The sequence below is a fragment of the Falco cherrug genome, chromosome 10, assembly GCF_023634085.1.
Source record: "Falco cherrug isolate bFalChe1 chromosome 10, bFalChe1.pri, whole genome shotgun sequence".
Taxonomy (NCBI): domain Eukaryota; kingdom Metazoa; phylum Chordata; class Aves; order Falconiformes; family Falconidae; genus Falco; species Falco cherrug.
The window spans coordinates 19,598,782-19,709,980 of NC_073706.1; the positions used below are offsets into that span (position 1 = coordinate 19,598,782).

Genomic DNA, 111,199 nt, shown 5'->3' on the forward strand with positions numbered 1-111,199 from the left:
AAAGAGAAGAGGTCTGATTTTGATTAGGGGTGATACGGGAAGAGGGGCTGAATTCTGTCCTACCAGTTGTTTCTCAAAGAAGGCACTTCTGAAGGGCTTAGTAAAAGAAGAGAAAGTTTCCATTTGATCTAAAGTAATGACAGCATCGCTTTCTCTTCCAGTTCCTCAGTTTCTCCATGCACTGGCGCTTTTTATGCTGGATGTGGTTGTAGAATCAGATTCTCAGGCCCCTTCTTCCTTTTTCAGTCTCTTCAGTTTGCAGCTGTGTTCCCTGCTTGTCAGCTTCGTTACTGTAGGCCTCTGTGCGGTTGTGTTTCTGTGCTGTGACTGTGGGCCAGTTTAGGCTGAAGTAGCTGAAGAGGTACTGCTTTCTCCTGTACTGAGCTGCTCTTCTGGCCTCTAGCACAGAGCAAGAAGGTACTGAACCCTTCCCACCTGAAGAAGTTTGTGATGACGCAGGGCCTTGCAAGCAGGACTAAGCTGATGATGCAAAGGAGATGGTTTTTCAGTAGAAAACACTGGAAGTGGATGTTCTTTACTAGGCTGACAACTGTGGTCCACCCTGTTCCTCTTGAAATGTTCACATTTACAGGGAGGGAGGTAGATCCTAGTGATTCCCTATGAAAAGATGAAGAAAGCAGAGAGTGAACACAGGCTTTTCTTAACAAGCGAGCTTTTGGGCAAATAAAGAAGCAAGAGAACTGGCAGAGATCTTTTGCAGGGATCATGCTGCCCTAATGCTATGCTATAGCTTAACAGCAGGATCAGCAAATATCACTTGTCCACTGTTTGGGCTAGTCATAATTGCTGGCAAAGTGTATGTGGGCAGTTCTGGCTCAGGGAGTACCTCGGATCCAAAACTGGTTTTTAACAGGGCAGTGAGACAGCCTTTTTCTTGTCTGTGGATCTGAACTGACTGATCAAAGAGGAGCGTGATAAGAGTGGGAGTTAAATAAGCACAAGGTTTGATGGAAATTCGTTTGACCCTTCTCAAAACGAGGCACTTGGGATAACGAATGAGCAAGGATTGGGGTGCGTATTCCTTGGGGGCAAGGACCTGGACTTGACACAGCATCTTCCCCAGGGAAGCTCTGCTGTAGTGAGGCTATAGGGGCAGGGAAAGAAGTAGAAATTGCCTACGTCAGGCAGTCTTCCCTGCTGGTTAAGCCTTGCAGTGGCTAGGGGATGCAGTTGCTTAGGAATTCCGGCAAAAGGTTGATAGCTTTTTTGTGTGGTCATGCTGACCCGGTTCATACAGCTGAACATTACCGACAAAGTTTCCTGGATTAACTAACAGTGCTGCAGTTCTGGTTTAGTTATCTTCCCAATCAGAAATTATGTTTTACATGGTGACCTAAGTAACATCTGCTTGGTTTAGCATCTGAGCCACTCCCTCCACCATCCTGTTATTTTAGCTGATGTCAGCCTGTTGCTCAATCTGCAACTCCTGACTGAAGAAATGCTTTGTAAGAGAACTCATTACAGCCGCTTCCCTTTTGGGCCTGATTTAACATCTTCACTGTTTCTTAGTGTCCTGGCATCTTGGCCAAATTCTAGGTGTTCAGCCTTTGCTGTTTCAGCCTGAGTCCTTATCTGAGGAATGACTGTTTGTGAACTGCTTTTTTCAGTGTGTCTCATCTCCATCTGCCCTGCAACACTGAAGGTCCCAACCCTGCTACCGAAGTGTGCTCAGTATCTCACTGCGATGGGAGCACATCACAGACCCGCACCAACTGAACCCTGCAAGCAAGGCTGTGGTTGCCTCCCGTTTTGTTGTTGCTTTTGCCTTTTTTTGGCTTGCACACACATACACTGGAAATTACAAAAACAAAATTAGGCACAGGATTTACAGCCCATGCAGTTTTGGGAACAGATGTCTTGGTCATGGTAGGTGTGAGTAAGTACTGTCTGCTTTCAGGAAGGTCTGTACTAGCTCTCAAGGAGCTGGCTGTGGCATTAGAAGCAATTCACTTCTGTCTCCCCCTGCCCCTTTCTACTTCCTATCGCTGCAGAGCTTAGCCAGCATCCCTCAGCATGAAGGCATAACCTGAATGCTTGAGCTGGCTGAGCAACCTGCTGTCCTCCCCCCCTGCACTTGACCCTGGAACTTGTTAGAGCCATCCACTGGCCAAGCCAACCCTAGAAACTGGCCAGAAATGGTTGCTTTTTCCTCTTCTGTTTTCTGCTAGGTTCATGAGCTAAACTGGCCTGTAGTGACCCTGGTGAACACTGAAACTAGTGTGGGACAATCAGGGTGGCTGGCGACAAGGAAGAGGCAAAGAAGGGGTGTGGGGGGGTGTGTGTGTGTGGGGGGGTGCGCACGCGCGCGTGTGTGTGTGTCTGTGTGTCTCTGTGTGTGTGTGTGTAATGCAGTCTCCCCTTTTTGACAGCCTCAGGCAGTGTGAATGTTTCACCTGCATGGTGTAACTTTACTCTGAGCCAGCTGCTGCCCTGTGTGTTGTGTCCCTTCACAATGGCTTGTAGAAGAAACCAAGAGCATCAAAAAAAAGGCAAGGAGGCCAGCCTGTGCTAAGTGTTGAATGGCAATGTTTTTTTTCTTGTTAGACTGGAAAGTTCCTGATTTGACTGGTTTCAGTCTTGGTCATCACCGCCTATTTAGACAGGTTTTGGGCAGTGTGGCCATGCATGACTGAGCAAGCCTGCTAATAACAGAGCAACTGGGTGGAAGAACTGATTCCTTAGACCAGACAGAGCGTTCCTCCAGCTGTCTTAAACCTGAAACTAAGCTGACTGCTAGCCTTGAAAAGTCTGAGCACTTTGCAGACTACCATCATTTGCTACCACACGAGACTGATAATAACAGGTTTTAGTGGGAGTATCTTTCCAGCATGCTGACCAAAACCCCAGGGAACAGAAGCTGATGGCCAAGGTTTAAGAGGCTGGTGGTCTGCCTGGCTTTAATGGTTCTTCCTACTGTGTTCAGCAGAGCATCTGCCAGCATCTGTTGCAGTCTGAAACAGCCAGACGTGATCACTAAAGACTTTGTATACTCCTTTCTGCCCTTGTTTGTATACTCCTGTCACTGCCCTTGCGTGTTATCTAACTGACTGTGGGGAGTAGGTGGCCTGTTGTTGTAACTTTTACTGGTTGCTGAAATACTGCTGTCTTTGGGCATGGTCCAACATCTTCCAAGTTGAAGATGATGACTTATACATGGTCCTCATACCTGATCCTATGTATTAGTATCAAGGTCAAGTCTTGTCCCAATAGAACCTGCTGACTCTTTTTCCTATTTTGTTTCTCTTTCCAGTTTCATTGCTTTTTTTCCCACAAATGCTGTGGTGGAATAAGTTTGAAAATGGGAGAACCAGGTTCTAAGGTCTTAGCTTTTTTTTGCCCAGTTTGTTCAGTATGAGGGGCAGAAGTGGCTACAGCACAGGAGAGGCTGCAGTGGATTGCTTCTCCACCAACTGCTGCTGCCTTGTGGAAGGAGCTGTGTCCAGCTCATCCAGAGGTGACTTTGTGGGGGCAAATACTCTACACTTTACACTAGCTGGCTGCTCTGCAGGTAGCACACTTAAGAGCAAATCCAGCTTCAGCCCCTTGAACTGCTTTTAAATATTTTTACCCTGGTGCCAAGGGGCTGGATGTGGCTTAGGAGGAAATTACACCCAGCAGGAAGGGTGTGCATGTGAAGCCTGTGGAGTTGTGCTGCATCTCAGCTGCATAAACCACACGGGTGTTTTCAGTGTCCCTTTACAGCACAGCAGAAACCAGCTTTTCCCACAGACTCTCAGAAAACTTCCTCTGCTCTCTACTTGCCCTCACCAACCTTTGCCTCACCTCTATAATGAAAATCCTTCCAGGTCTCCTAAACCACTAAGACGATCTAATCTCTTCACTTCCTCTAAACAAGCCATGAAATAAGTGAGCTCCACAGCAGCAGTTCAGAGGTGCCCCCCCCCCCCATCTGGATGTCCTGCCTGAGAGAGATTGTGACATGGGCTGCTGCTTGTTTTTGTGGTGGAGCTGGTGCTTTATCGGGCTGGTGCATGTTCCTTAAGCCGGTGTTTAACTGCCAGCTCCCTGTAAAAGCTTGTTTCTTCTCATTATGCTTGAAAGCGTTTGCCTGCCCGCCCCTTTTTGGGTGGCTAAATATAAAAGCAAGTATCGCCTACTCTGGAAGGCTTAATGCTGTATAATGTCTGTTCAAACTTGATGCTACACAAACTGTCAAAAGGGCATCTTGCGAATGAGCAATAATTACAAATATGAGCATGCATTGACAGATGGATAGCCTGGTTTATGGGCACAATCAGGGGATAGGGAAGCTTTGAAAGAGCTGCATGGCTCCACCTCAGATCTGCTCTGTTGCTGCCTTACCCCCCCCTCCCCCCTCTTGCTGATGAAGTGCAGTGCCACCACTTACTCCTCTTTGAAAACCCTACAACGTGCTGCAACACTGTGCTGGGAGCATGTGGGCTCCCTATGTCACATGTGGGGCCAGGTATATTGCTGCTCATGTGCCACCTCCAGTGTGTGCCTAACACATGCTGTTGGGCGTCCGCACAAAATTAACTGATGGCCTCAGCTGACAGCCTGAGGGATAGAGGGGCCAGACATCTATAGATTCCGAAATGAAACCTCATCTTTAACAAAATGACATTTTGTCTATGTATCCTACTCAGAATGAAAGCTGCCTGATCATTCATGAGGGCTTGAATACTTACCAGTGTTTTGCAGGGGAATTCATGATAGGAAGGAGGTGATTTTTGGTGTATTGAGAAATTTCCCTATGGTTGTTGACTTTAGCAGGGTAGTTCTATTTGCAAGTGCATTTTTTTTTTGTTCCAGCTTTTCAGTATTTGAAGAAAAAGTTACATACAACAGAAATAGGGAATAAGAACAAGAGTTCCCTAGTTTTTACGACTTTGTAAATCTGAGAGGGGAAAAAAGTGGATCACTCTACAAGAGGATGGTGACAGTATAGCAAATGCTGTGGATTGTGGCCTGTGTTGGAATGTCAACATGAAATTAATTGTGGCTTTTGCAACTTGGCAGATATGTCTTGGGAAAGCTACAGTACGCCAATATAATGCACAGGCTGTCATTGGGATCAGACCTAGCACTTTTCAGTCACAAATAGTGGAGGCAGCCTTGAAATTAGGTTAAATGGGGCCGATACATGCTTGTAAATTCACCAGATTCTGCTTCTGGCCATGCCTGGCAGACAATTACTGTAGTAACATTGCTCTTCCTCACCGTTGCCTCTAAGCACATTTTTAGAGGCATGTCAAAGAAGAAAAATTAAATTACAAGGGTGTTCTGAACAAATTAGAGAATTGTAATCTCCTGTGGCATTTCATTTAGACTGACTGTATGCAAAAATGTTTCAGAGAGAGGAAAAAAAACCCTGTAACACAACTTAGAAAATGGGTTTTACATTTCTCGTCTACAAAAGCCTGTAGTACAGACTGTTACAAATTATTTTGTCTTTGGGACTTTTCTCCTATAGCAGAACAGCTTAGCGTTCAGTTATCTCCTAAGCAAATTTCCTAGCCTAACTTCAAATATCCTTTGTGTTTCTGTCTTAGGACCGTGTTTCCAGGAACTAGCAGTTCTGCGTAATCCAGTCATTTGCATTCTGTGCCGTGAGTACCCAGTGAAAACGTGTTGCCCAAAACCTGGGTTTCCCACATGTAGAAATTTGGGCAACTAAATAAAAAAAAGACTGAAAAATTTGCACAAAGAGCTAGAGGAGGAGTTTGCAGTTAACTGCAATTCCACTTTATGATATCTTACAGAACAAGTGGAGCCCAGATGTTTTTAGTAAACGGCTTTCAAAACACAGTTGAGATCAGTGTCAAATTTCCAGACACATGATCAACCTTGGAGACAAGTTTAGGGTTGCTTTTGTGTTTACATAAAGTCTGTAAGCTGAATTAAACTGAAGTTTGTGGGTAGAAGTGCTGCATAACAAATATTTGACTGGATGCACAGTTTATCTTATTTACAGGACTTTGAGCTTTGAAAAAAGGTTACTGTATTTTTGTTGATGTAATATTCGAGCCATATTCAGCTGTCTGTTGCTCGCTGGATTTGGAACAGTTGTTGCTTTTGAACTCAGATCTGTTATTATTCTAGCCATTAAACTGGCATAGTAAGAAACAAGCATTTTAAAGCTAGAGTGGAATCATTTCTACAATAATAAATGAAACTGTGCATTCCTGAACATTCTGGCCTGTCCAAAACTACAGTGAGCACTCTGCTCGCAGCCAGGGAGCCCTCTTGTTGAAGGTCTAGCCTAAGTCACATGTTAAGTTGTTGTTCACAGACTTTATCAGCAAAATCTGGCTTCTGTTTTTACAAGCTCAGAATTTACTTTGTGCAAATACTGTCCAGTATCTGTATAAAAGTCATGTTTTCAGTCCACAGGAAGTTCACTGCCGTCATTTGGAAAGATCATGCACAAGAAGGGCACAGGTAGACTCGGTATGAATGATATTAAAGTGGATGTAAGAGTCATGGAAACATTTAATAGCACATCTTAGGCCTTACTCGACAAAGTTCTTGCCAACATCAAATGCTCTTGCTGCATGGTGCTCTACATGGCCCTGTCTGTGCAAACTTGCTGTAACCATGTGTCTTGCCCTCTTAAAACCCCACTCCGGGCTTCCAAACTAACAACTGTTTACCCTTGGCCCAGGCTGCAACTGCCTCAGACACACGTGTGTATACACACAGACACAGGACGTGTGCTGCTCTGCTGAGGTACTGAGGGCTGTGCAAATGCAGTCTTGGTGGATTTTTCTGCATCAGGGTATATCCTGACGACTGTACACCAGTTCTCTGACTTAAATCATCTTCTCTATATATGTGGAGACATTAATCAAAGAAGCTCCAATTATTTTTGCACACTTAAATTGTCCTCTCCAGCTGTCATGTGAGGAAGCTAAGCATTACTGTCCCTAAACTGGCTGATGTTCAGGTCTGTGCTCTGTGTATAATAGCTGAGCTGTAAACAAGAAGAGAGCTTGCTCCATTGTTTCTGATGGGATCTTGTCCAAGGGAAAACAGAGATTGTCTTCAACAATTTGAAGCTTGTGTAGGCAGATAATACCTTGACTTTTGCTGTGGGCAGCACAAAGCATGCCTCTACTTCAGACCAACGAAGCAGCTGAGAGCTGACATGAATTCAAAGTAACGCTGCACATGCACCCTGCTGAGAAGATGGATCAGTCCCTGCGTAGCTGTGATGTTGGTGTATAAAAGTGTACTGAAGGAAATAATTTGGATTACCAGGCTGGTTTTCCTGCATACACCAACATGTTTAATCTGTTGGATTTGAATGAGAAAGGCCAGGATCCTCCCTCTAATTCAGATAGTTTAATGAATAATGGTCAGGTGTGAATGACCTGTTAGCTACTGAAAAGAATATGATAGAAAGTAGTGTGTGAAGCATTGTCAGGTGCAAAAAATGAGCTTGCAGTTACTGAATGTCAGTGATGGGAAGTCCAGATCAAGTATGGTAATGCTTTTAGCGGGCTTCTTCCCAAGAATGCTTGTAAATGCATTCTTCAGGAAGAAAGGCACAAGATAAAAGGTGGTGTAAATCAAGCCATAAGAAAACAGTATGCAATAAAGTCAAAATTAAAACACAATGTAACGGTAGTTTGAGTCAGTTGCACAATAAACAGAAAAGGTACGGGTATAGGTGAGCCTCAACTCTTCTAAGACTGTGCTGAACACTCTGCACCTTGGTCACCAAGACACCATGACACATGGCTGTACAACCCGGTGTTCCCTATTCTGGCCGCATGTATCTACAATATATGCACAATAATATGTATTGTGCAATTTGCAGCTGATCCAGAACATAGCATGTAGGAGTTCCCTAATCTTACTGACGTTTAATCATGGGTTGCACAGACTCTCCAAACTACAGAGGAAATACTCCTATTATTAATGGACTTCCGCTTAATTGCTTACAAAATGTGCTGTCGCACAGCCTTTTCATGAAACAATGTAATGAGGATTGGAAAAAATAAACAACCATATCTTTCAAGTTAAAAGCTGCTTGGCAACTTCTCCTAGTTCTGCATGTGCCTTTGTCGGTCACAGGTAAAAAGGTTAGGCGGAAAGAGAGCACAAACAGCAAACATAACAAAAAAGAAATGGTTTAGGGTTTTGTAGGTTCAAGGTTAGTCTTTCCGGATTGCTGAAACATACCCTGCAATGAGCTGGCAATATAGAGTGTCAAGTTATACCAGAATCTGTGCTTCAGGACAACTCCTAATTTCTGGCAAGCCTACTCAGCCAAACAGAAGGTTTGTTTGAGGTACCTGCAAGCTGGTGAAAATACCACAGCATGCAAACAGTGATGGGAGGCCGCCCAGCAGTTAGAACTCTTTTTGGGGGTTGTTTTTTCCTATTTTTTTATATAAGCATTTGTGTGGGAGGAGAACAGGAGATTTCAAATGTACCTGGCAGCCTGCTGAAGCGATAGGTATGACCCACGTTAACTTACAGATCTTAATTACTTCTGATAGTTAACCGACGGAAGCAACAGAAAAGACTAAAACAAAGGAAGCCATAGGCTGCCTGTTCCTTCAGGTGTTCAGAGCACCTCGAAAAGTGCTGTTGTGCTGACGCAAGCCTGGCGCTGCCCTTTTCACACAGACACCCGTGCAGTCACGCATGGGAAATCACACATTACCGGGAAGGTTCAAAGACCAAATAAAACTTTGTAGAAAGGACTGGTTAGAGGAAAATTGATTTAACCTGAGTGTACAGGCTCAGTAATGACATGCTAACTTGTAATATTTCTGATGAATGTCAACGTTAACATTGGCTTAGTAAAAGCCAAGGTCTTGGCAGCCCAATGTTACAGGATGATTGCAGTTTAAGTGGGACATTTCTAGGCCTCAAACTTGCACTTATCTGCTTAAAATTTCAGACACCAGAAAGTAAAAGAATCCAGTGTTCGTTGCAAGTAAATGACCGCCCAAATGGTATGACTGTGGTAACACTAAAAGCAGCTGAAATAATCATTATCAGAAGGCTGGTTTTCCCGTTTGACCTTTGATTTCTCAATTACTTATTATTTGGCATTGTGTTTGAACTGACTAGAGGCTCCTCTCCTAAACTTAACCACCAAGCAAATTGAACGTTTGAGGGCACAAAATGCTAGTTTCTCACCAACCGCCTTGTGCGTGGTGCCTCTAGTCATCACTGGTGCCAAATCCAGCATGCTGCCTTCCTCAGGTTGTTAGCTAACGCCAAAAAACACCACTGCAGGTGCCTGTTAGTAACTTGGAGCAACTGTGAAATGCAATGGGACCGTTCAGCCGTGTTTGTCCATCCCTGTTTGCTTGGCTCATCAGGCTAACCAGGGATTTTCACCTTTATTTTAGTGCATTTCTTAGGAGCATTTTTGAGGCAGTCTCCAAAGGCAGGCCTGGTCACTGAGAAAGGAAGTGTGAGAACTCACCAGAGTCACCGGCTGCTCTGCTGGGGTGGCAAACCAGAGCCATAGCTGCTGTCTGGCACCCAGCTGAGATTTTATACTGGTTTGCAGTCCCAGCTGCTACTTTCAGAGGAAGCAAAAGGAGAAAGAAGCCACATCCACCGTGCCATGATTGGAGAAAGAAGCCACATCCACCGTGCCATGATTATCTTCCTTTCCAACACGGTGTAACTTAAGCTGCTCACACGTTTGCCGGTGCAGTTTTAAAGCTCCAGCACGGCTTTTTGTTGGCGAGCAGCCGCGTTTCTGTCAGGGCCCTGGCTAGGCCTTGCCCCGAGGCCTGCTCCCGCCTGCCGGCCTGGGAGCCCCGCGCCCGGGCCGAGACACCCCCAGCCGCCGGGTCTGGGCAGGGGCGGGGGTCGGCCTCCCCTGGAGGCGGAGGGTTGATAGTTTTGGGGTGAAAGGCCCGGCGGGGGTGGGGGGTGGCGGCCAGGACCCCCGAGCGGCGGCCGCGGCGCCCTGAGGCGGCGCGCGCGCGGAGGAGGTGCTGAGTCACGCTGGGCCAGCAGGAGCGCGCGGCGGGCCCCGCCCCCGGGGGCTCGCGGCGGGGCGGCGCGCCGTGACGCTGCGGCACTATAAAACGGGCGGCGCCAGGCGGCGGGTGTTCAGAGCGCGTCGGCGAGGCGGAGCGGAGCGGGTTCCTGCGTCAACAGTGCTTGGACGGAACCGGCCGCGCTCGGGCCCGCCGCCCCCCCCCCCCCACCACCTCTGCCACTTCACCCTGCTGTTGCGTACCCACCGATTCGCCCCGTAAGGCATCGCCATGGCAGCGCCCCCTTCCCAGGTGCGCCAGAACTACCACCAGGACTGCGAAGCCGCCATCAACCGCCAGATCAACCTGGAGCTCTACGCCTCCTACGTGTACCTCAGTATGGTGAGCGGCCGCGGGGTGTGGGCATGAAGGGAGGGGGCTGCTGGGGGCGAGGGGGCGCTGCCGGCCCACCCGGGCCCGCTTGTGGTGGCTGGTGGCAGCGGGGCTGGGCCGGCCTCGGGGGCAGCCGCCGGGGCGGGGAGGTCTGGGCCCGCCCTGGGCCAGGGCCTTGCCGGGGTGGCGGGTGGAAGCGTCGCACCCTCTGTGTGCGGCCTGCCCGAGGGAGGGGGGCCTGGAGGGGCTTGCTGGGGGTGAAGGCGTAGCCGGGGCTGCCCGTGCGCTCCCCGGGCCGGGGGTGGCTGCAGCAGCCCCGGCTGCCCCACCGGCCCGGGCAGGGCGGCGCGGCGGGGGCTACGGGCGCAGCCGCGCTCCTCCTCCTCCCCCGCCTCTGGGCCCTTCCCGGCCTTCCCCTGGGGGTGGGGCGGCCGCCTGTGTTCGGTAGGTGAGGCCTTTATCTCGGGGGCGAACGTGGGTTACACGTTAACCGCTCGGGCCGTTGCCCTTGGCGGACTCGTTATCGGCGCAGCTCAGCAGCTCGCAGGCGGCTCTGCCCTTGGGGCTGGGCTGGGGAGCGGCAGCTGGCACCTGGCCCACAGGCGTTCTTGTCTCTCGGGCAAGGGTTTTTTTTCGTTCGTGAGTTTTTGAAGTGAGTTGGTGGCAACCCGTGTTTTCCTTGGCGCTGCTTCCATGTCTCTTTTGGCCTGAGACCCCCCATGCTAGCCATAGCTGGGATGAGTAACTGGTCCCAGTGGCAGCGCTGACCTCTGTGCAGCAGTCTTTGTGCTGTAGACGCACAGGTCACTTGAGACTTTACGTAGTGGGATGCTGTGGCACGTAGGTGGAGAACTTTACAGCTTGCTTTCTGTGTTTCTATGAAGAGCTGAATCTAATGATGGTGGTGAATGATAGTGGTACAGAAGCACCAGTGTCTTGCCTTGAAACCTCCAAGCCGCTAGCTTAAGCGCAGAGAATTCTGTAGTAGTTCCTCTGGTAAATAACTGGCAGTTGATACAAAGCTTTCCATTGAATTCTGCCTAATGGCTCTGACCAAAGAACAAACAAGCTGTGTAATGGCTTCTAACTGCTGTTACTATTTTTTTGCTTTCAAAAAACTGATCTTGTACTTGCTGTTGAATATGTATTTTATTTCAATTTATCTTTTGTCTTTTAAATGTGATGCTTTTTTTTTCTTTTCCCAAAAGTAGAAAGTGTACTACTTAATCTAATCCCTGGGAAGCCTAGGGAAGCATGGGAGCTTTATTGCAGAAGTACCTTAAAGTTCTTGGCCACCTTTAACTGGCATTGCAGGTCAGAACCTTGACTTGTGATGACTGCAAACAAAAATTGCAGCAAAGGTTTCTCCTTCTTGGAAAAGACTTTTCAGGTCTGCTGTGTTTTTAAGGCGTTTGAATGGTGCTCAGAAGAATATCTGTCTGTGAAGCATGGAGGGGGGGGTTGTATCTTCAGAACTGAACCACAAATTCTATGCTGTTCATGGTAGGGGGGTACAGGTTAAAATTTAATCCTAGTCAGGAAAACCTAACTTACTTCTAAGGAAAGAGTTTGCCACCCTGCCTTGCTGGTGTCAGGGCTGCTGCTAGCCTTATCTTGAACTCCAGCCACCTTGAAGTAGGGATGAGAGGAGACCTATCTGAAGTCACAGTAAGTTCCTAGCTTTGTATGGCTGCTGGAGTGAGGCCTGGGTTTTGAATATGAGTTCTTATTTTTCAGTCCTACTATTTTGACCGTGACGATGTGGCTCTGAAAAACTTTGCCAAGTACTTCCTGCATCAGTCCCACGAGGAGCGTGAGCATGCTGAGAAATTGATGAAGCTACAGAATCAGAGGGGCGGACGCATCTTTTTGCAGGACATTAAGGTGAGGAGTGGAGCTATGGGCTGTCTAAAGCAGAACTAGACTTGTCTGTCTCCAGACTGGAAGGGGACAAACTTCCCTGTGGGTCCTCTCCCAGGAGCAGCAGCTGACAGCAGATAAGCATACCAGACTGCTGCAATCTATGTGTGGTGCTCAGCCCAAAATCTAGAAATACTTGGTAATTTGATAGTTTGTGCTGATTGACTAAGAAAAAGCACTTCTTGTGTAAAAAGAGGATGCCTAGCCCTAGCTTGCTGTGGGGTAAGCATAACTGGAACGCAACTGGTTCATCTGCCTTAAATGTAATGGCAAGAGTATTCTGTCTACACTGTTTTGTAGAGAACTCTTGATTCACTTGCCATGGGAATAGGAAACCTGAGATTTCTAATTGCTTGTTATGGCCCACTGCAAGATTTCATAGCACTGTTTTCTTGAAGTCACTTGAGTTAGTTTGGAACAGCAGAAAGTAAGCAGTGTTGTAGGGCCAGTTTAATGCAAGACAGCTAGTCACAGGAAAAACAGGGAATGAAGTGATGGGCACTTAAGAAGAATTCCCTTGCTTACTAGTAAGTCTGAGTGAGCTGAAGACTAGACTTGCCAGTGCTGGTGTCTCAGCTGCTTTGTTTCTGAGATCGTGCCTGCTTACACAGGCAGATGTTCAAGCCGTTAGGTTGTAACAGGAGGAGGAAGGCAGTAGGTCTGTTAGCTGTCTTGGCTACAAGAGCTCAGAGATCCTAGGGGATGGGGAGAGGTCTGGGATGTGGAGCATGCATTCAGTTCTGTTCCAAGTGTGCACTGTGTGTCTGCCAGGTAGATACCTAAATGCCTAAATGTTGTCTGAACAGGCTTTGAGACTGACTTAAAAGATTTTGTTCCCTAATGGTGCATGGGTACTTACAGAAAATACGGTCATGTGATTTTTCCCCTTCTAGAAGCCAGATCGTGATGATTGGGAGAATGGGCTGACTGCTATGGAGTGTGCCCTCCACCTGGAGAAGAATGTGAACCAGTCACTGTTAGAACTGCACAAACTGGCAACTGAAAAGAACGACCCACATGTAAGTGGATGCTGAAGCTGAGAATGTGGATGTGCAATGAGGGGGCGTGTATGTGTCTAGTTGAGGGGTTTAGGGGCTGTATGTGTGTCCCTGAAATCATTAAAGATGAAAAAAGGGTGTGAACTAGTGATTCAGCCTTTCCAAAGGGAAGGGCCCAGGTGTCAGGCTATATGATGGCTATTTGGTAGGTTATTGCCATCTTCCAGGAGGACCAGTTGCAGTGTGTTGGGGTGGCTGAGGCCTGCCTGACAGAACAGTGGGTGCGTAGTTTTTGTTCAGATCCTTCTGTTGCTCTTGGGAAGACAGAGCACTTGCATGAACAGCATTTTGAAGAGAAGAAATGCATGAAGCTGAGCTGTGGGAAGGGCTTGTTTCTGTGGGGGATGAGTTCTGACTTTGAATTGCTGGGTGTCTGTAAGGCTTTGTGTCATAAGGCTTTTTTATCATAAAATTTTGCAGTTGCTGCTTCTGAATGTTAAAAGCTGTGATGCTTTAGAATGCAGTGTTTGAAACAGGTTCCTTCACAGATAGAAGTTATTGGCAAGGGTGGATTGAGGCTGCTTAGTATCAGGAAGACATCATCATGTGTCTGAATCAAAGCACTCTTGAGAGTGTCCTGTATAAGTGAGGGACCTCTAAAAGAGAAACCACATAGCTGGAGCATTTTACAGGTGTAAATACTCATTCATGAATTCAACTGCTATGCAGTGGAGGCCTCTAAATCTGTTCAGAAACTTTCATGTTGCTTCCTGACCTACTGTTGTGCTTGCAGAGTTCCGGAGCAAGTGTGCCTATATAAGCCTACCTCACTTTGGTCTTGTCCTGGCATTGCTGAGGCAAAACTAAAGTCTGCTTCCTCTCTGGTATCTTCTGCAGCTTTAAAACTGGCATCCTGTATCTTCTCCTTTCCCTAAAGAGCATTGGTAGGGTTTCAGATGCTGCTTCAGCAGGATAAGCCATGTCCAGGCCTAAACTTACAATTCTTGTCTCCCTTTCAGTTGTGTGACTTCATTGAGACTCACTACCTGGATGAACAGGTTAAGTCCATCAAAGAGCTGGGTGACCATGTGACCAACCTGCGGAAGATGGGGGCACCAAAATATGGCATGGCAGAGTACCTCTTTGACAAGCACACCCTCGGGGACAGTGACAATGAGAGCTGAAGTCTTGCCAAGAGCCACCCTATGGGTTTCAGTGGGACTCCTACTTTACTGTCCAGCCATGCATGCGTTTTCAGTTATCTAGATAAACAGTTCTCACACTCTGTACCAAATATCGCCCCCCTTTTCTCTTGTGTTTGTGTATTGCCCTCCATCCAATAAAGTGACTTGGTTCAAGCTGGCTTTTTCTGTTTCTCTCAGGAGCGAGAGGCTCCTACTTGCAGGATTGTGCTCTGTAGTCTGTTGGTGACAGGTCATTTTAGGTTGGACATGGATGAAGAAATATACTAGAGGGATTAAGTTTTACTTGCTTAGTCTTTCCTTCCCCCTGCAATCCAGTGGGCAGGGAACTGCCATTCATTGCAGGAATTGCTCAGTGACTAAAGTTGTGTTTTAAATGCCTTTGTCACCAAAACTTGCTGTAAGGAATGTGCAAGGAAAAATTGGTCCCTGTTAATTTAGGTGAGGCAACTAAATTGATGAAGGGGAAATTAGTGCCTCACTAGGCATCATGGCTGTCATATAAATGGCACTGCTCTTGTGTATGGAGAAAACATACAGTGAATAACAACTTTGAGCTGTGTTCTATTGTCAGGTTGGACTGCAACAGCAGTGTTGAAGGAGCTGCCTTGTCTTAGGAGCTGCAGCTGGTGGTGGTGCCATCTGCATAGGCTTAGCAACTTTTTGTAAGGCAGAGAGAGTAGACTGCTGTTGTAAAGGCAGTGGAAGGGATGTGGGAGATAACATTTTTCATGTGCCCCCTGTGATATGGGAGATGTGCAGCTGTTTCTGAAAACAGGAAGTAGGAAAACTGGTTTCTGTAAATTCCTATTGCATGGAAACTTTAAAATGAGGAGATGAAGCGGATGGTCCTGGGACTTGAGCCTTGCTTTTATTTTCTTAGGGAAGACAGTAAAAACTCAGAGCTGTGTGGTGGGTGTCTGCTACCATCCAGATGATTTCTTATTTCCTTGAGTAGTGTCAAATTGGTGACAGATTTGTGTAACTTCAAAAGGAAGCAATGTGCTGGGCAAATACAGTTGATTGCAGCCACCTGTCTGAGTAGACATGTGCGCTGCCTTATTCCATTACTCCTCCAGTACTGGAAAACACCAGCTAGACGTGACTTTGGGAAGTGACATGACTTGCTTCAGTCCCTTACTTTCCCTGCAGTGCCTTTTCAGTAGGGCATGTGCTGCCTGAGACTTGTGATGGGTCTTGTGATGAATATTGATGTAAAGCTGAAGTTCCAATTCTTGCTGTGATGAGAAGTTAATATATAATAATATTAACTATATTCCTCTTCTGGTTTGGGCTACACCTGCGCTCCAGGCTCTTTAGGTTGGTGCCTGCTGAGCTGTTGCTGTGCCGTGTCTGCAATACTTACTGCTCAGTCTTATTTGTTCTCTTGCTACAAATGTAGAGGGGCTTTTGTTACTGTTGCAATGCTGCAGGTGCCTGCTGTTGTACCTGAGGCCAGCAGCGGTGTGAACTTGGCGCTGCCTTTAGCCTCGGCCGGGCTCTGGTGGCACCTCCCAGCAGGAGGTGGTTTGGCGGTGCTGCCCTTTGGGTGAGTGCCAGTGTGGCCAAGTGTAAAGATCCTGCGATACTGCTGATGTGGCAGGTATCTCAGCAGACCTGTGTGTGCCTCTTGGGTCTGCTCTAGCTGTACTGATCTATCTGCTCTTCACACACGTTTTCGCTGGTCTCCGTGATCACCTCCATCAGCCCCACGTAGTCACCTTCAGCTAGAGAGATGCCAGAGTCGTTGGGGGATGGACTCTCTGCTCTTCTTTGCTCTTTTGTAGGGGGAATATTAGTGCTTCCGTTTCCAGTATCTCTCATGTTCCTGGAAACCTCTGCTGGATGCTGGTCTGGAGTGCCGGTTGCATCTTCTAAGCTTAGGCTGCGAGCTTCAGGGCCTGTGTTTCCCTTGTGGGATCTCTCCAGTACGGGAGATGTGACAGGAGTGAATGAGAAGCAGAAGGAGGCACTGCCTCCAGGGGTTTTGTTACTGGGGGTGTGAAAGGCACCTGAATGCTCGGAACTGGGAGTGGCAGATGCTGTGTTCTCCAGGGTTAGCCAGGGTGGGTGGGAAGCTTTCAAGCTCTTGAGGTTCTTGAAACTACCCTGCTTCTCGTGGTCTGGGGACTCTGCCAAGAAGGGGAACTTGGGACTCTCTGATGCTGTGGACTGAGCTCCTGGACTTCCTGTGGTGGCAGCTTCTCTGCTTTTACTGTTAGAGTTGCTCTCTTCTTCTACTGTTAAAACCAGTGACTCAGGACCTTTGCTCCGATCTGTTGGCCAAATAAACGTTTCCCTTGCCCCTGAGCCAAGGGAGCTTTGGCTTTTATATGTATCACTGACTCTGGAAGGTGAGGAGTTGACAATGACGTCCCTAAGAGAAGTCGAGCACGCAGCAATACTGGAGAGTGCTGGGGGCTTCTTACGGCCTTGGCGTCTAGAAGGGAAAATCATGGGGATAGAGCTGATCGGTGTCTGTGGGGCACTGTAGAAACCAGGTCTCTCATAAAATGGGGTTGACATGAAGGCGTCAAAGTCCCTTAGTTTCCTGTCTTCGCTGTCCCACTGTTCCTGTGAGCTGGAGTCTCCCCTTGGCTGGTTGATGCTGCAAGGGCTTCCAGACTTGCCCATGTCTTGGTACGTATAATGGGAGAAGGGGGATGTGGGGTCTCCTCGCCTGCGCAGCAGGTTCATCCGGGAAGAGGACCTGGAGAAGCTTGGCGACTGGACGCCGAGGAGCCGGCCCAGGTGTCCCAGTAATGGTGTGGAGTGGTTGGCCTCCTCATTCTCTTTAATTTGCTCCAGAGGCTGGAACTCCATCTCTTCTTTCTGCATGCTGGGGAAAGGCAAAACAGGCTGTTACACAGCCACAAAAGGAGGTGGGTTCTGGTGGAGAGGCTGGCAGCAGAAGGATTGCTGCTGCCAGTGGGAAGCTGCTCTCTTCCTGTATCGCCACTGGATATGTTAGGCCCCCACAATAGGGATGCTCAGAGGGGAGGGGGGAAAGAGGTCAGAGGCATCCTTTCTTTGGGAGGGTTGGCTCTTGGCTTTGGATGAGCCTAAAGGTACCTTAGAGCAAGATTTCACAGACTATGGGGGAAGATATTACTGCTCGCTCTTCCTCCTCAAGTGCAATATCCTGCACAAGGCCTGATCCCAGGTAAATGTGGACTGTTAGACAGCCTGTGGCTGCACTCACTTGATATCAAAAGTTGAGCCAAGGAATGATGGTCGCTTGTACTCAGCAGTGGCTGCGGTGTAGGGTGGCTGGGGATCAGGCTCGTTCCAGTACAGGTCCTTCTCCAGAATGGGTAAATCTTGATGCATCTCATCCACTGCCATAAGGGAGACCTGCAGGGGACAGCAAGAATGTCATACGGGGTGAATGGCATTCTGTGTGTCTATTACCAGTGGGCAAAGGGATGCAGGGCAGGAGGAAGTGATGTAGCACAGGAGCGAGGCAGGTGGCTGGGTTTGCTGCGTGGTTTCATGTCCCTTGGGTTGTTTTTCATGCGGAGAAATTTGATTAATTGGAAGGAAAGTGATGCTGAAAGAGACAGGAAAGCAATATGCTTACTGGGACAGAAGGGCTCAGTGTTAAGAAGGGCTGAAGGTGAAGAGTTATTGCATGGAGGAAAGCAGAGGAGGCAGTTCTAGGTATGGACACAGCGTGGAAAAGCTCGGGAGAGGCAGGAATGATGTTGTTCAAAGGTAGTGAGGGCAGGAAACGAACAGTCTGGATCCTTCGTGTGTGCCAGAGCATGGACTAAAGCTGTAATTGGTCTCTGTACAAAGACGGGCCAAACGCCCTGTCTTCTCTGGTGTGTGGGGGTCTTCCTGGTCCAGGTCTTGCCCCGTGTTCTTCCTGGAGCCTGGGATGTCTCCTTGGGAATACTGAGCTGGATCCCTTCACCCTTGTATTTGTTGAGAAGCCTTACATTTTCCTCCTGCTCTCCTAGCTATCTCCGTCTGGAGATCCTGGACCTCTTTGAATGCAGCCACCGACAGCTCAGGAGAGCGTGAGGGTGATGGGGACTGCTGCTCTGCCCCAGATGGGCACGGGGGGTGCAGAAGAACTTGGTGACTGCGCTGGCAGGGCTCTCTGAACCCTCAGGTGCAGTCCTGCCTCAGTGTTCCTCTGCAGGTCAGGCTCACCTGGAGGATCTTGCCTTCACTTTACCTGCAGGTTCCTGTCGATGAGCCAGTTGGTTTCAAAGTCATCATCGTCTTCCCCAAAAGGGTTGATGAGTTGCTCAGCCACCTGCATGTGGAGAACACATAGCAGAGGTCATCGTGGTTGTACCTGCCCCTTTCCCTGCAGGGATAAGGCCTGTGGGGCAGTCTCGAGCGTGATGTCCCTTGAGTTTAGAGCAATGCTGCTCCTCCCAAAAAGTGGTGGGTTAAAAATGGAGGCTTTCCAGTGGGTGGGAGACTGGTATGCACAGGTAACTGCCCCTTGCTCACATAGCCCTCCTGCTGCTGTGGACCACCACTGCGGGTAACGTGTAGCCTACTGCTGCTCTTCTCCCCCAGACTAGTCAGGACTAAAGCTTAGGGAAAGGTGGAGCTGATCTCCAGGGTGAGACACTCAGAAACTGAGGTCTCTGCAATACCCTTGGCCCCTGATGGCTTCCCATTTGTATGCCAGCACTTGGCACCCTGCCCACAGACCGAAGAACACAGCTGGTCCCTGGTGAACCAACACTGGGAAAAACTCTTGGCTAGGTCAGATTCTAGCTCTAGACATAATTTCTTGGACTTACCTTTAACCAGCCAGCATAGAAGAAGAACTGCAAAAACGTAAAGACGGGCACAAAGAGATCTAGTTCATGGCCGGGATAGGCTTTTTCTGGATCCAGGAACTGCCGCCCGATCAGGCAGGCCAGGAAGAAGCTGTAAACAGCCACGGTCACCACCTGGGAAAGATGCCAGGGGACACACCAGAGGAGCTTGAGTTCTCACTTGCTTTCCCAGCATCTCTTTTCAGTTCCACCCCCCACATCTCCAAACAGCGGCAAGCTGCTGCAGAGCTGCTGGCTCTGTAGCCTCGTGAAAGCCTTGGATTCACGTATGACAGGCTTCTCCTCTGCTTTTTGCAGGAAGATGCATTTCCACTGCAGAAAGCTTTAAAAATGCCCTTTGCCCTTTAGCTGTTACATACTGTTTTTCATTCCATGCTGTTCCTGGAATGACATCTGTGTAGGCGTCACAGAAAGCCAGTGGCAGAAGAAAGCATGTGACAGCCTGGGTGGAAAGAGCTTAAAACAACTGACACATGGCTGCATGGCTGTTCTGCTGCTGAAGCAAGGGGTGCTGTGAGCTCCTTTCATTCTTTTCCTTGTCTTTCCTGAAAGCTGTCTTGAGCCTCTCATGGCTCAGTCCATGCTGGCAGGCCACATCCAATTTAATTTGCAGGGGAGGGACACCCTGGCAGTGCTGCGAACTCTGAACTAGCTTCTTCCTTCCTGGTCCTCACATTGGGTCTTTTTAATATTTGCCTGCTCGCCTGCCCAGATTTCAGGCTACAGTGAGCTTTGTACTTCTCTTCGATCACAGGACCAGGAACTTCCCCTTTTCAAATTAAAAGCAGCTGAGGCTCTCGCATGGTTTCTTGATGTAAGGGGGTTCAAAACAAACACGCAGCACCACGAGACTGGTGAGCTAGCCGTGCTGTTCCTGGCAGGGAACAGCACAGGGCTGTTCCGTGATGGGCAGGACAGAGAGTGCCTGGAGCAACAGACTTTGCATTGTGGATGGAGCCCGATTAAAAAAACGGGTTGTGTACAGCAGAGGGGGCAAAGGCATGCTATGATACTACTTTTCCCAATGTGTTCCCCATTAACCTTCAGCACTGCTGTGTGAACAGAAGCAGTTTCCATTTCATGGTGGGGTGCATTAGTGTTACCTGAGCAGCTGGATTGTGTGAGACAAAGGAGCAAGCTGGTGCCAAAGTGTCTGTCTGGGTTTATATCGAGACCGCCATTAAGCACCGGAGTACACGCACACCGCTGCCTTTCACACACGTGGCATAGCTCCACCAGAGCTGCCCTGCCTGCTGGAGCAGCTTTGCTGCCAGACAGATCTCAGCTCTGATGGGTAGGAAGGGACTTCTTGAGGGACATGCTCCCTGCAGGGAGTGGGTCAGTGTGTATCTGTGTTTTCCGCGGCACGCAGTGTGGCTAGTTACCCCTGGTGTTTCTGTGGAGGTGGCTGTGTCTGAGCTGGGGAAATAAGGCTGGGCTGGGCTGCTGAGCTGCGTGTGTGAGAAAGCCGATGCGTGTAGGTGGGGATGAGGGGTCCAAGTGTACCTCATGTCAGCTTGGCCCCTGTGCGACTCAGGTACGGGTGTAAATGGGGGTGCGCCTTGTAGCAGGGGGCAGTGTGCACAGGCAGGCAGCAGAGCAGTAGTTGTGGGGGGTCCCTTCTCACCTGAGTGTAGACCAGGGGGATGCTGATCCAGTCATACCCATAGAGTCGCCCACACTGGCTGCGCAAGGTGTTGAGCTCCTGCAGTGGGGAAAAGGAATGGCCTGTCAGCGTAACTTCGCATCTCCTTGCTGGGGATGCTGAGCCTCTCCGGCCCCATCGCCCCTCATCGCTCCAGCCCGTTCCCTCCTGCTCACACCTCCTCTGGAGGGGGCTGCCCAGCCAGGACTCCTGCTTGCTGGCTGCCCAGCAGAGGCTCATGCTCACCCTGGAGGAACTCCTTGCTGCCTGGGTGTCTCCGTCTGAGCCCAAGATCCCTTCCTAGCTCACTTCATAGCTGAGTTCATCTCCTCACAAAATGAGCAGCGGGCAGGTTAGGCAAAGAATGTCTCGGGAGCATCCGTTTCTCTCTCCTGACTGTATACTGAATCTGGATAAATAGCCCAGAGGGAGATATCTCTCTCTGGGCAGATGAATCTCACTCCAGGCAACAGAAACAATGTGACTTTCTCTGCACATGAATATCAGAAAGGATGAGCTGCTCTGGACCTTTTTTCTCTGCAGCTGGGCAAGGATCATTTCCAGGGCTTGTCTGTGGAGCATGGCCTGCTTCCCAGGACAATCTAAGAATTTTAAATAGTGAAGTTTTCTACAGGGACCTTGGTTGTTGGGGATGCTTTTGACCTCTTGGTTTCTTCCAGATACATGCTTCCTTGTGGTTTTTTCATCTGTACCCTAGAGACCTCCACTGGCCACTGTCGCTGGCTGGTCTGAAGCGTGGGAAGGCTGATCCAGGACCTGCTGCATGGGTGTCTCCCTTACCACACCTAGATGTGAGTCTTGTGTTCCTCCCGGTCCCACATTTGAGAAGGATGTTGCATTCCCCTTGCCTCTAATATATGTGACATTGCTACCACGTCAGCAGGCCATGAAAATCTCTGTTCTGTCACAAGCTAGAGAGTGGCAGTGGGGGCATTTCCCATCAAAGTTAGTGTAATGTCCCCAGGGACAGGCTTGGCTCACTGTCCTACCTCACCATTCCTATTCCTTGCCTGACTCTGGAAATCCCCATAGTTCTGCCCTGGGGACTGGATGAGAATCTCAAACAGTTGCCTATTGCCTCTGTCGCTCACATTCAGGATGCCTTGGAGCAGCACGCTGTCCCGGATTCTCCCCTCATTCCTTGCCTTCACAGCCAGATTGGAGAACCACACACACGGGATCCAAAACTTGTTGTGGGGGGAATTCAAGCTCTCAAACTTCTTGTGCTCTTCTGGTGTCATGAGGCCTGGGTAAAAAAAGAGTAGATGGGAGAGGGATGGCTATAGAGGGCAAAAGGAATTGATCTGGTCTGAAATGAAAACATCTAAATCTCAGGTGGTCACCTTAGCTCTCCTTAAAAATCACAGGAAAGACTCAGACACTCAGACTTTGGGAGACACAAGGGAGGAGGACAAGTCGTCTTGTTAGAACAGTGAGTTACAGAAGTGTGAGAGGCAGGCTTTATTGCCTTTCACTTTGGATGTCTGCAGCATACCCGACCAGGTCACAGTCAGCAGGGAGATAAAGTACTGCTGAGGGTGCAGTTGCCCGGTGTACGCAGACATGTGTTGAGAATGGGATAACTTGTGTCCTAAAATTGCCTGGTTCTCTCTCTGGATTGCAAAGGGAACCCAGTTGACTAGGACAGGTGCAGACATCTCCCTTTGGGCAGAGTGGGAAATGTCCCTTGAGGAGCATCTTCAGAGAGGATTCAGGGAGCCCAGCAGTTAAGGTTGGTGGTCTGAGGCTCCAGTTCCCACCTTCATGGTGGAAAACTGTTGCCCTGAGGGAGGACAAACATACCACTTGGCAGAGGTCTGCTTGTGCTCTGCTACAGATCTGTGCACAGGGTCACTCACTACAGAGAGCTCTTCTCTTCCCATGCACACTTCCAGTGCAGGGTGAGCAGCTCCTGGTGAAGTCACTGCACCACAGGCATCCGAACCTGGCCAGCCAGAGCCCTGCAGCGCATCTACATTCACAAACTGGATCTCAACACTCTCCTTACACAAAATATTGGGGCAGAGACCCTGCATCTTTCAGACAAGCCTTCCAGCCACTGGTAGGAACAAGCATGCTGTGCAAAGGGGAAACATAAGCAGTTGATTATTTCAGAAGAGCAGAGCTAGGGCACGAGCAGATGCTTAGCACCTGCTGCAGACATCAGCTGAGCACATTGCAGCACTATCCCATCTCCTGTCCGAAGAGCACGTGGCCCTTTTCAAGGCTCTTTGCCCTAAAACCAGCAGCGAGGTGCTGCTGTCTGCTCGGTGTCAGAGCTGTGCAGGAGGCAGTACTGGTACTGACCTGCCCTCACGACGTGCTCCATGCTGGGGAAGCGCTTGTAAACAGCAGTGCTGACTGAGCGCAAGATCAGCACGCTGCAGAGGTTGCTGTAGCGCATGAGGGTACGACGCAGGAGCCGCCCATACTCATCCTCCCCGTCCACGTTGCAGGAGACCAAGTTCATGATCCGGTCAGGCCATGGGATGCTCTCGTACTGAGCCCACCAGCGGGACACCACCAGAGCCACGTAGAAACCTAGAGGTGAGCTGAGCAAATTAGCCATCCTAAAGGAGTGGGAGGTGTAAATGCTGGTGTATAGGAAGTCTGGTAGTGCTTCTGCAGGGATGGGTGCAGGCATGCCTGGAGGGCAATTCAGATCTCCATGCTGATGTTAAGAGTCTGGGTTTCATGGTTTATTTGGTGCTACTTGGTGCCTGCCCTCCTGGCAGAACCCAGAGCACGCTCGTACAGCTGACAGCTGTGTGCTGGGGGCGTAGCTCACAGCTGAGGTGTGAAACCCTGTATTCTGCCTGAGGGGTTTTACAAAGGCAGAGGGAAGGACCTGCTCAGTGAATCTTGCCTGCCTGCAGACCTGTGCCAAACCAGGGTCCAGTGCTGTCCCTTTCCCCTCTCTGTGTTCCCAGGCAGAGCTCCTTACCCAGCACAAAGGACACAGGGATTAGCTCAGCATAGCTGTTGCAGTAGAGCGCCAGCTTCTCAAACATCAGCCTTTGGCTTTCACTCAGGATCAGCCTAAAAGGGAGAAACAGCAGCATCAGCCTCAAAGAAGAGTCTATGCCTTGTTGGGCCTGCTGGGACAGGAATCTGGCCAGGGAAGCCAAGGATGGGTAGTCACAACACTGCTACACTGTGAGGCTGGGGATGGTGTGAGTGAACAGCCTGGGACACCAGCCCACCTCCCCAAAACACCCTGCTGACCAGCCCAAAGGAGCTCGAAGTGGGCATTGATGGAGAGCGTGTGGCGAGTGATGCAGTTTGATGTCAGGAACCACCCCTGTTTTTCTCAGGAGAGTGCTGTGGGGTATCCAGCATTTGACAGAGAGCTTGGATGTGCACCACGGTTCACTTAATATCCTGCAAAATGTCAGTGTAAACTCTGCTCTTAGGTGAGTTCCTGCTTCTTAGAGCTGCTTCCCTGCCTCTGTGCTGCATCTGTGATCGAACCAGCGAGGCGAGCTCCCTGTCTTTCCTCATCAAAACAAGACCAGCTACAGAGTGCCGATGCCTGATCACAGATCTGTGGTCTCAGAGCTGATGTCTGCTCTCAAAAACGTGCCCAAATTATTGCCTGTTGTGTAAGGAGGGAAACTCTCTCCTAAAGCTCCCCGCTGGGGGCCATCTCCAGTATTGGTTCAGTCTTGGTCTCCACTGATCTACACATTACTTTTCTGTAGGAAATGATCAAATCCAACTCTTCATCCCGTGGAAGAGAAACCGTGTTACTTCCCAGGGCTGAAAAAGGAGATTTCTCAGTTGCTAAGCCATATTGGAGCAGTGAGGAAGGACCTTTCCTTTCCTGGCCAGCTGCTCCTCCCCAGGATCACTATCCCAGTCCTGTGTTGCTCAGTTGTCCTGCTCCAGGGCAGGCTGAGAGTGAGGGGTGTGTTAATGTCGGGGTGTAAGGATGCTTACCTGTAGACAAGACTGATGGTGAAGTAGAGAGAGATGAAAATAAGGAACTCGGAGTAAAGAAGTTTGTAGATGCTTCCTTTCCATTGGAGCAGGAGCTGTGAGAAGGTGCCTAGGCGGGCGTCAGCCACACGGTTGGTGTATGTCACCGTCATCACAGATCCTAGTGGAGATGCAAAGCGAGCAGATGTTGAAGCTGCCAGCTAGCTTGCACAGAGGGAAGAGACACGGACACCTCAAGTGTCCCAGCAAGCAAACAGGAAGGAAGGAAGGAACAACGAGCTGAGATCAAAAGACAGGTAAGATGAAGTCAGTGACATAGAGAACTAGGAGGACATTGATGGTAGGCAATTAATTTGATGACCTTGCCATCTTTTTTCTGCCTTCGAGCTGCATGTGAGCTGGTTACAATGATAGAAAATACACTTTCTGGTGGAGCCCTTGGTTTCAAGCGTTGATTGTCAGCAGTCAAGCGGGGCGGGTTGGTTGGAGAGGACAAAGCCCACTTGCCACTCCCTCCCACAAAAGGGAGTTGTTTAAGCTCACTTCTTAGGGTCACAGACTCCAAAGTTGCTTAAGCCATTTATTTTTTTCTTATAGTACTTTCTTCAAATATGTTTCTGTAAATCTACTGTTTGGGAAGTGTCTTCCTGAAATACTGCTGGGGGGAAAAAAAAAAAAAAGCCCAAAGGAAAGCAAAAACCCCAGAAATGAGAGATTTCTTGGTATTGATCCAGATGAAGGTAGCCCTGGAGATTTGATTGGTTTTGTAGCACTTGCCCAACAAGTATAGCTGTCTTTAAATTTGGGCTGAGGGCCATATCCGGACAATGCTGGTCCTAGTCCTGCAGGCAGAACAGTCCCCCCTGTTAGAGAACGGAGGGATGGAATTTGGCTCACAGAGCACGAATACGAGCAGCTCTGCCTCCCCTCTCCTTCAACCATACGTTGCACAATAAATCACACTGGATCAAAAAAGGCATTCAGGCTCCTGAAATGCTTCCCAAACATGCAGGATCCCCATTGCGCTTTTTCTAGCATAACCTTGGATAAATCTTTATCATCAGTTAATAATCAGACTCACATTCAAATAATCCTGAATTTGAAAAAAAAACCCAACAAACCCAAACCACTAGTGTAATCCATGCCAGGCAGATAGGTGAATGATCCCTTGGTTTATAAATAATTATCCAATGTGAAACTGTTGGTATTTCTAATCTTAACGAGTTACCAGGTTGTGACACAGGCACTGCTGTTTAAGAGGCAATGATGTTAATAGTTATGGGGCCTTGGGCTTTCCCTGAATGGTGGAGGTAAAGCAGCACTTTAAGGGACAATTCAGCTGCTTTGTAGCAGCAGCTGAAAGCAGGTAAGCTTGTGTCCATGCTCTTCATTTAAGCATCTTGGTGAAAGACCTACACTTAGGTGGGGACCAACTCAAGTCCTGGTGAGCTGGTGCTGTGAAGAAAACCAGCAAAGTCTGTTTTGTTGGTTACTTCAACCAAATAGCATCTTTATCCTGGCTTTGGCTTTTCAGTGCTGCTCCTCCTTTGGGTTTCCCTGTCGTATCTCTCCCTGAGGCCCCTCTCCCAGGTTCTATCGAAGGAGCAGAGCTGGCCCCTGCCCTGCCAAGGGCTCCCCAGCTGCACAAATGCACCTTTCACTGGAGCCTCGTGCACATTCATGCCGTTTCCATATGATTGCTAGCCAGTGCAGAGGACTTGGGAGAGCAGTTTTTAATTGCCCTGGAGACTGCACACGTATGGGCTATGCAGGTGAGAAATGTATGCAAACACCCATAGATTCGTTGGGGGCTGCTTACAGAAAGCTGGCCGTTTTCTCTATGCTTTGGGTCTTGAAAGTGCTCAGGGAGACTCTTTGTTGTGTAATTCAAATACAGATTCACTTTTTACCAAACATGGAAAACTTCAACTCCTGTCCATGTAAATAATGGATGGCACCCATCTCTACACAGTTCTGCTCCGGCACAGGATATGGGGCTTTTCCCAGTGCTTTTTCCTCCAGCCCTGAATGATGAAGGCACTTCCCTGCCCACCTGCCAAGCCCGTGCGGGACTGCCCCGGGATGGCACTCGGCAGTTGGCACACTCAGTACCATTTGGGGTCGAGGTAGGTGGCGGGAGGCGACTCACCGCAGCACCGGCTCTGGCACACTGAGTCGGTACGGGGAAGAAGAGCCGCGTCCTGCGGCACCCACAGAGCCTGCTCCCCAGGGAGACCCTGCCTGAACCCTCCTGCCTGATCCGACCAGACTCACCATTGCACCTGAAGGTCAACCGACACAAGTCAGACCATGGGAATCCACAGCACCCAAGATTCTGCAGCACCAAGGCTGTGGCAGGTGCGTTACCCACCACATAAGAAGGCAGACAGACATGAGCAGCTAGCGCAAAGATGGAGAAGAAGCAGACAGAGTGGACAGATGGAGTGAGACGAGGTCACAGGTAGGCAGGAACATAGATCTTTGAAGGAATCTATCTGCTCTTGGGAGGACTAGATACTTACAGTCATGGGCTTCTGAGCTGCGTTGGAGGCTGTGGAGGTTTGGTCCTGCATGTGTCCTTGCGGGGTCCTTTGTGGCCCACGCCACGGCCCGCCTCCTTGTGCCCCCTTGGCTCATGGGGGGATTGAACCTGACCGGCACGGTGTGCTAAGGAGCCTGAAACCCACTTGGGAGCTGCAGCCGGTCACTTGATGCTGTAATCCTTCCTCATTACAAAAGAGACTCTGTTGTCTTTTGCCCTGTTCCCTTCTAATCTTCTGAGTAAGCCCTGCGTGTTTATAGAGGCGGCTGGAGGAGGGGGAGGCAGGGCTGGCCGCTCCACGGCTGCTGCTGCTAACTCCTGGCACAGCCGTGGTGGCTGCCAGGAGAGCGGCATTTTTCCTCTAATTCTTTCCTGTTTGGTCCCTTTCTCTGTCACAATCTTAACAGGAGCCCCAGGAGATTAAGTAGGGCTGGAATTTTCCACAAAGGCTATGAAAATGTGTGGCTCTTGGGGGCTGCCCAGCTCTCTCTTCCCTGGGGAAGCTCTTGGCTCCTTAGGTTGGTGGAGCACCTGGTCTGTGCTCTGCCTGGCTCTTGTGTGATGTTTCTCTGTCACTCCTCACTGTCTCTGTTGTCCCTGGATGAATTTGCCATCTCTTCCAGCTGTGGTTTGGATGTTAGGGGCTTCCACGCTGCTGCTCTCTCCCTGAGACTCTTCCCATGTGTTCACTTTCTTTTCTGCATGCTTGCTCCAGCAGTGCTTAGGGGCTGTCACAGCTTTTCCTTGCATGCCACCCTGGGAAACGCTGGTCCTTGCCTTTGTCCTCAAGCCCCCACCAAGCCAGAGAACTCCTTGCCTCTGTCTCTCCAGGGTCCTTGGTCCCTTTTCTGCTCCCAAGCTGCTCCTTGCAATTGTGACCATCCCTCTTTTCCACCATCTCCTGCAATCTCTCCTGCCAGGTCTTTAAGACATTCCCCTTCCATGAGGCTGGGAATCAAGATCCTTTCTTACCAAATCGGTCCTGCTGTGGTGTGCATCCTTCACTGTCAGCAGGCTCCTGGGTAGCCACCCTGGGCCCATAGGCACAGGACTTCATGTAGCCCACGGCTCTTCAGGAGGACCTCCATGTCCTTCCACCTCCTTTCTGCTCATTCTGTTGGGAAGTTGTTTCTGTTGCCCAGGTAATAACATCTGTCCCCTAAACACCTGTATTTCCTCCAGGCAGCTCTCGCTGAGCTGCTACAACATTCCATGACCTGGAGACAGGGAGCTGGTCTTGAGCCAAGCCACAGCCCTGTGTCACCACCTGGGCCCAACTTCAGAAGTGTGCTCTGGATTTTTGGAGGCTCTAGGCCAGCGTTGTCCCTCGGAGATGTACTGACTGTGTTATCTGCTCCGTTACAGGGCTGGACTTGCTGTGCGGTCCCTGAAACTTTGTACCTAAGGTCTCAGCTGCTCCCGAAGGGGCCTTTCATTGCCAAGGAGCATGGGGTTGGGACAGGGTCTCCAAGTGACTTGAGATCATGATAATGTCTTGAAACATCAAAAAGCTATGTGAATGGGGGCAGGAGCTGGGAGAGCACTGGGTAGACCCTCTCTGAAGGCAATGTGGTCCATGCGACAGCACTGTTCCACGGTTTGGTCCTCCCCTTGCGGGAGGTATCCAGAGAGAAGGAATTAGTGGACAGGCAGGCTGAGGCAGTTCCTGAGGGTCTCAGTGCCTGAGTCCTCATCCCCACACGTGGCAGGGGGACAAAAATGGTTCAGGTTAGGAAGCTGTTGGGAGTGGTTTGGGTCTCTTTGGGGGGGACTCTTAACATGAAAACCTCAGATGCCCTGCCCTTTGTGAAAGGGTGCGCTGGCATCTGGGGGACTCTGCTGCCCTCCTCTGAGAGCAGCTCAGCTGGCAGCTCGCGTGGTTCAGAGCTGCTGTTGGGACAGCATGAAATATTTGTGGAATTTAATATGAAAGTAAATAACTGAGGGGCTACCAGCCTGGCAGCGCTGCTTGGATCTTTTTTCACATCCCCTGTGGCTTCAGTGTTCGCAGGACTTGAGGAAGATGCCGGTCTGAAAGCCTGCCTTGCACAGGAGCAGAGGAGGAAGCACGGAGGTGGTGAAATCCATCTTCAGTCTCACAGCGCTGGAATCATTCTCATTTTCTCCATTTTACAGATGTAGAGGTTGACTTACCGTGATGGGAAGTGAATCCCGCCTTGGGAACCCCAAAAGGGCCACCCTCTGTGCTGAGTTAGCTGCAGCTCTCTGGGAAAAGCTCGGTGCCCTCCTTGCTGTCTCCCAGAGAATAAGAAGTGCTTTTCTGAGAAGGACACCATGGGTCCCGAAGCTTGGTGAAATCCCTTTCCCTTCTCTAGTTTTAGTGCTGAGATAGACAAAGAAGCAGCTGGCGTCAGGGGTGGCTCTCAAACTGGTGGTCTTCCCTGGAATCTGATGTAATTAAAAAAAAAACAACAAAAACACAAATGTGGAAAGTATCTGAGGAGGTGCTCTTTTGCACTGACAGGATTCCCTCTGAGGTTTGAGCTATCCGTGAGTGTTTGAAGAGGATACAGCAACCCTCAGTCCTTTTTTGAGGACCCCCATACTTCTTCCCTTTACGTTGCAGAATTCCTCACTAACTGCACCATCCTGGGGGGGCTCTGAGAGCTGGGGACATGCTAAGGGTGCTGCCTGTCCCCCACTCGAGCTCAGTCTGGTAATTTCTTTCTTCAAGGACTATGTGCTGTTCTGACATAGGGAGGGCGTAACTTGCTTAGAAACTTAGAAGTTTCTGGTTTGGATACACAGTGACCAAATCAGCCAGCAGAAAGGAAGATCTTCCTAAAAAGCTGACCGGCAGTCCCCAATTCACTCTGAGTTTCCCAGCTGCTCTTCTTCCTTTTCCATCTGGCATCTCTCCCCCTGGATTCAGGCTGAACCCTACCTTCAAAGGATGCTGCTGAGCATGAAGGTTGCTCTCTATCAGCTGCCTGCGGCTGAGAACCGGCAGGAACAGCCGTGTCTCTGGTGGCTCTCTGCTCAGTGCTGTGATGTGACTGCTCCTAGCAGCAGCCACACAGCCCTGCTGCCCCAGGCTAGCCCCCGTGCCCTTCTGGCTCTCAGGAGCTGAGCATTACGCTTTTGCAGTCTCCTTTTCACCCTGTTGCCCTGGAACAGGGCCTGCACTTTGTTGGGTGATCAAGGCAGATCTCTTCTATGAAACCAGAGATCTTAGACCCAGAGATCACAGAGGACCCTTGCTGAAGCCCTTCCAGCCAGCTGAGTGAACATGCTGCACAGCCGGCCAAGGGAGGGGGGCGAGGGGATGGATGGAGCCTGGAGTTTAGGCCATTTGTTTTCATTCTCATTTTCATAGCAATAACATCTGGACTGGGTTTGCTGCTTCAGGAGTGTAGTCCTCCTTTCCAAGCTCTGAGATAATCCCTGTTCCTCATTCCCTTCCCAGCCCGGGTCTGTGTTTTTCTTTTTTTTTTTTCTTTTTTTTCCCTTTTTTTTTTTTTTTTAATATTGCAGTAGGATCTGAACCCATGAGCAGACAAGGCAGCCCAGAGGAGGCTGGAGCCCTCTCCCATGACCAGGAAGCATCTCTGCTGGGCAGGGTGTCCTAGCTGAGAGCTGCTTTTGCTCTGCAGGGTGGTCTTGCACCTTGTTTGAGCCAAACTCAGGATTTTGAGTCCTGTTCTTCATTTATGACCCATTCAGAGGAAGACACGGGCATTCTGGGAGGGAATATGAGGGACCAGGCTGATGCAGAGAGCTTGCTGTCTACAGGAGGCAGTTAGGACCACCATCGCAGTTCCCACTAAATGGGAGTCTCTGCTTTGCTCTGGTGTCCCCCAGTCGGTCGGTACATGTGCATTCGTGTCTGCTCCACACAGCCTGGACTGAGAGGACGTCACTGGGGAATGGTGTGGAGGGACTCCAGGAGTGACAGGGGTCTGCTCGGGCTGCCGGGGGAGGTGTTCAGGCTGGAGTCCACCCACTTGGGTGCCACAAGTGTATCTCTGCACCTGAGAGACCCAGAGGAAGGACTGGGAGGGTCCTTTGCTTTGTGAAAGATTTGTGGGGAGCAAGGGACCTGACTCAAGAAGACAAAGCATTAGCAAGATGCTTCTTTGCCTGGAGGAGGTGGGACAATGAGAAGCAGAAGGGGAAGAGTCAGGGAGGTCAGTAGCTTGCCAAGGTGGGTCTGCAGGAGGGTTGGCGGGGAGGTGAGTGGGTACAAGTGATGGAGCAAAGGCAGTGGAAGTGGGGAAGATATGGGGGGAAAAAGTGTGACTAAAAAAGCCTGTGGCAATGCGGAGGTACCATGTCAGAGCCTTCACAACAGGTATATGCCATGCTGGGAGACTTGCAGGAGGCAAAGTGGATTTTATGACACTATGTTACCCAGAGGTCAGTGATGTTTTCAGCTTCCATGAAATGTAAGTGGGAAATGATGCGGGAGAGAGCAAGGTGCTTCCATGGTGTGAGACGAAGGCGCTGGGTTAGAGCTTCCAACTGCACTGAGACTTTAAGGCTGGCTGGTGGTTTGTTTTCTCTTTAAAGCAGAGGTGGGAGATGGGTCTGTGTCTCACCAGCTGCTGACGTGGACACTTTGGGACTCTTCACAACACAGCCTAGGAACAGCTAGCCTTGTGCAGAGGGCATGGGGAAGGCAGCAGTTTTTCCTGCCTGGAGGCAGCTTGCATGATAACCCCAGCTTGGGAGTGAGCGTTGTTCTGCTGGGCCAGCCCATTCATCTGGTCAGGGAGAAATCTCAGGGTCTGTCCAGGCTCCCTCAATAGCTCTGCCTGTCTTTCAGGGGGGCATGAGGGGGAGCACGTGCCGCTCTCACCTCGTGACAAGTTGTTTTTGCAACTGGCTGGGATTCAGCATCTCCAGCACATCCCCTCTTAACGCTTCCTATCTGCTCTATCAGTTCTCATTCTTCCTGCCTTTGCTGGATCCTGGAAGTGGTTCTGCCTTTCTAATCTGAGGACCCTCTGTCCCTGCCAGCCAGGCCTTGGGAGTTAATAAGTACAAAGACTAATTACTTCTGGTGCTGCCGTGCGAAGCTGAAGATCTTTCCCCTCCTCCCAAAAGTTCCCTGAAGATAACAAAGGTTGCAGCCATCGACAGAAATCTTTCAAACAATTCGCTCCAAGACTTCAGAGCATGGGGTTGGCCCCTGCTGTCACTGTGGGTCCTGGCCATGAGGCAGGGCAGGGCTGTAGATGACACGGACACCTAGCAGAAGCTGGGACAGAGAATTGCTCCCCATGTGGCATCTGCAGCGGTGCTCTGCAATGGGTGGAAGGATCCCCATGGCTAACTTGCCTGCAGCTGAGACCAGGAGGGGAGCTGCCCCGGGGTGCAAAGGCTCGGAGGGGATACCGCTGCCCGGAGGAGAGCCCAGGGCAATGGCAAGGTAGGATGTGATGGGAAATGTGAGGGAAGGACCAATCTGGAAAACAGGGTGACCTGTGAGGGTGGTTCTTGGTCCCATGTCACCAAAATTGCAGTGCTGTCAATGCAGAGGTGGTTGTGGGATCTGCTGTGAGATTGGGGTAACAGCAGGAGTGCTTTGCCTGTTTTGTTCCCAGCAGGCAGATGTGCTCCCAGGGATGGGGACAACGTGCTGTGCACCCCCTGGACAGAGGGGCTCCTGCAGGCACGGGTGGTGATGCAGGAGGGAGAATGGTGTGTTCCCACTGCTTTGCAGAGGATGCAGATCTGGGCAGCCACATGACTGCTCTTATCTGCTGGGAACGCTGCCCTGCTCCCGCAGCCTCCTGGAGACAGCACCTGGGAGGATGAGCTGGCTGAAAACGGGAGCCACAGCATCCAAAGGTCGAAGCTCAGTAACGAGACCGACTGTCTTATTCACGTGAGGGTATGGAAAGCCCAGTGCTTTCCCTGAACCCTGAGTTTAAAGATCCCTGATCCAGTCCTACCACTGCCCCACCACTAATGACCACAGGCCTGTCATCCCCGGGCACGTGGTGGGATCTCAGGATCCTGAGTCGGGAGCCCCGCATCGGGACATGGACGGGTCTGAGGTTTGCATTTGTGCCCTGGGTCTTCCACTGGGCTTGCAAACTCTTCCGTGGAATCCCAGCTCTGGGAACGGCCCTGGATCTTTACTGGAGGGGAGGCTGGCGGGATCCCCGGTGGGATCTCCTGCTGGGGCAGGCGCAGCTCAAGGGAAAGCACGAGGTGGCGGAGGAAGCCGCTGCACCTGGTGGCTCAGGGGACGGGACACCCGCCCCGGTGGGGCTGCCGGACCCCCGCGCCCCCCCGCTGCCCGCTGCCGGCCCCGCCGCTCCCCCCGGCCCCGCCGCCGCGCGCAGGCGCGCCCCCTGCCGCACGAGCCGCGCCGGGATCACGTGGTGCCCCGCGGCCCCCCCACCCCCCCGGCGGCGGGAGCGCGTCCCTCAGGCGGGGCCGCAGCGCCGGGCTCGGCTCCGGCTCTGGCCATGGGGGCGGCGGGCGCTGCCCCGCCGTGAGTAGCGGCGCCGCCGGTGGGACCCAGCATGCGGCGCGGGTAGGTCCGGGACCCCGCGGGCGGGGGGCGCTGCGGGCTGGCGGGGGGAGGCCGGGCCTACCCCTCCCGGCAGGCAGGGCCGGGACCGGCGGGGCGGGGGGCCGGTACGCGGCGTGTCGAGCTGCCTGCGGCCGAGGCTCGGGGCGGGACCGGGACCGGGACCGGGGGGGCCCTGGGGCGGGAGGGCACGGCGGGGGGCACCGGCCGCTGCGGTAACGCGGCGCCGTGGGTTTGCCCGGAGGCGCGGGGGTGGCGGGGCTGCGGGACCCCCGGGGGAGAGCGGGCGCCGCTGCGCAGGACCGGGGGGACCGGGGGGACCCCCGGCTCTTCCGACGGGAAATACCCGCGTGGGATCAGCGCTGCAGGAGCGTGGGGCCCGCTGGAGAAAGTGCGGAGCCTGCACATTTTTTTGCTTTTTCGACAGAAAGCAACTTCAGAACCTTCTGAGCTTTGGTGCTTTTTTTTATATTTTATTTTATTTTCCCCCTTGTTTAAGTTTGCGTTTCCCCTGTCAGTGTGGGACCTTTGGGGTACAGCAGGTTTTTCCGGGAAGGACGGCCACCAGTCAGACCAGCAAGTGCCTGCGGTGGGGCTTTGGTCCCTGAGGGTGTTTTCCAAGCCCCCGGCTGGATGCTGGAGATGGGGCTGGGCTGGGCAGGAGCCCCCGCAGCCCGGGATCCCGGGGGGATCCCGGGGAGATCCCGTGTGCACGGCGTGGCGGGTGTGCTGCTGCGTCCTGGAAGATGGGAGGATTTTTCAGGAGAGGAATTTAGGTCCCTTGGCATGACGGAGTGTGGGTGGCACTGTTTTGTTCCTCCGTGTCCTCCCGCTTTCTTCCACAGCGCGTGGAAATACACTGGGATACCTGTCTCCCAAGACAAACAACTTTCATCTGAGAACATGAGAGTTATAAAGAAACAATGCTGTGTTTTTCTTCCTGTTATTTATGGGTTACGTTGGCTGTCACACTAGTTTAGTGGACTGGTGAAATGGCCCTTTTCCTTGCTGCTTTTCTTTTTTTATTTTTTTTTTTCCCACTAGCTGCTTGGGTTTGACTCTAGCTGTTGCTCTATGCTCTGATTTTTGTTTCGCTCTGCTCACCGAAGCTGGAGCTGCTGGGACTGGCTGGATCCCTCCTGGCATGCTTGCTGTCTAATGCAGGAGTACCTGGAGGGAGGTGCTCTCTGCAGCTTACCGTCATCTCAAAAGTCCACAGCAGGGAGGGCTTCCGCTGTGCCACCTGTGAAACGGTTTAACTGTTGAACAGACCTCTCTGTTTGGCATGCTTCACATGCCCCATGGCAAATCCATTGCAGAGAACCTCCCCTGAAGTCTGGGATGAATCGGTCTCGTTAAGTCTGCACCTTTCTTTAACGGGTAATTCTCTTGCTTGATCCTTCTCCCCTTCCATAGTGTTTGGAGCCTTTGGAGACCTCCTCATCCTGTTAGCGATGTCACTGTTTAGGTAAGTGATCCGTGTTAGCTAGTCTTGACCTTTCTAAACAGTTTTGTTTCTTCTGTGCAGTTCTGCCTTGCCCCTGATCAACCCAACGGGCCAACAGAGCAGCCTGACTGGATGCAGCAGGCACTGTACGCTCTGGACACCACGTAGTTCACACTTGCTCTCTCGCACCTCACACTGTAGATGCCTGCCAGCCCCGGAGTTCCGTTTGTGGCTCCCTCAGTCAGGTGTATCCCTCCATGTCTGTGCATATTGCTTTTTGTCACGCAGTGCCACGTGCTGAATAGCTCAGGGTACTCTTTGCTTGGAGGCATTGTCTGTCCTTTTTCCTCTGGCCAAAACTAATTTCCTTTTCTTGCCCTTTCCCCAACACACCCTTTTATGTTATTTTCCACACTTCCAAATGTAGTAGTATCACCAGGGTGAGCCTCCTTTTCTAGATCTTCCCAGTGAATGTTCAGTAAAACCAGGGGAAGACAATGGGTGCTAGTTAGTTTCTGTCCTTTCCTGCCTCCTTAGCACTGCTGTGTGACCGTCCTTCTGGTGCTTTCACTTGTTTTTGTTCAACAAAGAGGTCAACAAAATCTGTGATACCCACTTCATGCCTGCCTCCCACAGTTCTGTAGTCCAAATACTGTCCAGTTGGCGTGGAATGGCAGCAGGGGTGATCCTGTGCTCCCTCCTGTCTTCTGAGGGTTCAGAGAGTTTTCCCCGTGTGCTTTTCCACATGCTTTCTTGTGGCACCTGAGCTGCATTAGCTGGTAGCTGCTGCTGCTTTCCTTCTTTGGAAGATGACTATGGACAACTGTTGTCCTGAATAGCTTGAAGTGGGGGCAGGATGGGCAGAAAGGGAACAATTTGAGTAGGAAAGGTGGTAGCACCATGCTGCTGCCAGGGGACATAGCCTAGGAGGAAAAAGGCCTGTCAGTACTCGGGTTCATGGTTTGACTGCCTTTTGTGTTGAGATGGGGGTGAACAAGGCTCAGTTGAGCTGCACGTGGCTGAGGAGATAAGCCCAGTATGGGACTGAAGTCAGAGCGAGGGGGAAGAGTGTGGCCTGGCTGGAATACAGGAGGTAGGGCAAATTCAAGAGAGGAAAATACAGAGACTGGGAGGAGGGAAGAAGAGAATGTGAACCTAAGCAAAAGAAGGTGATCGTTTCTCTGCAGGAGAAAGTAGTGGGCAGGAAGCGGTAGCCAGGAGCTGTTGGTGCTGTGCATGGAGGACAGCACCACAGCTCAGCTGAAGCTTGTGATCTGGAGATAACTGGCAGCAGGTTAATCTGTCTTGCAGCGTGTGTGTGTCCTGCTGAGTGGCTGGACATGATAGAAAGCTTCCATGTGTGAGAGGCTTGGTCGTGCTCCCGCTGACTTCAAATGGCAAGTGACCACGTGAGGACAGTTCAGTGCATGAAGAAGGGGCGATGCACATGCTCTAGGCAACGCTATGATTGTCGTGCCCTGTCACGCAGACACTCAAGCCTACGTGTTCCTCTCAAAAGACCCCAGCAGCTGCAAAGCGTACTAAATTCATCAGCCTCTTCCAGGGTCTCTGTTAGTCTGCTGACAGCTGACAAAGTCCTACTGAGCACTGGGGAACAGCGTCCTGGGTGGCTCTTCTGGTCTCCTCTTTCTAGGACATCTGTACTTGCCAGCCACTGGAACTAAAAAACAGGGCTTCGTCTCAGCTCAATGGAAATACACTGTCAGACAGCTCTGTGGAGGACTTTGGTGGGAAACCAGTAGGTTAAAAATGGATCCTTCCCCTCTGAAGCAGAGTTGGGGGAGAGGAAGGCTGGATTGGTGGTGGAGGGGATTAGGATCTGTAGATTGCTGGGGAATGGGACAGCTGTACTTGCTTTTTCTTGCTACTCTCCTTCAGTTGGGGAAGCAGTGTCTCTGAACTTAGGTCTACTGGGTGTAAACTGGAGTCCTAAACAAGCCAGCTGCAGTCTGTTTCTCTCTGAAAGCAGGTGAGCATGAAGTTCCTGGAGCAGCTGTCCATAGTTCTGCTTTATCCTGAGTTAATAGTGTTTGGGACGTGCTGGTTGAGAAGGGTTAAAAAAAATAAAAACCCAATCAGAAGTTACTAATAGCATTGCTTTGCCTACTAAGTTTTGTGTGTCCAGAATTGTCTGTGAGGGAGTACTCGCTGTTGAGAAACCAGCCCTTAAAAGGAGCGCAGGCTGGGCGTCTCAACCTGGATTTGGTGTTATTCTTAAAGATCCCAGGATAGGAGTGGAGATTTCCCCCAAGGTTTTTATTTTGAACGGTCACCTCCTCTCCTGTTGCTGGAAACAGTTCATGCCAAAAGGGTGAAGCACTTCAGCAGGAAGGCAGTGCCTGTGTGCAGAGTGAAGGGGCTGGTGCAGCTGCTGCTGCCCTCTTCGTACGCTGTCACCCTCCTTGCCTTCCTTCAGTGCCTGTCGGAGGCTGCAGGTGGGTGTATTGTGTTGGAGGAAGGCTGGAATTAGCCACATGTAAAGTTTCACTGTGCTGGTACCCCACAGCCAGGCCAGTTTTGAGGAAGACAGTCAGAAGCAACCAGCTGTGGGACACTGGAAGCCACTAATGCCATCCAAAGGCAGCAAGGAGGAGCCAGAGGCCGGGTGGCAGGATGCTGGAGGTGTGGATGAGACCCAGTCCACTGAGCAGCTCAATGTGTCGCGTCTACGCAGCTCCTCGGTGGAGATCCGCGAAAAGGGGTCTGAATTCCTGAAGGAAGAGCTGCACAAAGCGCAGAAGGTAAGGCCCAGAGTTTGTGAGAACACTCGAGGATGGTAGCACAGATTTGAGCAGCGAGGGTTTTCCTAGAGGTGATGCCAAGGGGAGCAGGGTCTGAATGTGGCTGCGATGCAGTCTGGAGCAGGCAGAAGAAGAGAGGTTTGGTTGAGGGGTCCATAAAGTGCTTTGGACAAGACATCAGTCGGTAGGCTGACCCAAAGCCTCTATGCTGACATCCAAATTAGTCCTGGAAACCTGCTGCAGAAAGCAGCTTGAGGCAGGCAGTGCTTGCTATGGAGTCTCCTTGGAAATGGCACATGAGCAGTTCCAGCCTGAAAAGCCTGCTGCAACTTGTGGAGGGATGCCTTTGGTCGCACAGAGTGTGCTATGGAGCTTAGTTACAGCAGTCTTGGGCCTGTGGTGGGGAGGAAGGATTGTGGTAGACAGGTGGGGGCAGGCGTCAGCACTGCTGGGGCCCACCGTGAGCTCACACGTCCCTCCATTTCCTCAACAGGAGCTGAAGCTGAAGGACAAAGAATGCGAGAGATTGTCAAAAGTCAGAGAGCAACTGGAGCAGGAACTAGAGGAGTTAACAGCTAGCCTATTTGAAGTACCACCCTCTTCCTTTTCCCATCATTTCTTAAGCTAAGCTTATGTCCAACTCCTTTAAGACAATCTTTCCCTGAACTTCCATCCATCTCCTCCCACAGTTTCCTCCTTTCCTCTGTTGTTCTTTCCCACTTGGAGAAGCAGAGCTGGGCAGTGCTGCAGGCAGAGCCTCAAGGCAGAGGGGCATGTAGCTGCTCCTGGGGAGCATTTGCATGCATTTCTTTCCCCTTCTAGCAGCTGTGGGGTGGCATAAAGAGCACAGTAGTTCTGGGTCTGTACATCTGATAGCCAAAACAGATGGGGGGGGGGGGTGCCTGTAGCTGGAGCTAAGCATAGCTCCCTGTCCCTCTCCTGTGCCTGCTCTGGAGTCTGGACAGCAGCCGCTGTGTAATACAGATGATTCCCTGGCTCGTGTCAGCCCTCGCTGGGAGTGGGAACAAGCAGGGTGTCCTCATATACTCTGCTGCAGTGTGTTCAGAAGGCCTGTTGGTTGTTTCTTTTGTAACTTAACTCTTGCCAAGCTCTATCCTGGCAAAATCCCATTTACTAGCAGCTCTAATGTCTGGATCTGACTGGGCAGTGAGGAAAGCCAGAGCCTATCTGTACCCTTGAAACACAGGCTGGTGCTGTGTGTGAGGGCCAAAAGAGCATCCCTCTCCTGGAGATAACGGCTGCCTGGGCTCAGGGTGAACTTAAAAGATAACGTAGCTGAGGGCCATCCCCTTCCTTTGGTGGCCTTGGACAGACCGCTTCTAGGCAGTGGCTGAAGGGATGCCCCAGCTGAGATTCGCACTGCTCCCCCCCTCCTGTGGAAAAAGCTTTTAAGCTAGCCTCTGCCGTGTGTTCCCACGTGAGCTACAGCTCCTGCTGCGTTGCAGCCATGCCCTGAGCAGTGAGGGTGGCTGCTCCGCCAGGGAAGTGGGAGCAAAGTGCGATAACAAGCCCGGCAAGAGCAGTGACCTTGCCAGTGAGGAGCCAAGACATGGAGCGGCCAGTCTGGATCAGGATCAGTGCCACAGATGGCATTCAGGGACAGAAAACAGCCCAGTGACCAGACAGCAAGTCTACAGTGACAGTGCAGGCCTGAGGTCAAGTCAGGAAGCCAAGCGAGTGAGTCTGAGGCAAGGTCAGTCGCAGAGGGGTTGGATGGGGTGCAGATGCAGGTGCTGCACAGCTGTGATGTCACGTGTGTGGGTGCTAGTGCTAAAGCCTCAGCTTTAAAGCAATTCCCAAGGGCGAGGAAGGGCAGGCCCCAGCTTTTAGCTTTCGTCACAGCAGCCCGTATCAGTGAAAGAGATGACCTTGGACTCAGCCAGCTAAACTCTTTAATTTAGCCAGCTACACTCCTAGAAGGAGCAGGCACTCCAGGCTCTGGCACTGAGCCTGCTCTGGGAAATTCTGGGGGCAGGTTCTTCACAGCTGACTGAGTAAAACCCTCAAATGTGGCAGTGGTGTCTGTCCCTCTGCTTGCTTGCCCAGAGCCTGCGATGCGGCAGAGCTTTGGCCTGCCCTGGTGGCTTTATGAATTGGGCTTGCAGCAGAGACTAAAATTCTCTCTGGTCCAGGAAGCGCACAAGATGGTGAGAGAAGCAAACACTAAACAGGCGGCATCAGAGAAGCAGCTGAGGGAGGCACGGGGGAAGGTGAGAACTGCACTCTCTGGGACTTGATCTCTGTGCTAGGTCGGTGCCGTCCCTGCCCAGCCCGGCCGTGGTGCTGCTTGGTGGCTGGAGGGGAGTAAAGTGCTGCATCTCGGTCTCTCTGAGATGCTGCTTTTGCTCTGTTTGCTCTCCAGCTCACACTGAGTGAGGGGGAACCACAGAGAAATGATACGCTGTTTGATTGCTGCAGTGGTGGGGAAGGTAGAGCAGGGGGCTGGGTGGTGGGAATTTCCTGGCAAGGCTGCTGCTCAGCTGGTTCCTTCTTGAGGACAGAAGTTTCTTCTGGGTTATTAGGTCTGAAGAGAGCCTGGGGCAAAATACACTCAAACTGAGGAGCACAGGGATGGGTTCCCAAACAGCTGCTGCTGAGCCCTGTGTAAAATTTTGGGTGATGGTGGGCATTTGGGATAATGGGGTGAAGGCTTCATGTCTTTGTGGGCTCGTAGCTGGTTCCCTGTGGCTTTAGCATTTGGTGGGGTGCAGCAAGCTCAAGCTCAGCAGTGCTGGAAGTGCAGTTGACTCTTGCCTTCTCTCCTCAGATCGACATGCTGCAGGCAGAGGTAACGGCTCTGAAGACGCTGGTGATCACATCTACACCTTCCTCTCCAAACCGGGAGCTGCACCCTCAGCTCCAGAGCCCTTCCAAAGCTGTCTTCAGGAAGGGCCACGGGCGAAATAAAAGCACCAGCAGTGCAATGGTCTCGGCTGCCAGCCAGAACGTGACTCCAGAGCCAGTCAGTCATGAGCGCAGAGAGGTGGGTGAGGGCCACTCGCTGCCACTGTGCTGGGGGAGCCCTGCGGCTTCTGACTCGGGCTTCCTGGAGAGCTTTGTGGTTTCAGTGTTGGGAAAAGCTGTTTGTGCAGAATGTGGCTTGTTCCCTAAATTTGTGCTGAGACAGGCTCTGGAGGGTTTCCGTTTGCAGAGATTTCCTCTTCTGGGAAGGATGTTAAAGGCTGCGTCAGGACAGCTGCTAGAGGAAGCAGCTGAGGGATGGGATCCCTGGAAGGCACAGACAGATCTGGGAGTGGATATGTCAGGAGTTGCTGAGCAGAAGTCAGTCATTTGCTGCATCTTGGCAGCTGAGTCCACTACCTGTTCTGGCATGATTTGTGGTTGTTTCTTCTCTCTGCCTAGTTTGGCTTGGACACCAGGACACCTCCATCAACTTGTAGTCTCTGTCACTTGTTCTCTGTTCTTGGGCATGTCACTGTTCTTCCTCTTCTTTGCAGAGCCTGTATTCAATTAATTATATTTAATTCCGTCCTCACTGGAAGGAACTGGGGAAAGAAGTGCACAAAGCGTTTGTGAATAGCTTTTAAACAAACTCTGTTTAATTCCCTTTGGAGATCCTTTAATAGTCCCCCCCCTGCCGTGACCATGGGTGTAAGTGACGCTCCTTCTGGCTAACAGGACCTTTCCTCCTGGGAACTTTCCACTAGCCACATGTACACAGCTGTCTGGGGAGCAGAAAGGAGGCAGCTTATGGCACTGGGTCAGGAAGAATGAAAATGGGTGAGAATATGGTGGGGTAATAGTGATTATTTTGGGAGCCGCAGCCTCTGTCATGAAGAATTGGTGAGGGAACATGAAGGCACCTGGTCACTTGGCTTGAGTGAGAACGTCTGCAGAAGGGCCACTCGTGAAATTAATCCTCTTGCCAAACAGGACCGTGCTGGCAACACTAGTAACATTTGCTTTTGGCAGTGGATTCAGTGACTGTGCCTTGTCAGCTTCTGCGCAGTGCTCTTGTGCTGGAGTTTAGATGAAATGCTTTGGGCAACAGTGGCTGTAGCCATTGCCCTGAGGCAGCAATAGCAACAAGAGATGAAGATCTTTAACTCTGTTCACAGGCAGAGAGGAAAAGGCTATGTCAGAAGGGAAGCCAAAGGAAAAAATCAGTTCAGTAACTGTGAAGGCCTGTTGCACTGATCTCTCGTGGTCAAGCAGATAACAGGCCAGATACACTGGAAGCCGGAGTCAAATGCAGTCAGCTAGAATCTGCTTGAGGGCTGAGAAGAAAAAGGTTTTAATCTTTTTAAGGGCTTGTGACCTCTCCCAGTGCTAACCATTCCTCCAGTCAAAGCAGAGGAGCTCCAAACCGAATGGCCAGTTCGGTGAACCACTGGCAGAAGTTGCCCTCTGCCTCTGGTAAGCAGAGATAACTTTTACCTACTGGGTAGTTCATTTTGCTGTTCTTGGCTCAGTCTCGACAAAGCTTATGTTGGCGACCTTTAAAGAAATGCTGGCTCTTGTAAGCAACTTGCTTCTTGGATATTGGGACCTGTCATTTCTTCTTGCAGGCAACTTCCATGTAGTGCAGATATCCTGGGGTTTAAAATCCCAGGTCTGCAGCTTCCAAAGTGACTGATAATTTTATGTATCGAGGATGGGGTGGTTTTTAGTGAACTTGTTAGTTTCTGTCTCTCGAATTCCTCAGTGGCCTATGTGAGAGGTGATAAAAGGGAACCTGGCGTTCAGAGAGTTGGTGCTTGGTGCTGTATGGAAAAGATGTGCCCGGTCTTAAAATAGGCCTAAGAATGACAGAATTTCTGTTGCCTTTTTGCACGTCAGCCTGAGGTCAGAAGTGTGGCTTGTGGCCCTGTGATGTCTTGAGCAGCATGCTTCGTTCCCTGGAAGGGAGGACTTGAGCCTTTCTTTGTAACTTCTGTTTTGTCTCATGTTTTTTACCTCCCTTTCTTGCCTTTCTAAAGCTTTTCCTTCACTGTCTGTCTCTTCCTCTGCCCTCCAAGTCGGGGTTACCCGCTCTCCTCTCTCTGCTCCTTTGTATCATCCCCGGGAAGGCTATCCACCTCACCTACGAACCAGGCTGGCAAGTCCTGGGGGCAGATGCTTCCTCCTCCTTGCGGCAGGTAACCTGGGGACAGGTGGGACCCATTACCTCTCACACTTCCAGCCTTTCAGTTCTAGCTTCCTTTTATGCTAATGTCCTTTTTTTTTTCCTTCTTTTTTTTTTTCCTTTGTTTTTGTTTTTCCATCTTATGGCTCTGAAGCTGTCTCCTGGTACCAGGTGAGCAGTCTCCATATCGCAGAGGGAGCGTTCTAGAACCCAGACTTTTTCAGCTCTGTTCATTCACTCATGTTCTTTGTGTTGCTGAGCAGTTTCTTTAGTTTGTTTTTCCTTTCAGCAGCTTTAACAGGATTTGCTGACCTTTTATGTAGGCAGCAATTTGTTTATTCTCTGAAGATGTGTTTGTGCATAACTTAGGGTGAAAGGATTAAGGTGCCCTGTCAGTTGGGTTGGTGGTTCGGCTAATGATCCGTCTGGGGTTTAAATGTCAGGTCCCAGAGAGCCTCCAGGACTGACGTATTTTCAGCCAGACAGGGATGGCCGGGGGCAGCCTTCATGCTGGTTCAGGGGGTGGGAGCAAGCTCTGTCCTGGGTCCCGTGCTGCTGAGCAGTGATAACACTTGCGAGCCCAGCTGTAAAAGGCAATGAACAGACATTAGAATGAGGAAAGCTATTCCTACTCCTTGAGTTCCCTTTGGGAGACCTCCTTTCCTACACTTGGCTTGCCTCTGCGAGCCTGTATGGCTGCCCAGTGTTCCCATTAACTTCTACGACTCCCCTGACCCCAGAGTTCTGGGCTTGGAGTGGTCTTTAAAGGGCTGGCGTACCCTGTGAGCTCATACTTGGGCTCACTGAGTGTAGTCCTGCTGATGGCTGTTAATTAAATAGCTTTTACCAATTCATCCTTTTCTGCAGTAATCCTTTTCTTCCAGAAGGGTTCTGCCTCCTGTGCCCTGGGTGCATTGGCACTGTGCTTTGCCCTTCAGCTGCTCTCGTCATTCATGCTGTGGGCTGAGTGGGCACTTGGTCTGTTTGGTGGTTGTGTGATGGCTTTCCTGCAGCGGAGGTGCTGCCCTGTCCTGGAGGAAGATGGGATAGGGAGGTGCCTGCAGGTTTCTGGCAGAATAAGCCCAGTATGGCTGTGTCAGTCTGGTGCTGAACGACTGATGGGCGAGAGATGAACGGTCCCCAGAGCAAGCCACCTTCCCTCAGACATTTCTGTGATGTCTGAGCCCTTCCCGATACCAAAGCAAATGTTTTGTATTTAGGTTACCTGCATAGTAACAGATACCTTCTGATACGGTACCTCTCCCTCCACCTACCTTCCCTCTTCCCGCCCCTCTTGGACACTTTCTGCAGGTCGACTCCATTTTATTTGCTGAGTTCCAGGCCTGGAAGGAATCTCCAACCTTGGATAAATCCTGCTCCTTCCTGGACAGAATTTACCGTGAAGATGTAGGACCTTGCCTGGACTTCACGAAGCAGGAGGTGAGTGCTGGAAAAGGAGGACCAAGACTCTGTAGTCTGGCAGCACCTTTACGGAGGTGACCTTTGCACATCTGTATCTGCACTTGTTTCTTTTTGCTGCAGCTGTCGGAGCTGGTGCGCGTGGCTGTGGAGCAGAACACCCTCACCATTGAGCCGGTTGCTTCCCAGACATTGCCTGTGGTGAACGTGTCAGCAGAGGAGTGTGGTGGGCCAAAGTAAGGAACTGTGCTTGTGCTCCCTTGTCCTCTCCTTGCTGCTGGTCTTTTTGTACCATCTGGTGGAGTTTGGCCAGGCCTCGCTCAGTCAGCTGAGGTGAGCGATTCAAAGGGCTCAGCGGAGTGTTCTCCTAGCCTCCAACCAGTGGTAGTTTAGCTCGACTCTTTGCATGACAAGGGGAATTATCTCTGCTTAGCTGATGCACTGTAGCTGGCTGTTTTGGGGAATAACCTAGTGATGCGTTAGTGCCCTTGGCTTGGAAGAGGATTTGGGTTTTTTTCTCCCCCGTAAGGCAGCAATTCGTTTAATGTTCTCTGAAGGTGTGTTTGTGCATAACTTAGGGTGAAAGGATTGAGTCAGAGCTGCATTATCTCATGTTCTTGCATCTTGTGGTGAGGTTTGAGCTCACCTTGCACTCCTGACCTTGCTGGTACATCAGGCAGGTTTGAGCCTCGGTCAGAAGAGATCTGCTCTTGCTGCGTTCATCTTCCCCACCTAATGCTGTAACCTTGCCATCAAAATTGGGGCTATGTTTGCTGCAGAGCTTGTGTGACTGTATCGGATGTGACAGACAACTTGAGATTGCCTCAAAGAATAGGAGCACTAGCAAGAGTAACATGATATTCCGGATGAAATTAGGGGATTTTATTCAGCTATTGCATTTACGTTTGGTCAGGGCTCTTGGTCTTTGTTCCGTCCAGCAGAGCACCTCCTAAGCGAAGGTGTTCTTGTAACAGTAAATGCTGCTTGCGTGCAGGTTTCCTACTTTTTATCTCAGGCAAATTATTCCATGAGTATGTGTCAGGTCCATTCCAAGAACAACCCATCCTGTGTTTATCTTTACTGGTTTCCTTTTGATTTTTTTTTTTTTTTTTTTTTGTGTCTTCACAGTGGGTTCCGGTCACAAATTGTAACGTAAGTGTTTATTTTTTAGTTAGTGATCAAAGATCTCTAATCCATTAACAAGTTACTAACTTAGTGCGATTTAGCAGCTTTGAGGCCAGAGCTGAACTAAGCTAACTTTTTAACCCTGTTCAATTTCCACCCAAGCAGGATGGGCAGGAATTTTGCTATTAACAATAAAGGACCCAAGAGTTGCTTGTTCCCCTTTGTTTCCCAGATGCAAAACACTGATTTTTAAGGCAACTTTGGACGTGCTGTGGACCAGAAAGGAGAAAGTTGGGGTCCCTGCCCAAGCTGGGACCTACCAGACCTACTGGTCTGTACCCTACTGTACAGACTTTAGTGCAACAGTTCGAGGAGCCTGGACAGGCAGGGACCGAGTTGGTTGCTGTGTGACATTGCCTGTACATCATCAGAGCAAAATGCTGGCCAGGTGCTTAGGACAGCAGACTTTCATGATGGCATGCACAGCAAAATGCCCCTGGGGTGTGTAGAGTGCTGGAGGGCAGGTGCCTAAATGCTGTGATTTAGGTTACTTCCAGCTACAGCTGTGACAGCTGGGGTTACGGCGAGTGGGACCAGCCGAGCCAAGGGTGACCAACAGGAGGCACTTTGCCAGTCTGCTGCAATGCTCAAACATAGGGCCTCTTAAAATGTCTTGTTTACAGAGTTATTGGTCATCTTGCACCTTCTGAGAATTTAATCTCCTTAAGTTGTGTTAGTATTTGGTCAACGACTGCTGCTCGTGGCCTCTGAATGTTTACAGCCCGCGCTTCCACCCTTAGCTAGGATTTGCCTTGGCAGCAGTGGAAAGCAAGCACAGAGACATGCTCAGCCCTCTGAAACATCTGCCTCCTGCGCGCTGTCATCTTGCATGGCCCACAGAGCAGTGTTTTGTGTCTGGGGAGTGATGTCCCTCTTCCCACTATGCAGGCACTAAGTCTCTGGGGAACGTGGTGATGACTAGGCATCAGAAAATTCTGCTTTACTGCTTTAAGTGGTGATGAAGGAAGGGCAACTGGCTGGTGCTGGGAACAGTTTGTCCCGCAAATAACGGAAGGAAATGTCAAAAAAAAAAAATCAGCACCCTTGCTGATTACATCTTTTGGTGGTCTCCCTGGGGAGCTGAGCTGTCTTGAAAAGACTATTTTCTTCACTTGGTCTGCAGTCTTACAGTTGTGAAGCCGAGCTTCTTCCCTGTCTACACAAGAAGGGATCGGCTTGTTCTTAGGAGCTGCAGGACTTACCCAAATTCCGCTGAAGTCAGTACAAAGTTACTCCATGTGGCTTCAACTAGAGTAGCTTTGATCAGACTCAAATTAATTAATAGGAGCCTAGCATAAAGGCTGCAGTGTGGCTTGTTTTCAGTCCTCAGCATGAGCAAATTCTGCTCAAATGCTGGATTTACCTGTTTTGAGACCAGGTTTAGTCCCCAGCCAGCATGTTTGCATCCCATCAGGAAAGCAGATACACCTGAGCAGAAGTTCTTCAGCAAAATCCTTGCCTGGAACATGGAGGAGATGTGCTGAGACCAGATGACATTCGTTACACTCTGCTTCAGCCTCACCTCTTTAATTTCTGTGGTTTTGTGTTGGGCTGTCTGCCTGGAAAAGGGTACAGCCTTGGTTTGCTTTGGCATGGAATAATTAATGGTTCCAGATATTTAGTCTAAGGTCTCCTAAATTTGCTGTTTATGGAATCTTTCTGGGAGCAAAAGGCTCGTGCCAGCCATGGTTTCTTGAGCTTCATGGTGACTGACTCAGGTCTGGCTTCTGAGCTCCCACTTGGGGATAGTCTTGAGGTTGGTGAGTTGCTGTGCTCTGCTGTGCCACTGGTTTGTTGAAGGCTGAAGTGTTTTTTCCTTTGCCTGCAGGAAATGTGCTCTGAGTGGCCTTCCCAGGACCTGCAAGCACCGCATCATGCTGGGAGATTCTGGGAATTACTACTACATTTCACCATCCTGCAGGGCCAGGGTGAGTCCTTCACCTTCCCAGGGTGCCTCAACCCTCCAAAATTGTTCCAAGCCCTGAGATGGAGGAGCTCTTGAGGGTCAGCCCTCAAACTGATAAAGACCTGTGGGGCTTGAGTTTGTTCCTGAGGTTGCGGTGGCTCTTGGTCAGTGACTAGGGTACAGGTCTGCAGCCCTGCCTCATGCTCCAGTGCTCTGCCTCCTGTCCCTTCAGGCAACTGTCTTCAGGCTGTTCGCTTTCCATGGTTTGATTCAGTACAAGGCTTCGATTGTTTTGCTTTATTATTATTTTTTTTAGTTCTCCTTTGTAGAACACAGTAATTTTCTACTTTTCAAATGCTGGCCCTTGTTACTGTTCCAGTACAGATCAGTGACTCAAATAGTTATGAGAACAAGCTGTCCTTTCTTTGGAGGGAAGGGAGAAGGTGAATGATTTGTTAATGTTGCTGGTGGGGCTCTAATTCAATGGAGTATTTTAGAAGTTTATTCTTTCCTGAGCTGCATATCAGAAGAGCTGATCCTACAGCATGTGACTATTTCTGAGATAAAAAGTTGGTTTTATGCATGGACTTAAGTTGACTAATTTTTGTCACTTGCACCCAAGTACCCTGATGTGTCGTGAACACTCCTACCTCCCTGCACATACGCTTCCTGCACAAACCTTTAACTCCAAAGATTTTCATTTAGTCAGCAAACAGTGCTCTTTGAAGGAAGATCATGGACTTTGCTGCCATATTTAGTGATTACTTATGTCTCAAATGTGTAGTAGACTGGAGTTCTTCCACAGTGTGTCATATGGACAGCGTGGTGTCTTGGGATGGGATTGCAGCTGTCCAGAATTTTGATTATTTTTTTTTTATAAACCAGCTTTCTTCCTATCTCTTTCCATCTGATGGTATGTGGTACTATTTCTCAGGTGCTCAACACCAAGAGGTCTCCTGCTGGGTGCTATGCAAGCCTCTTGACAGGCAAAGCAGTTCTGTAACTGACTTGTTTTGTTTTGTTTTGTTTTCCCCCCTCTCTCCCTCAGATCACAGCTGTGTGCAACTTCTTCACATACATTCGCTATATCCAGCAGGGCTTGGTGAGGCAGGACGGTAAGAGGGGACAGTAACGGGCTGTGGTGGGGCTGCCTTCTGTGGGCCCCTGGGAGGGGTTAAGAGGGCCTATTCAGTGTCACAAGAATGAGGCCAGCTTGGGGTACCCTGAACTCCCTGAGTTATTGAGAAACAACTAAATGACAAAAGAAAGGCATGGGCGGGAGGAATAGATGCATCTATTCTTTGCTGGGAGCTTTGTCCTGGGGTGGTGCTGGTAGGGGGTGACCTGATGGGCCTGTCCTGCTGGACCCTCCAGCACATCTGCTTCCCTCACTTGGGGGTGACCCTGGCTGGGCTGCACTGGGAACACAGCATAGGATGCGGTGGTGTCCAGCTCTGCCTTGCTTACTGATTTTTTGGTGGTTTTTTTCTTCCTGCTCTTCCCCACACCCGTTTTGCTTTACAGTGGAGCTCATGTACTGGGAGGTCATGCGGCTCCGGAGGGAGATGTCTCTGGCCAAACTTGGGTTTTATCCCAGTGAGATGTAAGCAGTGGCCTGAGCACAGAAGGAAGCTGCTCCCGTATGAATGGCTTGTCAAACGTGGTCTGCCAGACAGATGAACGCAGCACCTCTCCTGCCATGGGCCTTACTCCTTCCCCACCCTCCTTCTGCCTGAAGCTGATCAAGGAGCAAGAAGCACAAGTTCCACCTTCAGCTGTCCCGCTTCTTCAACTGTGACTGGAATGCAGCTGCCAAGCTACCTGCTCGGAGCTGGGCTGGCCCCGGCTGCTCCGTGGTGGCTGTCTATAGACTGTCCTCTATGGAGTCTCCTATATGCAGTGTATATCCATTTTTTTTTTTTTTTTTTAACTTTTGTTTTTATATGCAGTCTGCTTTGGCGTAGTCTGAGGCCAGCCCTGTGCAGGGCAGGAGTCCTGGACCTTCTTTGTAAGCAAGCCTTTCAGGACAGATGCTGGCTGTCTGTCCATCTGTTCCACTCGTTCTTTGGGGTGGAAGGTGCTGTGCTCAGCCGTGCGCCTGCTGACCACTTCCCCCCCTAACAGCCCTGCAAATGCCAGCAGCACGCAATAATCTTATGGAGAGCCGTGAACAGTCTGTTTCAAAGGACTTCCTTGCTCCTTTTAAAGGAGCCTGCAAGAAAAGCTTTCTGCCAACCGAGTCACAAAGAGGGATTTGTTTCCGCTTTTAGCTTGCGATTTGGCACGGGGTGATCCAGGCAGGGGGAACAGCCGGAGCAGAGGCCAGAGCCGTGCACCTGGGGCCTTGGGCAGAAGAAAGCGAGCAGGGCAACTGCATTGCTCACAGTTGGCCGCAGCCTGGCTGCAGTCGGTGCAGGATGTGCTCTCCTGGTCTGGAGAATCCACTGCAGTTGTCACAGATGCAGACCTTGACGGGTGGTGCCCTGTGACAGTCCTTGGCGCAGAGGTCGCCCATGGTGCTCTTAGATACGAGCCTTACCCACAGACATGCCTCGGAGCTGTTCCTGCTCTGAGGGAGCTTTGCGCAGTGCTGTTCCCACCGTTTAGATAGAAACCATGGTCCCAGGCTGGGTTCTTCATGTCTCCAGAAGTAGCATGCCCAGCTGGGCAGTGGCCCAGAGATTTCCTCCCCAGTATTGCATCAGACCTAGAGATGCGTGTCCGCTGGAAAACCCAGCTTCTGGGCTACCCTCCCTGGTGAGGAAATCTGAGCCATGTCTGCGTGCGTGAGGGATGTAGCTGCGGTCCCTGTGTGCCCCTCTGTGCTGGGAGGGATGTTGCCAAAGCTGTTGGCACACTGAGGCCCGCTACAGCTTGAGCTTGGACCCAGGCTTGTCTGCACAGAGCTGTGTTAAAGCCATGACAGTGTTTTGTAGCCAGTTTAGCCTTTTTTGCAGTGACTCTGGAATTGGCTTAGCCACCGCCCACCCTGGGGTTTTCATCTCATGTGGTGTTTCTGCACTCTTGACTGGCACGTCACCCAGTCCCTCTGCCTTCATCATAACTCACCTTAGCACGTTAGTGCCCAGAAACCAGATCACCATCCTCAGCTCCATGAATTTTCATCCTCTCCCGAGAGATGCTACAGTAGGAACTCTGTCTTCAGTGGAAGAAAAATAACTGAGCTGCTGCGTCCAGGGGAGGGAGGAATAGACAGGGAAGGCAGAAGTTTTGGCTTGGATTCTGATGCGAGGACAGCTTCACAACAGATACGAGAAAACCTTCCTGCAGAAGACACCCGTGAGCACAAGCTTTCCTGTCACTGAGCACACTCGCAGTATGCTGCTGAGTTGCTCCTCAGGGTACTCCTTTCCTTAGAGCTATGCTGGCAGATGGTGGTGTGTGCCAAGGCTTAGTAGCTATGTGAAACTGGAGCTGACACCCCCAGAGCTGGGAGAGCACGTTCCTGGCAATACATACTAGCTCTGAATCCACCTGCAGCTCAAAGGGCTGACCTCCAGGTCCCTGCTAACACCCCACTTCTGCTTTTGCTTCCTGCAGCTGAGTGACCCAGCTCATGCTGCCCACCCTAGCTAGATGGCTGTGTACGTCTGCTGCTCTTCACCAAAGGGATGTGTTTCAAATGTGGAGTAAAAGCCTGGAAAAAAACATCTCTGGGTAAGAGTCTGGCAGGGTCTTGAGCTAGTGGTGAGCCTGCCTCTCTTATGGTGGTGTCTGCAGACTTGTGGCAATTTGACGTCAGCTTTTCCAGAGAAGAAAACAGAAATGGCTTCCCCCAGCTGCAGATTTCAGCTCGGGTAAATTCTATCCCTGGCAGCTTTTCGTACATGTTCTCCCTGGCCTTTTGATCTCTCCATGTCCTGTGCCATTAGCTGCTACATTGCACAACAGGCGTGGCTGCGTTGCAGCACTGGGAATGAGATGATCTCCCTATGTAGGAGATGCTTTGGTTTGTGGGATTTCCCCCTCCCCCCAGTGTCACTTTGTAAAGCACTTTGAGATGAAAGGAACTAGAGAAATGCATTGTATAAGGTGGTCTTACATTTGAAACAAAGCAGAACAATTTGTAAGTTAATACAAAGTCACTCCGTTAACAGCGGGATGGTTGCACCCTGCTCTTTCATAAAGGAAAATAAACATTTGCTATTAACCTCTTTAAAAAAAGTCTGGTTGCAGTTCTAGGGTTGGGTTGGTTGGGGCACGTGTGCTCGGTAGCCAAGAGAAGAGTCGCGTCTGGCTGGTGTTGTGCTTTGTGCTTCTCTTGCCGCCGTGAGGCCCAAGGGACTGGGGTTTTAATGCTTTTCTTCACTCTGCTCCCGATGCCCCTGTAGCTGGCTGCGCCCGGGCTTCACCAAGGGACTAAGTGATAGTATTTTGGTAGCAACCAGTGGTTTTGTACAGGTATTTCTTCACAGAACGGTTGCATTGGAAGGGACCTTAAGGATCATCTAGTCCACTCCCCCTGCCAGGGGCAGGGACACCCCCCACCAGCCCAGGCTGCTCCCAGCCCCGTCCAGCCTGGCCCTGAGCACTGCCAGGGATGGGGCACCCACAGCTGCTCTGGGCAGCCTGGGCCAGTGTCCCACCACCCTCACGGGGGACACTTGTGACAAGGCCACTGTGGTTCTTGCTAAGGGACACTAAGGTCTCAGCCTGCTCAGCTGTGGTCTGCTTCAGCTGAGTGGCTTGGAGCATTCCGTGGATGTGCTGACTGTCGCAGAGGGTGGTTAACTCGAGGAGGTTCTTCCTTGGGGAACTGAGCCATCTCCTGCTTTTCCTGTAGGCAGGAGGAGGCAGAACTGTGGTGGGAACTTTTTGGAAACTGCCATTCCCAGCAGACCCGTGTGTAGAGTGAATGTCTCTCCTCCCTGGAGACTGGACCATGGGCTCCTTCAGCAGCTCTTCCCTGGCTGCACGGGGGCCTGGGGCTTTGGGCAGGAGCTGGTGAGTGTGCGCTGTAGTGGCACCGGGGCCTGAGCTTGCTCCTGCTGTTCAGGTAATTCCCCTGCTTTTAGCTGCAACTTGACTTGGAAAAAGTTGTCTTTTCTTGTCCAAAGGTAGATCTAGCTGCTGCAGTCTCTTTCTCATGCTTTATAGGATTGTGGCTGGGTTCCCTGGGCTCCAGCCCATATGCAGCTCTCCGTGCCGCAGCAGAGGTGAGCGCAAGGGAGAGATGCCCATGGGCTGCAGGCACACACTGTGCCTGCCCTGCAGCAGCAGCTCCAGACTCTTCAGGCTGGGAAGTTGGGTTGCTCTGGTTTCACTAAAATCATCTGCTCCTCTCCTGCGTTCAGGTGTGGGCATTAACATGGAAGATTTCTTGTCATCATCTTTTAGTGATGGCAGTGGAGGGAAAAAGCCAAACATCAAAGGCTTTTGGGAAACGAAGCAGAAGTACAGCCGGAACAGCAAAAGGCATTAGACCTCATGGTGATGATGGGTCTGGGAACTGGGGCCACCCTTTCCACCGAGGGTAAACTTGCACAAGGATGAGTAAGAGAAAGACCAGCTCCAGGGAACTGTGTCTCCGGGTGAGGCTGGGAGGGTGCCCAGCACTGAGGGTCTCCCCACCACAGGGCAGCAAACCACTGAACCCCCACGGGCTTCCTCTGGATTTGTGCTTGATGCGAGGGTGGTTGTGCCTGAGCCGCTTTTCCTGTTGTGTGCAACGCAGAGACCCAGTCGCCAGTGCCTGCTGTGGCAGAGTGACAGAAACATCACCATGACCTGCTCCACACTGTGTCTAGAGCCAGGAGCTGGATGGATGGATGGATGGGGGCTTCGAGGAGGAGGTAGCAGGCAGCCCCCGAGCCAACAGCAGGTAGGATGCAGGGATCAGAGGGGCTGTCCTCCTGCCAGGCTCAAAGCTGTGCCTTCGTGTCCCTGCCCTGATGGTCTGGAGTGGGCTGCTGGCTGCGCTCAGGTGGCTGAAGCACATCTGGAGTGCTGTGCCCAGTGCTGGGCCCCCAGTTCCAGAGAGACAGGGAGCTACTGGGGATGGGGCAGCAGAAGCTGTGGGGATGATGAGGGGATGGAGCATCTCCCTGATGAGGAAAGGCTGGAGAGCTGGGGCTGCTCAGCCCGGAGGAGAGAAGACCGAGGGGCTCTGATCAATGCCTACAGACACCTTAAGGGCGAGTGCCAGCAGGACGGGGCCAGGCTCTTTTCAGCGGTGCCCAGCGACGGGCCAAGGGGCAACGCGCACCAACGGCAACACGGCAACTTCCATCTGCATGTGAGGAGGAACTTCTCTGCCTCGGGGGTGGCAGAGCCCTGGGCCAGGCTGCCCAGAGAGGCCAAGGGGTCTCCTTCTCTGGAGACGTTGGAACCCACCTGGACGCGGCTCTGTGCAGCCTGCTCTAGGGGAGCTGCTTCAGCAGGGGGGTGGGCTGGGTGACCCCCAGGGGTCCCTTCCAGCCCTGACCATGCTGTGACTCTGTGACTGTAAAATTGCTCTCTGCTTTTCAGCTCCCCAGCTGCCGGCATTAAGCAGCTATGTTTTGAATTGAGAGCTAAATGCAGAAAAGGATATAATTTTGTTTTGGGGTTTGTTTTTTTAGGATCCTACAGAGTCTGTATTAAAAGTTATGACAAGGATCTTCCTCGCAGCGAGTTCGGCCCTCCCCGTGCAGTACGGGCAGGCAGCCGCGAGAGGGCATCGCAGACCGGGCAGGGACGGTCCCCCCTCGCTCTCCGCCCTGCCAGGATGGAGCATCTCCAGGGTCCTGCATGGCTTCTGCCCCTGCCTCTGTGAAGCCATCACACCTGCTGGCCTGTCTTCTGCAGCCTCTTGGCAGGTGTATTTCTGCAGCCTTCCTCTGCTGCTGGCAAGGGGAACTGGTGCGAGGTGGTTGCAACGGGACCGTAGGTCTGTGATGTGGGAAGGAACGGAAGGCTTTGGTTTCAGGGGTTCTTAGTTAAGCCTGAGGGATGTTGCAAAGCAGTGAGGATGGCCAGGTGAAGGACTGTGAATATTTTGCTATGTCTGGGTCTTTAGGTGTGATGTCCTCATTAGCGTCAGTAGGGATTGCTGCTCAGAAGCTCGTCTGACCCATGAGGTTGGCTCCTAAGCTTATAGAATCATAGACTCATTTAAGTTGGAAAAGACCTTTAAGATCATCATGTCCAACCATAAGCTCAGGACTGCCAGGTCCACCACTAAACCATGCCTCTAAGCACCACCTCTACATATTTTTTGAGCACTTCCAGGGATGGTGATTCCACCACCTCCTTGGGCAGAAGACATCTGTCCCTTATCCCCATCTGCCCACGTCTTCCACCAGCGCTTTCCTGCTGTTTTCCCTCTGAGAAATTAACCATGGTCCAGCTGCCAGACCCTCTCCGTGTCCTTTGGACAGAGTCTCTGGGTTCTCTTGTATATGCTGCTCTGTGAACAGCATTTCTCCTTGCACCCGTTTGTCCCATGGTATAGGGCCTGCCTGCCTGTCCTGGGCCAAAAAAGAAACTTCAAAGGGATGGCAGTTCAAACACCTGCCTTCATAGATGTGGCTGACTTGCTTGAAGGACAATGAGCAAAACCATTGGAGAGCATTTTGTTTCCTTCCTCTCTCCCTCCTGAATGTTTTTTCCCTGCCATAAAGCACAAAGGTGGTTTTATGTCACATCTGGAGTTCCGTGTCCATAAATCAGCCTTTGTGTGATCCCCCTTGCTCTGTAAGCAGAAATGATCTTGTGTGTGTGTGTGTGTGTGTGAGACCTTGACCTCTTCTTGGAGCTGATGAGAGAAAGGGCAAGTGGGAGCGGGCTGCCTGTTTGCCCTGGACATGCTCTAGTAACTGTAGGACCGGAGAAAGCTGTGCTGTGGGGGACAGTGGTCCTCAGGTGTCCCTGTGACAACTCACGCAGAGAGGCTTGGCCAGCTTGAGTAATGATGTTTTATAGTAGTACTAGGGATATATAGATGCACCAGGGCAAATGTACACATAGCATGGCAGTATGTCCATTGGGCCACCAGTGCCTTCGGCAGCAGCCTCTGAGGTTTGTTAGTATTGTCAATAAGCAAATTTGTGGGATGCGAGGCATTTTGGTACGGCACCAAAACCTGAGTAGCCTGGCAGTTACAGCAAAAGGACCAGAGATCTTCCTGTGGTGTTTTTTTTTCCTGCACCAGTTCAAGCGTAGATTATCCTCGGGGGTATCAGTTTAGCCACTTGTCTTGGAGCTTCATTTTCCCCATCTGCCAAACGGGGAGATGATTAGTTTCCACCATGAAGTGGATATCTGGGGGCCACCATGTAGGACAGCTGCTATCTAGAGCTCTCACAGGAGTGGTCAGAGATGTGTGTGTATGCTTCGTAAGTTCGCTCTGCTTGTATGTGGGGCTGTGAGCGTTTGTGCCTATATCCACGGCGGGGAGGGATAAGGGTCTGCGGGTCCAGCGTGAGGCACCTTGACCTGGACTGCAAAGGAGCTTGGGTTTGGGAGAGAAAAGGGGTGTTTTGTATCTCTGATGGAGGTTACTGTTGCGCACAATGAGGTCCTTTTTGGTACTTAGATGTCAATATGTATTTAAGAATCTAGGAGACCTTGAATGGCAAGAAGAGAGAAACTAGGATAAGAGACCTAGAAATCTGGTTGCTCATGGCAGTTGCCTGGATCTGCTGGTTTTGTTGTTTACCTGCCTTCGAAGTCACTCAGGGTTTGCCCGGGGCTGTAAATCAGCCTGTCTGCACAGTCGGTCAGTCTGTCCCCACACGTGCAGAGAGATGTATGTTTCCAGGAGCCAACAAATGAAAGATTTCCTGTTTGCTTCAGGTACAGTCAAGGAGAATGGAGAAGATAAGCAGGTGGCCTCAAAGAAGTCAGCTATTTCAAAGCTTTCATGATGACTAGTAACTTTTCTTTAGGACGAATCTATCAAACCAGTGAGGATTACTGCAGAATAGGCAGCGCTGTATCAGCTGTGGGGAAATTCCAGTAGTTTAGAACACTTGGGGAGCATGGCCCTGCTGGGAAGAAGTCAGTGTCCTGGCACAACTCTAAACGTGCACATGGCACTGAGGGCTGGGGCTGGTCAGCTCTGCCAAGGCAACACGTTCCTTATAGGAGCAATCCCTGTGGTGCCACTGGTGCTGGAAGCCAAGAGGTTGGTTTTGCTGTTTATCGTGTCAATATTTCTGTTTGTGCGAGGGCTATTGGGCTGAGCTGGAAGGCTGAATTCAGCCAGCCTGTTCAGATGGACTTTGTGCTGGTTTACATAGCAATTGGCAGGATCATCAGAAGCCAGAATAGGCCCCCATTGCATTAATTTCCATTTGCAAGAGATAAACTGGTTAGCAAGATGCCTTCTAGCCCTGCTTGCTCTGCGGCTGTAATGGTTCCGATTTTGTTCAGCAGTGAAATAGAATTGTTGAATCGCTTACATTGGAAAAGACATTTAAGATCATTGGGTCCAACCATAAACCTAACATTGCCAAGCCCACTGCTGAGCCATGTCCCTAAGTGCCACATCTCCATGTCTGGATGGTGTCTCAGCCCATCCCATCAACTGATCCCAGTCCTGGGATGGTGACTCAACCACTTCGCCGGGCAGCCTGTTCCAGTGCTCGATAGCCAAGGTACAGTTCCTCTTGCTGGGTCAGGCAGAAGGCTGAATTGTGCCACTATCTACTCTGTGGTGAGGTCAAGCGGACAGGACTCAGTGGACACCGAGGTCCCTTCCAGAAGGGCTGGTGTGTGTCACAGGGAACTGCGGTAAAGCAGTTGCAAAGCCTGTGCACCACGGAGCTTGGCTAAGCTTCAGCATCCTTGTCATAGCAGGTCTCCAAAGAGACCAACCCCTCCTGCTTATCAAGTAATAGTATATCCTATTTTATATATATATATATATACACACAAGCGTGGCAGAAGGCATTGAGGTGAACAGGGAAAGCTTTACACAGGGCATTTAGAGGGCAAGAGGGGGAATGTGAAAGGAGGTGAAATCAGAGAGAAGCAGCAAGACCGAGTGGTGTATTCCCGTGGGGAGAACGTGTGCTGGATTGCTGGTGTGGTGGGAGCTGGTAGGAGAGGTCCCAGCCCAGTATGATTGCACCGGTGAGATGGCAGGGACGCAGCGCGCAACCTGAAGAAGGAGAAGTGACAGAGCTCATTTGGGGGTGGATTAGAAGGGAAGGAGGGTGCAGAGAAAATGAGACTAGTTTTCTAGTCTAGTTGTGGGCTGGATGCGAGGGGAGGAAGGGTGAAGCTGAGCTGACAGCGATGCCTTGGCTCAGGAGATGTGCAGGCACTAGCTCGTATGATGGAGCAGAGAGGCGGAAGGGAAGGTTTGGGGAGGAATAGGTAATTCTCAGCTTTCTTTTGGACAGGTTGAACTTGAAATTATTCCCCTTGTAGGAGAAGATATTAGACTGGGTTAAAGCTGTCTGTGCGGCAGTAGCAAGCCCCAGACCAGCTCCCCACGGGACTGTCTTGCGGAGCAGAGCTGTGAAGAGGAAGCTGCAGGAGAGGCTGAAGACGGTCCCTAGAAAGCTTTGCAGTGACAACTCCAGCACTCGTTCTGTGCTACTTAAAGAGCTGTCAGGGGCATTCACGTGGGCAGACAGAACCTGACGAGCTTTATAACTTGAGGTACAATTCCAGAGGCTTTGTTAGTGTTTCCTATTTACGCTTCCACTTGAGTTCTGGGACTGCAGGTTTTCATCTGGCAGATGTAGATGTGGTATTGGCTCAAGGACGGCTCTTTGCCCTTAATTACTCTGGCTCATTGTGCTAATTCTGCCCTGTTAATCACCTTAGAGTCACTTTAAGATGCCTTATGCCAATGGACATGTATGTTAATCACAGTTGAAGGACACCCTTGCTCTTTCTGTATCAGAATTGCAGCTGAGGCTGGAAGAGGTGGCTTGTCCGTTGATTTTGATGACCTTCCCCTTTGGCAGGCCACATGCTGAACGCCAGCTGGCAAACCTGATAAGGAATGAAACACTAATCTAACTTCCAGTCAAACTGAGGACAGTCAGTGAACTTGACAAATAATGTTTCGGGGGGGTTGCAGCAGTGTTTCATGGTCCCATGAGTGGATGACAAGAGTGCTTTTGGGTAGATGAAGTGCTGGGACCACCCAAAAATCCTTGAGAGTTCTGGCTTTCACTAAGCCTAAAGACTCTTCCACTTCTACACTAGGTCCAGGAACGGGGTGGGACATGAGGACCAAATCTTGTTCATCTAGCACTGAAAGGATGTGCACGTGCCTGAGAAAAGACCTCATGTTTAACCCCCTGTTTTGGTCGTCTTCCCACTCCCCTGTTCTCCTGCGTAGATCATTGCATAGCCATGCATTTAGTAATACTTCACTCCTGCTTTGCAAAGGGACTGCTGGTGTGAACGAATTTAGACACATCAGACATTACGAGAACCTGTTTAAAATCTTCAGTGGCTTTGTGAAGACTTGGGAGTTTCCCTGGGATTCATACTCGTCCCATTGTTTTGGCTTGGGCTGGTGCTGCTGGGTCTGTGGCTGAGTGATGGGATAAAACCGAACTCCTTTGCAGCAGACGGTGCTTTCATTTCATGTGCAATGCCCATATCACAGGATGTTTGCACAGAGGGAAGAAAACTCTGGAGGTGATTTAGCCCTACTCCCTGCTTGTAGCTGGGGTACATTTGAGTTAGGTCAGGCTGGTCAGTGCCTTATCCAACTGAGTTTTGAAAACCCAGAAGTAATTTTGCTGTTGTCACAGCAGTGTCACTAGCTTCTCTTCGTTATGCAAAGCCTAACTTTACACATTCAAAATACACAAACACCTTAAACCTCCTTGCTGCAGCACGACCACTACCACAGCCTGACTTGTCTCTGTCTTAACAACGCATCTGTGAGAGCCTTTCTGAAATGTGGGCACATTTACAAAATATTTCCAGAGAGACTTTGAAAATTGTCCCTTTCTGTTCAGAGACTGTTACAGAGACATTGCAGAAAGGAAACTGCTGCTGAATCTCGATCTGTCGTTTTGTGTGTGATTTGTTTGCACATCACAGAGCAGATGGAGGCAACACATCATTGCTTTTTGTTTGTGGATTTTCAGTTATGCAGACAGAAATGTTCCTAGAGCCCTAGAGTGGTTTGGGTTGGAAGGGACCCTAAAGATGATCTAGTTCCTGACTTGCCCAAGGTGAGAGGCAGAATCTCATGCTGCAACGTTCAAGCCCAGACATTTTGTTAATAGGCAAATTGTTGTTTTTTTGCAGAAATGTGAAAGGAGTCATGAAGCTGGAATGCTGCGACGAGCACTGTAGTGTTAAAGTTGTTTTGGTGATGCCTTGCCCTCTAGTGATGTTGGATTGCATTTTGGTTACATACCTTTACTAAATCTGAGGTTTAATTTTAGTGCTTTGTGAGCTTCAGCATGATCAGGAGATGAGCATGAGGAAGGGATGGGAATTGGCATTGGCAGCAGCACTTTCATTTGTGTTCGCACTGTATTTCCACCCCGCCCTGGGTGACGGTGAAGAACAGTGTTTGCTGCTTAGGTCCGTTCAGGGGCATGAGTACAGCCTCAAGGTCTGTTGGCTTGCAAAGGGCGATAGTTTCAACCTCAGATTCAAACATCTTTTATTTTATATAATTTTAACTTTTTATTTATGTAATATTTATCTGGAAGTGCTTCTAGGACCAGGCAGAAGGAGGAACTGGCTCCAGCTGAGAAACCAACAGCAGCTTTGCAGGTTCAGAAACCCGGTTTCTGGCAAGGATTATCATTTTTTTAAATTTTGTTTTTCTGGATGAATTCTAATGGTAATATTGTCAGTCTAATTACTCTGCTAAGCATGTTCTTCTGGTCTCTGCTGAGACTTTACATCTCCATGAGCAATGACTTCCAAAATCACTCCCAGATCTCTTCACCAGAGGTGCTTTCCTGATCTGGGATATTGTTTAGGACAGAAGGGACCCGAAACAATTTCAGAAGCTGCCGTAGCACTTCTGGTGGAAGAGCCATGGATTGGCACAGACAAGGGCTGACACGAAACCCAGGAAGGCTCCCAGTGGAGTGGGTTGATCTGGGCTGGACCCAACGGCTGTCAGGCACTCTGTGATTAGACCCACACGTGTAGGCTTTAGCTTTGTGCTGATCACGATGAAAACAAGGGGCAAATCACAGATGAGAGAGTGCAGTATGGCTCCTATGTTTCATCTAAAACAGGTCACTGCTTAATAAAACTGGGTGCAGATCTGAGGCCATGATAATGGAAAGTTAAATGGATCAGACAAGTAAGCCAGCCACACCCGTTTCAACTGGGATCTGTGCAATCACAAGCAATTACCGTGATTAATCTCCTCATTGTCATATACAAATTCAGCACCTGGCCAATAGTTGGCTAATTGTGCTTCAGGCACAGGTGGTGCTTCCATGTGAGGATCCTCCTCGTTGACCTTTTTCTTAAGACTCAAGAAACATTGACTGTTTCTTGAGTCTTAAATTTCTGCTGAGCTTCCCTTGGCTGCTTTGGCTTGACTTGAGTAGCCTGTGCTACAACCAGTTGTTAGCAGTGGGTGGAAGAGCTCTGTTACAAAACCTCAGGGTATTTAGGCAAACAGTCACCATTCACACCAGTGGAGCAACCAAGCAACCTCCACTGGGGTTAGGAAATGGCCTCAAGTTACACAGGGGAGGTTTAGGTTGGATATTAGGAAAATATTCTTCCCTGAAAGGGTGGTCAGGCATTGGGACAGGCTGTCCAGAGGGGTGGCGGGGTCATCATCCCTGGAGGTGTTTAAAAAGCATGTAGATGCAGTGCTTGGTGACATGCCTTAGTGATGGGCTTGGCACTGCTGGGTGAAGGGTTGGACTTGATGATCTTAAAGGTCTTTTCCAAACGAAATGTTTCTGTGCTTCTATGATCTATTTATCAGACAGCTTGCTGGCTTGGGTGGCGTCCCCAAGTGTAGGTGCAGCCTGAGAGTAGCATCTTTGTCTCAGGATCAGCACCGTGTGCAGCTGTAGGAGAATGCTGTCACTCCTGTTAGCATCTGGAGTACTGGGTACCCTTAGCTTTGTTGATCTCTCAGAATTAACCCCAGGCTAAAATCCCCCACTTTCCTTCAAACCGACTGGCTAATTCTGGTCGAGAAATGCAACAGAAGTGATTGGGAGCTCCTGCAAGTGTTTCTGCAACACAAGTAGGCTTCTCACCAGGCATCTGGGTACCGGTGCTGTCTAATTCTGCAGCAGGCTGATGGGCAGTTTGTCTCCCTGGGGTGCTAGGAAAGGCGTTTTGGTGCACAGAAAAGCTGTAATCCAGGACTTGTTCAGCAGCTGAAGAAGACTTTGAATCTAATGCCTGTTCGCCAGGGAGTCCGTTCTCTCACCGAGGCTAGAAAAAACATTGACAGAAGGTGAAAAATTGGAACATAATCATTTCACTTGAATGAAATATTTGCCTTACCGGAGGCTAGCAACTTCACCTATATCTTTATTACATAGAAACTGCAGGCAGCCGGGAGGGAGGGATCGTATAAGGAGAACACACTGTGGAAATGTTTCTATATTATATCTGAGGAATTCAGACAGATTTTCCAAGCTGCCCGATGAAATATATGATAGTATGATCAGCCCTCAGCACAAATGCCGAACTACAAATTGAGTTTCTCCAGAGGCTGAATTTGTCTTTGACTTTTCTGAACCAAATTAAAAAAACCTGTTGCCAGAAGGGAACTATGTGACAACGTACCTTCTTGCACTGCCTGGGTAAAAACCGTGTGTGTGAGCACCATGAACATCTTTCTTATCACGTTGATGCCACATACCAGGTGTGTGGTGAAAGTTTCCTGAGACATCTGGAATTGGGCCATTGCAGAGTAAGTAAACCAGATTTGTATATGTTTTTTTAAAGCAGTAATGTTCATGGACGAAGGCTTCTTTATAGATCTTGTCAGTCCTAAATCTCTATTTTTTTAGGCCATTCAGAAGCTTAAAATAGAGTTGGAAATTATGAGTGCGATGCCTGGCATATGAATATTTAAGGTAAGAATATTAGGTGCATTTTATGTTGATTTCATGCCTTGGATTTCTTACCATCCATGTGCTAATTCCAAGGGGAGGAGGGAACTGAAAAGGCTTAACTTCATCTAGTCCATGGAAAGTTTAGTCTGTCACAGCTTACTGACACTTACAGTCAGATAAATTAAAAAAAAAAAAAGGCAACCCAGCCACTTTTTGGGTTCGCAGGGCCAGTACGGTTTCCCAATTTCGCACCTGAAGGATGACCTGAACTTTGGACAAGCTGAGCCTAAGCTTGTGGAAGATAAAACTTGGAAAACTGGCTGGCTTGCCACATTTCAACTAATGCCTGTGGATTCCCAGCAGAGGTACAAGCCCTGTGAAAAACCCAAGAACGTTTCAGCACGGCTATGAGTTGTGGCTGGCGTGCAGGCTTCTTAAACCAGAACGTGACCTCAGGACTCCCAGGTCTTTGCTCCCCTTCAAGCCACGTTGCCTTGGGATGCTGAGAGGTTCAAGCTGTGTTGCCTTAGGATGCTCAGAGGTTCTGGAAACTGTTGCACTCCCAGGGAAGAAAGCCAGGAGATATATCAACTTGTAATGGTTTATTTTTGTGTAAGAGGTCCCTGTGTTTGTATTAGAGGAATGTGTTTATTCTAGGATCGAATAGAAGTCCTAATAATGAGGCAGGGCAGGGTCATTTTCTGTTTTGAGTTCCATGGCCTTCTGCACAGGATGAGTTTACCTATGAAGCAATTAATGTGTGCTCTGAAAAACTGTAGTATTGACTTAAGATAACAGATAAGCATAGAGTGGACATCCCCAACCATCATTCCATCTCCTGACCTAGGACAGCCTATGTGCTTCCTACTTGCAGCCTCTCTCCCTTGTTGGGTGCTCCTCTATCTGATCGGGTTCAGGTGGGTTTGTTTGCAAGAACTAATTCTTAGTTATCCCAGTTTTTTTAAACCCCACTGCTGGTATTGACCTGAAGCCCAGTGAAACACTGGATCAAGTTGTCGGTTAGAAAAGCCGCCACAAGCTGCTCACCGTACCTCTGGATGAGCCATGAATGGGCAGAAAATTGCATTTTAGACAAATTGTAAGAAGCTCCTATGGAAGTTTTCATACAGGTTTTGTTCCCAGTTCCCTCCCTGAGTGCCCTGCAGGCTGGGTGTGAATGGCTGGGCAAATCTTTCTACGGGACCATCTCCTTTTCCTGGGTGCCTGTTCCCGAGCTGAGGGTAAGCAGACCAGTGTTCCTGGGCTGTGCGGAGGCTGCTAAATCCATGCTGTAAAAGCCAGTCCTATAAAAGTAGTGTCACTAATTTCACCCTGTGAAGTAAAAAAAGAACTTTCCACAATCACTAGGTAACAGCTCCTCTATAAAAGGACAGGAGCCATAATCAGTGAGTCTGATCCCAAATCCTCTTCTAGAGTTTGCTTCCACAATTCTTGGTCTGGGATCTGGTTTTGAACTGGTACTATAGCTGAAATTCAGACTTGAATCACCCTTTATGCCAAAGCCTATCCTGACCCTCCAAGAGTTCTGGATCTGAACACACGTTCTCAGAGCCGGAGCTGGACGGGGACATGGACACCCCGATGTCCTGGCCAGCCCAGCCGGCTTCATGCTGCCCGCTGGCAGGTTTGCACTGCCGAAGGTGTTTCCAAGAGGAAACATTCTCTGAGCACTGCAGTGACTCTGGAAAAAACACATAAAGCATTTTTATGGTCAACAAATAGTTACAATTTTATTGAGCAGTAGAATACACAAGAAAAATATTCTTTTTTGAGTTACTGATTTATTTATTTATTTTTAAAGAACAAAATAATCAGGGCCTGTTCTGTAAGGAATGTGGTTTTGATGTTTTAACAGCTCCTAGAAAACAGCTGAAATGTTACGGCTTTGTTAGGAAGGCTTTCTTAAGAAAGAATGTACTAGAAGAGGCCATGGATAGGACATGGCAGCTTGTTACAGAAAGAAAAGGATGTCTCTGAAGACCTAAAATCCAGCCAGTGTGATCAGCCCCTGTAGCAAGGAGTGATGGTGCCTGGAGCCATGTCCTGACAGGGCTCTGCTGGTGCTCGGAGCTTCCCAAGCCCTATTGCAGTAAGCAACTGGGATCTTGGACTCCTTAAATTTGTGCTTAAAGTTAAACAATTTTAATGCAAGTCCCCTAATTCCCATTGTGCCTCTGCCCGGAAACATGGGGCTCGGTTTCTAGTTAGTTCACCAAGCTGGCACAGACCCATGGCCTCCGTGGAGTTAATTTTTGTTGCTGAAGGTTCTGGGCTACAGCTCCAACCTAGCTCAGCCCCAGTGCAGGAGAAGCAGGCGCTTTGCAGAGGACTGCAATGATCTGAGGGGCACCGTGCGCATTACCCCGTCCTGCCCCTGCCCAGAGCTGCGGGAGGGTGAGCTCTGTCCAGATCCAGCTCGCTGCGAGGTGCCGAGGGAGCTGCCAGCCTTCGCCGGCTCTAACCCTCCGCTCTGCCTGGTCTTGCCTCGTGTCTCTGGCATAAGCTGTCGTCCAGGCAGGTAGCAGCAACAAATGGGAGCATATGGGACACCTGATTTCAAGTTCATTTTCTTCTCTCTCCACCCTCTTGGTATTTTTTCTCCCACTCTGTCATACATCCCTCCCCAGTCTGTTCCCTTCCCACGTTTCTCCCATCTCTGTACTTCTCCCAAAACACATGCCCATCTCTCTCTGCTGCCCAGAGGCTCCTCTTGCCTTTGCTGCGCTTGCTGCAGTTAACGCCTTTCTCTGCCAAGTGTCTCTGACCATCCTGGTCCTCCAGCTTCTGCTCCAGTCCCTGCTAAACAAGCAGCTGCAGAGAAGCAAAGCCAGCCCTTTTCTGCCTATTGTTTGATTATCTGCCCTGAAACAAACTCTGTGTTTCCAACTCGTGGCCTCTCTTCATTGCCAAGTGCTCACGTAGCCATTGATGTGCTTTAGCTGGGGTAAATAAACCCTGGCAGGCTCACAGCTTGTTTCACAGATTATTTTTTTTGTGTATGTGTTTGTGTCTCATTACAGGGCGAGTAAAATGACCTTTATCAAGAGAGAAAGTGTACAAGATTTCGCTTCATTATTTTCAGAGAAACTAGTTAGCTAACGGTCCTCAGAAAGCTGTGCAAAACTGCACTTAAATTTCTGTGTTTGAACCATTTTGATGGCAAATTGTAACCTGCGAGGGATGCTCATGTGTGGCCGATGGCTGCCTTTTGCTCAGGTTGGAGACAAAGCCAAGCAACATCATGGGAACTTTATATCCACCTGTGTCTGCAGTTTTACTGGAACTTCTGGAATCTCCTGTAAATCTAATTTCACTTCGGTGGTACTTAAAATTATAATGAAGCAGATTGCTCCAGACTTCCAGGACTCTTCGTCAGGGATCTGTTTGACCTGCTCCAGTTAAAGGATGGAGAAATATGTACATCAAGGCATGTCGAAACAGCCTGAATTCCAAGATAGAGGGCTAGGACTTTTTGGAGGGAGAAGAAACTACACGAGCCAGAGAGACTTTGCCTGAAAAAGGAACCAGCACCTTACATTTTCACCAAATTTTTTGCACATGTAGGTTCCATGGCTAAGAAAGTGGCTCGTTACAAAGGGTTGGTGACCTGTTTGCTGCAGAACAGCCCTCTTTCTCTTGCAACAGCAGGGGCGATGCATGACGCTTGGAAATCAGTTCTGACTATAACATTGCACAGGTTTTATTTCGGGATTTGAGCAACTGAACATTTTTCATGACAAGGGAATTTTTCAAGAGTCTGTAAGAAGCAAGTAACCGGGGAAGAATTAACATCAAGATCTCTCCTGACACCTCTTTCTTGCCTTTGGTATCTTCTGCTAAGGTCTTGGGAAAAAAAAAATTGCTCCTTTGCCTAAGAGCTGGTCTTCTGCAGGCTGGTGCAGCATGGTTGTTCTCCTTGAACATTTCAAGTTCATTCAGCCACCATCAGTAGTAGCTGCCATCTTCTGTCAGGCCAGGTTGTGTTGGCAGTACTTTGTGCTTCTAGCAGAAAAACACTCCTTCCAGTAGGCTGGTCAGTGGCAAGGAGGAAAGCCAAGCTGCTAGAGCAGGACTCTTTATGTAGGCTGAGCTACCAGTTTGCTTCCGTTTCTCTAGATGTTAAAAAGCAAACCACTTCTGAAGAATAAAGGTAAGAGAGAGGGGACAGCACTACAGAGGAAGAGGCCGCTGTATCAAGAAAATATTTGCTCTGGAAATAGGAACTGGAGGGGTGAAAAAAATATGAACTATCAGAAAAATAAGCTGAATATTTAAAAGATTGCACTGCAGATGCTACTGTGTGCTTGTGGTCATCCGTGCTGGAGCAGAGACAGTGAGATACATTCAAGGAGTCAGAAAGAGATGCACATATTAAGACAGTCTTAACAGTGTTAGTCACAATTCCAGGCTAGCTCATTACTACCTGTCTGGGAAATCACAGCACCCAGAAGGATGCGATCATTCATGCTATTAGAAATCAACTATAAAATTTGCTCAAAGTGCGTTTGAGCTTCAGATACCCCAGAAACAGCAGCTTTTCATCCTAACCATTCCTAGTGATATTTGGGTATTGCCAGCTTAGGGATGGGCAAGAACACCAGAACAAGCCCTTTACAAACCTCAAGTAGCAGCCCTGCCTACGAATTTCCCATCTGTAAGCGAAGAGGTAATCTCATCTTATTCTCCAAAGATGGGTGGGGGGATACATTTATTTTTTGAAGTGGCTGGCCACAGCCCTGGAGTTGTCTCTGTTTGTGAAGCACCTTGCTGATCCTGTGGGATTCTGTTAGCATTCAAGGACTGGATGGAGAAGATCCAGTTTCAGAGCTCAGCAAGGTAATGAGGCATGCAAAGCCACTGCCTAATAACCGGAGGGTCCCTGTTGTGTGTTTCCAGTGAGCGACGAGACAGCTGTTGGAACTGCAGCCTGCCTTTGGAACCATGCTCCTTGGTCAGAAACAAAAGGGTAGGTCTCTTCTGGTGTTGTACGACTGAATCTAAAGTTCATGATTTATTTGGGATCAGGTTGCCTGTTACAGAAGCACCTGGAAGCTGTTCAAACGTACCTCCTGATAAGCCATTAATGGTTTTTGGTAATTAAGTGTTGGGCAGAAAATAGAGGTTTAGACAACCTGTAAGAGGGCTCTGCAGAAGGTTTTGTATCACCAGCAGAGCCTGGTCAATCCCCTTTTCAGCTGCCTCCCCGCAGGGCTGGGGGTGCAGGTCAAATGGTGGCACAGGCTCTCCTTTTGCAAGGAGAATTCATTTTCTTTGCTGATGGCTCCCAAGGGAAGGGTGAACAATGCCACCGCTGCTGGCCTGTGACACGCAGAAACAGGCTTGGTGGCTGCCAGGCATGTGCAGGCAGGCAGAACCGCGTGTTGCTGCAGCACGGTCTGGTGAAAAGACCGTTTGTGGTTAGGCTGGAGCACTCGCAAGCAATTAGTTAAGTTTTGCTTATGTGACTTATTTCAGTCTTTTGTGTAATTTACTGACAACCATCATGCAACACCAGACCTGTTGCTCATTACAGAGAAAACAGACCCTCTCCTAAAGGAGGTGTTTTGCTGTTTAAGCCCAAAGATCTTCCACGGACCCCTGGAAACAGGGGCTGGTCATAAAAATACAGCTATATTAACCCTGCTGAGAGGTGGTTAGATATTAGTTGTGCAGGGTTGCTATCAGCTTTTACAGAAGTGATGCTATGGTTACAGAAAGAAAGGAGGGAGAGAAAGGAGGGAGGCCAGGAGAGCTGGGCTCTGGGAGGGCTGCAAGCCACAGCATGGTACCCTGGTTGCCGGTCCCTGTGGGGCATCACAGCCCCCCCGAGCTCCCTGTTGTGATGGTGATCATGGCCCATGTTATTTTTCCCTTGATAAAAAAATGGAACTCTCTGCTGAGCTCCTCTTTTCCACCACCACAGGAAAGAGGAAAGAGGCACAAGCTGACTGGGACACCCTTGGGCTGCAAATGCTCGCTGAAGCCTACCAGCTCTCCTGCGTCTGTGAATCAGGGGCTTGTGTGGTTTAAGTCGAATTAGAATGAATCTTGTGAAGAGAAGATCAAGGTCAGATATTAATGCCCTTGTTTTAGACACTCCTCCTCTCCATCCTCTCCCAACCTTCCACTTTGTGCAATACCAGCATCGCTTTTCATCCTCTGAAGCACATTTTAAATCTGCCTGGATTAAGCAAGTTGCCTGAGCCCATACCAGTATCGGCTGACAAGACAGGAACACCCCTCCAATTGTGCACATAGATATAGATTGAAATCTGAGAGTAAAAGACACCTGTGTGATTTCCCCCCTGCGCACCCCCCCATCCCTCCCGGTCACTCACACCTCCCCACTAAGATTCACGTTCACTTGTGGAGGTAAGCGTCCAGCCATAGATCGCCAGATTTCTTTAGGGACCTGTGGGAAGGAAACAAGGAGAAGTCTGTTTGGCATGTGAACCTTGCCTCCATCATTTTTTTTCCTACAGAGAAACCTGTTACTAAATTTGCATATGAATCCTTAGAACACTGGATGTCTTTCCCTAGTATAGCAGATGCCATCATGAGCCAGAGTGAGCAAGAACTTCCCCTGGTGCCCACCATGTTATCTGCAGACCCTCTGGCCCTGAATAAACAGGGAAGAATTGCCTGGGCTCACCACGCTGCACCTCTGAAGGTGTTTCCCCACTTCCCCCTGGGAATTCTCACACGGAATTTCCCATCTACATCAGCTCCACAAATATGACATGACAGATTTGAGCTGGTTTGGGCTCAAAAGTGCTCTGACAAAACCCTTCTGCTGGGAGGGCAAGTAATTGCTGAGATGGCTTCTGGGAATTTGTGTAGGGACACAGGCGGCGTAAGGTGGGATGCGGGGAGCACTGTTGCATGCCTTTTCCTCTGCTAACTGGATGACAGGAGCAAAGGAAGTTTTGAACTGGTTTTCAGCTCTTCTGCATGTTGGGGCCAGTCTGCTTTAATGTGTATTTGCTTCGAACGGTTTGCCAGCAGAGATCCTAAGCTGCGGAATACTTTTTCATGTTCCCTGTCATGAATTATTCCCTGTGGAGTAACTGAGACTGAAACATTAACACAGAGTCTGCCTGACTAGGACTATTAGACTAGTCTTCAACCATGCCCGTAGGGAATACCCTTTGCTGCTGGCAGGGCTGCAATGGGAACAGCACGCTGTGACCTGCCCCATTCCCCGCTGATAAATCTCCCTCCGCCGCCCGAGGCCATGCTGGCAGCTCCCCAAGCTGGCAGCTGTCAGAAGAGCATGTCAAAAGGGTACAATCAAAAAAAAAGTCCCTACTAGATCAGGTTAGTACCCATCAAAAGGCAAAGTATTGGGTACTCCAATAGCAGTGCCCTGGTTGCAGAAGCTGCTCTGGGGGATGGTTGTTCCTTCCCCCACAATGTTGTGAGTTAACCTGTCACCAGCTGTCCCCTGGCCTTGGTCCACTGAGCCAGTGGAGCTGTGTCATTTCTGCTGTGGGTCAACACTGCTGAGAGTGCTCCTTGGGCTGCAATATGAAGGTTATTAACAGACCGACACCAGATTACAACAGAGCGACGTGGTATTTTGGAACGGTCTATAGCATCCTGAATTCTCTGTACTAGACAATACAAGATGTTCATGCAACAGCGAACTGCAAGCTGCAGGTGATACCAGAAGGACCTTACCCAATGATGTCTGCGAAGGCTTTTCCAAGAGGCTTCTCTTCATATTGGACTCCGTGCTTGGCACATAATGACTTCACCAGAGGCTTAACCTTCCAGAAGTTGTGCCGTGGCATTGTTGGAAACAAGCTTGAATAGAGAAAGAGAAAACAAACCTAAGAAAACTCCAGAGACTAACCCCATGGGCTGGGCATCTCTGCCTGCCTCCTCACAGGGGCTAATTACTAATGCCTCCTCCTCAAGCTGTGTAAGCAGCAAAAGAAAACGAGGCATGGTGAGGTATCCATGATTTACAGCCCTCTGTTTTGAGGAGGCTTGTGGAAACTGCCTGTATTGATTCTTCTGCCACTCTGCCGTGCCTCACGGCCAAGCTGTGCTCCGGAGGGTGATGGAAGTCAGCTCAGCCAGGAGTGCGAGGGGCACAGGAGCGAGGGAACAGTCTCAGCCTGCTGACACGGCCGTTCCCCGTTTCCTTTGGGCAACATCCACTGTCATCTGCTGAACTGAATTCCCAGTGACTCCCCTTCCCACTTTTGGAAGCTCATGGAACAGAGAAGCAGGTAAAGAAGAATTTGGGATCACCTTGCCCTTGTGCCATTCAATGGAGATTTCCCAAACTGACTTCCAAACCCTAAAAGCTGTTTGTTTTGCACTTTGTGTTCTCCCTGGCACAGACTGTCCCTGTGGCCCTGGATTTAATGCCTCTCCTGGAACCTGGCACCCAGCAGCGCACGCGGTCCCACACGGCTGTCACCTGCCAAAGGACACTGAAGTGCTTTAGGGGAGGGGAAGTTTCTGAAATGGATACTCAAGTTCAAATAGCTTAGGATTTTGAGTCCATAGCCATTGCAACTGGTGGATGTGTACTGCTGACTCCTAATTAACCCCCAAATTAATATTGTGAGAGTGAAAGCTGAAGTGTGTGGTAGCAAGAGAGAAAGATGCCGTGCCTGTAGTAGAAGGTAGAAGCAGACTACGACCCCCAGTAGGCTGGGACTCTCTCCTTGGCATACAGTAGCACTCCAAAGATCCTGTCCCATCCCACATACGTTCCTTTAGCAGACTTTCCCTCCCCTCAAGCCCGGTGCTGCAACAGCCTGGTAACAGCTAAATCACGCTGGGTGCATACTCACTGGTGCTCGATTTGGAAGTTCAGGTGCCCGGTGAACCAGTCGTTGAAAAAGGACTGCTCGATATTGCAAGTGGCGGCCAGCTGTGAAGGCAAGAGAGCAGCTGTGAAGGTTGAGGGGAGCCTCACCCCAAAATCAGCACAGCTCCTCTAGCCCATGGCAGGGCTGGTACCTGTTGCGTGGCTCTGAGGACGTGGGACATGTGCTGAGACAGCCGGGTGCCACAAGGGAGCTTGAACCCTCCCTCAGGGCTCACTGTCCCCTGCCGTGCTGCCTGTGCCCCCACGGGTTTGAGCAGTGGCAAAGGGGACAGCGTAAGGAGGCAGTCTGTGGGCATTCTGTGATGAATCACCTCGTAGTGGTCCACGCAGGGACTCCTAAACCTCTCCGGTTCAGCATGATATGGCGAACAACAGTGCCAAGGTAGAAAATGGGGGAGGAAAAATGCATGGACACAGAAAGCCTGCCTTCCCCATCCCAGCTAGTTATCACCCAGTTTGCCTGAAGTGCAAGGTCTGAATATTCTGGAAATATTTCTTGGCTGCTTTTACTATTAATGATAGTAAAATTGGGTAGTCTTTCTTAAAATGCTCTGACACTGAACTGGCAAAGCTGTGATTACTACGCAGTAACCATAGGAGACATACTCTCCTCACCCCCACAAGATGCATCATAAAACCACATCAGCATCAAAGAGGCTTATCTCCCTCCATCATACACTATAGAACTTCAACCAGTAAGTAAGAGGTTAAGAGTGTCCTGTCAGCAGGGTGGATTTGTCCGACTGGATATTGAAAAGGTGTAGAAAGCAGCGGGTTTTCATTTCAGTCCTCATTGCTGAAGTACAGACTTTGGAAATCTATTGCACTCTCCCTTCAGCTCCGATTTGCACCAGGGCCCTCCTGCTTGCTCGTATGCAGCTGCTGACACACGCCACGCAGGAAAGCCAGAGCATGCTTCTGGAACCTGATGCTGCCTCAAATCTGAACTAATCTTTTAATTGTCAAATTATTTACAGAAGTTTGGACTTCCATGCCTTGACTCAGCACTGCTGGCCCTGGGGAGAACATCTTTATGGGAGGGACAGAGACCATACACTAGTGCCAAGGGATGGTGGTAACCCACCTGCTCCTTGGGCAAATTTCTAACCTGTTTTGGGGTGAGCCAGGGGTGTTCTTTCCCCTCCCAGTTACCTGAGAGCTAAGCCAGTCTCTGTGCTTCTCACAATCGATTTCCATTGGAATGTGATTCATCTGGGTGACCCACACAAACCAGTGACTCTCCAGAAACCTTCAAAAACAAATGGGCAAGAAGCAGGACAGTTTGCACTGCAGGTCGGGACACGAGGTAAGCAGAGTGGGGGTGGCAGGGAGCAGCAGGAGCCACAGGCTGTGGGAAAGTGTTTCTCTCGGGTATTGAGGTAATTACCTCCCTTTCTATGGAAAGCAGAGAGAATCACTTCTGTGATGAATTTCCCTTCCCCTCTTTATGCCCCTGGGATGAATGCAATTATGGTTCAAGCCACGCAGGACATCCCAGTGGGCTAGCCCTCCCCCTCAGAAGTGGGTTGACCTCTCATGCTATTTTTGCCTTTCGGTAAATAAAGATGATCCAACTCCCCGAAAAAAACCAACCAAGCCCCAGTTTAGAAATCCTCAGAACTATTTTCACCTTTCCCATCGCTTGACGGATATACACAATTTCAAAATCCACCTGCCCATCGGTGTTAGCTTTCTGGGCACCAAGTTCAGCTCAGAGGGAACTCCCAGCTGCCCTGTGCTCTCTCGGTCCCTTTGCCATAAGTCTCAGCTTTGCCCTGGGCTGGCTATCGCCTTAGAGCAGCTTGTTTATTGCTTATGGTATAGAACTGCATTTTTAGCACCTGTACAGCAGTCGAGAGCAATGCACTTTCTTCTCTTTACCTGCTGCAGTTTCTGTGTGCTGACAAGATGCCTGCCCACAACACCCTTGTTCTAGTCTTTAGGTTTGTTCTGGGAGGGCAGAGGATCTCAATTTGCAATTTTGCCTTTCTTCTCGCACTCTTTGCTTAGTCAAAATCCAGAAGTTTTGGAAATTGTGGGTTAGTTGTCAGAAGTGTTTCAGCCTGAGAAGCTCCGCTAGGCACTCACACAGGTGTATGCCTCTCAAGTCTCCTCTTCACCTGAGGTCCAAAGTGTTTGGAAACTATAAAAACTGAAGTCATGAAGAGTGACATTAATTCTAATACTGTGAAGGTTTTTGCACATCTGTTGTCTTTTTTACATCTTTTTACTAAAAACTGAACACATTTTGTTTTAGAAAATGTTCTTCACTGGGATGAAATGTCTGCCTAGAAGTTTCACTTACAGGGGAAGCACATACAGTGCTCAGGAGGGCTCCTGAATTCCCTTCCCAGTAAGCTGGGAAGAGGGTGGCCTGAAGTACTCTGGAAGGGTCCAGCCTTGACCAAAGTGGATAAAATGCATAAATGTGTTGGAATCGGGCAGCATGTGAGGACAGGGAACGAGGAAAGAAAAGAGAACCCTGGCTGGACCATCACAAGGGCAGGAGAAGATGCCGAGCACCAGAGCCGGCTCTGGTGGACAGGTGGAGCTGGGAGATGAGAAGAGGAAAGCGAAGCGGTGGGAATAGCCAAGATAACACACAGTGAGGCCAGTGACTGCAGAGAACCTGGACAAGGAAGGACTGCGGGGCACAGCAGAGCTGAGGCTTGGTTTGTCTGGCACTGGAGGGAGGGGAGAGCAGTGGGGATGCCCTTTATCTCCTACCTGACAAAAGTGAGGAGAGACAGGGATCCCAGAATGCCATAGAACGGGATGTATGTGATGAAGTAGCGCATGTAGTAGCTGATGGCCCAGGCTAGGTCCTAGGGGAAGAGAGAAGACATTAGGCATCACTTTGCCAGTCTCATACAACATGTCCTTTCTGGTGACATTAGGGACACTAGTTAATTAATACAGGAAAGTGTGATCCTGGCCCACTGGCCTCCCTCCCTCCGAGTCAGCCGGACCCCATAAAGATGGAGGGAACGTTTCACTCACCGCCCAGAACCTGCGCCTGATCATGGTCGAGATAATTTGGATTTGGAAATATACAGGGATGAGCAGAGGCGGGAAGACTGCAAAGCAAAGGACATATTTTGGCCATCAGAGGGGTGGAAAGGTGTGTGACGTGAGCGAGGCAGTGACTTAGGACTGGTTCTAGGGAAGGTCTGCCCAGCACTGGTGAGAGGTGGGTTGTGGTGCTGGGGCTGCACACCTGTTCATCCTGACTTATCAAAGAGCACTGGCTGATAACATGCGTTTTTTTTCCATGGAGCCTCTCACACCGGGGTTATTTCCCAGCCTCAGTGGTTTGCCTTGCTTTATGTGGCCATGCTGGCAATGTTCAAGGTGCTTGGATATCACTGAAGTTATATACTGAACTGATCTTGGGACCTGCACAGGGGATGGTGGTCCTGAGGAAGGGCAGGATGAGCTGAGACCTAGGGAGCTAACACAGTAGGGGCTGGGAAGGTCAACTGGTGTTCAGGGAGAAAGGAAGAGTGCAGGGCAGATACTCACTGAGGAAGAAGTACTCGTGCTGGTGGTTGTAAGGCAGGTACTTCAGCTTCTTCTTGCCGTACTGCAGGACACGGAGGAGAAAGTTCAGGCTTGGGTTATGACACTCACATGTAAGAGAAGATTCTCTGCAATATTTCTTTACTGACTGGAGAACTTTGACTAAATTTCCACCACCAGGTAAAAAGTGTTTTGGTACAGTTAAATATCTTGACTTTGCAATTGTGCTGGGTGTAAATTCCTTTTTAAAGTCTCCTGGCTTGATATTCAGATAATTTCTATTTACTTGAGAGCCTGATGGCATTCGAACGCGTCTCTCCACCTCCTGCCATGCCTGTGGCTGTGGCAAGAGCTGCTATTGTCTCCATCGTCAGGGCTACAAACGTGATAGGCGTAAAGTCTGACCTTTGGTAAGTCACTACATGGGATGTCAGTGCAAGACAATGATCCCTGGGGAGTCTTCCACGCAGAATATCCCAACCATTTTTGACTTCTGCAGCCCCCAGCCCCCAGGGACTCCTGCCATCAGCCAGGACTTGTAAAAGCTTACATCACCAACTGGGGGAGAACTGGCGTGGTCCTTAGCTGTTATGACAGCAAGTCACATAGACGTGCTTAAATCTATAATATCACTATTATTATAGTAATATTGTATGTTTGATAGTAAATATATAAAATACATAAAGATATATAAATAGTTTGATATGTAAGTGATAGGAAATAGAGCATTGAGAGCTATTCTGCACTGATTTCTTTATTACTGTGGTCCACCCACAGACAGCAGATGCAGAGAAGTTTCTCCACACACAGGTAGACCTCAGGTTGTTGCATTTCTGTAGGTGCCCATTTCTTTTCGATGAATAGAGGGAACCAAGAGCACCTGGTCTCCTAACCTCATCTCCATAGTGAAATATCTAGAGCTATAAGAAGTGTCTTTCTTGAGCTCCAGGAGTGTTCACACAAGGAGCTACCACATAGAGAACCTGGATTGCTGTGAACTTGCATTTTTGCTTCCAGCATAGCAACTTCCCAATAAAGGTAAGTCTTGTAGTGCCAATAAATCAGGCATATCATTCTGGTCTGAGCTCTGAAAAGCTGTGTGCTTAGTTAGCATCATCTGGAAAAGGATTATATGCAAGCATTAAAGAGTATTGGGGTAGACTGATGATGGCCTAATATTTCAGATATTTTGTAGGGGGATGATCCAGTTTTCCTTGTTGTCTTAAATGTTTACATTCTTAGTTTTTCCTTCAAGTGGTAGAACCACTGTCCGCTTTTAAACTCAGCTGGCAGGCACAAGATTTTCCAATGGGTTGTAGCCACACGTTTAAGAGCATGATACTGATTTACATCTTCTAGACAACAGCCTTTTTATACCCCAGGAGAAGGCTTTCATTTTAGTCATATATAAGACCCCTTCTGCCTCTCGTGCAAGACATTCTCTATCCATACCAGTACGTAAGTTCCCTACACGTGACAAATGCACAAGCATTCTCCAAAGTCCCTTAGGACAATTGTTTTCCATGTTTTACTCACTTTGCCTTACCTCAACAGGCTGAATATCTCCAAGGACAAAAATATGCAGCATGTTCACATCTGGGTCCTTCTTGAATATGTTGGGCTTGGCGTGGTGTTGGAAGTGACGATGGTTCCACCAGTTTGCAGAGGCACCCTGGGCAGATACAAGAACAAGTTGTTCATCCATGGGAAATGACAGTTCCTCTAACGGTAGGATTACCCATTCATGTACAGAAACTAAAACAGTGACTCAGGTTATGGCCAAACTGCTGTGTGCTTCTGAAGTAGCAATAAGCAGTGGCTAAGCTGTCAGTTGCTACGAGACAGCTGGTTTCAAAGGGCTGGTCTGCCCTTGCTAAGGATCATCAATATTAAAAGAACAGGGAATAAATATGCTCCGAGTGAGTCGGACATCACCATGTCTTCCCACACATAAAGCTGTTTTTAGTAGCCGAATTGTGGAATCATAGAATCATTTAGGTTGGAAAAGGGCTTTATAAGATCATCAAGTCCAACCATTACTCTAACACTACCAAGTCCACCACTAAACCCTGCTGCTGCCTTACTGGTTATCATAGTGGTTCCCCACTGTTGCCTGTGGCTGTGAGGGACCAGGCAAGATGAAGTGGCTTTGGGAGAACGGGCAAAGCTATGTCCCAACCTTGGTAAGCTCCTACTGCAGGTGGATGCTCAAATGCCTGGATTGCACTGGACCTTGCCCAGGATAGTTCTGAAGGCACCTTGAATGGATGGGATGTAACAGGATGGGACATTTGAAAAATATTATACCTTGGTGAAGTGCACGGTGAAAATATGATGTTAAAATAGGGGTTTATGTAATTTAATAAGCTTTGTCCTCAGCTGCTGTAAACTGGTGTGGTTCCACTGAAGCTTGTGGAACTACTGTGTTCTGAAACAGCTACGATTATGGTCTCGTCTCTCTTCTGCACAACAGCTCCATGTGCAATGATCACAAAGTTCTTTGTGCATCTGCTCACTGTGGAGAGGCAGAGAGCTGCAGTTTCCTACTTTAAAACAGTCAAAGTGACTGCAGGTGTTTCCACAGTGCCCTGGTCCACCGTGTCCCTTACCTTCAGGTGTCCAATGATAAACTTGTGGACGATGTGGTTCCAAGAAGACTTCTTAAAGACGGAGAGGTGCCCAAAATCATGTTGCAGCCACCCTGCCTGAGCCTGGGATGAAGGAAAATCGAGTAGTTAGGAAGCTGTTTGAAATCAGAGTTAAGCATAGAAGGAAAAGGAGATAGAAGGCAAGTTGTGAGTGTGAGGAAAGAGGGAATTAGCTGAGGTGAGAAGGTGAAGATCTCTGTTTTCATTCTGGAGAACACAGAATCATTCAGGTTGGAAAAGACCCTTAAGATTGCTGAGTCCAACCGTGAACTTAACACTACCAAGCCCACCAACATGTAGAAGGAAAGGCCAAAAAGGTGAGAAAAATGTGTGAGTCACAATCTAATATGAGAAGTTCAGTGCACACTGGCCCCCTCCTGAGCGATCTGCGCAGCCAGTATGCTCCGTGCCTACTGCTTCTCACCTGGGAAGTTGTAAGGATGCAGGCGAGGATGAGAGTTGTGATCCAGCCAGTACCAAAGTATGAAACCATTAACCAAGCTAACACTTCCATGGCAATAATATGGCCCAAGTAAAGCGAGAAAAACAAAGGATTCGCTCTGAACAAGTTCATGTCCTCTGCCGTCTTCCTCAGGGTCCGGAAATCCTCCACCAGCTGGGACTGCAAGAGAGACATGCAAGACACAGTACGGAGCTTCTAAGTCAGTCTGAAGGAGCCCAAGGAAGGCAGGCTAAGCTCCACACTAAGGACCCTGGCTGTTTCTTGCATTGCTTGGCTATTCCAGAAGTAAAGAAGGACCTGCCTCCATATTCGCCCTCTATTCCAACATTTCATAGCACTTCCCCATGAATAAGCATCCTGGCTGGTCTAAGCCTACAACCTGACCTTTTGTACCTCGGGCTAGGAGAGTAATTCAAGCCTGCTGCTGTGAACCAGCAGTGCTACCTGGCTCTGTTGAGAGTTACATCAGCTGATGACTCTCGTCTGAATGAGCTTTACAAGTACTAAAGAGAGAGCTGCAGAAGGAGAAAATTCAGTCCTATTACCTACGTATAATTCCAGAGCTCTGATGATGAGCACCCAGTCCCAGAGTACCCATCGTCTATTTAATACATGGGGCAGCTACCGTGCAATCACTCATGAAGAGCATTCCCAGGTCAATGCAGGTCAGCACTGGCTCTTCTATTGTGAGTGATACAGATATATCATAATCATGGCCAGTCACAAACAACAGGACAGGATTGAGTTTCGTGGCGAGAGCCAGCCCTGCCATGCACTGTGCCTGAATAATGAACAAACTGTCTGGCAGGGATACAGAGCTGCCCTGAGGATGCCAAGTGGGTAGAAAAGGTACTTGCTGGGTTGCTGTTCCTTAAGCACAGCCACCAAAATGAGACCTCTGGCTCAACTCACTCATAGGTGACTACTGCTGGTGCCATGCACGGCACAGCTGTGGCTGTGGTCTTGTTGAGGTGCTGAGCAGCATGTCTGGAAGTCTTTTCAGAATTCTTTGCCTACTCCTCTCCTTCCCCCATAACAGGCAAGCAGCGATGCATGTTTTAGAGCTTGGTCACCAGAGAAAGAACAGCAGAAGGGACACCAGTCACAAGACCTGGTGCACATTTCCCAGTCTACATGTCTCAGTTCCCATTTCCCTTTGGTATGGGACCGGTCCAGCCTAGCACCTGGAATGGGCTGCTAGAAATCAGCAGCTGTCGGCTCTATGGGAAAGGAAAGGCTTGTACAGCCAGGCTGAACGCGTTACCTCCCTCCCAGACACATTTTAATCTACACTGGGATGTGCACATTGCTACCTGGAGATGTTCAGTTGCTGAGCATCTACTTGTCTCCCTCTCTGGAGCTGCCTGTAGTGAAGAGACCTTTACAATCTGCCTGCCTCTGACCTGGGAGACATCCCAAGAGGAAAAAAAAAAGGTGGCAGAACGTACCCATCATAACCCCCACCTCAGAAACAGATACTCACGTTTTTATCTAGGCCCTGGCTCGGTTCCCCTGGAGCAAGCTCTCCAATAAGTAATGGCTTGAGAAACTTCTGAACCAAGGTGGGGTTGATGTGGAAGGCCTGGAATGCATCCTGGAGCAGAAACAGGAGTAATGGTGTGAGATTCAGGAGTAAGTTGCTGCTTCCTACTCATGGCATCATTCCCACCCATCTCCAGCACTGTCCTTCTCTGCAGCCCCCCATGTCACTGCCAAAGAAGGGTGCCAGGCTGACTCCCACCTCTCTGTGGTCGCTGTTCAGTGCAGTGCTCCTACTGGAGGCTGATGGATCCACTGATCTAGCAGCAAGCGAACGGGGAGATCAGGGATGCTATCTAGACATATGGTGAAAGGCACCTCAAGAAATTTTTTTCTAAGCAACTAAATACCTAAATCCTGTTAATTCCCTTAGGAGGTAGGCGAGAGGAATTTGTGCCAATCCCTGCTAGATATAAATACCCTTCAAACGCCTGCTGCCTGGAGGCAATTCAAGAGAGGGGTTGGCTGCGGTGACTGAACCTGGACATCACCAAAATGCCAGTAATGAAACTGAGGAGCGCTTCTTCCGTAAAGCACCGGGATTTCCTAATTACTCTCAGCTCAGCTCTCATGCCAGTACCCCAAACTATCTAACCAATTGCAGGGACAAAGCGATCCCTGTTATCACAGGGAGAAGTTTGGATCCATTTGTCCAGGTCCGCTCCCCAGGACTGCATCCCTGGCAAAACCTGGCCCAGCAGGCACGAGGCCGGTGCTTTTGGATGGCGCTGGGTCAGCCGCTGGTGTTACTCTGTTGGTGCCAAAGTGAAGGTAAAACTCTAGGACCAGCAAAGCTGTTTCTAGAGCCCTGTGCTGCAGGCAGTTTAGAGTTTCCCATGCAAAGAAATATTTGCCCTGGATCACCAGCTTCCTTCCCTACTTTGAGGAATTTAATTTGTTTTACCATAATCTATGCATACTTCACCCTCTCTGGCGCTATCCTCACAGCCCATCTGAGGTTAAGAAATACTGTCCTCTCCCTTCAACAGAGGGGACGATGCACTAAAGGACTGACTTGCCCAAGGTTACAACTGGTAGCAGACCAGCGTTAAGCCTTTTTACTAGTGCTGTAGCATTGTCAACTCTTGGACCTGTAAATGCATCACTGAAATGTTAAGCCCGGTCGCTGGTTTCCTTCCCTGGTACAATCTGCAGGTGATGTGAAAAGGGAGGGAAAAGCAGAATCAGTGGCAAAGTGACTGCACCTGCTGCAAGGTTTTGCAATTTTGGGTGAAAAGAAGGGGAGAAGGGGAAAGGGGAAGAGGGTGAACATCTAAGGAGCATTAGAGAATGTTGACTCAGTATTACTTAAACTAATGGGGGGGGGGGGGGGGGAATGCCTTTGGAGGTACTGCCTGATCACCGTGATGGAGATCCAAATGAGTTGTGTTGTATTAACTGGGGGGGCGACTCAGCACAGCAGCTTCTGCCTGACCACCTAAAAGGTATTTTTGTCCACCTTGGGCTTCCCTGCCAGTAGCCTATCTACATGTTTTCTAACCATGCTTATAAGTGCTGTGTCATGACTTTTTCCAGGGAGAGTTCTCCTCTGCCTCTGAATTTAATAGTCTCACATTTTTCTGGATGGGATGAAAAGTAAAGGTTGGAGCTGGTTAGGAAAGCAGTCATGCATGTCAAAACACAGTTGTTACTCTAAACTGCACTACCTTGCACTACCTACCTTCCACTTCGCTGCTGTTGCAAGCCTATACCATGAGGAAATAATGGCAGCAGGAAAGTTTTACCTTCACTGAGAAGCAATACAGATATGTGCCATCAGCGTATAGCCTCCAAGCAGGAGAAAGAATAACATCTCCGGAATACTCTTACCATCACCAGGCAGAAAGCTACAGTGATGGAAAGATTTGCTTTTTTATTAGCTGTATCTCATGCAGCAACTTCACTAATAGGTCCTGAATATAAGATGTTCCCTGAATGTGTGAATTGCCCTCAGTTCTGTGCTAGAGGAGATAAAAGGCAAAAGGCAGTTTGTGGGAACTTACACCTGACCTCCCAACTTCGTGGTCTGCTGGCCAAATAAGCTGAAGCGTCTTATGGGGGGTGAGGAAGTGGGAATTATTCCAGCTGCTTTTGGTGAAAAAAAGCTTTGTATCACTGAGGTATGAACAATACCTGAGCATTTGAAGTGTTCAACGCTGTCAGTACAAGGATGTTCTTTCACATCCTTGAACACCTCTAAAACAGAAAGCCATTTTCTGAAGGCAACTGTGCACGATGCGATAGCAGAACAGGTAGCCCCAGACCAACATGCTGTCAAAGTCTGGCCTAAAATGAATGAAAGCTCAGTGTTGTTAGTGCCTGTAGCGGAAACCTGTGCACTCCTAACCTGCCTGGTATGAATGTAACAGCTGTCGGGGAAGCTTCTCAGTTAGCTGTCCTGTAAGCATCCCGAGAGGAATCCACTCACACATCCCCACATAAAGCAGAGTATCTTTAGAGTGGTCCAGCACAGAGGTGGGGTTCAGTGAGCATCAGGGGTAGATGGAAACACATGATCCTCTAGAGGATGGGTCCAAGATGAATAGACAAGATGCTGAGGTTCCTTTGGTGCATGTTTGTGGTCCTAACTACACGTGGTGCTAAGGAGAGCGTGAGAAAGATGGAAGCCACATATGAGCCAGGAAGGTAAACATGTTAAACTGAATTTTTATAATTGCCTTTTCCTCCTCCTAAACTCTTCCACCTGTGATATCTTGCAATGCAGAATGAAACTTGTTAGTTAAGCCTTGACAGGGCCAAAGCCAAGGCTTTGTCACCCTGAATGAGCGATGTTTTTTGGCAGTAAACTGTTAGCCACCGCAGGGAAGCTGCCAACAAGCCAGATGCCAATTCTGCTGTAGTGCTCAGAGCAGTGATGAACAATTCCAGGGCATACAGAAGACCATGCCTTCCTGGACCAAGCTGTGAGTATAGTGGGATGTAATGTACTCTGGGAGGAGGACCAGCAGTAGCAGAATCACAGATCTGTGTTTCAGTCTCCCTTGTAAGGATGCAAGACAAACGCAATAGCAGATGCTTTTTGCTTTCTAGTGGAGACACTCGAGTTAAATTCTTGAGGATAGGAGTCAAACTCCTCTGGTTTCAGCTGGCCTGCATTTAAGCAGCTGCAGGTAAAACCTGGCCCATCTTCTTGAGGGAGAAAGCTATTAATACAGAGGATTTATCAGAAGGGGGGCAGGAACACCAAAAAGCATCTCAGTGCTTCAAGAGAAAGAATGAAAAATAATCACAGACCACGGGTAAATGGAGACCGATGGAAAAGGAAGGTTATTAATTCTTGCCAGTTCATCCTGCCACACACAGAGCCTCCTCCTTGCTAAGGTGTTAAGAGCCATGGGAGACAAACAGTTAAAGGTACAGCTTGGTCTCTCCTGCTGCTTACCAGGCACATATTCGGAAAAGCTCTCAGGCAGTTTAGACTTTACTAACTATGGGCTAATGCCCTGGGGGGAGAACACGCTCTCTGGATGCACTTCTGCAGCAGGTGGCTTTGAGGGAAACTGCCCACAACAACCTCTACAGAAATTTGTTCCTTTTTCAAGGGTTTTGTTTGGGTGCGGGGTTTTTTTTTTTTTCCGGTTGGTTGTGGTTTTTTGTTTTGATTTTTTTTTTAAGTTGCTGAAACACGAGAGGTAGCTGAACCCAGCTATGAAGTGCAGGAGCAGCTGCAGCAAACAGTTAATGGTGTGAGGGTTTTCCCGCCCCCCCATCCCTTTTCTGTAGGAACCTATAACTAAATTCTCTAGAGAATTCCCTCCTGGGGAAAAAGGTAAAAAGCTCCTTGCTTTAAAGCTTCAAGCTCACCCTCCTCAACAGAAACAACTCTGAAACACAGACCGGCCTCTTGTTAACCCCTTCTTGTGCTGGGCTGCTGTGACTCTGCATGTCATGAGCTACACGCTGAAGACTCGGGGCACTTTGCTCACGAATTCAGAGCTCAAGGCACAGCACAACCAAGAGACAAAGCCAACCCAGCAGGATTTAAGCAGAGCCGAGCCATCTCTACCAACCAATCTTCCAGATGCCGCGAAGGGCTCAGCGGGGTGGATGGCCCCGGAGCTGTATCCCTTTGGACCAGCCTTCCGAAGGAGATGCGCTGGGTGCACAGAAGGTGTCAGAGAGATGGGGAGCGGGCGGCAGCTCGCTGCTGGGGGGCAGGGACCGAGCAGGGGTAGCTGGTGAGAGCTGGGGTGGGGTGGGGTGGCCGGGCGGGGGTCCTTACCGTGGCATCCTCGCCGGTGCAGTGGCTGATCACTCGGTAGCCCCCCGGGTGCCTGTTTACCCACTGGGTGACATTATACACCTTTCGCTGTATCACCAGCCAGCCGTCCGTCCGCAGGTTGTGCTTCTGGATCTCCTCCCAGGTATAGAAGCGGCTCTGCGCCTCCGGCTCCCCTCCTTTCTCACCCCCTTTCCCCATGGGCCCACTTGCTGCTTTGTCTTCTTATCCAAAACTCGGGGGGGGAGCACACCTGCTCCTGCGTTTCTCAGGGATGTGCCAGAGGGGATGAGCTTTCCCTGCGTACTGTAGCTCAGCTGATGCCCCGCTCTCCCCCCGTGCCCGGGCTCATGTCCTCCCCTCCCCTCTCTTTGTCTCCTGCTGCCCGCTCGGAGCTGCCCCCTAGGCTGCCTCCCCCCACTGATGCTCTCCCCTTGCACACAGCCCCGTTTTGTGGGAAGCTCGGCCCCTTCCCGCCCCCCCCCCCCCCGGCATCCCCCGCCCCCCCCCCCCCCCCGGTGAGGTTCCACCGGGATCAGCAGAGCCCCGGCACCAATCCCGGCGCTCCCGCCGCCCGCCCGCTCCCGGCCATTGGCCCTGCGCGATCTTGCGAAGCCAGAAGCCGGACGGGCCCCCCCGGCCCCCCCAGACCCCCGCAGCGGGCGCGCGGTGCCTTCCCCTCCCTCCTGTCCTCCGCTTTCCGATTTTCCTTTACTCGGTATTTTGGCTCCTGCTTTAAAAGCTCTACACCTCCACCCCCTACCCCCGTTTTTTCCTCCTACCACTTTCTTTTTCTCTTAATTTTTCCTTCTCCCCCCTTCTCCCCCCCTTCTCCCCCCCTTCTCCCTTCTCCCTCTTCTCCCCCCTTCTCTCCTTTTCCTTCCTTACCCCCCCTTTTCCCTTTTCCCCCCTATTCTCCCTTTCCCCCTTTTTTTCCCTCCCCCCTCGTTCCCTCCCTCTTTTTCCCTTTCCCCTCGGAACTGCCACCTTCCTTCCTAGAACGGGGCTCAGGCCGGAGGTTTCGGGGCTCAGCCTGGAGGTTTACGGGGCTCAGCCTGGCGTTACGGGGTGCACTCTGTGGTGCCAGGCTGAATCACCGCCCCGGGTCGCCATTGTCGTTGTCCCCAGGCAGGCCCAGCCGCAGATCCCTCCTTAGGGCAAGACGTTAATTAACAGGTGGGACGGTGCCTCTTTTTCTGTGCCGTGGGGCACTTTTAGTGTAAAATAATCCCTGTCAGCAGGTTACGCAAGGTGTTTTGCAAAAACAACGGCAGAGCAGGCAGAGCATCCTCACCGCTGCCGCCTTCCTGCCTGAGAGGACCTGGGGCTGCTCTCCGGGTGAGGCAGCTGTGACCCACAGCTTTCCTGGCGACAGGAATCTTTTCTTGTGACCATTTTGCCTTAGTAAGTGGAAGGCTTATTAATTCTTTCTGTAGAGCCCTGGCTGAGCCTAAGCAAATTTAATATACAAGTTGTTCAAGCGTTTTAGGGTACAGACTGCACTCCCTGAGGTACAGCGTGCTGTTGGATGATCACATCTTGGGACAGGAGCATGCTCCTTACACAGGCAACGGGAACGGAGGTCAGAGTGGAGGAACATACACCACTTTACACCAGTGAGCATCACTCCATGCTGCCTTTGCACTAAGGCATGCTATAGGCTTCCTCCATTTCAGCCTGCTCTCGTCGCTGCACAAGGACTTACCCTGTTCATCAGTCTTTTCCTGTGATGTGGGGTGACGAGAGTCAGAAATGAAAGGAATGTTTTCCCAAGACTTGCTAGTTTTATTTAGTTTGGTTTAAAATAGACCTCTGACAAAGATAATAACAAGCGTCAGCAAGACATTGCATTAAGGTGGACCTGAAGCTCATTGCTTGTGATGTGGAAAAAGTTCACCATAACGCTTTCTGTGCTGAGTTCTTTGAATTTGGGGATTTTAATCCTGTAGGCATATCTGCATAGCACCTTGGATGCTTTAACCTTTGTAACGCTAAGGGTGCTCCCCCTGTAGCCTGTCCTTCCCTTGTAACCGCACACCTGGACCCTGCTTCCTGGCCCTTTTCTGTGGTATCAATCATAGGTTCACAGAATGGTTTGGGTTGGAAAGGACCTTAAAGGTCATCCAGTTCCAGGGGCAGGGACACTTGGCACCAGCCCAGGCTGCTCCCAGCCCCGTCCAGCCTGGCCCTGAGCACTGCCAGGGATGGGGCACCCACAGCTGCTCTGGGCAGCCTGGGCCAGTGTCTCACAGGAAATAATTTCTTCCTAAAATCTAATCGAAATCTTCCCTCTTTCAGCTTAAAACCATCCCCCCTTGTCCTATCGCTACAGGCCCTCATAAAAAGTCTGTCTCCATCTTTCTTACCAGCCCCCTTTAAGTACTGAAAGGTGGCTATAAGATTTTCCTGGAGACCAGGTACCCAGTGCCCTCACCCTCTGTGCCCTGCGGGTGCATTCTAATGTGCTTTTCTGGCTGTTGTGTCTGGTTTCTCCTAAAAACTGATTACCATGGGTAAGTGAAACATCCTTTCTTACCCCTTTTTTTTATCCTTTACCTTGTAGCTTTTAGTTTATAACTTTAGAGCCTACTGGATAATACAGTAGATAAATAATTTACATCCTCAATGAATATTTCTTGCATGTTACAGGTGCATGGAGCGTGCAATTCCTGCCCCTCATCACGTGTGCCCCAGTCAGTGCTGGCATCATCTTGGGCGGGACCAACCAGTAATGAGATGAAGTGAGTTTTGATGAAAACTGTATTGTTACTGTTGGAAAACTGCTCTGTGGGCTCCCTGCTCCACTGGAGAGGGTGTCGAGAAGAGGACAGTTGTCTGGAAGACCCCATTGCTGCTTTTTGTGGCTGGTCACTGGGATGATGGTTTTCTGTCTCTCTTTTTTTCTCTTTCTTTTTCTCTCCTTGTTTTCATTGTGGTTTTTGTTGTTTTTATTGTTTGGGTGTTTGGGGATTTGTTTGCAAAGAAGATTGCAAAGCTGAAGACTGTAGAGATGTCCAAGAAGATGGAGAGGGCCCCTGGGCACACAGAGGAAGGAATAAGAAAACATACTACGATTTATTATTTTAGGATGCATTTCCTCAAGCTTCACTAATGATAGTTTACTGTTAGAAAGTCGGGGGGGATCCACTGCAAAGCCAGATCTTTTGAAAAGAAAATAATTTGCAGATTCATGACATATTTCTAGTTGTTCAGTGTGCCAGCTGAAGGTTGTGTCCTCTGCATCCACAACCAGATTCAAAGCCATGGCTTCTTTTGACTTGTAGAGATAAAGATACGGATTATTGGTAACTCACAGTATTATCTGATGGTCAGAGTCCGTCAGGTGACTGCTCCACAAAAGGAATGTGTTCGTGTTACTGAAATTGGTGATTATTTTGTATACAACAAGCTTTATCAGTCAGTCCATGGAAGTTCCTACCTCAGAGCTGACGGCTTTAAGCAGCAGAGAATCTGGCTACGTATGCACACACCAGGCGTGAGTGGGGTGTTTGCCTGAGCAACCCCTCCCCCCCAAGAAACGAGCTGCTGAGGAGGTGGGTACATTTCAGAATCGGCTCTGGTACCTGTTAGATGGACATGGATGTAAAGTCAGCACACAGAGCTGCTCATCTGGCTGCTTCACCCAGGGAATTGTGTGAGGGCTTCAGGACAGTCACTAAGGGGTGCCTAGCAAAAAACCCACCCCAGCGCCATCATCCCCTTGCAGCGCAGCCTGTAACGCTGCCGAGGCTTTCTGTGGGCTTGCTCCAGGTTTTGTTTGGCTCCTGGGGCACAAACCAGCCACGGGAGGAGAACAGACTCTTGCTGTGGCCAAGTAGGTGAAAGGCTGCATGTGTTGCACGGTGTTGCTTTAACAGCACAAAGAGCTTGTGTAAGGGATGCACAAGCCCCGAGTTGAAACGGGTAGTCATGAGATTGGGCGGGAGAAAGGTGAGTAGCGCGACAGGGAAGAAACCATGGAAAAGGGGAGATGGAGACATGCAAAGCAGGGGAGTTTTTCTGGAGGCACAGGTAGAAGGGGTAGGCCTGCTCTTCAGGGTAACGTAGAAATACAGAAGCTAATGAGCTTATGTGAAGGGCATTAAAGTGAAGGGCATCTTGCTGGGTTAGCCTGGAATGGGGAAAAAGCAGGGCAAATCCGTACTTCAGGTATCCTTAAGCTTGCCATGCATTGATTTGCTAATGTAAAAGAAACTGAGACCCCAAGGAAAGCGTTTTAAAAATGTAGCAGAAATCACAATTTTTGTGCTTGTCATCTTATGCCTTTTTTTAGTTTTATGTAGAAGTTGGTAAGATCAGACAAGGTGCTTTTAATCTGCCTTTTAGAAGGGGTCAGAGTCTCCATTACCACCTTGGGGGTGCCTTTGCCAGCAGCACCCAGCCTGGCACCATCACTGCAGCTGTGCAGCGGTCCTCATGGATGTGGGGAAAGTCCTCCTTTCTCCCCAGTTTCAAGAGCACAAGCTCCATCACTGGTCACCTGGTGAGGCCAGATGGCTCTGTGGCATGCAGTGGGAAAAGGAGGTGGCAGGAGTGAGCAAGGGGTGCACTGGAGGGACATGCAGCAGGCATGTGTAGGGGAAAAAGGGGTTGAGCTAAGGCAGAAAGTGGGAATTGAGGATAATGGGAGAAAAAATAGTGAAGATCAGGTTTATCTGCATCTTTAGACTTTTAGCTTTTAGTTAGACTTTTGGACTTCTAGTTGCTCTGCCAAGGAAAAATACATGTAAGGAGAGAAAGGACGCTAGGCTTTCCTCCCTCGCACTAGAAGGAAAGGGTGAGGAGCTCTGAACTTGGGTTGAGATGGGTGAATAATCAGTTCAGACACAGTGGGAGACAACTAAATGACATTCTGACCAGGCTGCAGAAAGAGGGGCTGGAGCATGGAGCCTGAGGTGAGGGAACCCAGCGGCTAGGTAGGGATGCTGTTGCAGCATCACTTTAAGAACAAACCCAAACTTCTCCTCTTTCCCTTAAGACAGACACAAACTCTTCCTTCTTTCTGTCTCACCCCTGAAACAAGTTCCTAGTGCTTGAGAAGCTATCAGTGAGGGGCTCTGAGGAGGAAACACCCACCACCATATAGAATAGATGTGTGCATGAAGGGTGATGTAGTTCTGTGTGTCATCAAGATATAAGATTCTGCACCAGAGGAAGCTGATTCAAGCAGAAAGACACCAGATGCTGAAGCAAGGAGCAGTAATTTATCCAAAGGTGAGCAATAACCACTGTGTATTTCACTGTGCGAACAGCAGGTCCTTGGCTTGGGCTTTCAGGATGGAGTGTTCTTCCCTCAAAGGAAGAAAAAACCCAATAATCAGTGAGGATACTGTGTTTCTTTAAAAGAAAAAATTGCACTTTCTTTGAGTGTCTTGAAACTTACGTGTACCCACAAGGAAAACTCCATTTGCCTTTTTTCAAGAGAAGCGAAAGATCTTTTTGCTCCTGTTAATATTTAAACATGGGATCCCAGGCTACAAGAAAATATCTCAACCTTATTTCTATCTGGAAAGTAGCTTGGGAATAGTGCTTCCATTTCCAAAATGATTTAGGTGTCTTAAACTATGTTGTTCTTAGGTCAATATGAAGCCCTCGAAAAGGTTGGCTTGTTAATAATAGTGTTTCTGAGTGACAGTGCCCCCAGCTCCGAGTTTAAATGTCCCTCACTAATACATCCAACTGCTATTGTCTCCCCGTGCCCTTCTGTTCTTCTGCCAGCCACCAGGAAAGTTTTTTAAAAGCAGATCTTTATACAGCACTTTGTACAACAGGGCTGTGACCAAGTTTTTTAGGTAGTAAAATACGAAATGAATAAATAAAAATTAGAAAGCGGGGCAATAGTGTTTCATATCAAAACTAATGGGCTCTTTACCACCTCTGGAGTCCTGCTGTGCTTCCACATCAGTCCTGGTAGAGCCATTTTATTGTCATCTGGGTCCCTGAGATTCCTTCATGGACAAAGTAGTGTTGGTGTAAGTCTAGTTGTTAACTTGGATGTTCAGTTACAGTTGCACGAAGACTGGGGATGTGGGACTTTCAGGATGAAACATGGGTATAGACTATGCAATGTTAAAGTGTAAGGAACTCCCCCCAAAAAGATTTCCAGTGTTGTTTAACATGTTCTGAGTCTATCTGCAATTTTTCAGGATATAGAAGAAAAAAATAATCAGGAAATTACTTATTTATGGAATGGAAGTACCCCTGTGGAGAGGAAATACCAGAACCAATTGATTTTTAGTCTAGGAGAGACCTGTAAAACAAAACCCAATAAATATTTCCTAAGTCAAAACCAGACAAAACTTCTAAGGCTCAAAATTTTAATAGTTAAGCAGAATATATACTAAGAATATTAATGTGTTATCTTCAAGTCAAGGCTACATGCTTTTCTGAAGCACATTTTAATCAAATGCTACTTACCGTGGTAAATAAATTATTCTGCTTCTTATCATATAGAACATTAGACCATTATAAGCTCCCTGACCCTTAAAACTCTGTGAAAATAAAGAAGCATGAATCTATTAGAGTCATCGTTACATCTTCTTTACATTTCCATTGAGTAAAACTTTAATCAGAAAAATGTTTTTTGAAAAACATAGTTTCGCTATATTTTTTTTCAGATATTCTGAGTATTGGCCATTTTGCTTCCTTTGCTCTGTTACACAGCTCATGATTGTGTGCTACTAGAGCTGACTAATTAATTGATATATCGAAAATGAAGGCAAAATGCTATCAAAGATGCATTTGATATTTTTTTACTGGGACATGTTCTAGCATCTCGAGTTGGTGGCACTTTTTCTAGTCACGGGAGAGCGGCTGAGGGCTGACTAACTTTGCAACCAACCAACCAACAGAAATTGCCATTGTGCTGCTCGTGCTGGCACGGATTGCACATTCTGCAGCGGATCTCGGGTTGGCTGTGTGGGATTATCAGGGTCGGGGCACGAACTGGTCTGGATACCGAGGAAGCAGAGTATACAATCACACTTGTTTAGTGCAGAAAGCAGACATGGCCAAGGACCTGTCAGGATGAGAATCAGGAGAGAAATGCTCTGTTCTTAATGCTGCCTTGTCAGTATAATCGAATTTGCAATAGTTTGTAAAGAGAAGCCCATCCTACTGACGTTCTCCTGTTATCATCAGATTCTTTCCTTTTCTCTTTACTCAGATACTGCTTTCAAATGTGAAAAACTCTAACCAGTTACTGCCTTCCACCCTCATTTGCTAATTTTAATTGGCATCTTCTGGAGGACAAAAGGTATGCTTGTTTCTATCTCAGTGACCCCATTCCTTATGTATAGTGATTTCTGGTTGCTTTTCCTGGCACGGTGTAGGCTTTTCCCAAATCACAATCTTCCTCCGGTACTCCACACTGTAATATATTCATCCGTCCCCTCTGTCATGTATAATTTTTGCACCTGAATTTTAAGCCAGTTGTTGGGGCACAGTAACAGAGCAAATACTCCAGGAAATCAATATGGGCTGAAGAAACACTGTTTACATGCAAACCCAAGAATTTATTGTTGGTATAAAGCATTAGCAACCCAAACAAATAGTTCCAGGGCAATACAAACTCATTTAGTCCAAATTATTCGACTCTTACAGCTCATTCCCAAATAATGCAACAGCTGACAAGAATAAATGAAATATTTCTACTATCTACCCCTTTTTCTGGTGTTAGGCTAACCCTCCCAATGCACGTGTGGTTCCTATGCCTGGTGCAATTGGTGTTACAGCGAGCTGCCAAGAGTTTCAAGCTCTTACATGCGAGGAGTATGATGCTAAAATGGGTGGTTACCTCCTGCGTTTGCTTCATCAGTGTAGCTGTTTTAATTGCACTGGTGACAGCCCGCATCTTGTAAATCTTCATGCCACAATTCCCATGCTCCCTGCTTCTGAAGTTTTTCTTAGGCTGAACAAAAGCCAAGAACTGATTCTTCTTTTAGGCATTGGTATTTTAAACTTTTTCGGCATTTGTTAGTTTTCCTCTAAAATTGCCTATTTTCTGTGGGTTCAGACTTTACCATCCATTATTCTAACTCATTTTCCCATGCTTCAAGAAGGTAAAATAAAGGCTGCCATCCTTTCAGTCCATCTCTTTTTCCTTATATTACTGGTTTGGGCACCAGATGCCCAGGCACTTAGTGACGCCTCATCACCCAGGTCACTTATGTATTTTAAAGTACGTTAAAGCCTAATCATGGCAGTGACATGAGGAGTTTTAATATATTTTCCCTGACTTTTGGTGATCCCCAGTCATCTAGGATGCTAAGGATGAATTGCAGCCAGCTCAGAAGACCAAATCCAAGACCATCCCTTATCTCCCCTTGGTTTTTCGGTGTCCTTGATAGCCTAGGAAGGTGGGTCACACCTAGATCATGACGGTAAGGAGGGATGGAGATGGGAGTAGTGGAGGTCAAACAAGGAGTCGGAACACTGAGAAGAAGAAATGCTGCTGGAAGAGCAGAGTGGCCAGGTCTGGGTTTACCTAGTGAGTCATCTTTCAGCAAAGACTGACTGTTAATGCTACCAGTGGCAGCGGGATGCAGGATGCTAGCGAGTGTGTAACAGCAGCTGCTTTTCCCTTCCAGTCTTTATTCCAAAGACCTCATTCTTGCCTCTGTGAGACCTGCCAAGATCCTGAGTATGGCAAGTGCAGGAGAACCAACCAGTCTTGACAACCAGCACCTTGTAAGAGGCCATGAAATCCTTCATTGGTTAGACCTGGATGATTCATGGTGTCTTGCCTTGGACTGAATCACCTACTAAGGGGAAAAGAAACAGAGCCACAGATTTTGTGCCAGAAGAAGCTTTGAAGGTAATTCCAAGGACTGTTGTATAAATTGTCTGGGAAAATCTGTTAATAAGATGTTAACATCCCTTATAGCTTCTGGTCCTGCTGAAATCAGAGGCAGCATATGAGGGGAACAAGGCTGCAGTTCATCAAGCTCAGTGGGCCATTTTGGCTGTTGTGAAGTTCCCTTAAAACAAGTTTCCAAAGCTTTAACTTGTGTAGGAAGCTAGACTTTTTTTTTTTTTTTTTTAATGTTGTGTATAGAACAAAGAAAACTGACCAGTGCTCCCCTGTATTTGTGATGAAAAGTCAAACTGAAAATATCAACTAAATTTAGGGCAATTATTCTTTTGTGCAATAGATAATCAGAAAAAATAGGAATTGAAATAATTACTCAATGATTCTGAACATAATGGATAAATTTTAAAAGATGCTAAGCATTGATTAATATCTTTTATGGTTATGTTTGTGAGATGGTCAGCAGTCAATATACAGAGCAACTTAATTTTTACTAAGATTGGGAGAGAACCTTTTCTTTCATGGGTGACGGCAAATGTGTGGAAGGAGGAATGCCTTAGCTGTGGCCTTGCTAAAGGGAGGGAAATAAAAAATGTTCGATCCAGTGTTTTGCGGGCATAGAATTCCAAGCTTGAAAGACGTGATGTAGCAGTCGGGTGATGTTCAGAACAAGAAGGGATGCAGTCTGGTGGTTCTTTGTTTCTATGGTTACATTCAACTAGAATTGCTGTAACTAGGTCAGATTGGAAGGTGTGAATCAAAACAAAGACATTCAGAATCGGTAATGAGAGTTCAGGGAGAAGGCTGTTGTGATTAGGGAAAGCCAGAAGGGAACTGAATGCGGAGAGAGGCATTTTAATGTATGTTTGTAATGTGTATGGTTGAAGTCCCCCAGAGGTGGATCTCTCTATTTTAGCATCATTTGCTCCTCTAGCATTACTCAGTGGTCTGTTGTATGAAGACTCAGCTGCAGACCATGGTCAGGCAGGCATATGGTGTGATATACCTGTGGTGCCACCTGTCCCCCCGCCAGCTGCGTCCCCAGCCCAGCGTGGCCACAGGAACAGAAGCGGCAGCTGAATGGGAGATGCAGGACAGGTGGAAGAGTGGGAGGGATTTGCTGGAAAGGGGAAACAAAACCAAGGGCAAGGAAGATAAGGCAACCTCAGCCCAGAAGGAAGGAGAAATGTGTTGCAAAAGCAGCCTAAGAAAAGCAACTTGAGCGTGACTTGACTGCAGCGCCTGCACATCGTTCCCCTGTGATGGCTCAGGTTCGTGGCTTTTCTGCTTGCTCCACATCCTCTGTCTGGTTCATGATACAATTTTCCAGGCTGTGCTTTGCCTGGCGTGTGCCATTGCCCACTAAGCCTGTGTCCTTCCCAGCCAGCACGTCACCCAGCGCCAGCCACTCGGTATTTTGATCCTTTCTCACACTTCTTACGTCCTTATGTGGGACTTTGCATTTGCTTATCTTAAACTACTTGATGTTCTTGTCAGCCTGCCCATCTTTCTTGCCCTTCAGCACACCGGCTGTTTTCCCCAGCGCGATACAATCGACGAATCTATAAAAAAGTGCATTTGTCCCATTTGCCTGGTTGGAAGTGAAGGCATTTAACTAAGCCCTGGCGCCAGCACCGACACCTTCAGGAATGCACCTTGCAAGCGGCTACTTTCCGAGCAAGCCCAGACGAAGAGGTCTATAGGGTGCCCTCGGCTACGTTCCACATGTCACCCTCTGCCTGCGGCGGCACCACCAGCACACAGCAGCCAGAGGCGCCAGGAAGCTGCCTGTTGCGGGGGGGGGGGGGAGGCTCCTCGTCTGCTGTGACCCACACCCGCGGTGCGGTGCGGAGCTGCCCGCGGTCCCGCTCGCAGCGCGTCCCGCAAGGGGGCGGGCGCAAGACGACCGGGGCCCAATGGGCGTGGGGGAACTGCGGGGAGGCGGGGCTTGAGGGCGCGGGGAGGGCGCGGCGGGGGGACGCGGGCGCTGCGCTGGGGTCCGGCCGACGGGACCCGAGCCGAGCCGAGCCGAGCCGAGCCATGGCGGACCCCGCGGCGGGCCGGGCGCTGCGGCGCTTCACCTGGGAGGAGATCGGGCAGCGCAGCGGGCAGGGGCCGGAGCAGCAGGAGCGCTGGCTGGTGATCGAGAGGAAGGTGTACGACATCAGCCGCTTCTACCGGAGGCACCCGGGGGGCGCCCGGGTCATCAGCCACTACGCCGGGCAGGACGCCACGGTGAGTGGGGGAGCATCCCCCGGGCATCCCGGGGAGGGATGGAGAAGGGATGCTGGGGGCAGGCGTGGGGGGCACCCGGGGCCGGGGGGGGGATGCCGGGCTGTGCTTCCCCGTGGGCAGCGGCCCCACGGGGCGCAGGCTGCTCCTGCGGGACTGTGCTTACGAGGGGATGTTGCTGAAGGAATAGCTGAAATGTGCGCAAATAGGGCGTTTGACTCCGGGCATCAGTTTGGGAGGAAAGCCACTGGTTTTTGCTCACGCACAGTAAATAAGAGCACTCGGCTCAGCCACCTGCAGCCGCCGGCAGCCCCGGACAGCAGCCGAGGTGTGTGCTCACTGGTGTGCGCAGGTCGAGCTTGTGTTCACAGGTGGATGAACACATTCAGCCTCCTCTACCTTTAAAAACCTGCCACAGCGTTTCCAAGAGCTGGCACTAGTACAAAATAACGCTGAAGGCCTATTAAAAAAAATACATTATTCCTGTCTGAATGTCAGTGACTGTTGCAAAGCACGGTGAGCATTGTTCGAATCGGCAGCACGGTGCGGGGTGTTTTTGTTGCTGTATTTCCTTCCTTTGCCTGCTACGGCTTTCACAAAAGAAAATGCATTTCTCCAAATGCAAATGTTCATACCCGAGGGCAGGTGTGGGATGTGAAGCTGCCCCTGGAGTGGTTTCGGTGGGTTACGTTTCAGTCCAGTTTTGCTCCCTGACCAGAAAGGATGAAACTTGGTATCTAGCACTTTCCTTCATCGTATGCATATAATTTAAAAACAAGGATAATAGGTGGATGTGCACATAATTCATGAGGTGGGGATGCACACATGCATTGTTAAAGCCCCAGCAGAACGGGGTCGGTTGCAGCGGCCAGCACACAGGGCCAAGCACGGTTGGCTGCTCCGCTTGCAGCCAGCTGCATTCTTCAGGCGTTATCATCTGTGTCACTGCTGGGTGCAGCCGAACTGCTGACCGCTCAGGAACCCGAGCCAAGTCAGTTCCAGTTTTTCCAATAGTTTTGTCCTGGAAATGAAAAGAATCAGGCTTCTCAAAAGCAGGGGGGGCCGGCGGGGGGGGGGGGGGGGGGGCGGGGAGTAAAGAAAGAACACTTTTAGTTTGCTGAATGCCACTGGAGTGTTTAGATTTCTAGAAGGTGCAATCAGTGGTCCCGTAACCTTCCATTAGGATTGCACCGCCAGGTTTTACAGCCTCCGTGGAAAGGATTGGTCTAAAAATGTGGTACCATCCTCCTCTGATCTGCTCACACACTCCTCCCCATTTTTTTTTTCCTCTTCCTGCACATTCCCCTCTCCTCTTTCCCTGTGTTATTCACATGAGCCTGAACAGAGGGGATGCTACATCTGAAGTAAACCAGGGCTGACCCAGAGCTGGCAACATCAGCGGGTTTTTTACCCCCCTGTCTTGATTAGAAGTCTTTTGAAAGGACAGTTATTTTAAAAGGACAGTTTATTTTAAAAGCATGCAATAATAACCTAGTAATTATAGTGCTGCACGTGCATGGTGCAGGAGGCTTACAGACTGACACACAGTGGGCAAATACTGCCTCAGAAAAGAAAAAGCATCCTCAGGCTGAGGGAGATTATAAAATATGTGCTAGCTTGGACATGGGGAGAGAAACAGGGAAAAGGAGGTAAATGGGAGGAGATCTTCAGTAGGAAGTAGTTGTCAAATGGCCAAGTATGCTCATGGCATTTGTAATCTAAATGTAGTGATAGAGTATATAGTGACGACAATCACTAGGGAGTTTTTCACCTGGTTGCCATGGAGATTGGCTTTACATTTAAATGATAGAAGTAACTGATTTGCCTAACAGGGATCTTTTGAATGGTAAGGATGAAAAAGACCTTTTCATGGAACTCTTCAGAAACGTGGAGGGGAACCAGATGGGGAACAGGAGGCAAGCAGCAAGAAAAAAACTTTTCTAGGAAGATGTGGCAGGGCGGGCATTGGAAATTGCCAAGGAAACATGTTTGGAATGAGATGGGGCTTCTGAGAGATTGGTGTGAGTCACCAGAAGCTGCCGTCACCTATCTGTGTCCTGCTTGTCCGATTATTTTTCCCAGTTCAGCTAACTGATTGAGTTTTTGTGGCAATATCTTGCTCTTCTCCCTAGTCAGACCTTCATTTCAGCGTATGACACCTGAAGAAAAATAAAGTGGAAGCTAAAGACAAGATAGAGACATAAGAGTATGTGGTTGAGATCATATTCTTGAGGTTTGACAGGATATGAAATTCTCAGGTTCAGAAGTAAGAGGGGAGTGAGCCCATACTTCTTAGTGGCATGTGCTTAACAACATCCAGAAAATGACACAGAGAATTTGGCTTCAAATGATCATTGACGGTGTGAAGAAAGCAGAAGGATTTGTGGCAGTAAAATCTGGCTGAGCCAGCTCCTTTAGCTGGGTTGCTTTCTGCTGAGTCCAGGATATCATGAAATATATTTCTTTTGCTGCCACCTGAACGGTTGGTTTTCTTCATTCTGTTCCTGTATCTGCATTTCAGGATCCTTTCATAGCATTTCATCTGGACAAGACGCTAGTAAGAAAGCACATGAGCCCACTCCTGATTGGAGAATTGGCACCAGATCAACCCAGCGTTGAGCCCAGCAAAAATGTAAGTATCTTAAAAACTTGATATTTGGGTTGAAATTGTGCTGTTTAACTTCTACTGGCAGCCAGAATTCCCTGTGCATAAAATGATAGTATCTCCTGGAGTCACTGTGTTGATCTGGAGCTTCCCCTTTGCTCCGTGTCATTATTAGTTGCCTTAGTGAAGGTTTGTCTCCAGATGACCCTCAGCTTTTCCCCATGGTCACAGTAGCTCCTTGAGAGGGGGAAGTGAGCTCCTCTTTGAGGTCCTGAGGCACCTTCAGACCCTCAGATGCTTTTGGGTCTCCCCACAGAAAAAGCTGGTAGAAGATTTCCGTGAACTCCGTGCAAACGTCGAGAAGATGGGGCTTCTTAACCCCAACCGCACCTTTTTCATCTTGCATCTCTGTCACATCTTGGTGTTGGATGTTGCAGCTTGGCTCACCATCTGGTATTTTGGAGCATCCACAGTGCCTTTCCTCTTCTCTGCAGTGCTTCTAGGCACTGTCCAGGTAAGCAACTGGGCAAAAAGAAGCCCCAGAGACGAAAAACCAGCCTTTTGAGGCTTAAGTGCTCGTTGCCTTAAGCACAGGAGAAAGTGTATGTTCGTGGACTTCCCAAAATCCTGCTTCTCCCTGGGTTCCACCGAAGGGGCAAAATCCCAGTGCCATGACATGCTCCTTGGGTAGAGCAGGCTTTGCCCTGCTTTTTCCTTCCCATAGACGGTCAAAGCCCTCCTTATTCCCAGACTTCTTCGTACAATGAAAGCCGCGCTGTGCTGCTGAGGTCCCTGGTGCCAGAACTCCAAGGCACTGTGCAGGGGCCAAGCCACCGTGTTCCCATGGGAACTTGCAGCGGGTTAGAGGAGAGGGCAGAGCAGCTCTCAAAGCCCCAGCTATTTCTTCTGTGGCCAGCTGATCTCCTTGGAATTACAAGTACTTGGAGGAGGCAGCAGCTCGCTGTTCCTTAAAGGAGACTTTGTTGCCAATTTCAGTGCAGTTCTGTAAGAGAATAAATGCCGTTTCTGAGCGTCGTGACTTTTTTTTTTTCCATGATTTTTTTCCTTCCTCGTGAAAACAACTATCCAGGACTAAAAGTCATTTAGGGAAAGTCTGGACTGCGGTGATACATAGTAAAAGAGAAGTGTTTGGGTTCCTAGTAGTGGAGCTGCTCCCGCTATCCAGGGGGATGCTGTAAGGAGCATGGGAGTGGGAGAAAAGAAAGCCCTTTTCAGATGCAGAGCATCCTGACTCTTCCCCCAGCAGCACTGTTGTTTGGTTTTGTTTTGTTTGTGTTTTTTTAATTCCAGGCCCAGGCTGGCTGGCTGCAGCATGATTTTGGACACCTTTCAGTCTTTAGCAAGCCCAAATGGAACCACTGGGTGCACAAGTTTGTGATCGGCCATCTGAAGGTGGGCGTTCAGTGCTGAGAGGGACTGCTAGAGCCTTGCCCGGGACACTCTGCAGTCAAACCCACTCTCAGTACAAGAAGAAAGCGAATGCAAAGAACTACTGGGGAGGGAGGACTAAGGGCAGAAGATACAACTTCTTTATGGCACTCTCTTCTCATACCTTCCTGCAGGGAGCACCAGCCAGCTGGTGGAATCACCTCCACTTCCAACACCACGCTAAACCCAACTGCTTCCGAAAGGACCCTGACGTTAGCATGCACCCTTTATTTTTTGCTTTGGGAAAAACACTCTCTGTAGAGGTGAGACCTGATGAAGGCTGGGAAGTTACAGCGTTAGGATTCAAATCTGAAAAGCTGCAGAAAGCTTGGAGACTAGTGACCAGTTAGTTCGGTCAATGAGCTGTCCCTGATTCAGGAATTCAGAGAAGGTGCAGCTTGCCATTAACGGCCTTTGAAAAACAAAAAGAAAAAAGACCCTGGCACTTGACTGGCTTTCATAAACTTAATGTTGCACCTGTTTTTTTTATGTTTTTTGCCCTAGTACAATATTGCTATGGGTTGAAATTTTCCAGATTTATTCTGAAGGTGAAAAAACCCCACCAAAACTGCTTCTGTAAAATGAGAAGTACCTCCAGAAAATGGTAGGGGTTGACCTGCTGTTTTATGCAGTGCTGCTTTGCCTTCCACAAGTCCCTAATATTCCTTAGTAATACTTCAATACTCCTCAGATTTTCATATTCTTAAAATTTCAAAACAAGTTATTTTTGCTGTGCTTTAAAATCAGAATGAAATATTTGTCATGACTACGAGTTTGTATTTCTCTGATGAGAGACTTGCAGTTGTATGAAGGTAAGATTGCAAGTTGTTCTCTTTACCAAGCCCAGCTTGGCTAATTATAGTGTTTTGGGAAATGAAGCAGCGGAAGACAAGCAGGGGCCATCTGGAACTTTTACAGCCACTGTTCAAAGAAGCTATTTCAGTGGTCTCAGTCTGACCGTGGGTGCCAGGCTGGTCACGTCTGGAGTCCAGCTCTGTTTCTGGCACGACTCTGCAGTCAATTGAATGGCTTTAGCATTTGCTGGTCCTTTAAAAAATAAGTTATGTATAGTCATAGTGTCACCAGGCTTAAATGCTCAGTTTTGCATTGCAGTTAAGGGAGGGCTGCTATTCGGAATTGGTTTGGACACGTACAGGGATATATAAGTTCCTCAAGGAAGTCAGTGACGTGATCTGTTGTTTATACAGTGAACACTGAAAAATTTAGAGTCTCAGAGAGAGGAGAATTTATTCACCCCTATTCCTCTGGCCACAGTTTAATGTCTGGATGCTCGTTTCTCTGCTTTGGAGACCACTTGCACGTAGGTGGGAGTTCTACACACTGTCATCATTATTCCTGGTACCGCAGTTTTTCTCTGAAGCCCTGTTGGCAGCAGAGGGTCAGTGCCGCCGCTGCTTCCCATGCGTTGCTCGGCTGTGCCCTCTGCAGGGACAGAGCCTCCAGCCCACATCACTGTGGTGCAAGGGACTGTCCGGGCGCTTGGGCATCCCAGGCAGCGATGAAAATTTGTAGTAGCAGCCACAGACTGAATTTCCAGGGGATGGTGAAGCCAGCGGCATGGTGGATGCTGGCGTGGTTTGACAGGACATCTCTTTCAAAGCTTAGAAGGTATCTTAGGTATGCATTCCTTGGGAAGCGCAGGTAGGAGTGTATACGCAGATGTCTTTAGCTGTCTTCACGGCCTGAGCAATTTGCTTATTTTAACAGCTTGGTGTACAAAAGAAGAAATTCATGCCTTACAACCACCAGCACAAGTACTTCTTCATCAGTGAGTAACCCTCCCCTTTCGCAGTCCCACGGACAGCACTCACCCACCCCCTGCCCTTTCCAGCCCATCTCACTGGGATAACAGGGACAGTTCATGTCTCTGCAATCTATTTCTCTGCTCTAGTCGGGCCCCCAGCGCTGGTGCCTCTTTACTTCCAGTGGTACATATTCTACTTCGTGATACAGCGGAAACAGTGGGTGGTAAGTCAGCTCCGCGTTGCCGATGGGGATTTACTCTTTTAGGGATCCATTTCAGCACAAGAAATTACTGGGAGGGTCTCTGAGCTGCATATCTCTGTGGCCAGCTGTGTGGGTGTAGCATCTGGGAAATAACGTGTGCTGGGGGAGAGAGGGTACCTTCCACAAAGCCCACCCACCCCAGAAGATCTGTGCAGGGCTGGGTGACAGAGGATGTTCTCTGATGCTCTGGCTCAGCCCAGGGTGTGTGTCGGGAAGCATTCCTGCTGCAGAGCTGGTCTTCATCCAGAACTTGTCCTGCAGGTAGCCCAAGAGCCTGGCTGAAGGCAGAAGTGGTCCTTCTGGCCACTCTTTTTTGTTTTCCCCAAGTCCATACGATAAAAACCTGTGGCACAGAAAAAGGGGAAAAGTAGCAGAAAATGGGTGTGGGGTGGGTGGGGTTGGAGGAGGGGTCAGTATGCCTCTGGTTTGCAAAATGATATATTAAAAATCAAGTGGCTTTCCTGTAGTCTGAGACTGAATCCTCATGGTTCAGTGTGGAGTAGGGGATGTGTGGTTAGGGATCAGAGTTAGGAGGATAGTTTGTTAGGGGAAGATCTAGGCCCTTGAGGAACAGCATGGTTTTTAGAAACTTTAGAAAAAAATGCAAAAAATCTGTCTTTTCTCTGAGGTGTGGGGGTTGGAGGCAAGGCACCTTGCTGTTTTTGTCTTGCTTGGGAAGTAGGATGGTCAGGAGAAAATGTGAGGGAAATAAGAGACTGCAAGAAATGTGAAAAGGAGTAAAAAAGGAGACGGAGGTAAACCAGAGCTCTTTACTCTTTTAATTGGCTAGGGGTTTGGGTTTCTCACGGCTTGCCTTCTCTTCAGATTCAGAGGAAAATGTGATGCTTTAGAGCGTGTCCTCTGAGGTGTTTGCCCTGTGCTGGGCTTGTAAGACCAGGATAATTTCCGAGCACAGGAACGGCTGGGGGGTGGCCGTGTGTCAGGTCGCTTTGTGATGGGGCTGGCAGGAAAAATCTATCGGTAGAAGATTCTGGGGAGGGGTTAAAGGGAGTGCCACATAGAGTGGATGGTAAATTCAGAAGCCAGTAATTCTTCCTCTTAATGAAGTTTTATCTGTTCCCTGTGCTACAGGACCTGGCCTGGATGCTGAGCTTCTACATCCGATTCTTTCTCACCTACTTGCCCTTGCTGGGGGTGAAGGGTATCCTGGGGCTTCATCTGTTAGTCAGGTATCATCCAGCTTATAATTCCTCCGTTTTCTTTGTCCAGTTTGTATCTATCCTTTGTGTCAGCTTTTCTTCAGCCTCCTGGTTATCTTCCTCATCAGCTCCCAATCTTTCCGTCTCCTTGTGCCTGCCAGCCTGGCAGAGGCTGTGGTCTGTCTTTAGAAGGTTGGAGGTGTGTGTAGGGCTGATCTGCTGATGGGATCTTTGGGGTTCCTGGGGTTCATTCGGCCAAGCACCAACTGGCTTGTGTGTGTGCAAGTGTGTTGTACTGACTTGCTACGGCATAGGTGTGAGATCAGTGACAGTTCTGTGTGTGTTTGTGTGCACAGGTTTATAGAGAGTATCTGGTTTGTCTGGGTTACGCAAATGAATCACATCCCGATGCACATCGATTATGATAAGAATCTGGACTGGTTCTCTACTCAGGTAAGAGCTTCTTTCCAGAGACCTGTGACTTCGAAGGTGAGAAGCTGTAGTTCTGGGTATGTAATGCCCCAGAGAGCTGGTGACAGAAGCGATGGGAACCGAGAGAGGAAAGCATAAGCAGCTTGTCCTCACCGTGTGCCGTGAGTGCAAAGAAAGAAGCTGCAGAAGCGGGCTGGAGGCTGCACTTGCTGAGCACAGATGCCTCAAGGAAAATCATTAGAGATGCCACAGTGCTCTTCAGATGGAGAGCTTTCCGTGCTTGGAGGATGCAGAGCTCCCTTGTGTACTCTGTTTTATTTCAGTTATGAAGCCATTACAGCTTTTTTTTAAGTAAGAGAGGTGAAAGTCATGGTTGTTACGGCTTGTCTCACTGGGAAAATCAAGTCTGTTCTAAACTGCATCCCTAACAATCGTGTATCACAGCGTGGCCATCTCCTGTTGACTGGAGGTAGCTCTTGGAGTTGCTGTCAGCCAGAAGGCAGGTGGTGATAAGGAACATGTACCTGATTACTGTTGTGTTTGGCACATGTAAAAGAAGGAACATTCCTAAAACAGCACTTAAATGTTACTGTTTTTTCTCTCAGCTCCAGGCGACCTGTAATGTTCATCAGTCCTTATTCAACGACTGGTTTAGTGGACATCTGAACTTCCAAATCGAGCACCAGTGAGTTGGAGGATGGGTTGGGGATGTAGGGGAGTTTCAAGGAGTGCTAGTTACACTAGGTCTGAATTGCCTGCAAGGTCCCTCTCTCTCTCAGCTAATGCAGGAACAAAAGATAACGTGGGGGAATTTTGTGCTTTTTATATGGGGATGGAGTGGGGACTGCAAGTGATGGGTCAGAAAATCTCTGGAGCACTGGTGAGCACCAATACCACTGTAGATATGAGCAGCCAGGCGCGGGAGTGAGAATTACCAGCCTCCTGGTTAGTACAGCCGCTGAGTGACGTGACATGAGAGGGACCACTGCAGAGCAGTAATGGCTATGGGCACAAGGGGAGGCTGAGGCACCCCCAAGCTTAGGCACAGAAGAGGGGAGGAATTCTGTGGGGTGATGACGGATGCCACTGAATCACCGTGTTCTTTTCCCACAGCCTTTTTCCTACAATGCCTCGCCACAACTACTGGAAGGTGGCCCCTTTGGTGAAGTCCCTGTGTGCCAAACACGGCATTGAGTACCAGTGCAAGCCGTTGCTCACCGCCTTTGCGGACATAGTGCAGTATGTATCTACCTGCTGCGTTCCCTGTGCAAAGGGGTTTCCAGTATTGTGGAGTGGACAAGTGAGGGACATGGGAAAGGGAACTTGGATCACAGAAGTTCTGTGAAGAGCTGTAGATAGTACGGGTGGCTGTGAAAGGGATTGGGAAACTGTTCAGCTGTGGCGCTGGTTTCAGTGGCAGCAGACAGAAGGTGTCAGCAGGAATGACCTAACAGAGAGCTGCTTTTCCTGAGCTCCGAAGGGTTCAGAGGTCAGTAGGATGCCAGGTCTGGCACCTCAGTCCTCAAGTGTGCTCCAGGTCAAAGAGGTGTTTTCATAAAGATGAGTTTGAACTGTTATTCATTCTTTTTTATTCCTTTCTTCCCCTTCTTGCCCCGCAGATGTTTCTTATTCCATTGAAAAGTCACGTGGCATTCTTGCACTTGCTGCTTTCATTTTCATTCTAATTAAGTTGTTTGCTTTAGCCTTCCAGTCTTTGTCTGATGTAGTGCTAGTGGTTTGGTTCTTCATCTTTCCGAGGAGCTGTAGTCTGCATAGCCTTGCCTCTGAAGATCTCAGAGCAACTGGATCCAGCTGGAGATGTCCCTGCTCATTGCAGGGCTGGAATAGGTGGCCTTTAAAGGTCCCTTCCAACCCAAAACCTTCCATGATTCTATGATTTCTTTTGCTTAATGTATAGACGGGGATTCTTCCCACAGGGCTCTGTTCCCTGGACACTGTATTTCATTACCTTGTTTCTAAGGAAATGTGGTTCTCTCTTGGCAGCTCTTTGAAGGATTCAGGGGAGCTCTGGCTCGATGCCTATCTGCATAAATAAGAAGCGGTGGATCCTTGCAGAGGAGCTCCCCAGCCCTTGTTGCCTCCTGTGGTGGTCACCATGAAGCACAGAGGAGGGAGAGCTGGTTGAGCCAGAGGTGGGGAGGCGATGCCACTGAATTCCATTGATGAATGTGATTATATGATTTTTTTAAAAAGATGTGTTCTTAATTCTTCTTGTGCTTCTTTCATTCCTCTTCTCTGGTGCTGAGTTACAGGGAAAAGCTGAATGGAGGTGGTTATGTTCCACAAAGCTGGAAGCAGCTTTGGGACCGGGAACAGATTTCTTTCTGTCTGCTGGTAGTTGCTTTGCTGAATGTATAGGAGGGAAGTTTCTGATCTAACATAGGCTTTTGTGAGGTGGCTCTCATTCTGAACGTGGTAAGAAAAATGAGACAGTATGAAATCAAAGAACACGGGAGTTAGTGAAGTGTGGAAGCCATAAGGAATTGTGTAGTACAGTATTTTCAGATACCTGTAGGTAATTACAGTGGCAATAGACATGCCCAAAGCAAGGGGCAGTGGGAAGTACATGAGAGCCAAAACCAATTTGTACATGTGTGGGTGAGGTGGAGAGGGTGCAGGTAGCAGTTCTGGAGGAATGAGCATGAGGAAAAAGATCTAATTAGAGCCCTAATTCAGGTAGAGAAACAGGAAGGTGGAGGTTATTCCGCAGGCGTGTGGATGTGAGAGCTCTGCGTGCCATGTCTGTGGGAACGCTGAGAGCCTCTGGGTTATTTGCCCATCGGGAACCTCCCATGGAGTCTCTGCCAGCAGTCTCCATGGTGCCAGTCTTCCCAGTGTTACTGAACCCATAACTGGAAGTCAGAAGAGACAGAAATACGGCATGTCCATACCCAGGATCCCTACAAGGGTGCCCAGGGAAGCAGGAGGGTAGTCACTCAGTGGTCACCTGGAGCTTCACTCTTTTTTTTGAACCTCTGAGTGGTTTGTTAAATGGAGAGAACTCATGACTTCTGGCCTACGGAGCACGAGGTGTTCCTGTCTTAAGTGCAGGCAAATTTAATGAAGTAGAAGTGTTACGAGCTGGGGGCTGTTTCAATGCCTTTGCCTTTTCGGTTGGCAGATGTCAGTGGGCTGCACAGCCGTCGGCACATGTCAGCCAATATATTGCTGATGTTTATTGCATGATGTGCCTTCAAAATGCACCCCACGAGGGCACGTGCTGTGCCATTTGTTGGAACGTGAATGAGCCTCACTGCCTTTCCTGGTGTCTTTTCATTTACTACGCCAACATTGCAGATGCCAAGCTAGGATATAGCACCTGGCATCGCACTAATGGAGACAGCTCCATCACCCTGGTACCTCAGTGACAGGGGGCTTAGTCTCCAGAAGGGGTGGGTTGATTTTGAGGGAAATACGGTGCTTTTTCTGGTCAACATCCCAAAAGAGGATGGCTGGTGAGGGAATGGAAGAAATGCATCTTCCCATGCTAAGAGTGTTGTTAAGCACAGAATAATATTGTAATGGAAAAAATAAAATAATCGTTAAATCATTGATACCTGTTGATAAACATCATAAAAAGTGGGCCTTAGTTACTGTTTTACCTTGTTTTTCCTGCTCCTTTTCTCTCCCTCTTGTTATTAGAACTGTTGGTGGAGGAATGTCCAATAATAAAATGCCTTATCTTATCAATTATTGCTGTTATCAGAGTAAAATATGTCTGCACAAGAGCCTACACTCGCTAAAATGTAGAGCAAATGCCTGTCCACGGCTGCAGAGAACTGTCATAAACCTCAGCGCTTGTGTTTTGTAGGAAGGGAATCAGCTCACGTGAAGTGTGTGATATAAAAAATAAATTTAACCCTAACAAAACAAAACCATACACCAGTTCTTCCTCTGGAATGAGGAGGAAAGGAAAAAAAAAGATGTACCCCTGGATTCTGGAAGCTGCCTTGCTTTCTGCCTAGGAAGGTACGTGTGTTTGGTGAAATGAAGAGCTGTAAGGACTTAAATTCAACAGGCAAACAGCTCTCAGATGGAACTTCAGTGGCACTGCCAGAAGTTCTCTCTGACCTTGCAGTGGTCCCGCTGAGCCGCAAAGGCCAGAATCCTTGTTTAGACTAGTCAGGAGAGCTATGGAGCATCTCTGCTCCGTAAGGAGCTCCAGTCCCCGGCCTCCAGGCTGGGCAATTCGTATATATGAAGCAAGCTGGGCAAGTGGAGAGCTGCTTCAGCTAGGCAAGAGAAAACACTGAAGACAAGGAAGTCTTCAAAAATTCTCTAGAGACGTCCATCTCCCTAACTCAGGTTTCACTACTCTCAGTTTTGTCCATTGGGTAAAACTGCACAGACTGTGCTGGTGGCGAGGATGCTTCCATCTCACGTTCTGGCTATAGCTGTCGGGTTTGAGAGTAAAGGTCACTCCTCCCCTCTTTCCGTGGCTTGGTGAACCTTTAATTCGGACATGCAAGTAGAATGGTTTCAACAGACAAGAAGGGTACTTTGCCTCTTTTGTCAGGGCAGGGTTTTAATCTCTCTGATAAAAGAGGGAACGGCCGAAGCTGCTCTGGTGGCTGGGTACTGGTGCTCTAGTCAGGAAGATGCCATCAAAGTGCAAGTGCCTCACCATGTTTTGAAGGAAGACGGCTGGTCAGCTCGGTTCAGGAAGCTTTGAGAGTACTTACCGGATGGGTTGTGATGAACAAGGTGAGTAGAAGAAACATCACTTGTAGGCCAAGTGGGCCAGAAGTGTTCAGCAGTGTTGAAGTGCTTGGTCTTGCCCAGCAAGTGGCTTTTTTTCTGAATGCCCAGAGTCAGAATGTTCATTATCTGGATGTTTAATTTTGACAGTTCAGATACATTTGAGGTACCCCTGGGCTGGGATGATCTAGAAGTTAACAGTTTTGAAGAGAATAATGTGTCTAAGTTCCACTTTAGTGCCTAAGACTTTGGAGACCCTTGTGTTTTCTCTGCCATATTGAAGAGGAAACATCTACAACAGGGGTCCTCAAACTGGGCTGGATATGGCCCCCCAGGGTCCTCAATCCGGCCCCTGGTATTTACAGAAACCCCCGCCGGGGGTTGGGGGGGTAACCAAGCAGCCGCAGATGACTGCCTGCCACTTCATCCGCACGCCGGCCCCCCGGTTAAAAAGTTTGAGGACCCCTGATCTGCAACACCATGAACCAAGTGCTTGACTCACCAGGAAAAATAACACCTGTGGACTGATTCCCAGTCCTGAAGGGTAAGGGCGAAGGGGGGCTGACTCAACAGAAGCAGGTGTGGGTGCTCTGAGTTTGCTAGAGGTTCTCCAGGTGTATGACAGCCCGAGAAATAAGCTGCATGACTTCTTCAGCTTCTGTGAGTTTATAGTCCACAGCGGCAGATTACCCTGATTACTTCCAATAATGCAATTTTACAACAAGAGTCAAATGCAAGTCCAAACCCCCTTTCAGGTGCTCTGAACATGCATCGAGATACACCTTTCTGGAACAACCCCAGCCCCAAATTTGCCACGTGGTGAAAGCCCTTTGGCTTCACGGCTCAGCCTTAAAAATCATGGAACCTGAAGGTTGTGGAATAGCCACGGGGTGGCACTCGGGCATCAGGAGCGAAGGACATCCCAGCCTCCCTGGGGACCCAAGCGGGAGGGTTTAAGGGCTCTGCCCCTGCGATTATCCAACTATCTGTTTGCTTAAAGGAAGTGAATATGAAATTAATGCACAGCTCAAAGCAACTTTGGGCTGATGTGAGAATGGGACTCCTAAAGGTCACTGACCAAAGCGTTATGTCCCCATGTCACCCTCCGTAAAAGGTAAGAACAACCTGCCTGCGAGCAGGAATAGCTTGTTGGGCTTTTTGCTTTGGGGTCTTTGAGTTCAGCCTAAACACTAGGAAATGCAAGGTGTGCTGATTGTCTAGGTCTGGTTTAATAATAAAAATTCATTCTCTCAGAAGATCTCTGTGGTGGGTCAGGCAGAATGAGGTAGGGGACACTCATTAATCTGCTGTTGGTAATTGTTCAAAGCCAAGTGACTGCTAAAATGGCAGTTCTGGAGTTGTGTGCCTTACATGCTCATTTTCTGCCACAGTTGTAGCAGGTTAGGCAATGAAATATTTGAATTACACAGTGTAAGGAGAGATTTAATAGACAGGATAATTGGTAAACAAAACCCAGAACTGTAGCAAAGCTTCTTTAGGGATAAAGAAGAAGCATTTACATCCAAGGTGAAGCCTGTTAATCTTCAGCCCCTCCATGGGATTTGGATGTTTGGAGAGGATATAGTTCCCAAAGATGTTCAAAGGGGGACAAATTCATCAGGTGTTTGCATGGGGTCTTACAAAGTGCAGCCTGAGGTTCATAAGGCTATGAAGGTTATTCAGTTAAGTGGAGCATCACTGGGCAAAGAAGTGGCTCTGGTACAGAGTAAATTACTATTTTTCAAATCAGGGAGGAACATTTTCAGCAATGGGATAGCTGGAATTATGAAAATGTTAGGGCAACATTAAAAGAGCTGAGGGTGATGGGGCAGCTGGCAGAGGAAAATGCTGTCGTTTTCCCCTTCCCAACACCCACTTATTTTGACTTGTTAATGATCTGGATTTCCAATCCTTGCCCAACCCATGTGTGTTGTTTTCTCCCATTATCCTGAATTCCTGAAGAGGTGAACTGTGGTGTCCAGAGAATTTTGTCCATGTTTGGAAAAGAAGGAGAACTTCTGGTGACTGTAGATCTCTACAGGATAAATGATGGATGCAGCTGAGCCGCTTGAAAACAGGATGATTTGTTGCTTCCCAAAGTAAGTTCTTTTATAAGGAATATAAAGAGATTTCTTAACAGGTCAGGCATAGAAGACTGATGTATTACTGCAATGCTACTTATGGGTGGAGAAAGAAAGAAGATTACGTTGCACTGGAAGAGAGTTAATTGACCTGAACATGGTTTCTGGGCGATTTACATCTGCTACAGAGACTAATCTTAAATGTTCAGAAAATGGTGAGGAACCTCTATAAAGAAAGTTTTGAAACAGCAATAAAAAAATAATGCACCGATGACTGCTTATATTAAAGGCTAATTATGATGGTGTCCTTTAGGGAAAATAGTTTGCTTCTGTGAGAAGTGGCAGTTTTGTAGAGCTGGAGGATAAAATGACACAATTCTTTTATTTATTTTTTAGGGAAAATTAGCTATAAATATACCACAATAAGCAAAATATCATCTAACAGTGCAAATTTAATCAATGGATTAAATCAATGGATTTGTGTAAAGACAAGAGTCTTTAAAATATCAAATTTATGCCTGACACCTCCCATAGGTGTTCTAGGAATACTGTGGAGACATACTCAGTCGTGGTGATAACTGCCCTTCCATTTTGGTCACTGGAGGCTTTGTTTCGCGGGTTCTGTGATGCCACGGGAGCAAATGTGTGATGCTTGCCAGTCAGCGACTGTTCAAGTCTTGTTAAGATGGGAAAACTGGAAAATGTCTCACATGTTGAATGCAAAACAACATTTGGTGCCCAGAGGCAAAGGAAGGTGAAGTGGGCTCACTAATATAGTGGAAGCTGTTGGCCATTCCTGAAGGGCTGACCAATCCATAGTAGTCTACCTTGTCTTTGGTCACAAGACCAGCTTGCCTTTTTGATTTTTGCAGCTAATAGTTTGCACTCTTGCAATGTTGGTGATTATATATATATATCTTTATATACAGGTTTGTTACTTTTTTTTTTTTTTTCTGAGAGGCCAGTCCTGCATGCTTACAAAGAGTGCATGTTTTCTCTTCAGTTTTCTCGAACAAATTAAATTTCCCTGCTTGTTTACCAGCAGTTTTCTTCACTGAGTCATCCATCCCAAGAAACGATGTCTCTCTGCATCCTCTGAACCAGGGTCCCCATGTCTTTGAACGCTAGCTGAGTCCTGAAAGCCTGCAGGGGCAGGGATCTGTAGGCTTTGTGGGCAACGTCTTCCCACACTTCATTATCCTTGTAGGGAAAACTTTTGCCAGGGCATTCCTTGTTTCATTTTATTAACTGCTGCTCTCCTCATGCTGGCTCAAGCTGCAGGAAAGGGAGCAAGGTTTTGTCCCCAGTGACAGACACAGGCTCTGGTAAAAGGCACGTGGAGGTAACTGAAGCCACCCTGCCTACTCGGAGTGTTCCCACCTGGCTTATCACTGAAATACAAAATCCTGTTTCTCCTACAAGGTAGAATAATAAGAACAAACCTGTGCCAGTGGGTATCAAACTCAATGCAAGGAGAACCAGCCACTGTTGAGAAATTTAATCTATCTTGCTTTTCTGGCCCTTCCTAATTGTCGCTGAAATAATTAAGAGAACAGAATGGAAAAAGACATGGAAGTCATCATGTACTGTCTGTTGCACATGAGCTCCCAGCTGAATGATGCTTTCTGAAATGCCTAAAAGAAGACCTG

The 111,199-nt window shown here is 49.2% G+C and overlaps 5 protein-coding genes and 2 long non-coding RNA genes across 17 annotated transcripts; 5 read left to right on the forward strand and 2 right to left on the reverse strand.

Moving 5' to 3' along the window:
• Positions 1-10,047: 10,047 nt before the first annotated feature.
• Positions 10,048-14,628, forward strand: LOC102058424 (ferritin heavy chain). Its single transcript, XM_005438296.4, has 4 exons — positions 10,048-10,361; positions 12,090-12,236; positions 13,166-13,291; positions 14,290-14,628. The coding sequence occupies exons 1-4, from the start codon at positions 10,251-10,253 to the stop codon at positions 14,452-14,454; spliced, it is 549 nt and encodes a 182-aa protein (XP_005438353.1). The 5' UTR covers positions 10,048-10,250; the 3' UTR covers positions 14,455-14,628.
• A 693-nt stretch (positions 14,629-15,321) lies between these two features.
• Positions 15,322-24,005, reverse strand: LOC102049927 (bestrophin-1). Its single transcript, XM_005438330.4, has 8 exons — positions 23,888-24,005; positions 23,251-23,484; positions 22,035-22,189; positions 20,905-20,982; positions 19,239-19,391; positions 18,656-18,736; positions 17,675-17,826; positions 15,322-17,311 (listed from the first exon to the last, which is right to left on the reverse strand). Exons 1-8 carry the CDS (start codon positions 24,003-24,005, stop codon positions 16,114-16,116), a joined length of 2,169 nt encoding a protein of 722 aa, XP_005438387.2. The 3' UTR covers positions 15,322-16,113.
• On the forward strand, positions 21,606-26,862 carry LOC114015625 (uncharacterized). Its single transcript, XR_003559657.2, has 4 exons — positions 21,606-21,734; positions 23,400-23,490; positions 23,874-26,654; positions 26,780-26,862. It is a non-coding gene; the product is annotated as an uncharacterized LOC114015625 (long non-coding RNA).
• Positions 26,863-32,338: 5,476 nt separating this feature from the next.
• Positions 32,339-51,940, forward strand: RAB3IL1 (RAB3A interacting protein like 1). 7 transcript variants are annotated; one of them, XM_014279330.3, is made up of 12 exons: positions 32,341-32,816; positions 35,346-35,397; positions 37,904-38,138; positions 38,632-38,727; positions 40,292-40,369; positions 40,927-41,142; positions 44,557-44,685; positions 44,788-44,900; positions 45,793-45,816; positions 47,678-47,777; positions 48,804-48,870; positions 49,280-51,940. In XM_014279330.3, exons 2-12 carry the CDS (start codon positions 35,384-35,386, stop codon positions 49,360-49,362), a joined length of 1,155 nt encoding a protein of 384 aa, XP_014134805.3. In that variant the 5' UTR covers positions 32,341-32,816; positions 35,346-35,383; the 3' UTR covers positions 49,363-51,940. The 7 variants fall into 7 exon arrangements, with proteins under 7 accessions (XP_055578075.1, XP_014134805.3, XP_055578074.1 ...); XM_055722101.1 differs by lacking the exon at positions 32,341-32,816 and adding an exon at positions 33,781-33,932; XM_055722099.1 differs by lacking the exon at positions 35,346-35,397.
• Positions 51,941-64,459: 12,519 nt separating this feature from the next.
• Positions 64,460-84,456, reverse strand: LOC102058085 (acyl-CoA 6-desaturase). The gene is made up of 12 exons (XM_014279311.3): positions 84,018-84,456; positions 79,719-79,829; positions 78,197-78,394; positions 77,734-77,835; positions 76,671-76,796; positions 75,128-75,188; positions 74,606-74,682; positions 74,333-74,430; positions 72,758-72,854; positions 71,568-71,647; positions 70,438-70,563; positions 64,460-69,169 (listed from the first exon to the last, which is right to left on the reverse strand). The coding sequence occupies exons 1-12, from the start codon at positions 84,213-84,215 to the stop codon at positions 69,118-69,120; spliced, it is 1,326 nt and encodes a 441-aa protein (XP_014134786.2). The 5' UTR covers positions 84,216-84,456; the 3' UTR covers positions 64,460-69,117.
• A 542-nt stretch (positions 84,457-84,998) lies between these two features.
• Positions 84,999-94,617, forward strand: LOC129737008 (uncharacterized). 5 transcript variants are annotated; one of them, XR_008734306.1, is made up of 4 exons: positions 84,999-89,249; positions 91,201-91,290; positions 92,289-92,392; positions 92,624-93,337. It is a non-coding gene; the product is annotated as an uncharacterized LOC129737008 (long non-coding RNA). The 5 variants fall into 5 exon arrangements; XR_008734307.1 differs by lacking the exon at positions 92,289-92,392 and having other exon boundaries at positions 85,001-85,418; positions 85,496-89,249; XR_008734309.1 differs by lacking the exon at positions 92,289-92,392 and having other exon boundaries at positions 85,005-86,755; positions 87,424-89,249.
• A 197-nt stretch (positions 94,618-94,814) lies between these two features.
• FADS1 (fatty acid desaturase 1) lies at positions 94,815-106,464 on the forward strand. The gene is made up of 12 exons (XM_055722909.1): positions 94,815-95,079; positions 97,598-97,708; positions 97,998-98,195; positions 98,993-99,094; positions 99,265-99,393; positions 100,859-100,919; positions 101,043-101,119; positions 102,251-102,348; positions 102,675-102,771; positions 103,356-103,435; positions 103,864-103,989; positions 104,755-106,464. The coding sequence occupies exons 1-12, from the start codon at positions 94,885-94,887 to the stop codon at positions 104,804-104,806; spliced, it is 1,326 nt and encodes a 441-aa protein (XP_055578884.1). The 5' UTR covers positions 94,815-94,884; the 3' UTR covers positions 104,807-106,464.
• Positions 106,465-111,199: the final 4,735 nt, after the last annotated feature.

Excerpts from the sequence above, each read along its gene's own strand:
- LOC102058424 (XM_005438296.4), top strand. The coding sequence starts at position 10,251 with ATGGCAGCGCCCCCTTCCCAGGTGCGCCAGAACTACCACCAGGACTGC. Across the intron at positions 12,237-13,165 it reads TCTTTTTGCAGGACATTAAG|AAGCCAGATCGTGATGATTG; the intron begins GTGAGGAGTGGA and ends TTCCCCTTCTAG. Across the intron at positions 13,292-14,289 it reads CTGAAAAGAACGACCCACAT|TTGTGTGACTTCATTGAGAC; the intron begins GTAAGTGGATGC and ends TCTCCCTTTCAG.
- LOC102058085 (XM_014279311.3), bottom strand. The coding sequence starts at position 84,215 with ATGGGGAAAGGGGGTGAGAAAGGAGGGGAGCCGGAGGCGCAGAGCCGC. Across the intron at positions 78,395-79,718 it reads GCCAGGGCCTAGATAAAAAC|TCCCAGCTGGTGGAGGATTT; the intron begins GTGAGTATCTGT and ends TCTCTCTTGCAG. Across the intron at positions 71,648-72,757 it reads GAGACTGGCTTAGCTCTCAG|CTGGCCGCCACTTGCAATAT; the intron begins GTAACTGGGAGG and ends TTGCCTTCACAG.
- LOC102049927 (XM_005438330.4), bottom strand. The coding sequence starts at position 24,005 with ATGCTGCTGTTTCTCCCTTTTAGGCTGATCCTGAGTGAAAGCCAAAGG. Across the intron at positions 22,190-23,250 it reads GGAGCACGTCGTGAGGGCAG|GCCTCATGACACCAGAAGAG; the intron begins GTCAGTACCAGT and ends TTTTTTACCCAG. Across the intron at positions 18,737-19,238 it reads TCTATGCTGGCTGGTTAAAG|GTGGCTGAGCAACTCATCAA; the intron begins GTAAGTCCAAGA and ends CTCCACATGCAG.
- RAB3IL1 (XM_055722099.1), top strand. The coding sequence starts at position 32,623 with ATGACACGGACACCTAGCAGAAGCTGGGACAGAGAATTGCTCCCCATG. Across the intron at positions 32,817-37,903 it reads GAGCCCAGGGCAATGGCAAG|CCAGGCCAGTTTTGAGGAAG; the intron begins GTAGGATGTGAT and ends GGTACCCCACAG. Across the intron at positions 41,143-44,556 it reads TCAGTCATGAGCGCAGAGAG|GTCGACTCCATTTTATTTGC; the intron begins GTGGGTGAGGGC and ends CACTTTCTGCAG.
- FADS1 (XM_055722909.1), top strand. The coding sequence starts at position 94,885 with ATGGCGGACCCCGCGGCGGGCCGGGCGCTGCGGCGCTTCACCTGGGAG. Across the intron at positions 99,095-99,264 it reads TTGTGATCGGCCATCTGAAG|GGAGCACCAGCCAGCTGGTG; the intron begins GTGGGCGTTCAG and ends ACCTTCCTGCAG. Across the intron at positions 103,990-104,754 it reads GCCTTTGCGGACATAGTGCA|CTCTTTGAAGGATTCAGGGG; the intron begins GTATGTATCTAC and ends CTCTCTTGGCAG.